Source organism: Impatiens glandulifera, chromosome 1 (assembly GCF_907164915.1).
Source record: "Impatiens glandulifera chromosome 1, dImpGla2.1, whole genome shotgun sequence".
Classification (NCBI taxonomy): domain Eukaryota; kingdom Viridiplantae; phylum Streptophyta; class Magnoliopsida; order Ericales; family Balsaminaceae; genus Impatiens; species Impatiens glandulifera.
Genome location: NC_061862.1, coordinates 10407735 through 10551913, shown reverse-complemented (window position 1 = coordinate 10551913; position 144179 = coordinate 10407735). Strand labels below are relative to the sequence as shown.

Below are 144179 nucleotides of genomic sequence, written 5' to 3'. Positions count from 1 at the left end.
AAATTTGATGAACGCGGGAAATTTTAAAAATATAAGTTTAACTTTTTAACTAAATAATATATATATATATATATATATATAATGATGCTTAATTTTTAAAGTGTCCAAATTGTTGGATCGAGAGTTGGGTTAATTTAGATATATATGTAAGAGTAAATAGATATTTGGGTCGGATTGTGAGCTGACCCACTCATAAACTTAAAACGGTTAAAAATAAAATTAAAAATGTTATATGTATGTTTCGAACTTGCAATCTAACAAAACAAATATAACTTTTTAACCAAGTGTGATTGGAATGTGTTTTGCTGATGAATAATATACCGGTATCAATTGAAAGTGGTTAAAAATATATGACTCAAATATTTGATTGACCAAAGTGTGAGGTCACGATGTTAAATATATTTTTTTTGAATAAAGGAGAGCTAGCATGACACCCCACATCATTTACTCACCGCTTAAACTCAAAGCACTTCTGGATGAAATCGAACCCGTGACCTGTTGCTCTCTTAAGTCGACGCTTACCACTGGGCTACCTTTGTGGGATGGTCACGATGTTAAATATTAAAAAAATATGAATCAAATATTTGATTGACCAAAGTGAAAGTGTAAGGTCACGAGATGAGAGATTCATTTAGAAAAAATATATGATGAGATATGTGAGAAGATAAATTGTTTTACCGAAGTAGATAAAATATGGAATGAGAGTGTTATATTTTTATTTTAATATATTATTCGTAATTTATTAATACTTTTAAACATTGAATACATATTATTATTATTTTTTATTAAATTTATTTTATTTATATTTTTATCTGTGTGTATCGTATGATAGTTACCCGTAATAATGTAATATATACCTCTAATCTTTACCATTAAGAAAAAATATAAAATTTTGGATTCGCCCGGTATATATTAACCATTTCAATAAATAAAAATTCTCAATTATACTCTCAATTAATAATTAAACCTACAACAGATGAACAGATCTAGCATAATAGTAATTTAGAATATTATAGAATTGTTTCATATATATATATATATAATATTAAAATCTCCATTAAACATAAGAGAATTGGCACATTAATTAATTAATCTTTGCTTAAACCAGGCGATCAACTAGCAATGCTAAATGGTTCGATCCGCCACAGGCTCCAGCAAGATCATATAATCATAAGAAGTGTGCATATAATTTCAATTCATTATATATGTATATGTATTTATCAATATATATGGTTTAATCGATAATTTGCTCGATGTTGTGATCATCTATCCAGATCGAGCTACAAACAACTGGTGGGAAGGACCACCCCCGAGGCGCTACCTCTCGCGTTTGAGCAGGACGACTCGGCCGATGCCTTTCCATATGTTAGGTCAACATCATTCAATGTTATTCCACTACACGGATTTGCTTTGCTGCACTCAAATTTCACCGCCACTTCTGTTGCTGATGTTCCGTGAATATCTTGATATGTCACGTCGCTAATCTTGATTCCCGACGCCTTCAAAAAAATTCATTACTTTAATTTTACTCGCAATATAATAGTATTCAAATATTTTGAATGTATAGTAAAAGTTATTAGTTACCTGATTTGGGCAATTGTTGCTACCGGGACAATAATGTTGATCAATGACAATAGGATTTTGTACATTAACCATAGTGGCATGCTCAAACACAACATTTCTAACAAACCCTAGCCCAGCCTCGGCCCAAGTCTTTATCCTCACCCCGTTTTCAGTTCCGGTGAATGTAGCTGTTGTAACCGTCACATTTTGAACTCCGGCCACGAGTGAGTTCCCACCAAGACTCCCAATGCTGCGTTAGTTAGGGTTACATTTATTAATCAACACATTTCCATTTGTTATAGAGTATCATATATAATTTGTTAAATATTTCACCTAATGCCGTGGCCAGGGCCACAAGCTATATTCTCAAACCATAAATTCCTAGAACCAGGGCCTATGGATATGCAGTCGTCGCCCGTGCCTATCCTTGTGTTGGTGATGGTTACACCGGACGATGACGATACATGAATCCCATCGGTGTTTGGACTTTCGGCTGGGGCCGAAACCTTTAGGCCTTGTAATTTTACGTTGTTGCATCCGAATACGGTAATATGAAACATTTGACTGTTTAAGGATGTCAATCCACTTACAAATATATTATTCGATTGGCTCAACTCCAAAGACTAGTAAAAAAATAAATATCAATAACTTATGATTACTCTTGTCATGACTTTAACTTGTTTTAATTTAAAATGTATTACTTAAAAAAGTTAATTAATTACCGTGACACCAGAAGGACATCGGTTCTTGGAAGCCTTGCAAGCCCATAAGCCAGCACCTCGAGCATCCAAGGTGCCACCATAGATGGAAACTCCGTCGACTCTCTCGAAGACAATCCAATTGCCTCCATTTCCCAATGCCTCATAATCCGACGGTGCCAAAAGAGTACCATCAATGCGGATTGTGATATCATTTGACTTGCAAGTTTCTCCGTTAAATCTAGCTATTGATCCGATCAAATACTCCCCCGGTGGAACGTAGATGGATGACGAGTCAGAAGAGCTGCAAGCCGACGACCAGGCACTGAGGAATGCCTTGGTGGAGTCGGTCTTGCCATCTGACTTCGCTCCGTAGCTCACCACGTTGTACGTGGTAGCTACAACAGCTTCCATAGATAGAATGGAGACGAAAGTAAAGAGGAGAGTTAAGAATCGAGACAACATTTTTTTATCGTTGAGAAAAAGAGAGTTGAAGAGATGTGGAATATATGGAGGTAAATGGTAAGCCTATTTATAATAGTTTTGCAGCATGAGTATGAACAAAAATTAATGTTCCTAATAATAATAGATATTTTGTCCAATACTAGTCAACCCTAAAATGATGGGATTAAGAATGGGGGCACATTGCATTGAACTATTTTTTCTAACGAATATAAGCTCAAAATTTTAAGTAATTTATTGCACATATATTTCAACATTATTTCGATTTGATTGGTTAGCACGTTTTATAAGTTAATTAATGAGTGCCACGTATACATTCAAATTTGGATAAATTTATTGAAATATATATTATAAGAGAGATTGATAATTGATTCATTGATGATCGATGCTTATCTTTTAATTTAAATATTAATTATTAAGTTGAACAAATAGAATTATGGGAGCCAAATCTGCGGTTTTCCTGCATGGATCACATGCTTCTTCAATATTCAATAGCTAGCTAGGTTATATATCTATAATAATTATTATTATTATTAAAATGATATTTAATTAATATATTTTAAGTTGTGAATGCATAACATTTGAAATACAAAACAAGGAATTATGGAAGGTTTCATGTGTGTTTTTATTAGATATCGTCAGTATTTCCGATTATCTGTGAGGTCTCGAAGGCGAACTATAAATCTATGCACATTACATAAACAGAAAAATAGAATTTTAATTTAATGAAGATAAAATAACACAACAAGCATGTTTTGAGGCTCCCTGTTTTGGGCTGTTTTATTAACAAATTTTGAAGCAAAATAGATTGATTAAATATTATAATAGCTTAATAAATTTAATAACTAGCTAGTATCAGTTAATGGGTGATGATCGATCTTGAATCATCATCATGGGCTTACCGATATAAAATAATGTATAACATTATTAGTCATAAGTTAATTAGAAAAGGCCCTAAATTATAATTACAACATCAATAAGTCACAAAAAAAAAAATTGTTAACACAATAATAGAAAAATGAAAATCTCAAAAGGGAAGGCAACACAATTTTGCCTAACTCAATTGATCATGGCTCAGAATCCCTGTTATTTTACATAGGGACTCTTTTTCGTGCATAATTAACATTATTATAAGAAAAAAAAAAATTTCTATACAAAATTTCAACTTCTCAATTTTTTCGAGAATTTTCCCTTGTTAATGAAAAATTTTGGTCTTAGCATTTGAATTTCATCGTGACACAGCATCTAAAATTAAAATTCGTATGTTAGCCTTCCTTTGAACTTTTTTTTATTTTTATTTTTATTTTAATTAAGAACGTTAGGTTTTTCTTCTCCTACGGAGTGCGACTAATCCCCGCGAGTTAAGCACATAGCTCGCAAATCTACTCAGCCAATTTAATTAGACGAACGGAATTTGCCGTCTGACGAACTCTAATCCAAAACCTCGGAATGGTTGGGGACCTGGAGTATCCACTTCCTTTTGCCTTCTTTTAAACTTTTTGTGCAAAGAATTGGGACCTCGTCATTAGTACCTACACTTGAATTCGATTTCATTGCTATAAACTAATACAAGTTTTTCAGAATTAAGATTCACAACTTTCCAATATTATGATGGAATAGAATATAATATTGGAATGTTGAGTTATGCCAAAAAAATGGCTTTATTAATCACGGGATTTGGATAATATAAGGGGTATTTAATTTGTTAATATATATTGCTTGCTTGCTCCCTAATTAATCATTGAATTTGTTAGTTAGAATGAGAGAAGAAATCGTGCAAGTCCAAACATGCATGCATTTAATTATACAATTCTAGTTTAATTTGATTACCCAACTTAATTATATATAACTATATGCAGGTATGGGTTAATTTTGAGTCTTATTTGATTTAATTATTTAATTAGTTAATCTCGATCGATATTCTTAAGTGACATGAGATTAATTAAGTACTATATATTCATTACATTATTCATCTTAATTTATATTTTTTTATTTATATAAATAACTGATATATAAAATCAGTTATAACTCCATTGAAGTAAGAAGTACTGTATTAATTATTGGGGAAACTCTCACGTGATAACTTCCTTTGTTTACAAGCTACTAAAAGGTGTTTAATTAATTTTTGTATTTACCCATCCATCCATTAGGTTTGTTGGATATTGGTTATCATAAAATCAAGTTTTTATTTCAAAATTCAATAATTATATCATTTATAAAAACAATTTTGTATCAATTTAAATACTAAAATTATCCTCTACTTAAATATTTTATTTATATTAATAAAATACATATTTGATTGGAGATATTTTAGTCATAATAATTTAAAAACTAGTTTTTTTCTTTTGATTTCATGGTTTTTGGAGAAAAACTAAAATAAAACCTAAAAACAAAGTTTTTCAAATGGATCTATCCTTAGTACCATGAAATATAAATATATAATAATTATATTTATTTTATTTTATTTTGATAAGAATTGTTAATGATATTAAAGTCTATAACTAATATATTTTTTAAATAAACTTTTATTATTTATTAGAAACTCTCATTTAAGACTTTACAAAAAAAAATATATATATTAAAACAAAAATATTTGAATGGGGTTTGCAAAACACATGAATCTTAATTGACAAAAACATAAATGCAATGTAGTAATAAAGATATTACAAGGCCCAAAGCCCGTAATTTATAAGCCCATTACTAGCCCGTTTTAATAAAACTCAATTATATAAGAATATGACTATTGCATATAATTGAATTATATGGAGAGAAAAATTGCTGAATTATATGATTCGATTACCTAACCCCATAATGTATATATATATAGTTGTCAATGTTTATTTTTATATAAAAAAATGTTTAAATTATAATAATATAATTAGATTGGACGATCAATATTATTAATCATGACAAATTTGTATTTTTGTTGACGCCTTTGCTGTTTCATTTTAATTTATCTTCATATATATATATATTGAATAATTTATTTCAATGATGCATTCATTTTCAGTTTGATTAGTGTTTTGTCTGTTTGTTGAAATATTTATACTTTATTTTGTGTTCATATTACACTTTATGGTGAATTTTAAATGAATTTGACTTTAATTTATTTTATTAATTTGAAAAGGTAGGCTTTCTAAGCAATATTTTGTTTTGAAAATATATGTGCGGTCCAATCTATTACAAAGAATGCACTGATCTCCACTCATCCATTACTTAGTTTCATTACTTAGTTTACTTACACACTAACCAATTTTACCTAATCAAAAGACGTCATAATCAAAACACGGACTTATAATATTATATTTTTATTAGAAAACAATAGAAAAAAACGTTTTAAATAGAAGCGCAGCATATAGGTGTTAGGCTAGTTCTTCTCAATTAAAAAAAATAATGACAACATTTAGTGTAGTGCCAAAAGTTTATCTACAACGTATCATAAGTTTGCTTTAAAATATATATATATATATAAAGTAAATAAATCATGTCACAGTTAAGGACATGTTTGATTATCGATAAAGTGATTTCACTAGTCGAATTAGATATAGAAATATATTAAATATTAGAGAGAATTCATCCATAATAGACTTTTACTTTTTTTAGGACGTAAATAAGTGTCCTCGTATGAACAAGAAATTATGTCTTGACAAGATATTGATAGTTTTCATGTGAGACATTGTTATTAAGTTGTTTGCTAAAATGATTTCATATAACTTTTGTTGGCAGAAACTTTAGGAGTCAAAGATTCCATCAAAGATCTCGTTCTTTGGATGGAGCGTTATTCACGGTGAAATTCATATGGATGATATGTGCATAAAAAATAGTGTATTGTGGTTAGTCGTATTTGTCACGAGAAGATTGAATCAGAAACTCATTTACTTTTGAATTGTCAAGGGTGGCTAGTACTATATGGAGCTTTTGTGAAGTATTATTGAGACTCATTGGGTGATGTATGAGTTTTTGGGTAATTGTTGGGAAATTTAGATTTATGTAACTGATATGACAGACTTGCATATTTAGGTTACTATCCCAATTGTTTTTTGGTGTATTATCGGTCTAGTGATTTTGCTAGTCGAATTAAATATAGAAAGAGATTAAACATTAGAGAGAGTTTATCCATAATAAACTTTTACTTATTTTTAGGATGTAAATAAGTGTCCCTGTATGAACAAAACATTATGCATTGACAATACATTGATAGATGTAATGCGAGACATTGTTATTAATTGTTCGCTAAAATGATTTCATATAACTTTTGTTGGGAGAAACTTTGAGAGTCAAAGATTCTATAAAATATCTTGTTTTTTGGATGGAGCGTTATTCACGGTGAAAATCTTTTGGATGATATGTGCATAAAAAATGGTGTATTGTGGTTAGTCGTATGTGTCACGAGAAGGTTGAATCAGAAACCCATTTACTTTTGAATTGTCAATGGGTGGCTAGTAGTATATGGAGATTTTGTGAAGTATTATTGAGATTCATTGGGTGATGCATAAGTCTTTAGGTAATTGTTGGGAAATTTAGATCTATATAATTGATATGACAGGCTTACATATTTAGGTTATTATCCAATTGTTTTTTGATGTATTATCTGGTTTGAGAGAAATCGTTAAAATTTCAATGATCGTATTCGTCTGATGCGCATCATTACTAATACTATTATTATGATGATTTCTGATATTCGTTTTGGAAAGTCAGTAGAGTCCATCGGTAATTAATCGTTTTCTAGAGAACTTACGAGCTCGATAACTTATTGAATAATATTTTTTTATTTAATTTGTTTTCATGTCATATTTTGTTGTTGTGTTTCGACGAATTTTATCATCAAATTTTTAAAAAGAAAATTGTGAAACTTTTGTTTTCTTTTGGATGTGTTATGATGAGAGAGTCTTTGGATTGTGAAATTATTATTTTTTAATAAAAAAATAGTTTTCAATCCTAATAATTTTTTAGTTAATTATTTGGATGGAGTGAATGAATTTGTTTTCGAAAAATTTTATGTCTCCATTTTATAATATTTCATGAGGTTAAGACATGGTAGTTGAAAGTTTTTGTTTTCTAATTGATGCGAGAGTTTTCACTTCATAATTCATAACACTAACATTATGTGATTTGAACCCGAAACTTGGGTATTGTTGCTCCAATAATTAATTTAGGCACATGTGTAGTTCATGCGAGCCTTAATAAATCATGCAATATTTTCCCAATCTCACAAAATTGAGAAAATAGGCCTAGTTAGATGTTAACTTATTTGAATAATCAGTGTGTCCATGACCGAACTTGGATAAGACCACCTAGCACCGCCTAGGGCTACCCTTCCACGAACAAAATAAACACATAAAATACACTATAAATCCTGATATATATATATATATATATATATATATATATATATATAATATTTAACCAACTAATTCACTAAGATATTAAGATATAAGGTCAATTATAGGGAAATGTGACCTAATAAAAGGTCTTAAATATAGCGTATAAATTTAATTGCACAAATCACTATTTCAAAATATTCTGACAAAATTACCCATGTCGCGTAACGCGAAGGGCAGGATCGTCACGCGAAGAGAAAACCTGTGAAAAATATTCTGATGAAATTACCCCCGTCGCGTAACGCGAAGGACTGGATCGTCACGTGAAGGGAAAGCTTGTGAAATTACTCCCGTCGCATAACGCGAAGGACACGATCGTCACGCGAATGACACGATCATTCTGAACTTTTCACATACTTTTTCTTTACGAGACGATCATACCCTTCGCGTTACGCGACGGGGGTAATTTCGTTAGAATATTTTAAAGTGGTCATTTACGTAATTAAATTTATGTGCTGGTCACTGACGCATTTAATGATTTTTTAAGGTTATTTCGTCAAATTTTCCCAATTATAACCAATTAACTCATTAAGGTAGCTTAATTGATAAAAATGATTTCTAATAGACAATATGTTATAAGTTGAAGTTGGTGTGATAGTTTGTGTTATATTTAAATGAGACGAATAATAAATGTATATACGTTTAAATTAGATTTATTTCTAATTAAATTCTTAAAAACAAGACTTTTCAAACAACAACAAAAGAAAAACAAGAGAAAATAAAAAAAAATGTGAATGAGAATAGTGAATGGGGACACTAATAACCGAGTATCACTCACTACAAGGAAGCGACATAATTGTCATGTTTCATTGCTCTCTCTTGGAATGCAGCTCTCCAATTATCAACCGGCGGCCGTCCAGTCCACTAGAAATTTTATAATGCCCATCTTCTTCTCTCTTCCCTGATATGATAATATGCTCTTTTTTTCTTTTACCGGGTTTATATATTATATATAATCAATCCATGAACATTATCTTTTCTGCTGTCTCTGTCATTTATCCTTATCATTTTACTTAATCCTGAAATCAAGAAGAGTAGTAGCAGAAACAAACAACGAGAGAAGAGAAAGCAGATACGATTCCTTCCTTCTTTCTTACCCTACTTTTTTCCTGTCAGCCTAACGCGAGCGATGCTGCCGCAGAGTTCTTAATTTTTAATTGTAAGCCTTTTCTGATCGATAAATCTATCTGGGTTTTGATCCTTGCTCGTGTGATTCACCTGGTAAAGAATCTTTCTGTGTTTTGTCTTTCGTGAGGTGGGTTTTTGGCGTATGCCCTTGATTTTGTTCATCTGTTAACCTTTCTCTCTGTGGGTTTTCTATATTTTACTGTTGAGTTAAGATTATTCTCGATGGATTCGATAAAACCCTGAGAAATAGATCAACAAAACCTGTTCGTGCTTTGAAATTGTATCTTAATTTGCTGAGATCATCTGTAATTGGTTTGATTGATGACCATGGAAAGACAAACTAGTTTCGTAGGTGCGAAATTGGAAAAGCAACAAAGTTTTAATCGAATCATGGAGAAGCAGAAGAGTTTTCGAGGATTGATGGAGAAACAGAAGAGTTTCAGAATGGCTGTTGAGAGACAGCTCAGTTTTGGAGGTGAAAGGAAAAGAGGAAAAGATTCACCTGGAAAGAGAGGCGATTCTTCCCTTCATTTGGCTGCAAGAACTGCCCATCTGAGTAGAGTGAAAGATATGATGACTAGGTTTGATTCAAACGCAGTTAAAGATTTGTTATCTAAGCAGAATCAAGAAGGGGAGACACCTTTATATGTAGCTGCAGAAAATGGCCACGCAAATATTGTTTCTGAATTCTTAAAGCATTTAGACCTCCAAACTGCATCTATTGCTGCAAGGAACGGATATGATCCATTTCACATTGCAGCAAAGCAAGGCCATCTTGGTAACTTCATTTTTCAATTCATTCAAATTTTGTTCATTTAGGGGATTCATTCATTCATTCATTCAGGTTTGATCATTTTTTCGATGCAGATGTGTTGAAAGAACTTTTACAGTGTTTTCCAAATCTGGTGATGACAACAGATGCAGCAAATTCAACTGCTCTCCACACTGCAGCAGCTCAAGGGCATATTCATGTAGTTGATCTGCTTCTGGAAGCAAACTCAAATCTTGCTAAGATTGCTCGTAATAATGGTAAGACTGTTCTCCATACAGCAGCAAGGATGGGATACTTGGAAGTGGCGAAATCGATATTGAGTAAAGACCCAACAATCGGTTTGATGACTGATAAGAAGGGTCAAACCGCCCTCCACATGGCTGTGAAAGGGCAGAATGTCGAAATAGTTCAAGAAGTTATCAAGCCCGACCCTAAAGTCTTGTGCTTGGAAGATAACAAAGGAAATACTGCATTGCACATTGCCACAAGGAAAGGCAAATTTGAGGTATCAATTACTACTAGTTCTTGAATTTCTTTAGCTTGAGAATGGTTTCCTGATGGTCTTCCTTTACAGATTATAAGGGCTCTAATATCTTCTGAGGGCATCAATGTGAACGCCATGAACAAGGCGGGAGAGACACCTCTGGACATTGCAGAGAAATTCGGGAATCAGGAAATCACGACCACCCTGAGAGAAGCAGGAGGAGTTAATTCCGGTGATAACGGAAAGCCTCAAAATCCGGCGAAGCAGCTGAAGAAAACCGTGAGTGATATCAAACACGACGTGGAGTCCCAACTGCAGCAGACACGTCAGACAGGATTCAGAGTTCGTAAAATCGCAAAGAACGTGAAGAAGCTTCACAGCAGCGGTCTAAACAACGCCATCAACTCGGCGACAGTTGTCGCCGTCCTAATCGCCACCGTAGCTTTTGCGGCCATCTTCACTGTCCCTGGCCAATACGTTCAGGACAAGACTCCTGGTTTCTCTCTCGGGCAGGCCCACATAGCGAAAAAGGCAGCCTTCATAGTTTTCTTTGTATCGGACAGCCTGGCGCTTTTTATCTCGTTGGCGGTTGTCGTTGTCCAGACATCTGTCGTCGTGATAGAACAGAAGGCGAAGAAGCAGCTCGTGTTTGTGATCAACAAGTTGATGTGGATGGCTTGTTTATTCATTTCCATCGCGTTTATCTCCCTTAGCTACGTTGTGGTGGGATCGAATCAAATGTGGCTGGCAGTTTTCACCACACTTGTTGGTAGTGTAATTATGATGACAACAATTGGGACGATGTGCTATTGTGTGGTGCGTCATAGGATGGAGGACTCGAAGATGAGGAACATTAGGAGGACCAGCACCTTGTCGAGATCGTTCTCGATGTCTATGCATTCTGATCCGGATGTGATGAATGAAAGCTACAAACGGATGTATGCTGTTTGAGACAGAATTCTGTCGGTTTGTTTGTTTGTTTGATGGCTCGATGAAGCAGGCAGGCAGGCTATCCAAAGAGGAATTATATATGATGATGCAGTATCTTTCTTGTAATGTATAATGATTTATTAGTGTTCAAATTTGAACTTTAATATCAATTTTTACTATGACCTCATATGAGAATACTTGGATACAAAGAGTTTTGGATTGAAAAATGTATCCTAATGGGGTTATGTTTAGAAACATTTTATGTTATTATATAGTTTTTGGAGGAGGTTAACATAATAAGACAACATGAAACCTTGTGTTAATTTTTATTTGAAAATGTTTCATTTACAATGAAAATTTATGAGAAACATAACGTTACAAAATAATAACAAAAATATGGTGTCTAAACAGATTATCGAGTGAGTAGATTTTCGAAAAAAATAATTAGATCTTTCGATCGAATTTATCAATTTTTTCAAATGAATTTTAAAATATATTATAATAATAATATTATGAATTATACGTATCAAATTATTTGATAATTTTTTTTAGTAAGATAGAACATCATAAAATAATCGAGATTATTATTCAAAAATCTAATTTCGTCATATAAGCTAACTGAAATATTTTTAATAACTATCCAAGATTAATAAGAATTTTTTTTTAATGAGAATGGAATATAATATATTACAGGATAACATGTATAATGATCGATCTACATATAAATAAGTTTTAAATATTTTCTTACAAATGATTTTGTTTAAAATTGTTGTTTGTATATTTATTTTAGTTTGAAATAGTTAGGTTCTTTCAAATAGTACAAAAGAAAGAACATAACTCCAAATAACTCTAAGTATGAACAATTCTTATTCTATAGTCAAAATTTAAACTATCTTGATAACTAATTTAAACAATTGATCGTTTAAAGTTTCAGGTAGCTGTGTTTCTCAAATTTGGATTATAGTTTATTTTGACTAATAAACTCATTTCATTTTTAAATTACATTCAATTTCACTCTCAATTCATTTTCACTAAAATAATAATCGTTGTTTAAATGTAAGTCATGTCTAACCGACCAATTCAAACATATTACGGGTTTTGTATTACCATATCATATTATATTTTATAATTTCTATATGACTATTCACATATTCCTCTCATTCAACATCAATATTCGTTATTGCTTAGAGATGATTTTGGGGCACCACACAAACACACAATATCTAAATATATTGAGGAGATGAATGGTTAACAATCCCGTCGCCTTAGTCGGCAACATTGTTGTCTAGATATGAAACATAACATATGCATCGTCGTTTGAGAATGAAGTTGAAGAAGTCATTTCAAGACAAATGCAAAAACTTTTACTCGTGGTAAAACTTAGAAAAATAAAAATAAATATACTATGTATAAGAGATTTATGCATATTTTCAATGAAAATTAATAATTTTATAACATTTTAAATATTTTTAGTGTATAAATTCAAATAAAAATAAATATTTAGGGATCATTTTCAAATAAAAACAAATATATAAAAAGCAATTTTTAACAAAAATAAATAAATGTATAAGTAAAATTTTAAAACAAAAATCATAAATAAAAACATATTTCAAACATAGTTAAATGTGTTGGAGTATTATATTTATTACCGTTATTAAGAATCATGATCATTTAGAGTTATTTTGAGTAGCTCAATCAAATGTTTTTGTATGTTATTATAAAAGTCAAATGAATTCTGTATTTTGTTTCACTTGAATTCATATTTGTGTTAAAAATTTTAAAATTATTCTTAGTATTTAATCTATAAAATTCCAAGGTTTTAAAATACGCGGTCCGACCGGCGGTCCAACCGGTCCGACCGGCGGTCCAACCGGTCCGACCGGCGGTCCAACCGGTCCGACCGCGAAACGGTTTGGTGAGCGGTCCGGGTTTTATCTTCAAAACGGTCACCTTTCGAACCGGTCAAAATCCGGTCCGATCGGCCGGCTTAACCTGAAAAACAAACCGGTTTTTTCCGGTTGGAAAAGTAAATTATATAAATTTTATATAATTATTATTATAATATTATTATAATAATATTTAATTATTTTTTTTGTCTGTACTCAGTACTTTACTTATTTATTATTACTTTTTGCTTTTGCTTTAACTTATCACAGTAAATACTAAACAAAAACAGAGAGAAAGAAAGAAATGACAAAGGAGAAAGGTTGAAGACGAAGGAGAAAGACGATTATCTACTTTAGATCTTCGGCTGTTCTTTATATCTACATTTGTTTGTCAAATTTTCGGCTGTTCTTCAGATCTTCAGTAAGTATGAATTCTTGTAGTATTTCCGATAATATGTTGGTTTATCATTGATGAGCAGCAAACAATGAATATGCAATTAGGATTCATTGTTTAATTAGGGTTTAGATGAGAATGAGCAGCAAACAATGAATATGCAATTAGGATTCATTCTTCAATTAGGGTTTTTTAATTTAGGTATTGTAATTAGGGTTCTTCAATGTGATGTGTGGGTTTATTAATTTGCTTATTGTTTAATGGATTTGCTGACTGTTGATTGTTTCAATATAATTATTGGTATTGAATTTGTTGACTGATTGTTGGATGTGGGTAAACTGGTTTTAATTTAGGTATTGTTGACTGATTGTTGGATGTGGTAAACTGGTGTTATTGTTGTTTTGAATCTTTTGATTGTAAGGAATTATAGATATTTCATATTTGGTGTGATTGTTATATTGATTGTAGGGAATTATGGTTATTTTATTTGTTAATTTGATTGTAGAGAATTATTGGATATTTGGTATAATATAAATTTAATTGACAATTATTAAGTTCAATTAGTATTTATTTGATTATTTTTATATGTCTAACTAATTTATATATATAATTTATGTATTAATATATTTAAATTTATTTAAAAAATAAATAAAAAATATCTGGTTCAACCAGTGGTTTAACCGGTCGGACCGAAGTACAGCACAAAAACCGGGTTGATGACCGAAACGGTTTTCAAAACCTTGTAAAATTCCATTTCATTGTTTAGACTTGTTTCTAAAAAAATCATATATAAGATTAAGGGCATGTTAAATTATTATTTTTTATTTTATTTATATATATCAATACTCTTTAAGTTTTTTACCAAAAATAATCATCTCCTCCTCAAAATTATCATCAATCATTGTTTATTTTCTCTCTCGGTATTTTTAAAAACCTGAATCCAAACAAGGCCTAAGTCTTTATTTAAATTGAATGAAACACTTTAACAAACAAACAAGAGAATGACAAAATTATAGAGCATTAACATTACATTTTCATGGTTAACTATGAATTTTGATCACGTCAAAGTTTCGGTGTCGGTTATGGATTTTTTAAAAAATGAAGAGAGAGAAAAATTAAATAATAGAGGATGATTTTGAGAATGTAATGATTATTTTAGGTAAAAAGACTTAAATGATATTGATATATATAAATAAAAAAGAAATGATTGGGGGAGAGATTTTGAAGGAGGGAATGATGTGGGCCAATTTGATTAGCCAAAAAAATAACAAAATTTTTCTCTCTTTCTCTCTCTCACCTTTTATCTTTTTTTAACCTGTAGTGACACATCATTCCATTTCCCATTCCCTCTCTCAAATTCCATATCTCTATCACTCTTCTAAATAAAATATAAAATAATAATTTAAATTAGAGAGTATTTTAGTATTTTGGTTAATGAAATTAGTGATGTGATTGGTGATAAATGATTGATTGAAAAATTAATTTGATAAAAATTAAAATAATTTAAATTAGAGAGTATTTTAATATTTTTGTAGAGAACAAATCCTTAGAAAAAAAAGAGACAAGGACAGTTTCTCTAAAATAAATTGGAGTAAATAAATGAGTTAACATAAGACCTTCTTTTTTTTAATTTTTTTAAAAAAGTTCATGTATATTAATGATGAAAATCTTTTAAGCACAACGATAAACAATTACATTAAAAAAAATAGAAAACTAAAAAACACTCTACCGGTTTTCTAAAATAAATCTAAAAAAGTATCATAATACGAATTATACGATTAGTGAAAGTTCGACGATTTCTCTCCAACCAGATAGTCTATCAAAAAATATTTGAGATGGTAACCCAATTATGTAGTTCTGTCATATTATTTGCATCAATCCAAAATTTTTAATAACAACCTAAAGACTCGGGCATCACCCAATGAATCACAGTGATACTCCACAAAAAACTTCAGATACTAGTCACCCATCGAAATGCAAAACTAAGTGAGTTATCGATTCAACCTCCTTGTGACACATACGACAACAATTAACCAAATATAACATTTTTTCATGCACATATCCTCCATAAAAATTTCACCGTGAATAACGCTTCATCTAAAGAACAATATATTAGATGGAATTTTTTACTCCCAAAGTTTCTCCTAACAAAAATTATATGAACTCATCTTAGCAAACAACTTGTAGCAATGTCCCACATAAAAACTATCAATGTTTTGCCAACGAATAACGTCTTGTTTAGATTTGTTTGCGTCCTATCAAAAGTAAAACTCTATTATGGGACGAACTATCCATAATGTTTAATCTCGTTTTATATATAATTCGGCTAGCAAAACACTATGTTGAGGATCAAACATGTCATTAACTGTGACATTTTTTCATAGAGCAATGGAAGCAAACTCATGATACGCCGTAATTAGACTTTTGACATTACACCAAATGTCGTCCTAAAAACTAATCGAATAACTATCCCCACAATGAATCTAGATTGCTCATGAAATTTTTTCACATATAAATTATTCTCCAAATGTTATATCCCGTTGGATAATGTTTGATTTTTATTTTTTAATTCAACTATAATCATATATTATTTTATTCATTCTTTCATAATTAATTATTCAATTTATTAATCAAAATATTAAAATATTTTTTAATTATTTTAAAAAATATATATTATTATATATTTATACCTTTTAAATTTATTTATTTTTAAAATCATATTTCATTCATACTTTTTTAAATAATTAAAAAAAATCCAAATTAGCTGTGATATGATAGTGAATTATTTTAATATATGAGTCCCATAAGCAATGATTTTTTATTTCTTTTTGTCTATTTCCCTGAGCACATGTAATGGTGACTTGTCACCTAATCAAGATTGAATTTGTTAAAAGAAGAATCATTGGGTTCTAGAAATAATACTATTTTAGATAAATTTATATCCTTTTAATCTTTAATCTAATTATTTTACAATTAAATTAAAAACATATTATTTAAATATTTTATTTTCTAATTTATTTTAATACTTTATAAATCTTTTAATTTCTACCTAGTTATATTTATCTGACTGACTGACTATATGATAATAGATGAAGTGGATTAGGTCATGTTGACATTGGTAAGTATTAAATTATATGATTGCTGATTTAATTAACTAATGAGAAGCAGGTATTTGTTTAACTTATTAACAATTACTTAAAAACACATTTTTAAATTTAATTCAAATATTTACATATAACATGTCTTGTTAATCATTATTTTTAAATGGGGTCGGTGTTGATCAACTACTAATTAGTGTTCAACTTTGACACAAGTTTAAGGTGCTTTAATTATATGGAATTTCAATACGAAACTTTGAACATATATATTAAAGCCAAATGTTAGAAATTTTCATTTTTATGTTCTCTTATATATACTAATCAATTTTATTTTAAAGTTTTTTTAAAAAAAAAAAAAAATTAGAAAAGAAAATTCAATTTGTTATATGATAATTTATGTTAAGAAATAAATATTTACATTAACAAGTTGAAGAAACAAGGTAAATGAACGCGTAAAAAAGCAATATAAAATTGGAAAAAAACAAATCGTGACAGCTTCATCATACTTTCCAATTTGTTATATGATAATATCTATTAAGAAAAGAATATCCACATTAATTAATAACCTTAATCTTTATTTTTTTATTATCTTTTAAATTATATTTTATTCTTTAGAATAGGATAACAAGACTCATATAATCATTAAATCACTCTAACTTAAATAATATTTTTATATAAAGAATTAGTCATTAAATTAAATAAAAAATTACAAATAAATTTATATAATAAAAAATAATGGATGTTAATTAATAGGGATCTACAAATATTAATATTCAAATGGAATAATTCAACTTATAATGCAATTTCTTCGATAACTTCAAACACGGATTAATGTGAGCTTCATACCAACGAGTAATGAATGAGAGCAAGTTAAACAAATCTATTAAGCGGTGTTAGAAGAATCTCTATCCAAAATTTTAAGCGGTAAAGAAATTTTTCTTTGTCCAATGATGAATAAACAACGTTGAATTTTTTTTGATAAATGATAATTAATTAACTATCTACAAATATAGTTAAAATAGTGAGACTCGTATAAAATTAGAAAATACCGGTAAAAAAACCTATAGATGTATTCTCACCTGAAAGAATAAGAGGCTCGTGGGATTGACGTGGGATTGACGTGTGGGGCAGGGTTATATGATAATATATCATCTCTTTTGCTGGTTATAAGAGAACTAGACGAACTCAAACTCGAGAAATAATTACAAACACGTTGGAGCCTTGGAGGGTATAAGTACTAGACGACCCTAAAAAAAATTGGAAGTATTATTCGGATTAAAAATTTTTATTTTCTAAGTCGATCTGATTCATTCGTTAGCAAAGAAGGCAGTGAGCTCCATTCAGGAACTTCGTGTTGTAACCCAACTAATGTCGGAGAAACTTATTCAAATGTAAAATATGTGACAACAAATCCAATTCGGCTAAATAAAACGTTGTACCTAACAAAAATAACTCAAATATAAGTGAATATGATTTTTAACTTCTAATTTTTTCTAAACATACTAAAATAATTTTTCAATAAAAATTAAAATATTCTCTAATAATATAATAATCATTCTAAACCAACTAGTTTTAATTTATACAAAAACAAATTACTTCAAAACATATTCCTTAGCAGCCATTTTAAGTCAAGAAAAAGATAATAGAAAATTGGAATGACGCCTTCAATGCTTGAAGATCAAACCTTCTTATCTTTCTTAGAGAGATAAAGTGTAGAAAATTCAAAACTCAATCCATCTAACCTAACCCACAAAATAATATATAAATGGGGAAATGTTATCTATTTATTTCATTTGCCCTTGAAGGGTTTTATAAACTAAAACAAAAAAAGATAAACATGGAAGGTCTTCTCCCAATGGTGTACCGGAAAATCAAGAATGGCAAGATAATCCGGCAACCCAACTCTCTCTCCGGTCAAACTTACAATATTTCCGACTTCTATCCTGAAGGTTATAACTACAAGTACCCTGTCGGCTCCGCCGTCCCTCCGGCGCCGCTGCAGTTGGAGGCCGGAAAAGCTCACCGTCGCCGGAACTCTTCCGTCGGAGAATATTATTCATCCGACAGTAAAAAAATCCAAGATTCAAAACAGCTTGTACGATATAGGAGTAATAGGTTTCTTTCGTGTGTAACAGGTGGTGGGGATTAGATATTTGTAATTTATTATTTCTCATGTATTCCTCAAAAATGTAACATTTTTTATGGGGGGTTTGGAATAGTTTTGTGAATAAAATTATGCAAATAGCATAATATTATTTGATAAATTCTGATATAATTCAAAGTTCAAGTTCAATGATCTTATGTAATTCATGAAGAAGTATTTCCATATAGATTTATTTTTATATGAATTGTTACAAATTTGCTATGACGGCTATGAACAGTGATCGATCAGCTTGAGGTCTGTTTGGTTGGGTAATTATAATAAACCTGCAATTAAAGAAGGTGGGCAGGGGATAAATTGTTCAGTACTGTTAATTCAAACAAGGTGGCTTGACTACTCCGTTAATAAAAAGCAGCCATTGGATTTTTTTTTATTTTTTATTTTTTATTTTAGGAAGCCATGGACCCTAGCTCCAACTCAACTTCAACGTGATTAGTCTATATTGCTTCAAAGACAAATTAAGGCTGGTTTGATTTTGGAATTTTTAAGAGTTTTTTTCAAATGAAATATTTGAAATTTGGTTAAGATAAATTACTAAAATGTTTTTACATATTTAAAATTTGAATTTAATAAAAGTAAGATATTTTAATTTTTTAGTTGATAAATAAAGTGATTTGATGATTAAAATTATAATGATATTAGAAATATTTATTTTCAAAATTAAATAAAATTTAAAATCAAACCATCAATAGAAAATAAAAGAATGTTGTAACTTTGACTAAAAAATAATACTGCAGAGGAACCGTTATAGAATGTTTTGAAGAATTATAACCCTATTGGAGACAAAGAAATTGACTTCATTTCAAATATAAAAAAAAAAATGTGTAATCTACATGTTCCTAGATGTATACTAATACAAATTAGGCCAAATTTGATTGGAATAAGTTATTGAAATATTTATTTAAATCACCTAATATTGTTTTTTAGAAAATTGTATTCTGATTCTCTTTCGAATTGCGATTAATCTGCGGGTTAAACACATAATCTGCGAACACACTTAATCATTTTTTATTTTTTATTTTGGAAAGTCATAGATCTTAGATCTTACTCCACTTCAATTTTATTAGTCTAGATTGCTTCAAAGACAAATGAAGGGCTTGTTTGATTTTGAAATTTTTAAGAGTTTTAAGAATTTTTTCAAATGAATTATTTGAAATTTGTTTAAGATAAATTACTAAAATGTTTTTACACATTTAAAATTTGAATTTAATAAAAGTAAGAATATTTTGTTTTTTTAATTGATAAATAAAGTAATTTGATGGTTAAAATTATAATGATGTTAAAAATATTTATTTTAAAAATTAAACAAAGTCTAAAATATAAAAAAAAAAAAAATCCAATAGCAACTCAATTTTGCAATTAAAATTGACTTATTGCAATTTTTTATCATTTGCAATGATTGAAGTAACTTGAAGTTAAAATATTAGAAATATTGTAACTTATTTATTAATAAAATTAGTACAAACCTAAAAATTTATATTTTTAGTAAATATGTTGGTAAAGTAGTGTGTAATTTTTAAAATTTATTTCAGTAACATTTTTTTTATAGCAACCAAAACATCAATAAAAAAATATATAAGTAAATGCAAATAAAGTCGCTGAATAATATTAATTTTCCTATTTTCCTTGTTTTTTTCCGTCTTATTATTTCCGATTTTATTTGTAACAAGAATATTTTCTAAATTGAAAAATAGATGGTAACTATGTAAATTTTATTTTTGTAAAATAAAAACATGTTTTGCACTAAAGAAAATTAAATTAAAATTACAATTTATTTTGCAAGTAGACACACTATTATAATGGGAAAATAAGATGGCCGATAACCTATTACAATAATTATTCTATTTATTTAGCAATTTATTATATATAAGTCACCACTTTAGTTGTATATTTGTGTAAAAACGTTTATTTTAAATTTGGATACATATATTTTTACCAGTATTGAAAAAAATTAAGATTTACAATGTACCCCCAACTTATTTAGCACTGTGTTACGTGATTACATGTGTAAAAATTATTCTGCAATCTTTACATAATACTACCACTTATTTAGCGACTTGTTTAAATGATTGAATTGCAAACAAACTCAAAAAAAATAAGAACTTTATTGTTTGTTATTTTGTCATAAAATAAACAATTTGGACTATTTTTTTATTTTTTTCATTTGATTTAGTAATTTGATTTAAACTATTGCATCTGGCATGTCTCTTTCGTGATTGATTCAGCGACTACTTCTATTTTTATAATGAATTATATATATATATACTACATTATTATGTGGCTTTGTATTGGGGACTCCGTCTTTGTTATTTGTTTGCTACTTATCGATAGAATCAATGATTGTTTCCCATATGCCATTAAAATAATGACTATTATTAGAAATAATGTCGTTATATTTATGACAATTATAAATGAAGTTAACATGTGACTGATTGAACAACTAATGTCTTATGCGTTTCATTGGGCGATTGATAAATGAGAAACAATCGTTAGTTTTATTGCAATTATAAATGAAGTTAACATGCGACTGATTGAACAACTAATGTCTTATGCGTTTCATTGGGCGATTGATAAATGATAAACAATCGTTAGATTTATCGCAATTATAAATGAAGTTAACATGCGACTGATTGAACAACTAATGTTTTATGCGTTTCATTGGGCGATTAATAAATGAGAAACAATTGTTAGATTTATCGCACATGTAAAAAGAATCGCCATACGAGATGCTTGATCAGTTGTCCTAACAACATGCGACTGATTTAGTGACCAACCTTCTTTGTAGTAATTGTTAAATGAGAAACTATTGTTAGATTCATTGTAGATGTAATCTAGAAGTTGGCCATTCAACGATTATCTTCCGCATGTGATCTGGTGATTGAAAATTGTATAAACATCGTTATATTCGTCGCGAATAAGAAATCTAACCATCTTTGCGTTTCTTTGAGCGATTATTAAATGAGACACCATCGTTAGATTTATCGCAAATGTAAAATCCAATTTCGACTTAGCTAACATAAAACTAGAATTGACAGCCTAACCAAATTTTATATATTTCACATCTACATTAACTTAAAGAAATAAAAACATAACATATTTCATATATTTTTATTCATTACAAAAGCCCAACCAAAAATAGCATAAATACACCAATTGTCCATATATTATAGATGCTCCCAACATGTTTAATATATGTATTGTTATGCTTCAACAACCCCACGTTCTAATCCTTCAGAATTCGAACTTCCATCAGATTCAACTCCAATATCAGAATTATATTCATTGTCATATGTTTCAATTTCTTCAGTTTCACCTTCCTCTATTTCATCATCAACCTCATAAATCAAGTCATTTGTGTCACGCAAATTAGTCACATCAATTAAGGGAATATTTAGAGGGATATCAATATAGATACCAGTGATAGGCACTTCTTGTTGATACACCACATTATCATCGGTCCATCATTCTTCAATCTTTCCTCTTGCCTTTGTCTTACAAGCATGTATTCAATTAGATCGTTGGTCTCTTCTACTCGGATACGGGACATAGTACACTTGTATCCCTTGTTGTACTAAAATGAATGGATCATACCTTTGGTACTTTCGTTTCATGTTCACTTCAACTAGCTTGTAGTTTTGGTCGAATTGTGTACCTTTTGTTGGATCAAACCACACACACTTAAATAAGACAATTCGTAGACACGAGCCAGGATATTCAAGTTGTATTATCTCATCTACTAATCCGTAGTATTCTGCATCACGCGCTTGCACACATACACCACTGTTCATTGTTGATTTATTAGATCCATAGTCTTTGGCCCTCCACACATATCCGTTAACAAAATATATCGAAATGTAGGTGGCTGGTGTTTGTGGCCCAAATGAAATGTAATAGAGTATTATGTTGATTTTCTTCGAGAATCTGAGAAATATTTTACATAAATATGTATAATCTATTAATTATAAATTCTTCGTATATTTATAACAACCACAAACCTTAGATCGGAACCACGTTGCAAATTGACTATCTATTGCTGAAGTTGGTATCCCTTGATTCAACTAACAATAGGTGATGCACAATAGAGCATTGATAATATTATCTATCCTACTACATACATTAATTTAAAAAACAACATACATATAATAAGGTTCAACCTCTGGACAATTTAATAGCACATATGTGTGAGCCACCAATAATTCTTCACTATTAAATATGGAGATCAGTAGTTCTGTTCTATTAATTGGTCCTTCTGCATTCCTCTGTGGCATTCGTTGTTTGCACTGTACATTAGATTCAAAATAATATGATACAAACGTTGTTATTTCCTGAAGAATGTATGCATTGCAAATCGATGCCTCAATTCTAGCTTTGTTCTTGATTTTTTGCTTTATAGTGTGAAGAAACCTGCAATGAACGCATACCAATATAATTGAATATGGAGATCAGTAGTTCTGTTCTATTAATTGGTCCTTCTGCATTCCTCTGTGACATTCTTTTTTGTAGCTCCACTTCTGCGTCCAAGATAATTGAATATGGAGATCAGTAGTTCTGTTCTATTAATTGGTCCTTCTACATTCCTCTGTGGCATTCGTTGTTTGCACTGTACATTAGATTCAAAATAATATGATGCAAACGTCGTTATTTCCTAAAGAATGTATGCATTGCAAATCGATGCCTCAATTCTAGCTTTGTTCTTGATTTTTTGCTTTATAGTGTGAAGAAACCTGCAATGAACGCATACCAATATGATAAACCAATATTAACAATTAAATTTTTAATAAAACTTTTAAGTGCAAATAAAAAATAATCACCTCTCAAAAGGATACATCCATCTGTACTGAACTGGGCCTCCTACTTTTGCTTCGTATGGTAAATGTACCAGAAGGTGCTCCATTGAGTCAAAAAAAGCAGGGGGGAAATATTTTTGCCAAGTTACAAAGAATCACTGGAATTTCACCTTCTAAGTTCTGCATCTTAGAGGTAGACAATGTCCTTGAGCTTAAATCGTGCATAAAAATACTAAGATTAGTCAATGTACCCCATACAAATTTAGGAAGCAAGTGCTTAAACGCAATTGGTAGTAGTCTTTCTAAGAAAACATGACAATCATTACTTTTCAACCCAATCAACTTAAATCCACTTCTATCAAAACATCGTGATAAGTTGGAGGCATATCCATCTGGGAGTTTCAAACCCTTCAACCAATCACATAGAATCTTGTTATCGCTCCTCGTCAAGGCGTAAACAGCCTTACTAGTTCTATTAATAGATTCTCGTGGGTCGATATGAAGCTCGGGACGATTGCAAATGAGGAACATATCCTTCCTTGAATTAATGTTATCTTTTGTCTTGCCTTTGACATTCATCACAATATTTATTATATTCTCGAACACATTTTTCTCTACGTGCATGAAATCAATGTTATGTCGAATAAGAAGTAGTCCCCAATATGGTAACTCCCAAAAAATGCTCTTTTTCGTCCACTTATGGTAATCCTCGTATCCTCTTGGATATCCCTTGGGATTTTCAGTTGCATACTCGAATTGTAAAATTGCATCCCATATATCGACTCCATTAGGCCTCGTCGGTTTATGCATTGAGACAGTAATATTTTTAAGAAAGTGTTCTGTATCTTTTCTGTATAGATGATCAATTGGCAAAAACTGCCTATGAGAATCAAAATAACATGGTTTTTTTCCATACTTTAAACGAAATGATTTTGAATTCTTCATACAAATTGGGCAACCATTCAATTCCATGAGTACTCCATCCAGACAACATACCATAAGTTGGGAAATCATTGATAGTCCATAACAACATTGCATTCATATTAAAAGTATCACCTCTAGATACATCGTAGGTACGCACACCTTCACTCCACAACATTTTCAACTCTGCAATAAGTGGTTGAAGATAGACATCTATATTTTTCTGAGGACTTTTTGGACCTGGGATAATAAGTGAAATGAACATATGTGGTGTCTTCATACACATTCCCGGTGGAAGATTGTATGGTGTTAAAATAATAGGTCAACATGAGTAAGGCCTACCAAATTGACCAAATGGAGCAAACTCATCTTAACATAAACCCAAACGTACATTGCGCACCTCTTGAGAAAAATCTGGATATGCTTGGTCAAAGGATTTCCACGTATCACCATCTGATGGATGACACATTAGTCCGTGTTCAGTTCGATGATGAGCATGCCACGTCATGTGAGAGGCCATCACATGTGATGCATATAGTCTTTGTAATCTTGGAGCCAACGGAAGATAGAACAATTGTTTATTTGGTTTACGTTGGTGACATATTCCATTATATCGTGGATCATTACAGAACTTGCATGATTCTAATTCAATTTCATCCCTCCAAAATAACATGCAACCTTGTTTACACACATCGATTCTCATAACAGGCAAACCCAAGTCATCAATCAACTTCTTCATGTGGTGATAACTTTCCGGTAAGACATTATCATTAGGCAACAATGATCGAATGTAGTCTATAGTTTCATTGGTACCCCTCTCAGACCAATTGTTGTCAGACTTTATATTAAGAAGTCTAACTATTGCCGATAACTTACTCTCGCTTAGATGACTTGGCCATATTGGTTCATTTTCGGTGTTCAATGCATTCTAGAATTTTTCAGATAGAATATGTTCATCATTTTCGTTAGAGCCTTCATTTCTGATATCTGGTGGGTAATTTGATGAGATGTCATGAATCATACACTCATATGCGTTTGAAAATTCCCCTTATTGTTGATTCCATTGTTTCACTACACGTGCAGGTCTTCTCCGAGGATAATTGAATGTTTGAGGATTCTCGATCTGTTCACCATGAGCTGACCAAGTGTAGTAATTGGGCATAAAACCATGTTTAATCAAATGTCTTTCACACAAATTAGGCATAATATACTTCTTAATACACCATTTCACACATGGGCACCGTATCTTATCACCATCCATGTACGCAGTTTGACTAATTACAAAGGACACAAACTCTTGAAGTCCATCTAGAAATTGATCAATGTTGTTTTCTCTTTCATTTGATTATGGTTTATAATTATACATCCAAACTCTTTTTGGTTTCATTTCTGTTTCAACAAGTAATAGATATATGTATGATTAATTACCAAATTTATTCAAAACAGAATTTTATTCAAAATACAGAATAACTTGCCTAATTCAAAAAGAATTTTAAAGGAAATGGACAGATTCTCACATTAATTCTATAGAAAACAAACTTTTATATTTACTGCATAAAATACCTTAAAAACAGAGCATGATTTCAGTTTAGGACCCCAAGCCTAACAAACTTCAGCATAATGAAAGTATACCGTTCATCTTTTCAATTCAATCAACAATATAATATAATTTAAAACTAATTACACAACAGTAAGATATACTTTAAAACCAATTACACTAACATGGTAGAAAGCTTCCAATGTATACATTAATTTTCTGAAAAAAGAAATTTGTCTTAAATGATATAAGTTACTTGGGTGGGTTTTGTTTCCAGGAAGAAACTGCATTTTTTTGTATGATTTTAGTTTAGGATTTAAATAGAGCATGATTTCAACTCAAGATTTAAATAGAGCATGATTTCAGTTTAGGACCCCAAACCTAACAAACTTCAGCATAATGAAAGTATACAGTTCATCTTTTCAATTTAATCAACAGTAGAATATACTTTAAAACCAATTACACAACATTAGGATATACTTTAAAACTAATTACACTAACATGGCAGAAAGCTTCCAATGTATACATTAATTTTCTGAAAAAAGAAACTTGTCTTAAATGATATAAGTTACTTGGGTGGGTTTTGTTTCCAGGAAGTAACTGCATTTTTTTGTATGATTTTAGTTTAGAATTTAAACAGAGCGTAATTTCAATTCAAGATTTAAATAGAGCATGATTTCAGTTTAGGACCCCAAACTTAACAAACTTCAGCATAATGAAAGTATACAGTTCATCTTTTGAATTTAACAAATAATAAGATATACCTTAAAACCAATTATACCAATAGGGCAGAAAGCTTCCAATGGTTAGATCGTATAGATCAAGGATTTGCTGCAAATGAAAGAATAATATCAATAAGTGGAATGAGAACAGAGATGTATAAGAGAAAGATCGTTGAAATCTATCTTTAATTTAAAGTGATATATTGGAAGTACAATATGTTAGGTAAAAGTTGGTGTGAATAATAAATTTAATAGCGGCAAAATATAATAATCGTTGATACAATCGCAACACAAAGGTCAAAAAATAGAAGTCGTTATTCCAATCGCTACATAGAATTAGTCGCTGTTAGAATCGCATTTACAATATCAATAAGTAAAATTAAGTGAATTCACTACAACAAGAATTAAAAATCAAATAATTTCTAGTGGCTATATTAGAATCGCTATATATATAAATTAAGAATTAAAAAATTAGAATATTCTAGTGGCTATATTAAAATATGAGAAATGATTAGGTGAGGGAATTTGGTGAGGGAATGACGTGGCATAATTTTATTCGCTGAAAAAATCAAATAATTTCTCTTTTTTCTCTCTTTCCTCCCACTTTTACATTTTCCAACCAATGAAGGTGATGCCACGTCATTCCCTCACCAAATTCCCTCACTAAATTCCCTCCCTCTATCACTCCTCTTAAAATATTATAGGCTTTTTCATTTTTTTATAATGATTTAGGATTCGTTAAAATGATCGCAAAAGGAATGGCGATATTTTAATATATAAGAGAATAATGGGATAATTTTTTCATTTACTTACCCCAAATCCTTTCAACTCCCGCTCAACCCTCCAACTCCTGCCCAACTCTCCAAAACCCTTCAACTCCTATCGACAAATCAAACTTCAACCCACAGACACATTAGGATCGGACCGACGAAAACGAGCGAGCGAGGAATAAAATAACGAAACAAGGTAAATAATCTCATTCTTTCTATAACCATTGTTCATTATGATTCTGTATTTAGTCTATGTACTACTATATTTCTCTCCTCTTTAAGAGATGATTTAATATTAATCAATAGAACATCATTAAGCTTTACAATACTATAGCAACAAAGCCATGTTGTGAGACAAAGATTAGGGTTTCAAAGGTTCCATATTTATTTTAATTAGTTCCCTCGTACAAATATGATACGAGACAAAGATTAGGGTTTCTTGATTTCTCTTGACCTTTCATCTCTATTTCTTTAATTTTTTAAATGAGACCTCCATAAAAGCTAAATATATCTAAGTAGAGCATCTGGAGATGTGAGAAGATTCTTAAATAAATAATATATACGTATGTCAGTGTTTGTATGAAACTAACACAATAGAAATTTTCAAGCATCAAGGTCTTATCTAGCATTTGCATCTTCAAAAGAGTAATTATCTATGAATTAGGCTTGATGATTGTTACCAATGATAGACACTACTGAAGCAAAATGATGAGTAATTTATTGATTAAGTAGTAGAACATCATCAAGCGTACTTCCACTTATATATACTTTATGTTCATGACTCTTAGATGAATTACATCTGTTTTATTTAAAAAACATGTCCAATACTTCTGTAACTAATTTAAATTTGTATTTAAATGATTAGTTATCTACTATGTTAGTTTCATTTACATCAACTGTTGCATATATATGGAATTGAATAATATATGATCTTAAAAAATACTTTATTAATGTTTATGTTGTCTATAACAATTTCTTAATTAACTTGGACAGGTTTTATAAATAATAGTGGGATGAATCACAGTCTTAAAAGGAAAAAGCATATAATTTTAGAGAAAAAAGAAGAGGATTCTGATTGGGAACCAAAAGTTGAAACAGAATCTGAAATACTTTAAGAAAATATAGATATTGACTTGGAGTTAGAAATGGTTGATGAAGGAGAAGATGTATTGCAAAAGTATTCAAAGATATCTAAAACCTCAAAAGGAAAGGATTCAATAACAAGTGCTAGAAGTCACTAATTGGACAAAATTCAATCGGATGAGGCACCCATTAGTAAAAGAAAAGCAATACAAAAAGGAAAACGTGTACAACAGATGCAAGCTCTTAGTAAAGAAGTCAACCGAGTTTAAAGACTACCCACTATTTCCAAAAAGCAGAACATCAGTACAAAGGGGAATCCACACAACTCTAATGCTCTAATGACAGACAGTACAACTGAAAATATTAACTCAAAGAGTACAATCACTAAACAACCAAGTAAGAAGCCGAAAGTTGTGTCAATTGTCAACCAACCTAATAAGGTCCCATCAAACAACAATCCAAACGTAGATACTACATCCGTGATCATGAGGACTAAGACACCTAAAAATGCCAGCAACAAATCAAGTGTAGATACTACATTGAATAACAACAAGAAGGCCCCAACAGTCGTGAACAACAATCAGACGCAAAAATCAATTGTGCCCTAGAAGAGAACAATAATGGAGAAATCGTCAAGGCAACAAGAAGTAAGATCTCAATTAACCTTCCAGTTGATTAACTCTGAAGGATTTGAAAGTCAACTAGAAAATGACAATTGTACAACAGTACCTGAGATACAAGTTGACACTAACTTAACGCAACCAGAATCAGATGATGAAGAACAAAACATTGTAAAATTACCTACACACGGGAGTGAAGAAGAAACAGTAAACTTGAAGCCTTACATAACTATCAATGGGGAAAAGTGAGTGTTTTATTTTCCGTTAACCTCATTTATGTATTTTCAAATAAAATTTTATATCATTATAATTATTGTGATTTAACTAATCATGCAGTTTTGACCTTGACATCACAAAGGATATCAACCAAATTATTATTGGTTATTGGAGGGGTCCATATTTTAACTAGAACAAGGTCCCTCAATACATAAAGGACATTTGGTGGGCGGAATTTGTGGTTAGTTACAAATAAAGTCTTCTCAATTATTAGAAATGTTTCATTCCAATGAGTGTATGTGATAATCATTTATAAAATGTGGATTGTTTGTGTAGAATAAATTCCAATGGGAGCAAACATGGAACATTCTGTTAACAAACTATTTAAAAAGAAAGCTAGTGCAAAAATTCGAAATTTTGTGAAAAGGGCGAAGGTCCATATGAAGAAGCCCTCCCATGTGACAATCGAAGATTGGGAGATAATAAAAATTAATTTCATGGACATGAAATAAATAGAGAAGTGTACAAAGGTCCAGACTTATAAAGGAAGTACACGGATGATGGGGGAGCAACATACTGTGGGGATCGATAAATGTCAACGAACATCAAAAAAGATTGGTGGGTAACATTTTCTAAATTTAAAATTTGTAGCTGAAATAGTCATTCACTCTAAATGTGTTTAAATTATATTTCATGTAGGCAATTGAACTTAAAAGGCAACCCACTGTCTTGGAGGTTTTCCGAAAAACACACTAGAAAAAAAGGGGGGGTTGGAGTGGAAAGAGAGCTGAGGAAGTGGCGGTTTGTGTTAAAAAAATCTATTAAATTTATTAAATAAAAGTATTCAATCTAAATTCTCGACATGCTAATAATTATGTGTAACACGATATCTTTATTATAGGAAACCTATGAGGATTTAAAAAAAAAGCAAGATACTATGGAGGAAGGGGAAAAGAAAACAGATTACGAACTATGGGTAGAAGTTGTTGGAGGTCCAACGAATGAGAGAGTATTTAGAATTGGATACTGTTAGGATTGGGATAGCCGATAGGGGACTGGGGTCCGGTTAACGGTAATCGCTTACAACAAAACACACAAAGACTAACATTAATCCGGTTAGAGATTAAAATCATTCTTAACACCACACAAGTTGTCACAGATTCTTGAACTGAGTTCAAGGGCGGAAGTGTTTGTTTCAACCTGAAGCAACTGCACACAATTCGGTTGATAGAAGGAAGTATGAGAAGATCGGTTTAAGTGAAGTGAACTCGGTTCGGTTGAGATGAGGAGTAGTCGGTTCGGTTAGTTTGGTAACAAAATGTAAATGAAGAATATTGAACACAAATTTTATGGATGTTTAGAGAAAAACCCTCCTACGTCACCCCTTCTTTTCAAACGGTGAGAAGGATATTCACTAATGGAATATTACACACCATAATACGATTGAGTCTTATTTACTACTCGATATACACTTTACAATACTCACACAGTATTGTAATACACTTTTTCACAGAATGTTTAACGTTTACAACTGTTTCACTTTGATCAAAGAAACTGTATGAGTTCATATGCTTTTTTCGGTTTAATCAGGTGAAAGCTGAGTTGATAGCTCGCGCGTTGGATCTCTATGTTTATTAATGCCCTTGGCTTCCTCTTATATAGGAAATATGACAACGGTCATATTTCTTTCTCTTGAGATGATTGGTCATGGGTAGCCGAGCCGGTCAGAGTAGCTTAGCTTTGATTTTTATACACGTGACAGCCATGCATAAGGGCGGCCGCCTGCACCGTGAAGGTTTCTTGTAGGCTTGGTTAAAATATGCAATCATTAGATTTGCCGCATGCCTTATCTCAGAACCTTCTTTTGCATATTTCCAAGATATTTTCATTAAGTCATCTTCAGATTATTCATCACTTTGAATAATCTTCCCGTTGGCCTTATGATCTTCAATGTTTTGAGCCAGCCGAAACTTATCGGTTAGCATTTCTAGGCGGGCATGAGTTTGAGCCGAGCCGACTTTCCTTCGAAAATGTTTGGGCCGGTTTTGCTTAACAAAGGGGATAGATCAGTTTGAGTATTTCGGTTTGGTCGATCTTGTTGATGAATTCAGCCAATTCGGTTGAAGCTGTTCCTACACATATAATTAAGGATTGATTAAGTTTTTTTAGATGGTTAAGTAAATTAACTATCTTGATTTTTCTAACAGATACATTGGGAATAGTAGATCTTGGGATGTGGATCCATCAAACAATGTGCTATCTTTGGAGGTTTCTCAACTAAAGAAATGGAATGACGAAAAAGAAGCGATAATCGCAACCCAGGATGAAAAGATTATAGCTCAGGAAGAAAATATTATAGCTCAAGAGGAAAAGATTATAGCTCAAGACAAAAAGATTATGGATCAAGATGAAAAAATTACTTATTTGAATGTCAAACATGAAACTCTTACACAAGAGAACAAAGAGCGTGACATTAAATTTGAGAAACTGAATGAGAAGTTTGAAATGATATACCGGTTGTATGAGAACTCAGATCAACCTTTAACCGGTGGTTTTTCATTAACCCAAAAAAAGTAGCAGGTATGTAATTTCTCTATACATTTCTATATGACAGTATGAATATAGAATTAGAATATAATTAATTATAATTTATATATTACCAAATATCAGTTTCAATGAAATTTCAAAACATAAGTTCATTAATTGTGTTATGAAATTCTGAAACTGGTTATGTTTTGGGGAAGTTTAAATGTAATTTATTAGAATATTTAAATAGTTGTGTTGTTGTGGGTTATCTTATATTATAGGTTTGAAATATACAATATTGAAAGAGAATTAAAGCAAATGCCATGTGGAATATTTTTGGATGGGCATTTGATAGTTTTTTTTACACAAGTAAGTGCATATATATTTATACACTTGGTCTATATGTTAATTGGTAAGTTTACTTTGACAAATTATTTGTGTTCAATATGTAAGAGTATTGTGTTTTATGTATGCAGGGAGACTTGGTATTATCACAAGAACCATGAAGTGTGTTTCATTTACACAAAAAGTTATAGATTCAAGAGAAATTAAAACTGTTATTTTGTGTTTTTTTTAAACCAAATACCTTTAAAAGGTTTAAACATATTGTAATATGGATGGAACAACTTATGAATGCTTACCTTTGATGATTTTGTTGAATGGTTAATGTTGATTTAATATTATATCTATTAATTTATGGGATATAAGGTTATATATATTATATATATTGTCATTTTGTGAATTCTAATATTTTTAAAACAGGGAAATAGCATAGAATTAAAACTAATATTTACTTAATATTCTTATTTTTGCAATTAAAATATCAACAAAGGAGAAATTAAATATAGATCTTGGAAAATCAATCGCTAGGGAATTTTTGCAAAATCAATCGCTAAGGGATTCACGCAAAATCAATCGCTATGGGTTTCTTGCAAAACCATCGCTAACTATATTTCTGAATGAAGTAGGCAATTCCAATTAGTGTCTTTTATCTTTTCATTACAAATTTTAAAACAAAAGTAATGGTAAATATAATTCGTGAAGGAGATTTATTCATTTTAATTTTTATCGCTAAAAATTATTATAAATTCTCATATTTATAAATTATAGTCGAAAAAAATAATCTACTTAATAATGCTAAATTCTATATTCGAAACTCATTTTATAACAAAAATCAATCGGTATTCTCAACAAAAGTTTAATCTCCCAAAATAAAAAAATTTCCAATAAATAACAAATTTATTGCTTCATAAATAAAAATTGTTTTATTACTATTTTAAAATATTCAGATAAATAAATAACAAATTGCAACTTTTATTAATAATAAATAATTCCAAAGTCTATCGCAGAATAAATGGTAACTTGAGTTGTAAAGTTAGACACGTCTATTATATGACTGATTTGTGAAATGTCACAAATTTTATGGGTAAGGTTACTTATGTCGCTGAACAAGTTGTAAATTGTCACTTTAAATGAAAATTCAATCGCAATGACTAGTGTCACATTTTAACCTTATTTTTGTAGTGGCTATAGAAAATAATAAATTTTCGTAACTTTGACTCACAAATATGACTGTAGGTATTATAGAATGTTTTGAAGAATTATAGCGCCATTAGAGACAAAGAATTGACTTCATTTCTAATAAAAATTGACATTGTTATTCTCATTCAAGAACTCTATCTTGTTGCTGCTCAATGACAGGCTCTGGCTCCCATGACAGCCTTAATGCACAAACTTGACCCAATCATTCTGAAAAAACTCGGCATGGGCAATTTTCTGCATCATTCACTTCACGACCTAGCAATTGCAAATCGTTTCTTGATTGTTGTCCATGATGCAATGTCAAGGGAGAAAAGGAGATCTGCAACTTGCTTTAGAGAGTGCATGTAGGTGGTGATAAATTGGGTACCTTTGAATGTTGTGTGGAGACGCTCCTTTAACTACTTGAGGTGACTACGAGATGCCTTGACATAAGTGCGCTGGAGAAGAGTCCAGAGATCATGTGATGTTTTTGTTTAAGATACTAGGGATGCCACTTCAAGGGAGAGTGTGGTGAGGAGAGCACCGTATATAAGACGGTTTTGTCGACATCAAGTTTGATAAGCATGATTTGGAGTTGTCACCAAAGATTCAAGGGTGAGGGAGACCGTTGTCGCTGATACAGGAAAGGATCCATCTGGATATTTTAGAAGATCATAGCCATCGAGGAAAGCTTTAACTTGAAGTTTCCAGGTGGGTAATTGGAGGGAAGAAGCTTGGTGACACTGTTGAGGGTGATGCAAGTGAAGGGTTTTGATGGCTCATAGGTTGCTAATAGATGAAGAGTTATCGGTGGCTATGAGAGGCAAAACGAAAAAGGAGCGGTGTCTTGTGTTGAACGGAAAAAAAAGGGAGAAGAGGATAATGTATTACTCTGATACCATGTTCTAAATAATGTTTAGAATGAATTTTATATATGTGTTACAGCATCTACAAGTTTCTTTTTATACAAGTTTGATAAATATAGGAAAAAGAGAATAAGGTTATAAATTAAGTATCTAGAATTTGGAAGAAAATTATGTTTCTTAACTCCACTAATTTATCTAGATAAAAGAAAATCGGGTAACTAATTTTTATAATTGATATGATTTTGACCAATGAAAATAAACTGAGGAAGCTCAAAATGATGATGTTGAAAGGGTTTTGGTGGTTGTTCCAAAACAACCATGTAGGCTCCAATTTTTAATAGTCCCTACTATTTTTTAAAGATAAAATAATAAATTTTCAAATAATGTTTAAAATTGTTGGGGGAATTCGACTTTGGGTTTGTAGAGTCGCTATCTAATTTTATTTGGAAATTAGAAAAACATTTTTGTGTATTCAAACATATTTTTAAATTTTTGTTTTATGGCTCGGGGCTTAATTACACTCGAAAAGGCTTTCGCGTTTTGTCTTTTGTGTTGTGTCCGTAGGATGACTAGGGATGGTAATGGGTATCCGTATACCCGATATCCGTGGGTACCCGATGATCGGGTTCGGGTATTTTAAATCGGGTTTGGGTCGGAGTCGGGGATGGGGAGTGAAAAATAGTACCCGATCGAGTTCGGGGTCGAGGATGGGCAGTGTTGAAAACCCAAACCCGATACCCGATACCCGAATATATTAATAATAATATATATTAATAAAATTTAAGTGACTTATCAAATTCCACATCACAAGTTGTAACTACTAAATATCATTACATAAATATATTAATTATTTTATCATTACTCTTAACATCACGCTTAACATCATTTCCTAGGCACACATCACGCTTAACATTATTTCATTCATTTGTAATAACCGTTTCTCTCTCATAGTATCTCCATTCAACTTACTTCAAGAGTTCAAGTCTTCAACTTCTATCTCTTCAACATTCTTCTAGTTTTTGTTCAAAGTCTTCAATAACAAAAAAATGTTATATTTTTCAACCTCCACCATATAAGTTATATGACTATGCAAGTAAGTAATGTTTTTATTTAATAAAGTTATGCATGTTCTTCAACTTTTACAATCTTATATTTATTTATTAACTTAATCTTCAATCTTTATTTTGTAGTTTTTTCTTCCGTTTTAACAGCAACAAAGTTAATTTTTTTATATAAGTTCTACACGTATGTAAGTAATACTTTCATTATTTCTAACCTTTTTATTTAATATGTGGAATCTCTAGATTACTTGACATTTTCCTATTATATATATATATATATATATATATATATATATATATATATATATATATATATATATATATATATATATATATATATATATATATATATGCGACATACTTTCATTATATATAATATATAATATGTACTTTCATTATATATATAATATATAATATGTCTATAAGTTATTTGACTAAGATTAAATAAACCATATTAAACATTGTATAAATTTATACAATGATGGATTTTTACAACTCACAAACTAGGGTTCTAAATTAATTATAATAAAATATTAATATTATTAAATATTTTTTTATGAAATAATATATAATTTAATAAAGTAATACAATAAATAAATTTATTTTTTTATTAGACAAAAATAAAGGGTCAAATAGTTTTTTTAAGGAATATTAAAAGTTAATTATATTTAGCAATAATATATTAGTTAAAAAATAGAAGAATTTTTTAAATACTATGTTTAACTATATTTAGGGAATAACAGTTCAATATATTAGTTATTTATTATTTTTGTTGAAAATTTGAGGTATGTTATTAGTTAAATACTTTAATCTTAATTCTATTTTTTTATTTGTTAATGTTGATTTTTTATTTATTGATTTTGTAGGTTGTAATTGACCTGTTGAAGAAGTGTATTCAAGAAGGATGCTTTTTGTGAGAAAACTAATTTGATGATTTTTTGAAGTTTTTGTGTTTAATTAAAAATTGTGTTCTATCACTTTTAAGTTTATTTGTATTTTTGTAGTACGGATGAATTTATATTTTGTATTATGGATGAATTTATATTTTGTAGTATGGATGAATTTATATTATGTAGTATGGATGAATTTATATTATATAGTGTAAATGATTTTCTATCTATTGTTTAATGATATAATATTTATTAATAGTTTTAGGTTAATTATATTTTGTAGTAACATATTATATTTAATTTATATAGTTTTAATTAATTAAAATATAATTTTTTTTAATATTTAATATCGGGTAATGGGGTACTCGTCGGGGATCGGGTACCCGACGAATCAGGAATGAGGATATAAAAGAGATACCCGTCGGGGTCGGGGTCGGGTAGTAATTTAAAAATCGGGTTCGGGGATAGGTACTTCACTAGCAGGATGACTGTCTCTATTTTAAAGTTTTGACTAATTTTTTAAAATATTTTTTTACACATTTGTTTTAAAATATTATCCAAACCTATTCATTAAAGGTATTTGACTTTCAATAATTTAAATATACCCTTTGATAGGATTTGATCGAGACTTAAACCTGAAAAATAAACCAAAAATGTTAGTTTTCAAATAAATCACAGGTTTTTTAATCATAAGAAATTTAAATTGTAGGATTTTTTAAATGTAATTTGTATGTACAAATGCCAAGTGAAAAGAAATAAAAGGAATCAGACTTGCCATAATTAAAATATTTTTTATGATTTTATTTTAAAAATTATTTAAAACATTTTATATTTTTTTTGGAATTTTTAAAAAATCCAATAAAACATTTAAATGCAAAAGTTTATAAGAAAACAAGGCATAAGGGCCAATGAGTCACGCTTGTTCGGTTCGCGGATTTTCAGACTCCTGGGAGCCGGCTAACCCGCAGTCAACAGGCCAAAGGCCAACTCAACGCGGGAGAATGACCTTCTTGGGAGCTACGTGTAGAGTTCTTGATCGGGGTTGTTTTTTCGGTCGTGAGGCAGGTGAGCACTTCTCGATTGGATTAGGGGCTAGACGCACGAGAAAACTCGGTCGATAGTGAGGCTACTCGATCGGGAGGGAAAACAAGCTTCACCTTCAATCTCTTATAGCTGTCCAAAAGCCCAAAACTACATCTTTTTATTTTCCGTTTGAAGCTTCCAAAATCAAAAACAAATTGAATAGAAAGCTTTCATTTGAGATATAAAACTTTTTTAGAGAATTTTTTTGTTTGAGATTTAGAACATTTTTAGACCGGCCTAAAGTGGTCACTAAGGCCTCATTATTAAAATAAATATAAATTATGTTCACATAAGAATGCCTATATTTTGATTGAGTCTGTATACATGGGAATGCCCATGTAAGAATTGTAATAAGTTATATTAAATAACTTGTTGATTAGGGTAAAATAGTTTTAATTATAAAGTTATTTTTATTTGTGTTATTATATCAATAGTTTAAGGACTATTTTTGTAAGAGGTATATTGTATCAGTTAATAAGATTGGGAGATGGCCCCGTAGGATCTATTACGATTTTCATTTCTTGTTCTCATATTCAAAAGCATTACACAATTTTCTCTACTTGATTCTGAAAGTTAACATGGTATCAGAGCAGGATGAAGTTTCTTCTGATTCTGATTCTTCGTTTAGGTCTTCTTCTAGTTCATCATATACTATGATGGATTCGGAAGAAGAAGTCACTCAATAGCTACAATCGGGCAAAGATCAAGATCCGGAAGAAAAGCTATTAGGCAAGACGGAAGAAGATAAGAAGAAACGAGATAAGAAGAAGAAATGTAATTCAAAGGAAAAAAAAGTAAAGAGAAAGAAGAAGAAAATAAATCGAGCCAAGAAAGCTGAAAAAGAATTTCTTTATGTGGGAAGCAACGATCAACCAGGTATGGCAATTGTGACTGCACTTTTTACAGGGCAAACCTATCTTAGTTGGAGCAGAAGTGGTGGAATTGCGCTTACTGCTAAATCCAAACAAGGGTTTATCGATGGTTCGATTTCTTGTCCAAATAACGACGACGATCGATACAAATGGAACAAAGCAGATTCACTTGTTCGCTTTTAGATTCTAAACTCATTGCGTGCAGACATTAAGGAGGATTTTGTTCACACTAAGACCACCATAGAGCTATGGGAGAAGCTTAAGAGACGATATCAAGTCAAGAATGAACAAAATTCATTCCAGTTACAGAAAGACATAAACTCACTAAAGCAAGGTGATTCTCCTCTTGAAAAATATTTTTCTACTATGAATAGATGGTGGGATGAGTATCGTTGTATTAATTCACTTCCAAGATGCGACTGTAAGATCAGGGTTAACAAATGTTGCCATGTTTCTGATCAAATTGAGGAGGAGGACACAAAAAGAAAACTCTCTCAGTTTCTTACAGGATTAGATGATTCCTATGAAAACATTTGAAATCAGATTCTTGTTTCTGATCTTGCACCTGATATTAATCGAGCTTATTCAATATTATTATCCGTTCAAAGACAGAGAGTGATTAGTGATGTTAATCTTGAATCAAATGAACATTCGGCAATGTCTTTTGCAAGAAATAAGACATCTAATGATTCAAGGAAAAGTAAAGGTAATGCATTCAAGAACTCACTACAATATACTCACTATGGAATGAAAGGACACTTAAAAGATGGTTGTTTTCGAATTGTTGGATTTCCTGATTGGTGGAAAGGAAACAAAGGAGATCAAACAGGAAAGAAGTTCAGTAACATGACAGCAGCACCCTTTGATCTTGAAGAAAAAAAAGAAAATCAAGAACAAGGAGATCAAGGAACATTGATTGCAGAAACCATGGAAACATTGGTTAATTTGATGAAGCGATTTCAGAAAACCTAGTGATATTAGATCTTCAAAAGCTGGAACTTCTTCCAACAAGTATAGTGCAGGTTTGTCTTTAACCTATTCTAATACAAAGTTTGATTGTGAAAATCACACAATTTTAAACTCAAACCAAAACAGAATCAAAAACCATTTTTGGATTATTGATATAGGAGCCACCAATCATGTTTGCTGTGATAAAACTCTTATTTCCAAATTAACTGAAATGGTTAAACTAATTTCTTTATATTTACCAAATGGTACAAACATTTTGGTAAATTATACTGGAGTTGTTGAATTAACAAAAAAAATCACACTTTTTGATGTTTTTTATGTTCCTAACTTGAACTATAATTTGATCTCTGTTTCACAAATTTTGAACTCTAAAGGAATAAAATGTGTCTTCAATAACAAATGTTGTTTGTTGTAGGACCTTGAATGTGATAAAATCTTAGCAAAGGGAATTTTACATAACAATTTGTACTTTTTAGAAACTGAAAATATCATTGATAGAAACAATTAAATTGATAGTTTTACTTGTAATTCTGTTGTTGATTCTGGAATAATTCATGTAAGATTGGGACATCCATATGATGAAGTAATAAAACATATTTTTCCTGAAATTGTTGTTGATTCTAAACCGTGCGATGTTTGCAATAAATCTAAGATGCATCGTTTATCTTTTGATAACATTACTACAAAAAGTAAATCTATTTTTGAATTAGTTCATGTTGATGTATGGGGTCCATACAAAGAAGATTCATATATTAATTGTCCATATATGTTGACTTTGGTTGATGATCTTAGTAGATGTACTTGGACATTTCTTTTAAAAAGTAAAAATCTTGTATGTTCAACACTTCAAGATTTCTGTGGACTGGTCAAAAATCATTATAATACTAGTGTTACAACTTTTAGAACAGATAATGGTTCTGATTTTATTAATATTGGATGCATGAACTTGTTTAAATCTTTAGGTATTCTTCATCAAAAGACATGTGTCTACACCCCCAACAAAATGGGGTAGTAGAGAGAAAACATAAGCATCTTCTTGAAATTGTTAAATGTAAAAAACATGTTAAACGTATTAAAAATGTCAAAACGTGTTAAATGTGCCAAAAACGTGTAAAAACGTGTTAAACGTGGAAAATGTGTTAAATGTGCCAAAACGTGAAAAACGTGTTAAATGTGTCAAAAATGTGTAAAACGTGTTAAACATGCCAAAAACGTGTTTAACATGCAAAAAAACGTGTAAAACATATTAAATGTGTTCAACATGTCAAAAATGTGCCAAAACGTGTTAAACATACCAAAAACGTGAAAAACATGTTAAACGTGTGAAAATGTGTTTTAAGTATGAAAACGTGTTAAACATGTCAAAAACGTGTTTAAACGTGCCAAAAACATATTAAACGTGTAAAAATGTTTTAATATATTAAACATGGCAAAAACGTATTAAACGTGATAAAAACGTAAAAATATATTTAAGAAGTTAACATTTTGAACCGATATTTTATTTTACAAACATAAGAATTGGAATTGAATTACAATTTTATCATTTCCTAAATATAGGAATTAAAATTGAATTATAATTCTATAATGTTTTCAAACATAGAAATTGAATTGTAATTCAATGTCAATTCTAATTCCAAATCCCCTACTAACATACCCTAAGTTCATAACACACCCTAAGTGAGGACATAAAAATACAAAGTATTTCACCAATTACTATGCAACACAGATATTTCAACTTGATTACAAGAGTGGATTAACTTGAAATTGAGAAAGAAGTAGTTAGATATTTTAAGGGATATTCAATTCAAAAGAAGATAGAAGTATTGAAATTGTGATCGAAGTAATTCATCCGAACAACATATCCATGATTTAAAATTAGGTTGGGCTTGAAAATGAAATATGGTGGACTTGAAAAATAAAAAGGAAAAAGTAAGTAAATATTCATTGATAGTGAATTAGATTGAAAAAAATATGGAATTAAGTAGTAATTTCACAAAAACATTAGGTGGGCTTGAGCCCACCTAAGCCTTAATATAGATCCGCCCTTAAGACACGTGAATGGTGGATGCAAAGATGAACATTTGTCTAGACAAAATTCCGAATAAAGGTGAAATAAAATTGTTGTCTTGGGAATTAGTGCAACAAAAGCTCTATGACCAAATGGTTTCACAGAATTTTTTCGTAATTTTTGGGGTGTTATTAATATTCCAATTTGAAGGTTAATCCAAGAAGGTTTTAGATCAAGTACTATTCCAAATGATCTTAAACAAACAGGCATATCCTTAATACTAAATGTTCAAATCTAACTGAGGTTAGTCAATTTCGACCTATTAGTTTGTGTAATTTCTTGTATAAGGTTGCTTATAAAATTATCAAAACTCGGTTACACAATTTTCTCCTAAATTTGAACTCAAAATAGTATATCATTTTTATTAAAGGAATGACAAATTCAAGACAGCATTTGTATTGTTCAAAAATCTTTCATAACTTTAAAAATTGCCATAAAGGAAAAAAAAAACTATGATTTACTATAATGATAATGATATTAATAAAGCATATGATCATGTTGGGTGGGATTTTTTAGAAAATTTGTTGATCAAATTGGATTTGTTTTAAGAATTAGGTAAATTTTGGTCAATGAGTTGTGTGAGTTCGGCCACATAAGTTCAAACTATCGAGAAGATTAAGGCAATGATACACATTGTCACCTTATCTATTTATTTTAGTGATTGAAGCACTTTCTCAAATTCTTTCATTAAAACAAGTAAAAGGGAATCTTATAGGTTTAAGATTAAGCAAAAATGTTCTACAATTACTAATTTGTTTTTTTCGATGAAGCTTTGATTTTTTTCAAAAGCAAATGAATCTGAATGTGATGCACTTCTTAATTGTGTTATATTATAAAATAAAAAAAATATACCATCCCACATTCAAACACAATTAACTGACATATTGAGAGTTCCAATTGAGAATCCTAATTGTATTTATCTCGGATTACCAACAGATTGAAAAAAAGCAAAAAAATAAATTAGGTTTTTTTAGGAGATTTTGAAAATGAGTGGATAACAAAATTAATGGCTAGAAAATTAAATACTTGAATCAGGCTAGGAAAGAAGTTTTGATCAAAAGTGTTTTATAATCAATTCCATCATTTCTAATGTCATCTTTTAAACTAGAATTTGTAACTTTTGGTGGACTGCAATGATAAAAACAAAATTCATTGGTTGGTCTAGGAGAAGATAAAATTGTCATTAGTCGAAGAAGTTGATGTTGGCGTCGATGGGTTGAACAAGCCATTAAGATGAAGAACGAATTGGTTGACCTGAAAAATGTTCCTCTCGATCCACAAAAATTAACGAAGACAACAAGTGGCGAAGACCACCAGAAGGCTGGTTCGAAATCAATTGTGATGCAACAATTGACATTTGACAATATGAACAAAAATGTTTTTGCTGTGCATTTGTGGGACGTGACGATGTAGGGAATAGGGAAGATAATTGTTGGTCACTGTAGAAATTTGAGCCAAATAAAATGAAGGTAAACATATTTTTGAGGAAGTGACATTTCTCTTCAATTTGGGAGTTAAAAGCAGTAATTGAATCAATATTCAAAATTTTTGATTGATCAATGCATGTCAAACTACATTTTTTTTCCTCTTTCATTATATATTTTTATTTAAATATTTTCTATCCAAATAACTCACTTTTTCTTTTTTATAGCTAAAACAAAACAAAGTTATTTGAATAAGCCCTTAGATATTGAAATAACCCACAAATTAGAATAAACACTGCAGTGTCTACTATTTTGTTAACTTAGAAAATACATGAGAATCATTTCCATTTTTAATTTAAAGTAAGTTGAAATTAAAATAAGGATATGCAGAGAATAAGAATGTGATACCAAAATAAAGGGTCGATTCTCAAAAGCTATTCAAGTAAGTTCGAAGAAGAAAGATATTCTGCTTTATTTAAGCCAAAACCAAACCACAAACATGAACAAAGGGAATAGATTCTCCATAAGGTGTCTGTCTGTCTATCAATAAGCTTTAACATAAAGCTAGAGATTCTTTGTTGTTACTTTTATTAATGTTCTCATACTAGTCAAGACAAAAGTATAAGCACTAAAATCAAGCAAAAGATCCCCACTGCCTGTTTCAAAAAAAAGAATAACAAAACCATAAAGAAGATTCAATGAACAGCTTTAACCAGAGAGAAACAACTTCAATAATATGGACCTTGGCTTCTTTTTCTTTTTTTTTGTTTTGTTTATGTTATATGGCCTTCATCAGCTCATTGCTATGATCAGCTTCAATGCCCTTATTACATATCCATAACCATAAGCCATTAATAACATGACTAAGTCGTCGAAAACCCTCCCAACAGAACAACAAACATTCTCCCCTCTCGGAAAAAAAAAAAAATAACGATAAGCTTTCATTATTTGTCACATACAGAACCGCCAGTGACGAAAAACGGAGGCAGATGATGCTCCACAGCCGCCAATAGCTGTCTCCCATAACTAACATCTTCCGACCCCCAACCCTCCAAACTCCTAACCGCTTCCACCAACCGTCCCCTCATCCTCTGAGTAAACAAGGAACCGCCCGCCGCCTTCAAACACTCCCTATAAAGAGGCAAGTACGCAACTGCCACTCTTAACGGGCCAGGGAGATGGCTCAGACAAATAGGCGATTCTCCCCACTTCACTATCCTAACAAAATTCATATAATGCTCTCGACCCTCCCTCTTCCCCTCCAAGAATGCCTCTTCCGACCATTCTTCAAGAAGATATTCCCTTAGCTCCTGCGCTATAGATTCCTCGTCGGACCGGGCGATGCTGTCCGCCACTGCGTAAGTCGATGCCTCGTCGCTCAGGAAATTGGAACCGAGGAGATAGGCGACTCCATCGAGGGATCCACCCGCGCTTCTCTCGCCCGCAGCTTTTAGGATTTCTACGCTTAGGGCTGCCAGCACGTGTTGGGGAACGTGAGGGAGAAGGTAACCAACTATCTCCACTTGACTACTCGAAGTTGCGGCTGTCAGAGCTAGACACAGCTCCATGTCACGACAGCCTCTCTTCACGAACCACTGAACCACCTGCATGCAACCTCTCTCGGCTGCTCTCATCATAGGACCCAGGAAAGCCATTGCATTCCCTTCCTCCACTAGACACTCCATTGTTCCGATCTTACCGTAATGTGAAGCAAAACCTAGTGCAAGGTCAACATCTACGTCTAAGCTGTTCCTTTGTGCAATCTGACAAATGAGATTTTCAATCATTGCACAATGCAGAGTGCATAACCACTTTCTAGTATGGAGATTACCTGCAACAGTATGCGAACAAGTTCTGTGCTCCCAAAACGCGAGGCTTCAAGAAAACACTGGTTGACATTGTCTGCTCCTCCTTCAACCAACATTCCTAACAAACCTTGAATTGCTGTTGCTGATAAGCCAGATGCCCAACCGGGATCGAATGAACTGGAGAAGAGCGTGAGAGGAAAGCAAGCTGCGTCGAAGGCCTCTGTAAAATCTTTCCCAGTAAGATGGCTGCCAGAAAGATCTAGAAATGTCTTGAAAGCGGATAACTGGAGCTGAATCTCAACAGCAGAGGCATGGCTTGCTATATCTCTATTACCACGCGAATGAAAACCTATACATTTTAAAGCCCACTCTGTGAACTTTTGAACTTTCGCACCCGCTTCAGCTTTCAAAACCTCATCTCCATTGCATTCTTGGAGACGCTCATGTAACCTATAAAGAAAATGAAAGTGAGGATAAGGAATTAGTTCCTACTCAAATTACTTTCTACTAATAAGAATCATAGTTCTCATTCTATTTTGTCAGTGTCAATCATAAAATCTCTTCTTAGACCTATGAACAGAAGCCTCAACAACAGGAAACAAGAACCCTAGATATGATAAACAATTGGATGATTATATTACTCATATGTCACCAATAATACTTAAAAACCATCAATTTACCTTAGAGCCATGACAGTAACGGTATCAGCCAAACTCATTGTTCTACTCTGGCAAGCAAAAACACATGAAGCAAGGAAAGAAGTCCTAAGAGCAGCTCTAGTGAAATCATAGGCACCATTTGAAATAATTTTCTTGATTAGTCCAGTAATACCATGTAACTCATCTTCTGTGCTCAAGAACCATATTGAATCCAGCGAAATGCATAAAGCATCATTAAGCATCTGGAGATCTGCCAATGATATCAATTTTTCAGCAAGCTCCCAATCACGAGAACTCACAGCACCCTGATATAAACGCCGCAGCTCAACCCTGTCTTGTCTACAGAGTTTCTTCTCGGGAACATCTTTATCATTCTTGATCAACATAGCATCACCATCACCATCAGCATCGGCCTCACTGGATTTGAGCTCCTTAAAACCACAGCTACAACTACTAGATACGTGTAAACCATTGCTCAGATGGGTTTCATGGGAGAATACAACATTGCTTCCCTCACCTTGTTCCTGAGAAAAGGGAACAATCTCTGTCTTTGGCATTCCAATTCCAGCATCATCAGTCTCAGGAGAAAACGAACCTTTAGTATTATCCTTATTTGACAAGTATAAACCATTGCTATCTCTAATAATTTTTTCCTCTTGCATCCTTCTTTATATACTTAGGATACACACCTCAACGATCTTCTTCCCAGAAAGAAGATACGTGTTCGTATCACAGCATTCAACAAAAAAAATTCCAGAATCTGACCACCAATTTCCCAAAAATTACAGCAATCGGATCTTAAACCCAACCTCGGCAACAATCTAAAGAAATAAAGAAAGGAAGATCTATCTCACTTTCTCATCCAGCAGCTGCAAATCCGAACATGGGTCAAAAAACATATCATCTCCTCCCTCGATTGCCAGAAAATCATGCAACCCTACAACAAAAATCAGACCGATATAGTACCAGACCAAGAGGATTGAAGATCAAGCACCAGTCTTTACGCAAATAAGCTTAAGTTATCAACGATGTTCATCTATTACCAGCCGCCATGCTTTGTCATCGTCAACATCGTGACTGCTCGCAGGAAAAGGAAAAAAAAACGAAAAATTAGAACAGGAAACAAACAAGTATCCTCTAAATCAGAGTCTTCCAATGGAAGAAAATGATCATTAGAGGAAACAGAGGAAAAGCAGGTATTTCGGAGATATCTGAGGAGAGAGGGAGAGTGTTCGTAAGAGAAAAGATGGCTGAGATAGTAAACCTTTACCTGATCAATCAGTGGGGAAGAAAGAAGGAAAGAGAGATATGTGGAGAGAGACAGAGAGACACAGGGAGAGAGAGAGTATTTAGGTGTCTCTCGTTTTTCTGTTCCATTTTAAACCTTAGATTTTCTCTTTCTTTGTCTCTAATTACCAAAATTAGACTTAAAATAAACCAAACCATTAATTAATAAAAAAATTCAGAAAATTTAACAAAACAAAAAAGTTAGTACAAATTTTCCAAGAATTTCTACTAAATAAATAAACTTAGTAAAATTTAATTTATTTTTTTAATTCTATAATTATTAGATTTCAAGTCAAGCTCGAGTTAGCGGATCCGAATTGACAGATTAGCGGGTTGAGCGATACTAACCTGAATCTATCAGGTCAAAATCTGTAACATAAACTTAACATGTTTATTTGTAATTTACTTGAGTTCAACGTAATTGATTTGACTCAACTCGAATCCAATTCGAATTTAACTTAATATAATTAATATTAATTTTTTTTATTTCAAATTAGAATAACATTAACCCAAAATAAAAATGAAATTAAATCAAATCACAAATCTATTTAAAAAAAACCTTAAAAAAATTAATGAGTGAGTAGAAAATGACAATCATAAAATTTTACAAAAGAAAATTATAACTGGTGATGAGTCTATTTTGTGTCATTTAAGGTCGATTCAATTTTGATATGTTTATTAATCAGGTTAAATATATCGACATAAACCTACAAATACACGAATTTAACTTAATTTTTTCGTGTTAAATTTAAATTGTATATTTGTGTAAGGACAAAAATGACTGACCTAATAATTATGATGTAATTGTAATAAAAATAATAATATATCAATAGAAATTAATGTATTATTTATATGTTAGAAAGTTGATATACTGGAAGATGACTTAAGTATTTAAATAATTTTGTAAATATAAAGAGATTAGTTATATAAAATGTGTAAATAAATTCCTTTAATTTATTTTTTATATGATTATAATAACTTTATTTTGAGTATAAACCAATGAATGAAAGAGGGACATGAAAATGAGTGCCACCACATGAGGAATCCCAAAAGACGAACCATCTAATATTTTTAAACATTTAAGCAAAAAATAAATAATATTTAAAATAAAATACTAAAAAATTATATACTCTCACCATCGCCGTGGAACCCACAATCCTCTCAGCACAGCGACCGCCTTTGTACCTCTCAACTTTGAATATATATATTTGAACTTTAAATTAATACTAAACTCCTAAATAAGAGTTAAATTTTGAACATGATACTTTATAGGTTCAATTAAGTTTTAAACAACTTTTTATACATTATTTTAAATTGATCTTTATACATATTTTTTCTTTTTTATGAAATTATTTATTTTATATTTATTTTTGTTTAAAATTGCTCTTTAATATATTTATTTTTGTTTAAAATGTTATAAATTTGTTAATTTATTTTTAAAATAGACATAAATTTCTCTTACGATTGGTATATACATTTTTATTTTTCTAAATTTTATTACTGCCAAAATTTTCACTCCGTCTTGAAATGATTTTTCAATTCAATTCTCAAATGACGACACATCTATTATGTTCTCAAATGACGACACATCTATTATGTTCCATTTTCAAACAACGATGTTACAAACTAAGAAAACAACAATGTTGTTACTCATCTTGTCTCCTCTTGTTTATAGATATTGTGTGTTTGTGTTGTGCCCCCAATCATTTAATTAATAAAAAATATTAATTTTAAAGGAGAGAAAGATGTACGATAATTATATAGTAAAAATATAAATAATATGATACACACAAGATATAAAATATGATATCGTAATACAAAATTCGTAATATGGTTGAATCGACCGGTTAGACATGACTTACACCAAAATGACGAGTATCTCCTTAGTGAGAATATATATAATTTTATTTGAAGACAAAATTAGTTTATTAATCAAAATAATCTTTAATCAAAATTTAAGAAACACAACTTAGTTTGAACCTTAGGCGATTGGTGGTTTGAAATTAGTTATCAAGAGTATTCAAATTTTAAACATAAAATAAGAATTGTTTATACTACGAGTTAAGTTCTTCATCTTGTACTATTGAAAAATTTAAACTATTTCAAACAAAAGTAAATATAGTAAAGAGAAATTTCAAATAAAATAAATGTAAAAGGAATAATTTTAAATAAAAATAAATGTATAAGGATCAATTTAAAACAAGATCATGTATCGATATATATTAAAACTTAGTTGAATATATATGAAATATTATACTTAATGAATCCGGATAAGAATATATACACAAATATTATTTATCTATATTTTAGATAAAATTAATATTATTCAAATTTAATTAATTTAAAATTGATTTTAGTTTGTAAAAATTAAGTTTAATTTAAACTTAATGTTAACATATATTTTATTCCATCAGCACCCACATAACCACTCAATTGATCATCATTTTGTGACTCACACTTTTTCATATGTCTCTTTAATCCCATCGGTAAACCACTCATCAATCTTACTCGACCTCAATTGATGACAAACTTCTTATCTCTCATCAAACTCAACCACCCACTTGTGACTCACACTTTTTATATGTCTCTTTATCCCTCGACAAACCACTCATCAATCTTAGTCAATCTCTTTTTAATCTCACTTTAACAAATCAACAACTAATTTTCAAACTCACACTTTTTCATATGCCTCTTTATTCCCTCGGCCGACAAACCACTCATCACCCAACCTCCATCTCGTGAACTCACACTTTCAAATGTTCGTCAACCAATCACTAATTTTGACATCGCACTCGACAAACCACCCACCATTCGACCTCCATCTCGTGACCTCACATTTTCAAATATTTCTTATCCTTCATCTCTTGACCTCACATTTTCAAATGTTTCTTATCTTTTGTTTAAAAGTTGTGCCACCCTAGTTTTAAGCATTAAATGTGAACACTTTAAACGTTAAACATTTAAGACGGTTGAAATAATTTTATTATATATATATATATATATAATGAGGTAAAAAAATTAATTAAAAAAGAGAGAGCACAATAAATGAGAAAATATTTACTAAAATTAATGATTCTTGTGAGCTTAAATTTTAAGATATATAGAGAGAGAGTAATGACACAGGAGTAAAATATTTGCAAAATATTTGTAGAGAAAGAATAGCGAAGGTGGAGGATGATTCGATTTTCTGACTAAGTATATATTTATTTTTCTCTTTTTTTTTCATTAATAATTTTCATTCTTGTAATTATTTATATTTTCTCCCTCTCTCTTAAATTATAAGACATCTTTTTTCTTCATTAATAATTTTCATTCTTGTAATTATTTATATTTTCTCCCTCTCTCTTAAATTATAAGACGTATTTAATAATAAAAAAATGTTTATTATTAAAAAATAATTAATAATTTATCTCTTTAATTTTTTATTATTATAAATATATATTTTTAAATTATTATAAACGAGTATTTTAATTATTTCTTTCTATATAATTTATTTTCTTTTATTTATTAAAAAAATTAAAATTTGTTTTCAATAATAAAAATGATTCAAATTAAAATAAATAATAATTAATTAAAAACATTTATTTGAGTTAATTTTTCTCTCTTCTCAATATTTATATTTTTTTCTCTTAAATAATTAAAATGACACATTTAATATATTTTTTTTATAATTTTTATTATTAAAAAATACTTAATAATTTATCTCTTTAATTTTTTATTATTATAAATATATTTTTTAATTATTATACATGCAACTATAAATGTATTTTAATTATTAAATAATATTAGAACATACTCTAATTTTTTTTTATCTAGGTTGAATATTAGTAATTTGAGTTTTATTTATTAGTTTCTAGTTTAAGTCTAAATAATTTATCTCATGATCCAATTTTAAATAAAGTAAATATTTATAATAATTTTATAATAAAAATATTAAAGAGAGAAATTATTAAATAGTTTTTTAAAATAATAAAAAGTTTAAGAGAGAAATTATTAAATGCTTTTAGTAACATACAATTTAAAATTAAAGAGAGAAAAAATGATAACGTTTCTATTTTTTTTTTTGGTGACATGTGCATTGCATATCATTTTAATTTATTTATTTCCCCAATTATAACTTATTTTAAAAACAAATAAATATATAAATTATATATAGAGAAGAAAAATAATTAATTTAAAAAATTAAGAATTTTTATATTTAATTTTTTATTATCTTAATTTATCAAATATAATATATATATATTTTTATTTAATTTGTTATTGTTACTATTATTATTATTTTAATTTTTTTTATAAATAAATAAGTTAAATAATAAAATGTATAAATATATATTTACAAATTAACTATAAAATTAAATTATTAATAAAGATTGAAGAAGAGATAAAAATAAATGATTAATAAAGAGAAAAGAGAGAAATTATTAATGAACCGAAGAAAGAAATAAAATTTAAAATGTTGAGTTATCGTGTTTACCACGTCATTTCGCTGTGCAGATTCGTTGCAAATATTTTGCTTACCCATCCTTACTCATATATTTATGGAGAGTGGACGTGGGTTACTTGAACTGTTATTTTTTGAAGTAAAACTGCTGCTGCACTCTGTCTAGGGTTTGAAAAAAAGCAGACACCATTTTTCTGTTACATATTCGGAAGAATAAATTATAAATTTAACAATTGTAAATTTAAATATTATAAATATTTAATTTAAATTATATAATATTTTTATAAATAAATAAAATAATAAATATTTATAATTTAATTAAAATTAAAAAAATAATAATACCAATTTTAAACAATTATTATTAAAACATAATCCTAAAATAAACGTATTGGAATAATCAACCTCCATTTATTTCATATCTATCTTTAATATTAACACAAAATATTAAATATATTTGATAAGTATCAATTTATCCCTCCTGCATAATGAATTGCATTAACCAATTATATCTTAGATTACACAAATTTATGATAACAAACTAAAACATACTAATTAAGCAAATAATATTACGTACTTGTACAGTTATACTTAACTACAAATTAAATAAATATGTAGTTGAAGCATACTTGCTAATAGCTCATTTATTTATAACTTAAATACTTCCTGAAGCAAATCCAATCAAAATGTGTCAAACAAAGATGTCATTTCAATATGCAAAACAAATCCAAACAAATTGCACTAATTAATCATATATACTTTCTCCATCGTATATTATTAGGATTTAAAATTATAAACTAGTAAAAGTCTATAAAGAGCACTTCATAGAATCCTGAATTCATACTGATAAAAAGTAAAATAAAATCAAACTAATCTAAAAAAGAAACTTTCATAAATGATGTATGATAGAAATTTCTACTTTAGACAAGGAAACGTTTGTCACAAACTAAGGAATAAAGAAAGGAAGAAATTCAGTTGAAAGTTTTGTATGATTTGGTGCTAGAAGCCTAGAACGACCGACCGGCAGTTATCAAAGACCCGTTAGCAAGAGCTTCCAATACTCTTGTTGTTGGAGGACCCTTCCTACTACTCTTCCTCGGTCCGCCACCATTCTCAATAGTCGCCACCACTGCTGTCTCCTGCTGCTCCTCCTCATCCGATGATTTCTTTGGTTCATTACAATCCAAGCCTCCTTCTTCATTCGTCACAAAAATGTCATATGGATCAAAACCGGCTGGCAATGGAGGAGGATAATTAAGGTCAAACATTAATGGGCGTGATTCTTCTGATATCTTCTTCTTCGGTCGTTTCTTAGCAGGCTCAGAACTGCTCCAATCAGCCTCTTTGGGCTCCCCATGAACGAGGTCATTAACAGTTCCGTTTTGACTTGAGTTAATATTATTATTATTAACCTCTCCCATAGATGAATCAGTTTGTGATATTGATGGTTCAGATTCATCGGAAACCAATCTCACCTCCCGTGTACTAAACGTCTTCCCATTACTCATGTCCCGACTAGTGTCCACCACAATTATACATAACATGCTCTTCGAATCATGGTTCTCAAGCTCTGTTTGCGGCTCCTCCTCCCAAGCAGCAACCTCTAAAAGACTAGGATCCGACGAAACCTTGTTCAAGACTTCCGGAATTGAATCAAAATAGTGCATTCCTTTTACTAATCCACCTCTTCTCGAGAACTTTGCAATCCCCGGAACTAGAAAGACTTGAGATGATTGTGTTTGGGTATAACATGATCTCGGCTGTTCCGAATGCCACCCTCGTGCAAGCAAAAGAGGCCAAACAGCTTCCCAGAATAAACCATTATTCGACTCACCCTTTGTCTTATGTATATCTGATCTACTTAGAAACTCGAGAATTTGGGCAGGCGTGAGAGAAGAAAAACATGTTATTCCATCCGGGAGATCATCTAGTTTCATTTTCTGAGGCACTCTTGCAATTCTCATTATATCTTTCTTCCCTTCTCCTATCGCTATTGCTTCTACCAAACTCTTAATACCAGTTATATCTTTTAAGGTTGAGACGAATTCTAACAATGTCATCTTTCGATCCTTGAACAATTTTGAAGCCTGTTGTTTCATCATGGTTATTAGAAACTAGAATAATTTAACAAAAACAAGAATGAGAATTTAAATATTACCTGGGATATTGATTTTTCATGTTCTTTTGACACGTGCGCAGATAAACGAGATAACAATATTTTTAGTCTGAAGCCATTGAAAATCCATTTTCCAAAAAAAACCTTTCCCTTTTTTTCTTTCTTGCAATTTGACCATTTACGATATTCATCACTCTTGTAGAATTTATTTCCATAGTAGAATGAGATTATGCTGTATGGTGCTTCGCACCCTAGAAACTTTCTTATCTGCTGAAAATCTTTCTTAAATATACAGAGACTGAGTAGGAGACTCTCATTTTCTATTTTGCCTGAAAAACCATTGTTAGTTGATTCCGAATCAACCGCCTTTGCACTAAATTTGTTATTAGTTTCACTAATATATTTGGATCGTGATATTAGTGAAGGGATTTCAATTTGGTATTCATCTCCAACTCGAGGGGACTTTTCTTTTTTATTAGCAATGACAGTCATGTTTTCTTCAGTGACATCGGTCATTTTCGTAATCACCTGAGGACTGAACCATTAAAAGATTTTAAAATTCAATGAGATTATAACAAAGTTTCACCTCCTAAGGATATTTCATTCAATAATAAAATAAAATTTATTGCAATTAAGGTAATGAATATTCAATCAGATATGAGAAGATGAAACTAAGTATAAAATCTGAAATAATATAACAGTAGCAGCTAATGTTGGATTGGAAGGATATTTAAGAGATAAAATTCATACAGCAGGAAATTGAAAGAGATGAGTTATGCATTTTTTCTAATTGATTCCACCCATTAAGAACTCTGCCCTAAACCAAAATGCAGAATCATGCTTCTAAGAAAACTCTTTTTTTCTAGACAACATAACTTTTGTTTGATAAGAGAATTCCCTAATAATCATATCAAATCCGACTAGTAGAATCTCGAAGTAGAATATATATGTGAATATATTAAAGGAAGAAAACATTCATGGATTGCAGGTTTATATATATATATATATAGATAAATACATTGATGAGATAAAAGAGATTAAACCTGGTTAATGACAACTTTGAATTCTTGGAGAACTTGAGAAGAGTGAAAACTTAGTTTAGAGAGGGGAGAGAACAAAACTATGAATATAATTTACATAAACGCAATCTGTTTTTGTTACTGTTAGGTTTAAAAAAATAAATGATTATTTAAAAATAATATAATTATCAGTTTTAATTTTGAAAGATGAGAGATTTTTTTGCTTAAAAATATTTAAAATTTATTAATTTATAATAATTTAAAATAAAAAATATTTTAATTATTGAAGGGTGTTTTGTTCAATTAAAGGGAACGAAAATATGAATGAAATTGATAAATATGTAGAATGAGAATATATATGAGGGATATAAATATAGTGTTTGATTATGAATATTAATCATCCTATTCACATTATGTTTGAATTTATAAGACAAAAATTATTAATATTATTTTTTTATTAAAATTAGTATTAATATCTTAATTTATTTTTATTTATTTTATTTAATTAAAAATATAAAATATTATTATATATTGTTTAAAATATATAAAATATTTAAGTGGATTAAAATTTAATAAAATATAAATATTTATTATCTTATCATATTAATTACATTTAAAAAAAATAATTATAACAAAATAATACTGGATAAATATTCAAATTTTTTACTAATGATAATAAAAAAATAACATAAATAATATAAGATAAAGTCTTTTAAAATATTATATTTTAATAGTGGATAAATATATTTTTATTTAAATATAACATTTTATCTAATAATATATAATATGGTATAATTTTTTTAATAACAATTTTCATTTTATATTTAATATTTAATTTTTCTAATATTTTTTAAATAATTTTTATTATTTAAAATTGTTATTTTATTTTTAGTTTTATATTTATATTTGAATTAATTTATTATTAATATTTAATATTAATTATATAAAATGATTATATTATTATTAATTGTTGTAATTATTATTAAAATTTTATTTTATTACTTATAATTTAAATAATTTAATATTATTTAAATAATTAAAATATTTTTTTTAATAAATAAATTAAAAAAATTATTATTATTTTAATTATAAAATAACGTGAAATATATTTATAAAAAATATATATTATTATAATTATAATGATAAGACACGGTGAAAATATAAGAACGAAAATAATTAGAAAAGAAGTAAATGAATATTGGGAATCAAACTCATTAATCAAATATTTCAATTTATTCACTTCAATTGAATTATCTCGATAATTCAAAGAACCATAAAATTCACTAACAAAACCTTTTTGTTTTATTTTTTATAAATTGGCTAATATTGTTATTGTTTTTTACTTTTATTTAATCAAAAAAAGAGAAACCTATTTCTTTAAAAAAAAATGATGGGCAGCGAAAGTAAGTCATTAATCCGACTTGGCCTAGCCCTAGCAAGACCATTTAAAAAAGAGAAATATAAACCCATGGCAAAGTAAGACCATTTAAAAAAGAGAAATGATAAACTCAAAAAAAACTTCAGCGAAAGTAAGGCCACGAATCTTATGTTGCCTGTGCCACGTGGGTAGGAGAGAGAATAATAATAATAAAAATATTCACCAATCCGGCTTCATTTATGTCCGCGATTTTATTTATTTCCGGCTTCATTTATTTTTCTCTCTGAAACTTCTATAACGTCATTTATTTTCTCCCTGAAACCTCTTCGACGTCATTTATTTCTCTCCCTGAAACCTCTCCGACGAAATCCCATGGTATCGTTTTTACCGATCTAGTTATTTAGTTTTTAGTTTTTACAGATCTAGTTATTTAGGGTTTAGGGATTTATTTCAGTTCGTTATTCAGCTGCATTAGTGCTTCGTTTTTGTATGATGATGAACTGTTTGAACTTTCAGGAAACCAACACTATTGAAGCACCAAACTTGAACAACACAGTAGATGAAGCACTGAACCTGAACAAATCCACCCCAACTGTTGAACCCGAAAGGTATCCAATTGCTAGTATAAAAAATGTAGATTTCAGGACCCAAGAGGGTCGTTTCGGGACCTGAAAGAGTGGTTTCAGGACCAAAAGTATGGTTTCTGGACCAAAAAATGATGGTTTCGGGACCTAAAAGGGTCGTTTCAGGACCTGAAAGGGTAGTTTCAGGACACGAAAGTATGATTTCTGGATCAAGAAATACAAGTTTCGGGACCTAAAGGGTTGTTTTAAGACCTGAAAGGGTGGTTTCAGGACCCTAAAGGGTGGTTTCGGGACCCGAAAGAGTGTTTTTGGGACATATTTCTTACTGTTACTTATATTTTGCAGTCACATTCCCAGTGTTGGAATAACATTTTCCTCTGAAGAACAACTTTTTGAATTCTACACATCATATGCCCACTTAACTGGATTCGGCATTACCAAGTTATGGAGCAAAAATGTAGGTGGTAAGAGGAAATACTTCAGCATTGATTGTGCCAAGAGTTTTATGAAAGAATCGAAGGCAAAAAATAAGTTTCATCAGCCTAGACCAATAACGAAGACAGATTGTAAAACAAAGATTAATGTTGTTGTTCGAAATGAAGGGAAATATGTGATAACAAGTATTTTTCTTGAGCACAACCATACATTAAGCCCTAAGAGGATACGTCATGTTAGATTTTACAAAGTAATAAACAGAAATGTAAAGAGAAGATTGGATACAAACGATGAAGCTGGAATAACTGTGGTCAAAACAGTTCAATCTCTTGTAGTGGAAGCTAGAGGGTATGAAAACATGTCTTTCGATTAGAGAACATGTAAAATTATGTTACAGAAGCACGAAGGTTAAGGTTAAGGAGTGGGGATGCTGACGCACTCACTAATTATTTCTTAAGAATGCAAACCAGGAACTCAAACTTCTTTTACCTTATTGATTTGGACGAGGAATCCCAAATTAAAAACATGTTTTGGGCAGATGGTAGGTGCAGGGCTGCCTTTGAAGATTTTCACGATGTTATCTCTTTCGATACAACCTATTTGACAAATTGTTATGGCATGACGTTCGCTCCGTTTGTTGGGGTTAATCATCATGGTCAATCCATTTTACTTGGATGTGGCTTATTGTCAAGTGAAGATTCAAATTCTTTCACTTGGTTGTTTAGAACTTGGTTGGAATGTATGGATGATTGACCTCCAAATGACATAATCACAGACCAATGTCGATCCATGGCGATTGCAATTGAGAAGGTATTTCCTAAAACTCATCATCGATTTTGTTTGTGGCATATAATGAAGAAACTTCCTATAAAACTTGGAAGCCATACTGAATACCATCTAATAAAGAAGAGGCTGAAAAACATAGTATACAACCCCATTAATATTCAACAATGCGAAGAGGATTGGAATAGACTAATAGAAGATTATCAGCTGAAAGATAATGTTTGGTTGAAATCTTTATTTTTGGAAAGATCTAAATAGATATCTGTTTATGTGAAAGAACAATTTTGGGCCGGGATGTCAACATCTCAACGGAGTGAAAGTATGAACGCCTTCTTTGATGACTACGTGCAGTCTAAAACATCCCTCAAACAATTCGTCGAGCAATATGATAGGGCTCTATTGAGAAATATCGAGAGAGAAAAGAAATTGGATTTTCAATCGTTTTATTCTTTTATACCAAATATCAGTGGATTTTCCTTTGAAATGCAATACCAAACCTTCTACACTCCAGATATATTTAGATTGGTTCAAGAAGAAGTTAGAGGGTTGATGTTGTGCAACATCTCAGTCATTGAAGAGGAATGAACAACTTGTATATTTAGAGTTGAGGAAATTCATTTTGGGGGTTAATGGAGAACATGTAAGAGATGTTTCTTATAAAGTGCATTATACCGAAATGGATTGCAATTTGAAATGTCAATGTCGATTGTTTGAGTTCAGAGGTATTTTGTGTAAGCATATCATGATTGTATTGAAAAAAATGAGGGTGAATGAGGTACCAATGTATTATATAATGGACCGGTGGCATAAAGATATTAAGCATGGGTATCAAAATATCACTAACAATTATGATTCAGATATGTCTATGGAAGAAAAAAATGTCACAATAGTCTAACTCGATTGATGCAAGAGGTTCAACAAGTTGGAGTAAAATCTGAAGTCAATTGTTTTTTTTGAATGAACATAATAAAAGGCTTGATGGAACAGTTTATGTCACTTAATTATGGAAGCACAGAAGCATCTAAAGACAAAAGCAAAGAATTTGACTCGTAAAGCTTCAATCATTCCCTTTGCCTACAAAAATGATAATTCAACAGTTATTAAAGATTTGTAAAACAATTAAAATGTGAAATATGTAACTTACATTTGTTTTGGTTATACCACAATCCTACTTTGCATCGCCAAAATAAGTTTGAATGTCTCATACAGTATATTGTGCAATCTGTTGTATTTGAATTGTCTTGATAATCTAATTTCAAAACTTTGAACGGGAATTTAACAATTTTGGTTGCGATGTTCAGGTCGATAGTTTTGAAGAACTTCACAAAGTTTTCTACCTGTTTTACCAAAGAAGTTAATAAACACTTTAACATACAAACGCGTTCATACAAACACTTCAACATTACCAGTGTCCGAGTTGTGACATATTTATCTTCCCATGGCATTTTTGGGGGCAGTGGGAGGTTGTCGATGATTTAGATTACTCTCTTTTGCATATTGATGCAAACAACATAATAGTGACTTTCGTATAAAATTGGAAAAAATATCTACAAAAATATGACCAAGATTTAGATGATATATATGAGCAAGAATCAGATGATATAAAAATATTGGACTTACAAGATTATCATTTTTCATGTCTTCGGGTGTTATTAGAAATTATCTAATTTCTTCAATTATTTGCAAAGAAGAAGCTTTTGAATCTCTCCAAAAGTCCTGTAAATGAAATCAGCATCACAATAAGACCATTGGTTTAAACAACAATGAAAGATATAGTGACTTACAGAAATGATTGTCGAAAAAACAATTTTTCCCTAGGAACATTTTTGACTATTATTACACGTAATGTGTTCCCACGCATAAATAATACCACTTTCAACATGACATTCATTTTTCATTGATTGAAATTGCCCTATGTTGATCTTGGTATGCTCGGTTACATACAAAAATTCATTCCTGAAACCACATAATGAAGAAAACCAAATTAAAACCACCATTTAGGGACGATGAACACCCATTTCGGGTCCCAAAACCAGCCTTTTGGGTCCCGAAATCACTATTTCAGGACCTTAGAGGGTGGTTTCAGGACCCGAAAAGTTGGTTTCGGGACCCGAATTCATGGTATCAGGACCTGAAAAGGTGGTTTCAGGACCCAAAAACACCATTAAACTAAGAAATATAAACATTGTTAATTACCTCGCATTTTTATCATCTTCATTTGCAAAAATGAACCCCATAATGATTTCATCTCGGTAATCTATTTGGGCAGACTCAAAGTAAGGTTGATTTCTTTCCCTGTTCTTCATCATATATGGAGATTGAAGGCGTGCCAGAATTTTCGCATTTCGTAGGGGATTTTTTCTAACTTTTTTTTAGCCACCAATTCTGTTCGTTTCTAACTAACCACCACTTCGAGTACTCCCTCTTTTGGTACCCCCACTTCGGGTACTCCCTCTTTTGGTACCCCACTTCGGGTACTACCTCTTTTGGTACCCCCACTTCAGGTACTACCTCTTTTGGTACTACCTCTTTTGGTACTCCCTCTTTTGGTACCCCTCTTTTAGTACTCCCTCTTCGTGTACCCTATCTTCGTATAAACTCTCTTCATTTTCTGTAGTGGGTGTTCGGTCTTTCAAGTATTTGTGCATGGCATCCCTAAAACGTTTATTATTGTCCATGGCTTTGTATAAGATGTGCATTGCATTGTCATACAATGACGTTGTATCCCAGTCAGAACTTAAATTTGCCAAATTTCTATTGGCTTTTTCAATCATCAGGGTGACTTTAGAAATGAAAACCAAACTCTCTATAAAAGTCGCACACCGAGGTGTTGTTGTGTTCAGAGGTGTTATCTTCAGAGGCGGTGAATTCATATGTGGATAATTCATGGGCAGTGAATTCATAGGTGATGCCTTCTTAGGTGTTGCCTCCTTAGGTGCTGCGTTTTAAGGCTCAGGCACCCCCTCATATACCATACATATATGTTGTCAGCTACAAGTGAAAAAAACAGAAATGAGATATACCTGGTTAGTTAACCCAAGTGATCACACCAGAGAAAGCAGCCGACAACAAATAATACGAAGTCTATCTTGAAATTGTTGTCAGCTGTTTTGTTCTTCATAATTTTCATTGGCATATCAGTTACTATAGGGGCGCCATTAACAGGGTTACCCCATCGAGTCTTAAATGCCTTCAACTTGTCATCGATCTCGTTATTAACGTATTCTACAATGTTCAGCTCCCCTCTAAGGAGACCCAATATGATTTGAACATCCTCTTTTTCGATCTTCACTTCCTCACCACTCTCTAGGGTGAATGAACATTTAGTACAGTCAAACTGTCTGACTAGATAACGAGAGATCTCCCTGGGGCATTTTGAAAGCGATAATGATAGGAGAGAGACAAATCCTATTGACTTCACAGCCTGTTTTTGTTCATTAGACAACAGTTGAAGAAGATTGAAAAGGCCAAAAGACGAGGTCCTAGTTAAAAACAAGTTGTGGGGGCTGCTTTGGGGGCTGCTTTGGTTTCTTGGGCATTTCTTTTACGTTTATTTTCTCTACAAAAACAATAGATAAGCATTTAAAAACCAAGAAGCAGATAGATAATCAAATAAATGAACCAATTCGGGTCCCGAAACTATAGTTTCGGGAAAAAAACCATCATATTGTGTCCCAAAAGTGTGGTTTCAGAACCCGAAAGTGTGGTTTCGGGACACAATATGCAACCAATTTTAGGGACACTTTATGGATATCAAAAACAATATAACCCTAAACCATATTTTCGGGTCCCAAAACCAGCCTTTTGGGACACAATATGCAACCAATTTCAGGGACCACACTTTATGGATATCAAAAACAATATAACCTTAAACCATACATTTGGGTCCCGAAACCACACTTTCGGGACAAGAACCCACCATTTTGAGACCTAAAACCATACTTTTAGGTCCTGAAACATCACTTTTAGGATAAGAAACCACCATTTCAGGACCATAAACCATACTTTCGGGGTCCCAAAACCATACTTTCGTGACACAATATGTAGCTAATAAACCTTTCGGGACATAATATATCAAAAACGTTTCTACGCTATATACTTTTCTATCGTGAAACCCTAATCTCTAAACCCTAACCGATATGAAAATCATCTACGTTTCTAAAAGATAAGAATTCTTATTTACCTTAGAGTCCTTGGAGATCTTGGAGTTTTACCGGGCAATATACCTGGACCAACACCAGCCTGAAAAGCAGAGTAGTATGAACTTGGACCTACCTTAAACCTAAATGAAGGAAGTGAAGATACACGAAGGAGAGCTTCAAAACTTACCATTTTCGATCGGAAGAAGATGAAGAAAAGAGAAGAAATCGGGATGCTGGAGCGGAGAGCCAAACCGCTAGAGAAGAAAGAGAACGATAGCCGAAAATGAGAAATGAAAAGAAGAAAGAGGGGAAACTAGGAACTGAAATGTTTTTTAATATTATATATATATATATATTTCTCTCCTACCCATGTGGCAGGCCACGTAGGATTCGTGGCCTTATTTTCACTGAAGTTTCGTTGGGTTTATCATTTCTCTTAAAAAAATATATTATATATTTTTTATATTATTTTTTCTATTTCCCATCATTCTTTTACTATTTTCTCTCCAGCTCCCTCTTCAGCGATTTAGCATCTCTTCAGCTCCCTCTTCAACGATTAGGCGATTTATTCGGCGTCTTTTTTCTTCTTTTTCAGCTTAAAAGTTCGAAATGGTAAGTCTTCAAGTCTATTCGTTTCTGTTATTGTCCGTTTGTCCCTTCATTTCTCTTTGTTTCTAAACTTATGTTTCTTCATTTCAAGAGAAGCTTATTCCTGTTACTGTATCTACCAAGTCTGTCGAAAAAAATCGAAGATAAAATCCCGAATATTCATACATGCATGATCTGCTCTTATTTAGATGTGTCCCAAAAATGTCTATCTTTAGAATATTTTTGTTGAGAATTAGTGTTTAGCAATTAGTATTTTGCGATTAGGGATTTAAGAGATTTAAAAGCTTTGTGGAAAGGAAGCCATTATTCGAGAAAAACGTCCTGAAAATGTTTATATTCGGGACATAAACATCCCGAACATGAACATTTTAAAGACGTTAAAATGTCTAAAAATATTCATGTTTCGGACATAAACGTTCTGAACATGCACATTTTCAGGATGTTTTCTCCCGAAAATGTGCATGTTTGGGATGTTTATGTCACGAATATGAATATTTTTGAGACGTTTTAATCCCGAGTTTTCAGCACTTTTGTATTTGTGATATGTTTAGCGCGGTTCATTTATTTGTTTTAAGACGTTTATCTCCCATTTTATCTGTTATCTATTTATCTGTTTAGCGCGACGTTTTATGATTTATTTATTTGTTTTTTTAGAGTATATAAAAGGAAGGCCCCAAAAGAGACATCAATTACATATTGTGTAACTACAAAGAGTACATCTACAACTACAACTGAACCCTCCCCTAAAAGACTAAAAGTTTGCCACAACATTTTTTTGACTAGAACTCGTCGATTGGCCTTTACAATCTTGTTCAACGACTATCTAATGAACAAAAAGAGGCCGTGAAAGCCATAGGCTTTGGAAGTCTTCTGTCACTTTGCATTCCTAAATTCCCCCAACGAGCTCTCTCGATACCTCGTAGATTATTTGACTATAGTAGGTGTGCGACCATCCTACAAAGTGGCAAGGAAGTATCAAATCAAGAGGAGCACGAGTTCGTGAATAAGAAATTGGAAATGAAAGTTTGTGAGCTTTTCCAATGTTACTCAATTCACCAAATGAGATATTGATTTTACCTAATATCAGTAGTTTAAAACGAGAAATGTTAAAAGATGTTGTTGAAATGAGATGACCCAAACAATGATGCCATATATCAATATTAGAGCGTGTTACAATAAAAACATATTGATGCCTTACATTGTTAGGTAAATTGTCAAGATAATATATATCTCCTCTAAGTGATCTTCTTAGAAGTCCAACCTTTGAAACCCGGTCCTTCACAACACAGAATGTAGGGTGAAATAAAAAGAATTGTCGTCGGTTGCAAAACGAGTTACACTTAGTAATTTTTTGAAATATTTGGTACGTGAAAAATATCTTGAAGATGTAGTGGCCTTTATATGCTCAAAATAGTTGAGTTTCCAATATTAGCTAGAGAGACCCATGACATTACCCACTTAAATATCATTGTCACCTGTATAAGGAATGTGAGTTTGAAGTTTACATAAATCTAATGTAATATAATCAGATGCACCGGAGTCGGGATACTATGTTGAATCTAACTTAGAAGGTGGAGAAGTCATCATAATTATTGGAGAAGACTGTCTCATCATAGCGCTGATACAAATTTGTTTGATGCCCATTTTTATTGCAAATCTGACAAAATATGTGCTCGACAATTGACGCTAGTATGTCTTAATCTATTGTAAGTGGTACATTTAGGACGATTACCGCTATTACGATTTTCATTTGAAACAATCTTATTTGAAGAAATCTACTACCGTTAGAATGCCCACTATATTTTTCTGTTTGTCCGGAAAAATATGATGAATATGAACTTGAAGTGCTATGACCTCCATTTTGGTGATTATTCTGAGTTCTTTGTTGATTTATTTCATATTCGATGTTATCGGTAAGTTCTCTTGTTGGGAATGAAGAAAGAAGACATTTCTCACACGTAAGAAGAAGTCTCGTAAGTTTGTTAATACTTACGTGTTCTCGTCTTATGGAGACCGCAACAACGATTGGTTCAAATTATGATCCCAAACCTCCAAAATTTTCACTTTCTTCTTGAGATGATTTTTCAATTCAATTATCAAACGACGACGCATTTATTATCTTCTATTTTCAGACAACGATGTTACAAAATAAGACGACAACTATGTTGTTACTCCTATGTCTCCTCTTTTTTATAGATATTATGTATTTGTGTTGTGCCCTCAAATCATCTAAGCGATAAAGAATATTAATTTTGAAGGAGAGAAACATGTACGATAGTTATATAGTTAAAATATAAATAATATGATAGACATTACAAGATATAAAATATGATATCGTAATACAAAATTCGTAATGTGGTTAAATCGGCCGACTAGACATGACTTACACTAAAATGAAGATTATCCCCTTACTGAGAATGAATTGGTAGTGAGAATAAATATAATTTTATTTGAAAACGAAATTAGTTTATTAGTCAAAATAATTTTTAATTTAGAGATTTCAGAATATCATTGTCTTGAGGACTGTTTTAGTCAATATAAACTCTTATTGAGTTTGCATACTTGATTTGGAAATTCACATTTTAAACCTTCTGGTATAGACACGCACACGTCTTCATCAAGACAACCATGCAAAAATGCATTATTTACACCAATTTGATGTAAATGCCATTGATTTTTTGTTGTTAATGAAAGCAATAATCGAACAATGACATTTTTCGCAATTGGTGCAAAACTTTGATGAAAATCAACTCCATCAATTTGATTGTAACATTTTGCTATCAAACGTACTTTAACATTTATTTATACTACCATCTACAAAAAAATTTGTTTTAAAAATCTATCGACATCCAATGGCCTTTTTTCCTTTCGATAATTCTATAAATGTCCAAGTGTTGTTTTTATTTAAAATATTTAGTTAAAGTTAAAGGAGTTGAACTTTTCTTACCACTTTTAATTCATCCAAAATGGTGTATGTAAAATTTTAGAGCTTCTTCTTACAAAGTTTTCTTCATTATTCAAATGTGGCAAAGGGTTTTCATTTTGATTATCAACTAAAATTTCAAGTAAAAAATTCTCAACTTGAGTTTCAGCAGAAGATTCAGAGTAAGTTTCAATAGAAGATTCATCATTCAGGCATAACATCATTTTCATATTCTTCTATGCTTATATCTTCAAGTTCATCATGTAAAAACAGATGGAACATTTACTAATTAACTTTAGAACAATCTCTAATAAATTTTCATTAGTCATGAATGAAAATATATCCTAATGAAAAAAAATTCACATCCCTAAAAAAAATATAGTTTTTAATTCATATACATTGTAGCCTTTCTGATTCATAGGATATCCAATTATTACACATTTCTTTTCTCTATGTGCAAAAATTCTTAAAGAATTATAATCTGGATTAATTTTATTGAGTATAAGAAAATGGGGTTTTCCAATCAAGCATTTTCATATGCATTCGGTTAATCAAATATATATATAGCAGTAAGTAATGAATATGACCAAAATTTAAAAGGCATGTGTGAATCAAACATAATTGACCTAGCTACTTGAACTAGATGTCTATGTTTTCTTTCCACAACTCCATTTTTTTGTGGAGTATATGCACAAGTTATTTGATTAATCATTCATAGAAATTTAAATAAATTAGAATATCTATTGTTTATGAATTCAGTCTGTTCTAATTATTTTAACTGTAGTCTCATATTTTTTTTTGACAAAAACAAAATAAAATCTTAAAGTTTTTCAAAAACACAAATTTTATTAGGAATCAAATAAATCCATGTACATCTAAAGAAATCATCAACAATAGTTAACATATATGAACAATTTAAAACATATTTTTCTCTATAAGGACCTCACAAATCCACATAAATAAGCTCAAATATTTTGTTAGTTTTAGTTGTGCTATTCACGAAATGTAATTTGTGTGATTTAGACAATGGACATGTATAACAATGTTTATCTCTATGAAAAGAATTTGGTAAACTCTTTTAATGACTTCATCTAAGGGATGTCCAAATCTTTTATGAAGAAGTTCAAAATCAACAATTGAAATGTTTATATTATGACTAAAAAAATTATTATCAGAAACATTGTTTTTCAAAATCTAAAAGAAAGAAATCAGAAACATTATTGGTAGTTCTATCATCATAAACGAAGTACAGATTCTCTATCCTCTTTCCAATTTCAACAATGAATGAAAGCTTATGGTCCTGCATAAAACACGTTGTTTCCGAAAAAATGCAATCTACTTTGTTATCGTCAATAAGTCTAGTAGTTGAAATTAGATTAAATTTAAAATATGGAGCATAAAGAACCTCATTGAGTATCAATCTATCATAAATTATAACCGATCCTATTTCAATTATGAATTTGTATGATCCATCTTCAAGGTACATTAGTCTAGGGATTTCTAACTTCTTAATGTCTTTCATTAATTTCTTATTATTGCATAATGACATGAAGTTACTGAGTCTAATAACCAGTCATTTCTACTTTTTTCATAATTGTTACTACTTGTGTTAAATTTAAAAAATGTAAAAGAACAAGATATTGGTTTAGAACACTTACATGCAGCTGTGCCACTTGAAGATACTCCAGGTGTGCCTTTTCCTTTTACATCCCTCATGCTCTTCAAAATCTCCTTGTACATCATATACTCCTCAAGCGTTGCGTCTGCATATTAATCTTGATTAGAGACATTGTTAGCCATGTTGATTGATCATTTCCTTTTGTAGTTATCATTTGATATTTCCTTTGGTTGTTTCCACCATTCAAGATAGTCAACTATCTTGAAACAACTTTCCTTGAGGTGACTTCTTCCTCCACAATGAAGACACGCAACATTCATGAACTTAGATTTGTCTGAACTGTTATTACTCCTATCATTTCCCTCCCTTGCATACATAGAACTGTCTTGATTAACATTTCTCGAGTAGTTTTTCTTTTAACATTCTACAACATAGTGAATGTCTTATACAGAACATGTCATGGTTCTTGCATCAAAATTTGATTTTTAACGTATTCATATTGTTCGTTAAGTCCCATTAGAATTTGTAATAACTTATTTTCTTCATCATCTTGTAACATCTCTTGTTCAAGAAAGTATCCATCACAATTTGTCTTAGTTCATCTACATCTACATCTCCTAAGTGACTTTAAACTCATCATTTCATCCCAAATAAGTCTTACCTTAGAATAGTATTCTTTAAGATCATTTCCGCTTTGTCGTAGGATGACGATGTCTTTCTACAAATAGTATCTCCTCGGACCGTTGTTCCCTTCATATCTAGATTTCACTTTCAGCCACAGATCACGATTGGTCTTGGTCAACTGAAACCTCCTTTGAAACCTTACATCGATCGTATTCATCATCCATGATCTGACCATTAAGTCAATGATTTCCCACTATCTTCCGTCTTCAGGATCCACTAGCCTTGGAAATGATCCATCAATGAAGTCGATCTTGATTTTTGCAGATAATGCGAATTGGACGCTAAGGCACCACCCATAGTATGTTTCTCTGGTGAGAACTATCGTTGTAAGTGTAAGTCCTAGATAATCCGTCGGATGAATCACAAGAGGATCGTTGTTGTACTTCCTTTTCACTGAAAGATTCGATTAAGGAGAGGAGTGAAAGATATGTTCTGTAGATGTATGGCTACAGTTACTTGATTCTTCAACAAATATTCATCATTTTGGTTTTTGCTTCTCCGATAATCTTTAGCGTTAGAACAATTATTGCTCTATACCATGTGTGACTCATCGAGAAAAGATTTGAACAATTTGTAGGGAGGATCTTGAGAGAAAATAAAGAACACAAAATTGAGAGAAAATCCATAAGTGTTTAGTAACCCTGGAATTGGCATTGGAATTGGAATTGGAATTGGAGGGTCCAATTCCAATTCTTATGTTTGTTAGACACTTTAATATTAAGAATTGGAATTGGATTGGAATTCTAATGGAATTCAATATAGTGTAATTTGATAGTTCTCAATTCCAATCTTTTTAGGTCGGAATTGTAATTCCAAATTAACACGTTTTTCATGTTTTTGACATGTTTAACACGTTTCTCACACCATAAACACATTTAATACGTTTTTAACACGTTTATCATTCTTCATGTTTTTGCCACGTTTAACACGTTTTTAGCACGTTTAACACATTTTTGGCACATTTGACACGTTTTTGACACATTTAACACATTTTTTTTATATATTTAACACGGTTTTCATATCTTTGACACGTTTAACACATTTAATATGATTTTCACGTTTTTAACACGTTTAACACGTTTTTCACATTTTTAGCACATTTTGCATGTTTTGACACGTTAAACAAGTTTTTCACATATTTGGCACGTTTAACACGTTTTGATACGTTTTTGACACGTTTTTACGTTTTTTACACATGTAACACGTCTTTAACACATTAAACATGTTTATCATGTTTTTGGCACGTTTAACATATTTTTGACACGTTTAACACGTTTTTTTTTGACACGTTTAGCACATTTTTGACACGCTTAACAAGTTTTTTTACGTTTTGGCACGTTTAACAAGTTTTTCACATATTTGGCACATTTAACAAGTTTTTGACACGTTTTATATTTTTAACACGTTTAAAACGTTTTTAACACATTAAACACGTTTAACACGTTGTTGACACATTTTACATATTTTTTTACATTTTTGACACATTTTTAACACATTTAACACGTTTTTAACACGTTTTGGCACGTTTAATAAGTTTTTCATTTATTTGGCACGTTTAACACATTTTTGATACGTTTAACATGTTTTTACATTTTTAACACGTTTAACACATTTTTAACACATTAAACACGTTTATCATGTTTTTGGCACGTTAAACACATTTTTGACACGTCTTCACGTTTTTGGCACGTTTAACACATTTTGGTATGTTTAACACATTTTTGACACGTTTGATAAATTTTGACACATTTACTACATTTTGACATGTTTAATACATTTTGGCCCATTTAACACACTTGTGACATGTTTAAAATGTGTTAAATATGCAAAAAATGTGTTAAACATGCTAAAAATGTAAAAAAAATGTGTTAAACGTGCCAAAAATGTGTTAAACTTGTCAAAATGTGTTAAACGTACCAAAAACGTGTTAAGCATATTAAAAATGTGTAAAACATGCCAAAAACGTGTTAAACGTGTTAAACGTGTTAAACATGTCAAAAACGTGTTAAACATGTCAAAAACGTGTTAAACGTGCCAAAAACGTGATAAATGTGTTAAACTTATCAAAACGTGTAAAAAACGTGTTAAATGTGCCAAAAACGTGAAAAACGTGTGAAAACGTGTTGAACGTGAAAAATGTGTTAAACGTGCCAAAACGTGAAAAACGTGTTAAACGTGTCTCAAAGATGTATAAAAAGTGTGAAAAATGTGTTAAACATGTTAAAAACGTATTTAACGTGCACGTGTTGAACATGTCGAAAACGTGCCAAAAATATGAAAAACGTGTTAAACTTGTCAAAACATGTGAAAAACATGTTAAACGTATTAAAAATGTTAAAAACATGTTAAATATACCAAAAACGTGAAAAACATGTGAAACATGTGAAAATATGTTTTAAGTGTGAAAACGTGTTAAACATGTCAAAAATGTGTTTAAACATGTAAAAAACGTGTTAAACGTGTAAAAAATGTGTTAAACGTGTTAAACATGTCAAAAACGTGTTAAACATGTTAAACATGTCAAAACGTGTTAAACATGTCAAAAACGTGTTAAATGTGTTAAACATGTCAAAAACGTATTAAACGTGCCAAAAACGTGAAAACATATTTAAAAAGTTAACATTTTGAACCGATATTTTATTTTACAAACATAGAAATTGGAATTGAATTACAATTCTATCATTTTACCAAACATAGGAATTTAATTGTAATTCAATTACAATTCTATAATTTACCAAACATAGAAATTGAATTGTAATTCAATGTCAATTCTCATGGAATTGAAATTAGAATTCTAATGTCAATTCCAATTCCCCTCATTAAATGCACTATAAAAAGATTTATAATATTTTATTAAATATTAATAGTATCACAAAGTCAAATATAGGTAAAAAAACTCTCACATATTTTAAATAAGTATTTCAACTAAATTATATTTATAAATTATACATAAATCTTTATAATTAATATTATTTAATACAAATATAGTTATAACTATATTAACTAATAACAACTCTCTAACAACCTCATAACTAAGTCCTTAACAAATTCATAACTAAATTATTGAAATATTTTGATATTTTTATTACTAATTTAAAACAAAATCATATATATATATATATATATATATATATATATATATATATATATATATATATATATATATATATATATATATATATATATATATGAATAATTATACTTATTACATCTTAAATTTTTGTATAACATCACCTTCACTTAATATCATAATTTTGATATTCCTTTTTAAGTTATAATATATAAATAAGACATATTATGGTTAAATTTCCTAAAATAATGAGACAAGTTTTCCTTATACACAAACATCATAAAAATATCATTATTAATATCCATATTTATCATTAGAAAGTTGAGAAGATGTATAAAAAATTATATATAAATTTGACAGTAGTAATAAATAATTGAGAAGAGATTAAAACACAAAGAGTAACATTAATTTCTAGGTCATTATAGTTGATTAAAAACAAGATAATGGTGTAAATTAATCTCCTTGATTAAATTAAGCTTTTATTTAATAACGTTTTTCAAATTACAAGATTTTGGACTATTATCACTTATTAATTATATATATTTATTTATTTGTGATAAATATTATATAAAATTCAATAGGAAATTTGACGAATGGTCCTAATAATAACCGCGTTTTAGAAATAATCTAGGTCTGATAATGTTTGTAAAAATGGTTTTTCGGTAGGTAAAAAGTTCAAAATACTCTTAAAGATGTGGCCCGATAATGTTTCAAAAATATCTTGTGGTGCTGTCGCGTAACGTGAGGAGACTTCGTAACGCAAATGTGTATTTTCGTAAAAAAAAATTATTTTTTTCAAACTTTATCATGCCTGAATTATTAGAAAAAATTATTAGAATTATTTTTTTTTTCAAATTTCCCAATCCAACAAACTATTTAATTTTGCTAAGAAAAATCCAAGAATCTAGGGCATCAACATTTAGGTCCATTTTTATGTTGTAAGGAATGAGTAAAAAGCGGAAAATGATATATATACATAGAGAGAGAGTATAGACGGTTACTTGAACTGGTAATTTGAAGTGAAACTGCTGCTGTTGCACTCTGTCTAGGGTTTCGAAAAACGCTAAATCGATTGGAAGGCGAAGTTTATTCTTGGTTGCGGTTACATTCTACATTCTTCAATCTACAGGTCTCTCTCTATCTATCTCTCCATACAATTCTTTCCTGGAACCCTTCCTTTAACTTTTTCTATCGAGGCTTGTGGAGGAGTAAGTGATACACCATGGCTTCTAACAAGGTTGCTACTAATCTGCTCTCATTTACGAATTTCATCATCTTAATTTATGTTTATATGAAATATTCATTGAAGCATTCTTTCGAAAATTCAATACAAGTCGTCATTTGTAGAGTCTAGTGTACTCGGATTAAGATAAGCATGTCTAGAGAAGATAAGTTTATTTAGATTTCATGTTTATTAAGATCTTTGTACTTTACTTGGCGATTTATGTTTTTCATTGCAAACCGTCCAAATTATCAGTTTCTCATGACTTGTGTTGCTTTTGTAGGTAAACATCACCGTTTAGTCTTAGTTTCAAGTTTGAGGAGTTACAAATAAACCATGCCTTGCATGCAGAAGGTTGCTACCAATCTGTTATCACTTATGTTATTTTCTTGGTCAAATGTCAGGTGAAATAGAATAGAATAGAATAGAATAGAAGGTAGTTGATCCAACTGAAAATGCTTACAAAAGAAACCAAACAATGTGATTATCATTTGTGAATTTCTGACCACTTAATTGAATATTTGAAATCATTGATATTCATTTGCAAGCATTCAAGGGATGACAATAATCGCCTATGATAAAGATAACTATGTCTACAAAAGATAATCCTATCAATCTGACATATTTGTTAAGATTTAGGTGTTTGAGGTTGCTAATAATTGAAATTCTTTACAACTGAATGGGATTAGCTAGACATGTTTACTATGACTTTGCATTTGGATATCATTTTTCAGCTTGAAGTGGGAGACCTGTCAATTTCATTTATAATGAGTACTATGCTATTGAACTTTTTGGTTGCATTGCCTACCCTTTTCTTCAGTTTATATTCGCCTATATTGTTAGTTTCCCCTTCTTGATCTCTCCCCAATATTTTATTTTATACATATTTTGTTCATTTCGTTCCTCTTTTATCTTATTTTTTCGTGATTTAGAAGAATGAGCCGCCTATTGGTGCTGGGAAGATATTTAACGAACTTCTCAAGGAGGTTGGAACCCCTGTTGAGTTTGAACTTCCTAACAGTTTTGACAAATGGAAGCCTATGCCCTACAGATTCATAAAACGCAGTATCCACTATTATGATTGAAAGTTTATGTGCTATTCCATTTTCATTGGGGTTCATTCTTCACTTCTCTTTCTCTCTATCCCTGTTATGCACTTTTTATTTTCAACTGGGATATTAGCAGATGCATGTGTCAGGTTTTCTGTTTATATCCTATGGCGAGAGCCGAGAAGGAATGCATGACGGAAAATTATTTTTCAATTTTATTGTTGTATTAACCAATGTTAGACATCTACCTCACTAAGAAGGCAAAGAGGCGGTCAGAGGATGATGGAATATTCTGTTCCTGTAGCTCATCAAGTGAATCTTCTGGTGTTTGTGATAGAGACTGCCATTGTGGGTATGTAACATATTATCTTGGTTACTTTGCTGTTATTTCTATAAGAACTTAAGATTTCCATCCCGAACCTGCTTAGAACCCTAGCTAATTACTATCACCTAGTCTTTTGAATTTTTGTGCAACTAGTGGTTGTGGATAGTCTCTTGTAAAAGTCAAGCATGTTCTTGATATTTAGTACTCAATCCTTATGAGTATCCAGAGAAAAAAATGATTGGATGATGCATATATGATCGGTTCTTAATTGATTCTCCTTTTCTGAATTGTTAATAAGTTTATCTACATAGAAAGGGTAGCATTGCGTTTTGGCTTCTAAATAAAGAACCTGCTATATGCAAATTTTCAATGGCATATAGTCCTCTTATTGAGCTATGGGCCATCGTCAGATGTATATTCTTGCAGTGAACAGTTTAATGAACACAAATCTGGTTCTGTAGCTTCTGCTAAACATGTTGACTTGATAGAGTGTGAGGATATCAAATGACTGATGGATCCAATGTTTCAATTGTTCCTAGGATGATATCTTAACCTCGCGCAATTCAAAATGGAAGTTGATGTAAAAAGAGGCTTCATTTTTTCTTCCACTCTAGATATGTTTCTTGTTTCTTTGAAGAGATGCAACTGAATGGGATTTAATCATTTAGATTTAAGATTTTATTTGTTTGCTACTCCCTATAACAGTACAATGTTTTCTTAGGTTTCCTTACATTTGATTTATGTCGCGAGTTATTTATATTATATAAGGTCTGTGGGCTATTTAAGGACTATATTCTGTAAGGCTCACGTAGAGTTAGTATATGATGTCCAGAATAAATTATCATGTTGAATTTATTTGCAGGATGCTATTGTCCACCTGCTCCTCGGGATGTAAATGTGGAAGTTCATGTCAGAACCAGCCATTCCAAAATAGGCATCAAAAAGAGATGAAATTGGTAAAGGTGAGGCGCTGCCACCAACACTAGTTCCTTTCTACTTTGTCTCAATGAGCTGATGAGAGAAGTTCCCGTAGGAGATAACGATATGTGATTGATCTTACTTTCTGTTTATTTTTCTTGATGATTCTCATTTTTAATTACACTTTTGGTTCCTACTTCATACAACTTACTCTTATGGGCTAATCAAAGAAATCATTTACTTATTCAATCATGTCTGGAACATGTTCTTAATTATTCATGTTCCTGCAGACTGAAAGATGTGGATCAGGGATTGTGGCAGATGAAGACATTAAACAAGGAGAGTTTGTGATAGAATACGTTGGGGAAGGTGGTATTCTTTTAGCCTCTGCAGGGTGACACTGACACATGTTTAGTCTATATTCTATATTTTAAATAATGACTTTTGAGGAGCATATTCAAATTCAATGTGTTCTGATGCAGTTATTGATGATCAGACGTGTGAAGAAAGACTTTGGAAAATGAAAGACCGCGGGGAGACAAACTTTTACTTGTGTGAAATTAATCGTGATACAGTAATTGATGCTACTTTCAAAGGAAACAAATCAAGATACATTAATCATAGTTGCTCTCCGAATACAGAGCTGCAAAAATGGTAGTTAAATGAAAACTGGATACATTTTTCATACTGATTTTGGTTGGGATGGGTCTTTGTCTGTTCAAAGGAGTAGATTTGGTTACATTATATTATTGATTGCAGTCTAATAATCTTCACCAAAACATTTTATCAGGAGAATTGACGGTGAAACAAGGATTGGCATATTTTCAACACGTGATATAAAGAAGGGCGAAGAGCTGAATTATGACTATAAGTAATTACCTCTTTTTTCTTGCTCAGTCTCATGCACGATTTCCAATTTCATGTGGCCACAAACAAAGTCCAGTGCTAAATGTTAATGAAAAATAATATGAATGACTTGGCAGGTTTGTTCAATTTGGGGCAGATCAAAGTTGTCACTGTGGTGCAGTAAGTTGTAGACAAAAGCTTGGGTCTAAAATAAATAAACCGAAAATCCCTTCTTCAGAGGAAACATTCAAGCTAGTTTCAGCTATTGTGGCTGCAAGGAGGTCGGGCAAAGCAGCTGAAGCTAGTTCATCTGGGAAAGATGATGTAAGAAGTAGTATGATTTTACTTCAATAGTTGGATTCTTTATCAAGCAACTACCGGTTCTGATTTTATTGTATTTGCTTGCTGTTGATTTCACAGGTTACTCATAGGAATGAAGCTGCTGTCTATAAAGGTATATAAAATGGAACTCTTGACTATTTTTCTTTACCAGCACACTTTTAATGTCGTAGTCTCCTCCTCCTGCTCTTTATGATGTAATTTTTCTCCTTCCCCTTTGCAGGAGGATTGAGAAGTCACAATAATATTAATAATAACCAAGAAAGGAGACGTCTGGGGCATAACTGCATTGACGATATTGTGAGAATAGCTTACCCCGCGATTGATGTTGATGATGGGTAAGTGTAGTAAGTGGAGTTTGGGTTAATAAGGGTTATTTACTTATACTATATATAACACTATTGAATGGAAATATTTCAGGTCCTCTGAAGAAACTTATCGCTATGGTCTGATCCAACAATTTGACAATAAGAGCAGAAAACACAAGGTCAGGCAGAGAAACGACATTTTTGTTTGTTTGTTTGTTTGTTTGTTTGTTTGTTTGTGATCCTTCCTTAAATAATTAATTGATGGTTTTGGCAGATTTTGTTTGAAGATGGAAAGACCGAGACCCTGGACTTGGCAAGGGAAAGTTGGGACCGCCCAACCTATCAAGCAAGAGACTAGATAGAAAAAAATACATAATAATAATTAGGTTAAAAGATTTGTTGGTGACACATGAATATTGAAACATGTTGTATGTATTGTATTGGTTATTTTTGTAAATGCTCAACTTCTTTTGGGGATTCTTTATTTTCCCTTAATTTGCTTGTCAGAATTTGTTTTTGTTGTTGTGGATTAAGTAAGGTAGTTAAAATTGAGATTTAAATAAAATTGTTCCAAGTTCACTTAGTTGTTGGTAAATTTTAAAAATGTAATAAAAATCATTTAAGCATGTATTTATATATTTATACAACTATCTCAATTTAGATAGTCTCCTCTCTATACTCTTATTTAATTTTTCTTAAAATTGATTTATAATATGTTTTTTTATTATAAATAATATTTTATTTTTTCATGAAAATTATTTAATAATATATTTTTATTATAATTATTTTTTCATGAAAATTATTTAATAATCAATTTAAGTTTAAAATATTATTTTATTTAATATTTTAATTATTGAAAACTAATTCTTCTTATTCAAATAGCATATCATCATAGTTCAGAATTCAGATAAAAAAATAATACACTAATTAATTAATTAATGACACTAATTAATTATTAAGTTTAAAACATTTTAATTATTAAGTTCAAATTTATTTTATTATTCTTTCTATTTTATTTTTTATCCATTAATTAAAAAAATTATACACTAATTAATTATTAAGTTTAAATCCATACTATTAATTTATTTTTTATTAATTAACTTCTAACTATATTTTTATTACTCCAATTTTCAGTTATATAAATAATTAAAATTTATATATATCATATTATCTATATAATTTAAAAATTATTTATTAATTTATAACTTATCAAATTTAATCATTAATAAAAAAATATTATATTAATATATTAAAATTATTTTATTTTGTTTTTTATTATTTATGTTTTTTTATTTCAAATATATATATTCATATATATATATATATATATATCAATTTTTTATATTAAATATATATAATTTTTTAAGCTAAATTCAAATGAGGTGTAAACTAATTTATTTATTTTTAAATATTGAATATAATAATGTTTTAAATATAAATTTGTGTAAATTTAAATAATTTTGAATGATTTTTTTTTGTTTATATTAATAAATATAAAAATATTATACTCATTTTTATAAAATATAAATATAAATATAAATATAAATATATATATATATATATATATTATACTCATTTTTATAAAATATAAATATAAATATATATATATATATATATATATATATATATATATATATATATATATATATATATATATATATATATATATATATATATATATGAAAGTTAATAAATATAATAAAGGAGATTCAGATGATAAGAGATCTCAAGTTGGGATCTTGACAATGTGAAGTTTGGATGAAACAAAAACATAGAAGATAATAATTCACTCTTGTACATGAATATTATCTAATCTTTTGTGAGAAATAATTTCAATACTCTTTAGGTTGACAAATGAAATTAAACAACTCCAACTCAGTTGCTAATAAGGATTGCGGATCACCAATACAAGGTATGAACAAAAATAATTTATGACTAAATATGAAGTTGCATCAAACAAAACAAAAAATCAACTCAAATATAATTGAAGGACAAAACTAGATCATTTACAAAAACGAAAAGAAATGCCATCACTTTAACATTACACTTATAATTTTCATGAACTTCAATATGATTATCTAAAATATTTAACCCAAAGAACATCACCACCACAAGCAATGAAGCAACTTTAAATCAGTCTTTGCTGACAAAGACAAAATATATAACTAGTCTTACAAAGGGAAATAGTCTTATTTGTAAAGATGCAGAGAAATCTGTTTCCATTGATAATGAATTCAGATAGAAAGATACGAAAATATGCGAATCTTCACAGATTTCAGGTTCAACTTTGTTCATTCCGCTCATCTTTCATATATATACAAGGGTAAGGACTTCTAGAATCTTCGTCCTGTCGGTCCACCGTGATTTGAGCTTGAACCGGAACTCTTTCCAGGGTTAAGGGGTGGCTTTCTCGCAGGAAGGCTAACACAATACAATACAGATGTTTAAAAGAAACTCCAGAAATGAGCAAAAACACGAGTAGGATTTTGTTTATACCAGTTATGCTTTTGCACTGTATTCTTCTTCAAAGCTGTTAAATTCTTCACCTCTTGACTGTTACAAAAAATATATTGACTTAGAAAGATATAATTGCATATGAAAACTTGTTTTTCATTCTAATGTCATTAGATTAGGTTGGTTACCTTTTAAGAACTTCTATTCTTGCCTTCTTCAATATGTTGCTTTTCGTGTTAGTTATGCTTGGACCATATCCACCTAGAAGCAATAAAACATCAACTAAATGATATATAAATAGCATACGAGTGGGAAGAAGGAATCAAAGGGTACCTCCAAAGAAGCTTCTTTTACTACTCGGTGGAACTTTTGTACAGATCTTGACTTGTCTTTTCTGTTTACGTTCAACTTCTTGTTTGTATAGTTCCTTTATTCTATTGAATGACTTCTCTTGAGCCTCCTCCATATCCCTTTTCTTTGCCTGTACATTTTACAAACATCTTATAAGAACCCAACAACCTAGAAAAAGATAAGCAGATAGAAAGTAAATTTTCATTACCTCGTACAACATTTGCCACTTAAAAGATACTTTCTTTTCTTGCATTCTTTCAATAACAAGATTGACACTCTTTACACCGAAATCTGTTTCATAGAATCTTTTCCACAGTCTGTTGGTCACTTGGCTAAGATCCCTTCCCTGCAAAATCATAAAAATGTCTCAAATTTCACAAAAATAAGAGCACTTAAAATGATAAAATGTTGATATGATAGAATAAAATCATACCACGGTTGATTCCTCAATGTGTGCCAACTGTTCCTTTGTGCAGTGAGATAGGATTGGATCTAGAAGACGAATATCGGTTTCTCCTACGTCCCCAAGATACCTAAGATTATCTATTGCTTTCTTTATACAGAGATCAACAAGTGATGGAGGGTTCTTCTTCATCACCATATTTCTTCCAAAGATATCTTCATCCCAGGATTTCATCTCTCAATTAACTAAAAACAAAAATCAAACAAAAACCCCTTTTAAGATCTAAGAAAAACATGTGTTTATTCAATTCCTAACAAGAAAACACTCTTCTATTGAAATCAGGTATTGAATCTGCAACTACAACCCAATTCAGAATTCAATTTGATATTCAAAGCATAAGCATTCAAGATCGAACATTTAGAAGCTGATCTAGAACAAATTCATTAAAATCAAAGTACAAAAACAAGAACCAGCATCACTTTTAACATCAACAATGCAATCGCATATTAGAAATCAACAAACAATTCTAACATGGGATTTGATCATCCAAGACTTTGAGATGCTATAATCGAAATACTACATCAGATCCATCGGAACAAAAAGAATAAGAAAAACATAAAAAGGGTTTATATCTTACCAAAAGATTGAAGATGAAAATCCCAGATTCGATTTCGGAACAAGGGAGATGGAATCAAATCTGGGTGGCTCAAATTGTGTCTATGTGAAACACAAAAGTGTAAATGGATCTGACCCGATTTCTACCCGATTCGGGTAAAACACACAAAAAGTATATAAAGGGGACTTGCCGAATTCACAAGTGAAAACAAATGTTGATATGAATGTTCTTCTTATATAATAAGATTAAGGTTTCTTTAACTGATTAACATATTTCCAGGATTTTTTTTCTCTCTCCAATAATTAATTTAATAAATTTGTTGTTGTGTAGAAAAACAAAAATAAAAACAAATTGATATTAGGATAAGTTTTTTACTTTTCTAAGGACAAATAAGTTAGTTTTATTAATTTATAAGCTATTAAAATGCAAGTTGATTATATCAAATCTTAACTATAATTTCAAAATAGTTTATATTATTTTTTAAATATATATTATTATATCTCTAATATTTTTGTATGTATAAACAAACTAGGTCAAATCAGAATGATTCCTTATACAAAATTCTAATCTCCCTATTTATTTGGTTGGACTTCCTTTAAAGTCTGTCTTTGTTTTAGTATTACATTTCTATATTGTATATTGGGATATTATTTAATTTGTTTTCACATATATAGATAGTATTAATGTTTTATACATATTTTATATCTTATTCAAAATTTTGGTATATGAAAAATTCATATATTTATCTTACCAATTTTTGTATACATTAATTTTGATATAAAAAAAATCATACATTTATATTATATTAATTTCGGTGGTCCTTAATTTCTATAATATTATACCTTTAATACCTAAAAATATATTAACTTAAAAAGAAAAAAAATAATTTCATCGTTGAATATATTAAATAATATTTGAGTATAATAATATTTTGATATTATTCAAAAAATATATTTCTATAATTAAATTAATATCAAATCTATTTAATTATTTTCTTATAATTATTATATTTATATTTTAATTTATATATACTCAAATTTTAAAAATCTCATATTCAGTATTTGTATTATACCTTACCTTTTTCGTTATTTTCGATAAACCTATAATATCGATAATTTTTCTCACCCGAGTTGAATATTAAATTTACTATATTTATTTTAACTTGTGTTTTGTTTTTTAATTAATTTATCATATTTTTATATAAAATAATATTTATTAATATTATGGACTTAGTTTTTTAGAATTGAATAATATTTTTGGATTACGAATTCTAATTAAGTAATAGAGGTTAGTTTTAGTGACTAAAAATTGTGTAATCTAAGTTAAGATTTGAGAAAATTTGAATTTTTTTTAAAAAAGATTGTGTAGTGTATTAATTTGGAGTTTTGGACGTATTTATATTTTAAATTTAATATTCTTTCGAGATATACGGTGTTTAAAACTGTTAAATACGATTTACACGTTTTAAAAAGTGTGAAACTATTTTATGTTTACAAATTTGATAAACTAATTCAGAAAAAAAATACTATTAAAAAAAATCTTAAAAACTTCTCACACAATTTAATAAATTTGAGTTTCAAATATCAATTTGGACCATTTAAAATTTCAAAGATAAAAATATTAAGTGAATTTGTCAAAAAAATAAATATACAAATGGTGCTATTGAAATATTAGTTTCACAGTAAATTAAAGAAAACATTTTTATTTTTCACTTAAGTGGTAAAGTAAGCACCAATCCTTACACCTAAAACCATCTTTTTATCTACAAAGGTAAAAATAGATCAAAAAAGAAAAAGGGTTACAGATTTGTCCAATATCTCTAAACAGATGAGATAAGAACATGATCGATTCAATCCATACTTGGCTAGATTCACCTTTTTTTTTTAAATAACAAAAATAAACAGTTGACATCAAAAGACCAATAGATGATTAACTGCAGCATCAAACCATCTTTACATTTCAAAGACTCAAATTGGGGACAACCAAGTTGAAACTGCTAGGAGTGGCAGCATTGTAATCAACCCATAATAGACCAACATATTATTATCGACAATCCCAATTTCTGCAATCTTGTCGTAAAAATTGTCCCATAAGTCTGAGATGTCCGGTTTCTCATGTGAACCAATAGATGTCATTTCTTCATAGTTGTTAACAGATAGATCTTGTGAACTTTTGGCTTCAAAAGCTTTCGATTCTTTGCCTGAGAAGGCACCGTATGATGACTCTGTGTGAATTGTTTCCATGACAGAACCGAAGAAGTTTGTTACGGGCACCTGAACAAGGAAGTAGTACTCAGTCCCACACAATAAAAAAATATAGACGGTCTCTCATCAAGATCCAGAAAATATATTGTTTCCACATAGGCATCACTTTTAGCAAATAAAGGATAAAAGAACAAAGAAGATCTAGAACAATTACCTCCCCTAGTCTTTGTTGATATAGATCTGTTCGGTAATATGCAGTTGACATTAGAGATTGTGGATTATACGAGGTAAACAGACTGCAAAACAACAGGATGCAAATTGAAATAAAATAAAATAATGATTTGATCATATATATAAACAAGCTCAACATAATTAATTAATCACCTGTTTAATGAAGCATTGTCATATATGTTTAATCTTTCAAAGAAAGCCAGAGTATAGTATGTGAACCGATCCACAACCGAGACTCCAACCTATATAAATATATTTTCTTTTGAACAGATTGCATTGAGAAAAGAAAAAATGAAACTGAAAGATGGTAAGTAAGAGGAGGAGAGTTAGTTACATCAGAGTCTAAGTGATGCGAGTAAGAGTTCTCTCCTTTCATGCTACTTCCAATAGACAAAACCCCAGGCGAGACAAGCTGCAAATAAAGTGCTACTACAGTTATCGCCAAGTTTACTCTATATAATGAACTAGCAAAATATTGAAACAAAAGGGATCAGCCAAAAACCTGATTAAATAGAGTAGCAGCTTGACAGGTATCTACCATTATCAGCAGCTCCTTGAACCTAAAGGTATAGAAATAGTTGAATTCAGTGTCATCATTTATAGTTAAACTAGTCCTTGTTTAATCCAAATAATCCCTTGTCCCATTATCAATCACTAAAATATCCCTACCTTTGTTTTTTGTAACATTTTAAATATTAAATAGAAAGGATTAACCCAAATAATCCACTTTTTCATCAATCAAGGTTTTCCTTTTCCCAAAAAATCAGCAAAACAACAACGTCAAACAACCTCCTAGTTGTCGCAAATGTTTGATTTCTAATTTTGAACTCATGGCCTGCACATTGTTCATTAAACAACTTTATTCATCAAGCCATGGTTACCTGAGTTTCTCTTTCATTTGTCTCACTGCATCAGCTAAATCATGACTTTGAAGTTCCTCTGAATCCTGAAATTTTAGGAATTCGTCACCTCCATGCCCAGTCATGTATAGGAGTATATGACTACCTTCATCACTAAGAAGCCGTTTCGACCTTGGAACAGAAGTTTCATGGCGCCCTGTCAGTACTCGCAAAAAGTTTTCAACAGTCACTTCATAACCTCTATAGTCTACCTGTCATATTAGAGAAGTACTTTTAAAACACAGAACAAAAATAAGTAAACCTCTTCTAGACATTTTTACTCAAATCATGCAAAACTCTCCAAATTACCTCAACATTATCTCCATACAAGTTAAGTTTGTGGTTTTCGTTATTAAAGACCTGAGCAGGGTACTGGTTTCTTGCATTGCAAGCCATATCATCAGCCAACATGAGTATTATTCTCTCATCAGGTATGCCAAGCCTCTTAACTGTCCTGAAAGGAGAAAACATGTAAAAATAATCAAAAGTTGAGATCTTTTGTCAGAAAATGAACAAAGACATGCCTACTGACCTGTATAATGACAGAGTGTTTGCCATATGTCTGTAGTTAAACCTGAAGAGAAGGGAGTAGAATCAAAAAAATTATTAGTTCCCACTTCTCAAAAAAGCATAAATTTGCAATATTTAAGTTTAAGGGTCTTAGTCTATGATCATGTGCATACATAATATTGAGCTTGGGGCAGATAGACTAAGGATCGTTTAGCAGGATCTCGAATTCAATACAAGCAAGTTGAAAGAAAGGGGAAAGCAAGGTAAATGAATAGAACTCACCAGAATCGAGAAGTGCAGACCAAGACAGCCCAGTTATTGGTGTGCTTCGTGGTGGCCGAAGAAGAAGAAGAAGAAAAAGTGGTTTGGGCAATCGCATCGCAGAGACAAGTTGAACCCAGAAACAAGATTGAGAGAAGAATAAGAATATATCGGAAGGATTCGTCTGTTTTCGGACAAATCGCCATTGTCTTTAGGTCAGTTCTTGGTTACTGATCTAAGTTTCATTGGCAAGAATTTTGGATTCATTCTGGGTTTCAAGTCCAGATTGGAAGACAAAACTCAAGCATTAAGGGAAAATGTAATACATTTATTTCTAAAAGCATATTTAATTATTACTTTCATATTTTTCTAACCCTTGATGCACACTTACTTTTTGTATGACAATAATTATTTTGGATAATAATCTAAAAATAATTGAGTTTTTTATTCAAAACATCGTGATTAGAGATCTCTTTTGATAAATTTTATAATTAATTTTTTTATTATTATTAAAGTTATATAAAATAATTTTTTTTTTAAAGTTTCAAATTTCGATTAAATTATTATTTATGTAAAATTTATAAATAAATAAATAAAAAATTAATGTTATTAATTTAAATGCCAAATTTTAATAAATTGAAAATTTGAGAAATTTATAAATAAATAAAAAATTAATGCTATTAATTTAACTATCAAATTTCACTCAAACAGACGAACTAGAACAGTGATTTCGTCATAACAGAGTGCGGCCGGAGAGATATTGATTAATGATATTCATAGGGATTGTGATTGTGCTGTCATCCTTTCACTTTCAGTGGATCTCCTATCTATGACAAAAAGGCTTCAGGTTTCTTTCTAAAGATAAATTATCATTGAAAGCGATTCCTTCGCTCAAGAACTAGACTCAAGGGATTGTGGTTATCAGACCAGTCAAGACGACAGGAAGGTGGGACGCTAGCTAGCCTTACAACGACACGCTTACTTACAGGGATTCTAGATCCTAGAAGGCCCCCTTTTAGAAATATTTTTAGCCAAGGTTGGTCCGGCCTTCACAGGATCGTAACCATGTTTATATTTAAATAGTCGGTCTGGTGATCGACAATCTCTTCAATGACTGCAATAGACTTGTGTGACTTGTCTCAGCACACCCATTTCCCTGAAACGATCAAATACTTCTTGGTTGGGCAACTTATCAGTTTACGGTCTAACCACCCGTAGGTTCACTTGTAGATTTGGGGTTGGAACCATAGTGGTCATGAATATACACCGGCGCTGCTTGCATCCGAAATTTGGACAGGTACACCCTCCTTTAGACAGTAGGATCACTAGATGACTCGTTTGTATCGTACCGATCAACAACTGAACAGCTCGACCAAAGCCTGATCAGATACTAAGAAGGCAGTCGTTTCTATTCACTCACGTTTTGTTTTGAACAAAATGTTCAGGGTCTCGATGCCCGCTACGGTTAGGCTCGCACGTGATGCTAAGCAAAATACTTCTCCCTCTTGTGGAAATAAAGGCCCTTGAGCTGCATTTCTATACCAAGTGCCCTCTCGCTGCTCGGGGATCAACACGAGAAGCATAATTGCATCAATAACAACTTTTATATCCGCATTCTCTAAACGAAATGCTTCACACATGTCGTTCTTAGTTGATAATTCCCTCTGTGCTCTACTGTCTTTCGTTCACTATTTCTTTAGTTGATATGGAAGCTTTAGTGCCACGTTCAAGCTAAAAGCAATAAGCAGTGCCAGATGCTGATGAAATAGTGAACAGGTCCATCTTCTTTTATTTGACTTCTAATCGGAGGTGACTCCTTTATAGAAGGAAATCCCCAGTCGATTACTGACTTTCTCCTACCTTAACAAACAGTATTTTTTCTTTTCTGCTGCCGATCGAGGAAAGGCTTAGAATCAATGATTTTACCGATAATGTCGAATAAAAGAACGTATTGTGCCTTCTCTGGGCCCCCAGTCATTCTTAGCGTCTTCAATTCTTGATAATGATAATGAAATGCCTGCCTTTCTAATAAGATGTGATCTGTGTAGGACTAGTTGAACTAAGCCTCTTCTAAGAAGGAAAGATTTGCAATTTCCGCTTCTTTATTGTTGCTGTGGGAGTAGGGATTTCAGCTTAGACTATGCCTTATGCCTGTGTTTGTTGGAGACCTCCTTTATGAGACATCTAACTCATCCCATTCAAGATGCTCCTACTCCTACTCCTTTCTCTTCTTGATGGATCAATTAAACAACTTTACATTTACTTCTTTCTAAATAATTTTGAACCTCTATATAAGCGAACAAATCGCGAACTGGAGTTTTTTGGCAATCACGTCTGTGTTGGTCTTGAGCCAGTCCGGCAGTGGAAGCAACCAGCGTATAGTTGTTCTCTCTCTAGAAAATTTATGTACAATCTTTCCATCTTTTAAACAGGTCGAGCATTGTATCTCCTTAGTTTTCTCTTTAATTATCTCAATCTTGTCATACAACTGAACAACTTCCCTTTAATTATCTCAACCTTGGAATTACACATCTTATTCCATGTTACTAGGTGGATGCCTCTCCGTTTCGGCTTGTCTCCCCACAAAAAATTCCTGCATGCTCTATTAATAAGGTCATGTGTGCCCCTAGGAATCCAAGTGGTCTACATAGTATAGTACAACATTACCGATGTCACTGAGCTCACCAAAGTCTCTCGTTGGTAAGGTCTTCAGTTAGGTAATCCATTTCGTCTTGTGTCGTCGAAATAGAGTAGAGCTCTTTTGTGATGTGTGCGCCTGGGGATGATGAGCCCGAGATGTATTTTTGTGTTTTAAATTCGACTTTTTCGTATGAATGAGTTGACGTATTGAATGCTCAAAGACATGAGTATGCAATGGCACTAAGACACAATAGTTCATCAATTCCCCCTTTAGGAAGACCTAGTAGCTCACGATCTCTAAGTTTCATGTCTTTGCCTTTCCTTTGATCACATACTTTGTGCGCTCGAAGACTCATGCCCGATCGATCCTCTTTCATTGGATACAGGGATTTCGTTCGCTCATGTCTCGTGTGGTACCGCTGTCCCTCTCTAAGTAAAGGTCAAGTCTCTCCCTATAATGTACGGGAAAGAAGTAGAAAATGGTAAAAATGTGGTTGCTAGCATCGAAGAGAGCCGTCATAGATGATAAAGTGAGAGCTTGGACTTGGCAAACGAGCTCTTTCCGCGGGAGAGGACGGCAGGGTAGGCAAAATAAGGATTCCGGTGATTGATAGTAGAGCAAAGGCTAGATAACACATAGATATGCATGCCTTATCATTCAAAAGGATGAGAAAAATGCAGTCGGATTACTCGTCATATGATGGGTAGCCCACCCCACGCACGATTCAATAAATAGAGTACGAGAGTTGCTCACACCTGACTGTCCAAAGCTATTGAATCAATCTCCAATCTTTGCTCTTTCAAATCGCTCTATCCAGGTTGGGAGTCTGTCCACCAACTCCATTCTTTAGCAAATCAAGCTATGTAACCCTAAACCGTGCATTAGGTATGTAACCAAAATAAGGAGAGATTTGGTAGGAAAGTGGAGTATCCTTTGCGGCTTTCGCCGAGACTGTGTTAAGCACATTAGTTGATTCCTTTTGGCCGGTCAATCATAACTTCAAAATTCGAGTAAGTGCTTTAAGCTCTTTTCGTACGCTTAGAGTCTTCCCTTCTCTCTTCTTCTATAGTGCACTGACACTATTATAGTACACCCCCAATAGACTTTTACTCCTTAACTAGGAGGGTTTCGGATGAACTTTTTGCAGTCAACCAGTTCCCTAAGGAGAGTGACTACTATGTCTCACTAACCCCATGTAAACCACTTTCAGGCGGGGCAAGCCCACTTGACGGAAGTTCTAGGACTGGACCCTTGATGAATCAAAGTCAATCAAAGCACTACTCAAGCGGAGAGACAAAGACGGTTCTCTACGGAATCAAAGACGGAGTGAAATTCTTTATAAAATGTTATATATATTTATATAATTCCAACACAAGTTCATCCTCTAGAATCACATCTCTGGAAGGCTGTTCTTATCAATGGAGCAGTCGATAGCCCCCTTAACTAAACTAAAGGAGAGAAGGGGAGGGAGAACTCAGAAACCTTCTCAACAACCATTTGTTTTCTATCCTGTGAAATCCTAACATACTGAGATGCAATCGCAGATGGATTATGTGGATACTAGGAGCTGAAACCCTGGGATGGGGGGTGTGCTCTTTATGATTACTTACAATCTTCGGCCACCCTTTCTTTCAACCTTGTCAATAAAGGAACTTAAAGATATAAACTGAATGTCATTTGATGAGTAACTGAGAACAAAAGAGAGAGATATGAAAAGAATAAAGTAATGAAAGAAGAAGTCATTGCTAGTAGTAACGACTTGTCACGATCCATTGGTTCATATATAATCAATGTCCTATGTGTATCAAAAAACATTATTTTCGCTAAGCGTATATAATAAAATAGAGTGAAAGGGTCCACCCCGAAACCAAAGAGGTATTAACTAACAGCTGAATTCTCTCCGAAGTGCAGGAGATAGTTGCCCATCATACGGCTCACCAACTGAACTTGCCTCTATGGGAGGATCGCTCCGGGAAGGTTCGGATCACTTACAATACACGGCTCTATGAAGGAAGGGCTTGGCTTAAGAGCGTTTTCAACATGATTCTTTTCATGTATTTGTTCGATGATAAATGTGAGACAAAAAAGGCCCAACCCAACAAGGGATGGAGCGCGCATAAAGCGAGTCTGTTTTGTTCACTTTCTTCATCCCCCTCTTTAAAAATGATCAAAAGGCTTGATGTAGTTAACTTTTTATTCCTGTGTTTGATCTCTTTCATCTCAGTCTCGTGAATTCTCACCTATGTTGAAGAAAAGTTTGGAACCCGAATGAAGATGGAATAAGGATCTTCCTCTCAACAGTGCTTCTCGAGGTTCTCCACTCTTTCCCCTTCATAAGTATGACCTCGGCGAGGGGATAATGAGTAAGGATTGAAGTCCCCTTAGCTCTGTCAGGCACTGGATAAGGGTGAACTTTATAAATGTGTAGTGTGGTTCCGTAGTAGGCACTTCTAGGCCCCTTCTTGGCTACTAGATCACTCCAGTGCTTTGAGAACTATGGACCTTCTACCATCTATTGCAGCAGATCCGTTTCATGAGCGGGAGGGCTAAGCGTAGTTCTTTGAATCAAAGTTAAATTCAATCGATTATTTTTTAGATATTAAAAGAGAAATCCATCCATCTATCATATCCGATTTATCTTTCTATTCATAAATATTACTCAAAAAATGGATTCATTTAAGTCCCATACCAAGAAGCCTCAAATCCTTGATTTGGCCAAAAATGCACTATTTTGATAACGTATATAAGTTGAACAATAAAAAAACAGGCATAACCTTCATTTTCATTTTGTACAATCAAACAATCAAACTTCATTAAATATACTGAATTGTTTAGATAGCTCATAGCTATCATTATTACTTTATAGCTGGTTACTCGCTTTGGGTCCAGGAAGCAAAGGGAATGAGCTAGGTTGCTTTTCCTCCACACTTATTTAATTTATCTTTGTGCCCGTTCCGCATGCGCTTCGCGCGCCATTGACGCTCTCCTCTTATTCTTCATTGGACGGTTGGGATGGACTTCATCGTTCTTTCCCAACTAAAATAGAAAATGTTGTATTACATCGAGATATCGATTCATTTCCGCCTAGGGATGGCAACGGGTACCCTACCCGCCGGGTAGTGAAGTACCCATCCCCGAACCCGAATTTCAAATTACTACTCGATCCCGAACCCGACGGGTATCTCTATTTATATCCCCATCCCCGATTCATCGGGTACCCGATCCCCGACGGGTACCCCATTACCCGATATGAAATATTAAAAAATTATATTTAATTAACTAAAATTATATAAATTAAATATAATAGGTTACTACAAAATATAATTAACCTAAAACTATTAATAAATATTATATCCTTAAACAATAGACAAAAAAATCATCCACACATAATATAAATTCATCCATACTACAAAAATACAGAAAAAAACTTAAAAGTGATAGAACATAATTCTTAATTAAACACAAAAACTTCAGAAATCATCAAATTAGTTTTCTCACAAAAAACATCCTTCTTGAATACATTTCTTCAACACATGTAAATTACAACCTACAAAATCAAAAGAAAAAACAATCTAACATTAACATATACAAAAAAAAAATATATTAATATATTGAACTATTATGCCCTAAATATAGTTAAACATAATATTTAAAAAACTCTTTTATTTTTTAACTAATATATTGAACTAAATATAAAGACCTTTTAATATTCCTTAAAAAAAACTCTTTGACCCTTTATTTTTGCCTTTATAAAAAATAATTTTATTTATTGTATTACTTTGTTAAATTATATATTATTTCATAAAAAATATTTAATAATATTAATATTCTATTATAATTTACCACCCTAGTTTGTGAAACCCTAATTTGTGAGTTGTGAAAATCCATCTACATTACATGATTTGGATAAATTTTTATAATGTTTGATGTGGTTTATTTAATCGGAGTCAAATAACTTATAGTCATATTACATATATAATGAAACTATGAAAGTATGTCTAAATCTATTCTCGCATATATATCAGTTATTCCACGTATTAAACATATATATATATATATATAATCTGAAAATATCTATTAATCAAGAGATTCTACATATTAAACAAAAAAAATCTATAAATCAACATATTAAACAAAAAAATCTATAAATAATAGAAGTATTACTTACCTACTATGTGTTGTATTCGTGTAGAACTTATAGAAAAAAATTAACTTTGTTGTTGTTAAAACGGAAGAAGAAGCTACAAAATAAAGATTGAAGATTAAGTTAATAAATAAATAAATATAAGATTGTAAAAGTTGAAGAACAAACATAACTTTATTAAATAAAAACATTACTTACTTGCATAGTTATTGAAGATTTTGAACAAAAACTAGAAGAAGATGGAAGAAGATAGAAGTTGAAGACTCAAAGAAATGTTGAATCAAGAATGAACAACGAACAGAGAAACACTTATTACAATTTACAAATGAATGAAATGATGTTAACTTGTTAAACGTGGATCTAGGAAATGATGTTAAGCGTGATGTTAGTAATGATAAAATAATTAATATATTTATTTAATGATGGTTAGTAGTTACAAGTTATAACGTGGAATTTGATAAGTCACTTAAATTTTATTAATATATATATATTAATATTAATATATTCGGGTATCGGGTATCGAGTTTGGGTTTCTAACACTTCTCATCCCCGACCCCGAACCCGATCGGGTACCATTTTTTACTCCCCATCCCCGACCCCGACCCCGACCCCGAACCCGATTTAAAATACCCGAACCCGATCATCGGGTACCCACGGGTATCGGGTATACGGGTACCCATTGCCATCCCTATTTCCGCCTATGTTGCACGGATATGGGTATCGTATCGGATACGGCGATACGACAAATTTTGAAAATATAGGATACGATACGTTTAGGATACGACAATTTATATATATAATATTTATATAAATTTAATATTGAAATAAATAAAAAGAGAAACTCATTTCATTTTTCATAAATATTCATTATAATTCAAAAACAAAACACGTAGTCATTTATCATTAAATTATTACAAATCATCCAAATTAGTCTCATCACCGATATTATCTTAATCCGTAAATAAAATTGCCTCCAATTCAGGTTCATCAAGAGACAAATTTGCTTCAAGGATAGAAGCATCATCCATGTCCATAGAATCAAATGCATCCGCTCCAACATCCCACATCTTACTTTCTCCTTCTTTATATTGTGAACTCCTCCTAGATAAAAGACGAAGATTGTAGTGAAGATACACCAAATATTCTTCTCTTTGTGGAGTTATCTTGTTCCTTTTCAATGAGTGCATGAAGTTGTAGGTGCTCCAATTTCTCTCACAACAAGAAGAAGATCGTTGTCCAAGTAGTTTTAAAGCTAAACTTTGAAGAGTTGGTGTAAAAGCACCATGAATAACCCACCATTTGGTTGAAGACATCAACCCCCGACTGCGCATTGAATCATTATCAGAAAAATCATCAATGCATGCTGAAAAAGAGGCAAACTCCTCATTGACACTTCTTCGTTCAGATGAATTAGAGTAATATCTTTCAATATATTTTTTCTTTTCCCTTGAAACTTCGATATTCCTATGAGGAGGAAGATGATTGGAAGATTCTTGGATCCACTCATTGTTATAGTACCTATATAAAACAAATTTATATTTGATAGTTAAACATTAACTAATATTTCTAATTCACTAAAACTTAGAAAGTTGAAATCTTATAATTTACCTTGGATTCAGAGAATGTGCCAAACAATGTAAAGGGGTGTTGCTTTTATTCCATTGCTCCACAAGAACATTATGAACAACCTCATAAAAGTTTGATTCTTCGTTGTGAGACCCCTTCAAAATAGCAATCTTCATCTTCTCTATCATTCCATACCACCATTCATAAACTAAATGAAGACAAGGTTGATCACTGTTTACTTTTCTTAACATCTCATAAATTGGACTGGTGAAAGAAAGTATATAATCAACTTTTTCCCAGAATTGTTCATCCAATATTTTGTACTTCAACGCTTTAGCCTTCACTACATCATCCTCTTTGTAGAGATCCCATTTTTCATTAATCACCATGGTTTCAAGATATTTCTTAATTTGCATAAACCTTTTAAGCATAATGATCGTGGAAGCAAATCGAGTATCCGAAAGTGAGAGTAACTTCAAATTCGAGTTATTATTGAACATTGATAATATTATATTGTGATTCATTATGAAATTCTTAATCATTGAAACATCACTTCATACTTCTGTTATCCACTTGCATTCTTCAAAGACTTTCTTGCTTTGTGCAGAATCAGTAGGTGAACATATATTTTTCAAGGCAAGATTTAGAGTATGCACAACACAAGGTTTCCAAAATATGTGCGGGTATTTTGCCTCAATAAGTAACCTCGCGACTTTGCATACAAGAGTATTATCAATGATCACTTGGACAACATTTGTATGTCTCACTTCATTTATTGCATCAATGAGCAAATTAGAGATAAAAGCTTTATCCTTGAACTCACATTCACAATTTATTGCCTTCAAAAACATAGGACCACTTTCACACACCGCCATGATATTGATAAGTGGTCTTCTTTGTACATCCGACCACCCATCACTACAAATACTAACAACTTTTTGTTTCCAAGCATTTTTTGTTGGCTCCAACATCTTTTAAATATGAGCCTTTTCTTTTTTAAGGAGTGTGGTTCTCAATAAATTGTATCTAAGTGGAAGATAACGTGGAATCGTTCGTTGAGTAGCCATACTAAAAACACGAACATAATGTGGATTCCTAGCAATATTGAAAGAAAGTCCACTAGTATAAAATAACCTTGCAATTTTAGAATGAAGTTCATCTCTAGCATTTAGGTTAAAAACTTTTTCAAGAGGCCCAAGTGTTCCTTTCCTCTTCTTTGTTGGATCATCACATTGTAAAGTAAAATTACTTGATGATACATATGATGAAGGTAGTGAAAATTGTTTCGGTTGAGCATTCTTCTTTCTCAATTCTGCTTCATTCAAAAGTTGTTCCATATGATTGATTTGATCTCTTGTAACAACCGCACAAACAACAATTCCAAAGCCTTTCATTTTCAGTAATTGTGCTTTCACTCTTGAATACGATCCTTTGCACACTTTAGTGCATTTCCTCTTCTTTGTTGGATCATCACTTTGTAAAGTAAAATTACTTGATGATACATATGATGAAGGTAGTGAAAATTGTTTCGGTTGAGCATTCTTCTTTCTCAATTCTGCTTCATTCAAAAGTTGTTCCATATGATTGATTTGATCTTTTGTAACAACCGCACAAACAACAATTCCAAAGCCTTTCATTTTCAGTAAATGTGCTTTCACTCTTGAATACGATCTTTTGCACACTTTAGTGCATATATTATATGACCATGTAACATTTCCTCCACCTAATCCTTTTCCAATCTTTGTCACAAATTTCTATAAAGGACAATTATCATCCACCTCCAATTCTTCATTTAGAATATTTGTCATTACAAATATTCAAAAAGTTACCTATTTAAATATCCAAAAATTTATCATAAAAAATGAGGAATGAAGAGATACAAATATAATATATCTACAGCAAGTGGGGACCGTGGGTGGTGGGGAGAATTCATTCAACTACATTTATAATAATATACAATATCTATCCTCTACAGCAACTCAACAAGTGTATCGCAGTTGTTCATATTATATATATATATATATATATATATATATATATATTACAGGCTTACATTTGTATCATTCATATTATATATATATATATATATATATATATATATTACAGCTATCTACAACATTTGATAATATATATATATTAAATGAAGATAGATAGATAGGGATTAGGGAAGTACCCGACATATGAGAAGATGATTAGATGATCGGAGATGACTTCGATCCTGACCGAAGATAGCGGATCTTGCCCGTCTACGGCGGGCGGCAGTTATAGATTGACGGAGGCAGAAGAGTAATGGAGGTGGAGAGGTAAAATAAAATATTATCTCTTTAGGGTTAAGATGTAGCTGAGAAGAGAAGAGGTAAAAAAGATTAATATTGATACCCTTCAATTCTTTTTTTTTATTCAGTTTCATACTTCAACTTTTTTTTGTTAAACTTTTACCCAAACGTATCTGATACACGTATCAGAGTCGTATCCAAACCGTATCGAATTGGTCAACCCTACCTAAAGTCAACGATACGTGTTTTTCCGTATCCGATACGCGTATCGCCGTATCGTATCCGTATCTGATACTCCATTTTTTTAGAGTATCCGTGCAACATAGATTTCCACCCTCATTGAGATGGGGAATTTGGAACCCCTATTTAAACTTTTGGGTCCTTCATCTTTTTGAATAAAGGCCTGGCTCGCGTCGTTCCAACAACCGGCAGGGAGTACCTCAATATACGATTGCGCGCAACAACTGGGAGTCCTATTACACCTAATGTCAACTTCAATTCACCAAACCAAGGTTCATCTCGTGTAGTGATTGTGGACTCATACAAGGATATTGAGTAGATGGTTGATGTATCAGTCTCGACTCTATCCTTTATAGCATGCATTCCCATCCATGTCGCAACAGATTCGGTAAGATACGTGTCCGGTACATAAAAACTGCCTTCGATCTCCCAAACTGACTTACTTGTGGTAACTTTCCGGTCGCCCAATGACCTATAACGCTAGTCACTACTCCCACTAGGGCTAGGAAATAAGCCCCACAACCCAAAGCAGCGAAGAACAAATAGAATTTGCTATAAAAACCGGCTAACAAGGGTATTCTTGCGTATGAAAATATAGTAATGGAGAAGGTAATAGCCAAAATAGGATTCGTTTTGGCTAGAGTGCCCAAATCTGCTATATATTTGACACGGGTTTGCTGTAATGCTAAAACTATGGTGAATGCATATATCGTCATTGATGCATAAATAAAGAGACTAATTATTAGTGATTGAATTCCTTCTATGATTCCACATGAGAAACCAATATGAATATAACCTACATGTCTAATAGAACTATGAGCTAAAAGTCTTTTCACTTTCATTTGGGTCATGGCGGCCAGTGCTCCTAAAATCATATAAACAATGCTGTAGAAAAGAAGGTTTGATGCAATGTAACTCCATAGGAACCATAAATAGAAAGACATGAAATATTAGCAGAAATAGATATTTTAGGCGCAATAGAAAGGAATGCTGTAACCGGGGTGGGTGAACCCTTATAGATATTAAGTGCTCACATATATATAGACAAAAGAGATATGGAATCCAAATGGGAGGGGGTTTTTATTCGGGGCTTGAGAGATGGAATAGATAGGGCCCTTTAATTCGCCGTTGGGGAATCCACACGAAAGGGAACGAATCATTCTCAATGAAAAAAGTGCTCTCTAAACCGAATGTGAAAGTTGTTTTCCATTAGACGGTTATTTCCGTAACTCTACTCTCGACTTGAATTATATATCCAAAAAGGTCCACTCTCGGCCATTCCACACTCTGCCTAGCAGAAGTGTGGTTATCTAAAGTGGATTCTATCTTTTGTAGTAGATGCCGAACCTGCTGCCCCATTGACTAAGAAGGGGCGGACGCAACATCAACATGGACCCCTTCCTTTCTTTGCTAGCGCTTTCCCAGGTTGAACCGGAATTCTTTATTAGAAAAGGTAGGCAACGATGCTATCCCAATAGGCCAGCGGGCGTGATGAGGAGAGGCCCGACAATCATAGAACCTGATGTCGAAAAAGTGTGTTCCCTTCAGATAACATGCACCCTAGGCTTGACTACCTTAACCTTCTTCGTTTTCGATTCTTGACCCTATATCGAGCACTCATTCTTATCTATTGATAGAAAGATCTTTGTCAAATACCAGAGCCTTTTTTAGGAATTCTTAATATCCAAGGCAGTTTACCACAAGCACACTAGTTGGGGGGTTGTTCGCCTTTTGAATTTTTCTAAGTAGTAGGGGCTGAATAGCTACTTAAATTATAAAGGAAAACAAAGAACCAACCTTTAGTCAATAGGAGCCCTACTTCCCTCTTTATTTGCAACCTCATCACTGAAATAAAAGCACAAACTCATTTCTTAGTTACCGAGCAAAGTGCACCCTTGGTATTTCAGTAGGGCGAGCTGTTTGAAAACTTTCGTTTGGTAGGGCGACGAATACTAAAATCTAGGAAAGAGCCTGAAACTCGAGAGGGTCAACTTTGGAAGCGTTCACTGGTAACTAAAGCGTCACTCCTTCCTTTTTCTTATGTCGTGGCGCTGACTGAATCAATCCATAAACCCGAAAACTCAACTTGTTCCCTTTCGTCAAGTAAGTAAAGTAGGTATACGAACAACTTTAGCTTTGCCTTAGAAATGGAATAAGTAAAGAAAAAAGGAGGCGAAATGGACTAAAGATCCTCGGACTTTCAGGCGGTTTGATTTAGGGCAGCTATGAACCCTTGGATCTCGCCAATACAGCCCCTTATAGTTTTCGTTACTGAGATATTTTTTTATATTTTTCATTATTCCCAGAGATTTTTTGGGTAATCTACTCCCATGCTGCAAATAGTAAAATCTGAACTGAACCCTGTCGCTCTTCTTTCTTTTCTTTCAAGCAGGAAGCACACCAGTAGCGTGCGTTGCGTGATTCTACTTTGTTTTTTGCACTTGACTGGGTGAACAATTTACCGGAAGATAACTTTGATTTTCCCGATCAGTAGGTGAGCGACATGTTTATCTTGTGTGACAACACGTAAGAGCGAGTGGCTCTTTTAGACGAGCAGTTGTGTGACAACACGGAAGATAAAGTGACGCTTTCGTGTAAAATGTTATGGTTGCCCTTACGAGGTAATGATGAGTTTCGCGCACTCTAAGTCTGACCCTATTGGGAAGATTGGCCACAATCTGAGCGGTACCACCCACCCTAACCTACCACCTATAGACGGTAGTTCGTCTATAAGTCGCCCGAAAAGGAATTGCAGTGATCTTGAATAGGAATTTTACAACGATAAATAGCTCCATAAAATACCACTAGATCGAGCACCAGTGATTTCGTATCTGGTCAAAATCTTAGCTAATTGATCGAAGTGTGTAGCTTTAATAGACTCATAGATTATGGAACAAATAGGGTGGGTAGGCCCAACCACCACACTACAACCACCACACTACACGTATAAACGCGAACCCCCTCATTACCGTACATGCGACTCTCACCGCATACGGCTCGCCTAAAGATTCCAAAATCCATCCTGAGCAGTTTTTTCCCTCTCTAATTCTCGATCAAACTTGTGTTCCCCAAGCGCTATGATTTGGGAGTCTTTCCTTTGCTTATTGTATATATCGGCTTTGCTTCGTCCTAAACCAAGGAAGCATTTTGGCGGGCGCATGCGTGTAGGAAGGCCGACCATTACCTACATAAGCTACGACTACAAGTCAAGCTGAAAATAACTCGCTTCTAGATATAGAGCACGGCCAAAAAAGAAAGAGCTTCTTAGGTTGGCATGTAGGATCTGACGAATGCCTCATCTCTTTTCTCTAAAATTTACAAAAAACAAGCGGGAGAGGTAGGATTTTAACCTACGTAGAAAAACTTCAGCAGATTTACCGTTTGTCACTTTTGACCACTCGACCACTCTCCCTTTGTCGCTTCTGGCTAAGCATTTTTCGGCGGAGAAAAGGAGGCGACTAGTTGCTTACGGCGAAGTTGCGAATGAGTAAGTGAATGAACTAGCCATGTTCCAGAGTGACCATCTTGGTTTTATTCCCTTCCCCTATCCCCTCAAATCACCTTGTATAGGTTGGGCGCTAGCGTTTTACTAATAGAATTCAAATAAGGCTCTTCTGCTAAGCGAAGCTATGAGCTTACTTAAATAGCTTACTCTTACCAAGCCTAATTCACATAAAGCTACAGGAAGAAAGCTTCCCCCCTTTGTTTGAGTCGCGCCTCACCGCTGACGCTGAATGAATGAAATGAGTGGAAATCTTCATTTCCTTTACAAATTACCACGAAGTTTCCACTAGTAGCGAAGAAAAATAAGACCATCCCACCTAAAAACAACTCGAAGCATAAAGAGAAGAGAGTTCAGTCTTTAAGAAGCTGGCTGACAGAGCTTTAGCCATTGTACGTAATCTATCTATCCTACCTAAACTGTAACCCTTTTCTTGTTCGTTCTTCGAATGACGGGAGACTCATTCTTTCTGGCTAATGAAGATACTACTCCAATCTTCCCATTCAGTCCTAGTGGATTCTTCTTTTTCCTAAGAATTGAACGAACCAAGTTCACCTATACGAGAGTGAGGAATAAAAACAATAAACTTCCCACTTTTGATGTCCTACGATTCTGCTAGTTTAGAAACTTAGGAGAAGGACATGGGTCGCTAGGTCAAAAAAGCGATAACTAGATAATCTCCTCAAGTAGGATTTGAACCTACGACCAATTAGTTAATAGCCGATCGCTCTACCACTAAGCTATTGAGGAAGAACGGACTTAAGGAAGCCGACTCTCGTTCTTTGGACCAACCTATGACTAAACAAGGAGTTCGTCACTCTTTTTCACATACACCGAGAGAAAAGGTTATGATAGCAAGCCCCTCCCCGACCAGAGAGCCTCTAGGATAAGGAGGCGGCGGTCAACCATCCACTCTCAAGATTAATATTGATCAATCAATCTCCGCATCCTGCCAGTTCGCTAAGTAGACTCCCTCTACCGAGGGGTAACAAAGGCTGGAAAGTCTCCTCCAACATAAAAAAGATGTGGAGCACGAACTCTCTCTGTCATGCTCTTTAAAGCTTGAGGACTAGCAACAGTAATAACACTTCTACTATAGTATAGATAGGGCGTTAGCGCTTTAGTTTGATTGCAGCTAACGTGCCCCTTTCTTTCGAAAAGTCAATTTTCTCACTTGTTAGTTCAAGCAGTCCTACCTTCCTTTTATTTGGGTGGGGATATTTGAAGAAGCGCAAGTCAGGTTTGGAACCAAGGGGCTGGTCTCGATCTCGCTTGGCGATTGCTGACTCAACATTTTGTGCTTGTGTTTACGGGCTCCCCCTCCATCTGAGAGTCAAGTAATTCGTTAAAGGATATTTAGCCGCCGCCTATCTTATGCCATGCTTCTTTTTTATCCGAATCACTTTTGTCAGTCAATCAAGATTCGCCCTCAATAGAGTATAGAGTCGACTGGTCTCGTCATTCACACAACTCCCCCGTCCATTGATTGATCACGCAAGTACACATCTAGTCAGCACATAGCGAATTAAAAAAGCGTTCATCATGGACTATCTTCCTCAATCAAAATGTCTATTAATTAATCCCAGTTAAAGTCTCCATTTTTCACGCCCCTCTACTAAAATGTGCACCATATTGATAGAAATCGGCAAAGACCTTCTTACACATGTCCTCGAGGGTAGCATGAATGACAATCATTATTAGTTTCTCCCGAGGGCATGATATTGATTCTTGGTGTTGTTTAATATATGTCGAGTGCCATTTTCCCCATCCGAGAATCTCCATCTACTTGTTGTGGGAGAGCTAGAATCCAACTATCATGTTGGTTATTCCAAAGACCAACTCTTTACCCTTTGCATCTTCATCTTTTCTCCAGCTCAGACCCATTCTTATGGATCTGAATTACTCCTATTGCAGGTGCCTTCTTCAATAAAGACATTTTGATCTCCTATTGATCATTTTGTTAATTGAAAGAGAATAAGCGCTATCCATTGAATAAAGGGAGGGAGTAAAAGGGGGGGTTGCTATAATGATTTGGGCGGTTTGTGGCCCCTTCGAGAGTTGCGGGTCCTTGCCGCAGCATGAGTGGTAACTCACTCTCAAAACTCACACGAGTCGAGTCCTAGTCGTTGCGATCCATTTCCTGGCTTCGCTTGTGCTATTTTCATTTCTGATTGGTTCCATCCATCCTCGATTTTAATGAATCGAGTATTTAGGGGTCAGTAAAGTGGTTCGGGTTTTCGGTCAGTTCCTGTTCATCTACCCCCTCATAATCCATTAGTTGGCGGGGTGGTAAACTTAGGGGGCGCCTGCCTCCTCTTCAGACGTGTCCTCGACAACCTAGCGGGAGTACTTTGTCGCTGGGCTTTCCTTTTCCTCAACCAATTTGGTTGTGTCAGCCGGTTTAACATTTTGTTATGAGCTGGCTAGACAAAAAAAGATGGATGGAAGGTAATATAGATTGGAGTTAAAGTGGCACAGGACCTTTGACCGACCATAGGGCATATTCTACCCTTACCGAATTCATTCTATTAAAGCGTAAAAAGCTCTCATATTGCATTTCTTTGGTTTGTAAGTTACAGAATGTTGTCTGTGGATTGATAACAGAGGAAAGCCCCTTACTTATGTTATGCCGTTTGATTGATGAAAGTTATGTGCTGCTCACCACTCCTCGAGGCCAAGGACGGGGTCAAACCGTCTTTCTAGGATTTCCAATCCGTTACATTTCCATTATGTTACTTAGCCCGCCACCTTATGTGCCAAAGTCAAACATTATTCCTTTCCCGCTCCCTCTTTTTCTACCTACATATGCGGCGGTGGGTTACCAAAGAAGAGGGGACAATCTCTTTCTCCTTTGCCTTGCTCAATCTTCTTTTGATGATTGAAATTTGCAAGCGACTCCACTATTGGTTATAGAGACCGGATAGAAGGTTGCTTCTAATAGATGTGAAGGTGAAGAACATATAGAAGCTAGCTCTTGTATTGACTGCAACCATGCATATATAATAGATGATAACTAAACCGAAGGTATATGTTCAAATCATATTGGACGCAATTTAATTCCATATATGTTTATAGTTTTTTAATATAATTGAAAAGGAAGAAATATCTTTATGCTTGTTCTTTCAGTCGAAAGCGTTCCTTCTATTCTTGAATGGCTTCTTTTAAAAGAACTTCTATTTCCTTCTCGTTTTGGTCTCATATATTCTTTCTTGGAATTGAGGTTTATTACTTTTTAAGTATGTACGTAACTCAACAAGAAATTTCCTTACCTGTCCAATTGATAACGAATCAAGATAACCATTTGTTCCGGTATAAATAGTCATTATATATTCTTCTACCGTAGAATTCTTGCAAGGAAGGCGGCGAGTGTCCATGCTTAAAAATGATGGCGAGTGATGTGATAATGACGACGTACTTGGAAGATAAGTTGTTCATTTTTTCAAAAATCTGTACATTGGATGATCCTTTGTCTCAATTTAACATCAGGAGAAGGTTCCCAACGCTGTGTACGGAGGAAATCGGAGCATTAGAGGAAAAAATTGCCGATGAGGAAGTGAGAAAAGTAGTGTTTAGCATAGGACCGTTGAAGGCACTAGGAATGCTGGTATTCATGCATTGTTTTATCAGAATCAATGGAGTGTGGTTGTCACTTTGGTCTGTAAGTTGGTTCGCGATGTGGCTTGGCTGAGGGTGCCTCGCTACCTAACACGTTGGGTACCACACTTATTGTCCTCATTCCGAAGACACCCGCACCGGAAACTTTTAGCAATTTTCGGCCTATTAGCCTGTGCCCAGTGTTGTATAAAATCATCACCAAGGTTGTCACTGAACGACTAAAGCCATTTATGGTTAAATTTGTTAGCCCAATACAGACGTAGACGAGTTTTGTGTCCGGCAAGAACATCACTGAAAAAAGTTTCTTGGCCCAGGAGATTGTGCACAATATGAGGCGACATAGAGGGGCTGGTATTATTACACTTAAGGTGGACCTTCATCAAGCTTTCGATCGCCTTCGTTGGGACTTCATCACACACTCTTATGGATGTGGGGCTCCCGTCTGGTTTGGTACGCTTGGTTATGATGTGTGTCTCTTCTCCATCTTTTCATGTTATGTGGAACGGGGAGAAGTTCTTTTCTCCGCCCCATCACTAGCAGTTGGGGTTCAGCCACCAATACCGGTGCGGGAGACTGGGAAAAAGAGAAGGGTCGGATCAATCTTATTAGTCCCTTTTAGTCCCTGGACTGGGCTCTTAGTCCTGTTACCGAAAGGGGGAACTTGATCATGGGTAAGAAGCGCTTATGATTTGTGCTCTCGATATGATCTCCCTCTGTGGTTCCATTAGACTCTTTTTAGGTAACAAAAACCTGAATTTGAGCATGATTGAGTGCTATCACATTTACAGGGGATCTTGCTTGGTCAAATTTTGTGTGATTATCACATCTTTCCTCCCTTCGTCTATATCAATTGTGATAACATCACATGTTTAGTAATCGTCTCACGAAAAGTGGTATCTATTAAGACTTTCTCCATCATAAGTGTCCAATTTTGAATGGTGTTCATTTTAATCATCACTTTCTAATGAATCGTCGTCATAAAAATTTTAGGATTCTATTTCTTGACTTTCCAGAGAAGTTTATGCTTCCACCAACTCCCAGAAGAGTTTGAAATAGTCTAATTCATCATTTGCTCTTGGGTTCCCTCGATACTAGGTGGGTCGTTTTCTTTTTCTTGTGGCAGGTTTATGACCCCACATAATTTTAAGAAAAAGAAAGAATTTCATCATCCTCTTCTGACATATCATCACTTAAGTATTCGTTGGGGAAATATTCACTAAGTGTGATGGGTCCTTTTGTTGACTAGGTCATTAACCCCTCGTGAAGTTCTTTCCCATTATCTTTTGTCTTCTTCTTTCTAATCTTATTTTTCTTAGGCCTCGTTTGATCTTTGGGTTATCAAGATATTATCTGGGTTTCTTCTAAAAAACCCATGTTTGACCAAATTAGGTAAAAATCTAAGTTTTTTTTCTTCCAATTTTACCCTTCTAATTATTTATTTATTTCTATCTTATCTTATCCTCTCCGCTCTTCTCAAATCTCATTTCCACTTATACACTATCAAATGTCAAATAATTCAGATTCTCTCTCTAACCCAAATCAATTATCAATTCCACTGATTCCATTTGATCTCATTATCTGAATTAGATATGATTCAGATTCTCTTCTAACTCATTTGATCTTCCTTTCTCCTCTGATTTTTTCACTCACTCAACCAATAAGTTCCTTCAACTCAACCGATCAGTTCCTTCAACTCAACCGATCAGTTCCTTCAACTCAACCTGATCAGTTCCTTCAACTCAACCTTTATCAGGAATCTGATCAGAAATCAATGAATATTTTCAGCGAATATTTTCAGCGAATATGAAGTAGGTAAGATTCATTCTCATCCTTCATGATCAATTTTCATCATTCATCAACCCTATATAAACTTGATCATTGATACTTTGTAGTTACCTGGAAATAACTCATTTAAAAAAAATCTAAGATCTTCGCCGCATCCTAATTCCAGGTGAACGACTGCAACTCCAGGTTAATCTTCTGTTCTGTTCTCATATGCTTTTCATTTTGTATACTGATTAGTACTGCTTTTCATTTCGTATGCGGTTTAGTACCGTTCTTTGAATAAAGAGATTTTTAGTTTGAACATATACTGATTAGTGCTACTTTTCATTTCATTTTGTATGTTGATTAGTAAGATTTCCGTTAAAATAGATTTTTTTGTTTAAACATATATTAGTTACTTCTTGTGAATGATCTAATTAAAAAATAATAATAATTGAAATTATAATTATCATTATTATATATAATTATACTGATGTCGAATTACTATGAATAAAGTAATTTATAAAAGAATATGAATACAGTTTATGAATGAAGTAATTTATAAAAGAATATGAATCTGTGTATTGTTTTGGTAGAATATTTAAGTTATAGAAAAGAATAATACATGTATCTATTGTATCAGTGTATTTATTTGATAGAATATTTAAGTTATATAAATGATGTATATATGGTACAATAGATATGATAGTATATGAAGATAATATTACCTGCTGAATTTTATAATAATAACTTCCCTTCAGTTAGGAAAATGAGTTTGTCAAAAAGTGGCAAGGTATTGCTCCAAATACTGTGAAGTGGGAAGCATGTCCCGAAAGAGCAACCTACTTTCTTGAACTATTAGTCATTGAAAAAGAGAATAAAAAACTTGTAGAAGGAGGGCTTCGGAAACCCACATGTGAAATATTGGCTGAAAGATTTTGGGAGAGATTTCGAATTTATCACACAAATGAACAATTCAAAAACCACTTCAAAAATAAAAAAAAATTATGGAACTTGATATGCCGGGCTAGAAAATCAACTGGAATCGAATTTAACAACGACACAAAAGAGATTACGGCCTCAGACGAATGGTGGGCAGAACATAAGGTAATAATATTTCAATTGAAATTAAAAAGTCAATCCACAATAAATTTTTATTGGATTCTAATTTTATTGGAATATTTTTTTAGAATTGGAAAGGGCTATTACAATTAAAAAACAAACAAATAGCAGATTATGACTTATTGGAAAAAAAATTTGGGGCTCATCGTGCTGCTACTGATGAAAATATGGAACATGCATTAAATATAGACGAGGGGTCTGGCGATTCTGATAAAACCATTGATGAAGGTTTTCATGACCCACTTGTTGGTAACCAGAGCCAAGGTACAAAATCTAATTATGACAGTTCAGGGAGCAAACGAAAAGCAAGTTCATTCAATGCACCCAAAAAAAGAGAACGCATGGTTATCTCCTTGCAAAAAAATAATTTCTATGTTCTTTCAAGAGAAAGATAAGCACAAAGAGAAATCTGACTACATGAATATATCGGAACCGTATGAACACACGAATGATAGTATGCAGTTTGCACACGGTTCTGTAAATCCATCGGTGGGGTCTCAACCTTCTATAAAGAAGTGTATAGACACAATGCTTAAAGTACACAAAATTAGTAGCAGATCAGAGCTCTACAGGGTTGGAGTGAATGTTTTCAGTGCCCTTCCAGATTTAATGGTTAGTTTCTTGGCAATTAATGATCAAGAAGAACAATTAGACTATCTTCGGTTCATAGTTGATGAAAATAAGCATATTCGTCCAGGAACAATGAGTAAAGATCTCCCAAGTCATCAACTCTGTGACCTTAATATTCTACCATATTATCCTTATCCACCACCACCGAATTATTGATCTGTTGTATTTGTTATTTAACCACTATCGTATTAATTATGTATGAGTTTTTTTAAGATATTTAAGTACTTTGTTTAATTATGTGTCACCTTTATAATTAATATATTATTATTGTTATTAATATATGTTAATCTATGAATGTATTTTATAATTATATAGTTTAATTTTTAGATTTCATTACATTGCAGGAAAAAATGGATCATTCTAATTTACCACCAGAGTTAGACGAATATGATCTATATTTCTTAACATTATTGATGGAGATATTGGGAGACACGTTCAATTATTCATTAACACGCCCAATGAAGGATCCTTCTACTCGAGGTATGGAACTTGTACAAGTGATAATGTTTGACAATGAGAAATGTCTAAACATGATTAGAATGGAGACTCATTGTCTTAGACTACATATAGAGCAACTTGTACAAGTGTATGGGTTGCCTATCTTACGATCTTCAATTCGAGTTGAGGAACAAGTGGTGATGACCTTACAATATTTAGCACATGGTCATAGTATGTCTTGTGTGGGAATAAAATTTGATCGCTCTAAACAAACAGTATCTCGATACGTTTCAATGGTACTAAAGTCCCTTCATCGACTAAGTATTGCTGAGATACAACCGATTGATCAAAATATTATACATCCAAAGTTTACAACAACACCATTACGTCAAATATTTAAGGTTTCAATTTATTTTTTTAATTTTATATGTGTTGTCTTATGTAAGAAATTATCTAATTTATGTTGTCATATGTGCAGAATTGCATTGGTGCTATAGATGGTACTCACGTGGAAGTGTATCCTAAAGTAGAAAATTCGTATTGTTGGCGTGGACGATCGGGGCACACAACCACTAACGTAATAGAAATATGTAACCATGATCTAATGTTCACTTATTTTGTGTCTGGTGCAGAAGGATCAATGCACGACTCAACGGTGCTTGATATAACACGACATACTCCTCAATATCTTTTTCCACATCCACTCTCGGGTACGTTAATTAAACACATATCAGGTTTATTGTAAATAGTACTATAACTAATTATTAATTTGTTACAGGAAAATATTATCTAGTTGATTTTGGGTATTCAAATCAAATAGGGTATTTAACCCCATATCCTCGAACAAATTATCATCCTCATCATTTCGGAGGAGTACTTCCTTCTACGAGAAAAGAGATGTTCAATATGCAACACTCTTCACTCAGATCAACCATAGAGAGGACATTCGGAATTTGGAAAAATAAGTGGCGAATTATCTCAAACGGAAAATCATTACGTGGATTTAATCTTTAGAAACAACTTCAAATAATTCAAGCAACTGCATGTTTACATAATTTTGTTCGGAAGAATAATATAGAAGTCATAGTGGATGATAACCCCAACGATGATACTGAAGTACTAGTAGACGATGATATTTTATTGTCGCCTAATGTTTTACCTCGTAATGAAATGGATCAATTTCGAGATGAGCTTTCTAAAAAAGTGTATGATTGTATTAGACATGAATAAATAATAATTTTATATGAGTTGTTTAAGATTTTATTGTCATTACTTTTTTTATTTGAATGTCCTGTATTATATCAATACAAATAAACTTTTTGATAATAGATGTGTTATATAAGATTGTTAGAGTTGTAATATTTTTTTTTTTAAATTACATTCTAATATTTTTTTATTTTATTAAATTGAAAAAATATGAACTTAAATTAATTAATATATTTATTTAAAATTATGGTTGATAGTTAGTTTATATAAAAAATAAAGTTAGAATAAATTTGTTTATAAATATTTAATTTAGATGAGATATTTTTATAAATTAATTAATATTTGTTAGATAAATATATAAATTTTATTTTTTAGTATAATTAATTATTTATTTGAATTATTTAAAATTTAAATGTTATGATAAATAATATGATATGTTATAGTTAGATTTATATGGGGTTTTAATTTTTATTTAAGGTAATTAATAAAAATAATATTAAATTTAATTAAAGGGTAATTTTGGTATTTTAATTAATAAAATGATTGATTTGAGTTGTGATGGAGTTGTTGGGGTTTGGGATAAAATCTGGGTTTTATCCCAATAACCCAAAGATCAAACGAGACCTTATTCTTTATTTTACTGACCGCTTTGCGAAGGTTTCTTTGAGTCCGATTGCTGATTTTTTACTTTTCTTTTTCGGACTTTTATTTTTATAAGTGATCCATTCATCTTGACAACTACCTTCTGTATCGACATCTTCTTTTGCACTTCCATCCCTCAATTATGGTGATGGGATTAGACTGTCGAATTTTAGAAAACTCATTATTGATTTTAAATTAATGACACGATTTTTTATTTATTAATTTTAAATGCTAGAAAATAAAAAGTTATTGAAGTTGAAAACCTTTAAGACAAAATATAATTTGATATAAATAAGTCCAAAATTCCAATTTACCCAACAAAGAACTTGAATTTGACCATTCGGCCAAATAATATTATATCAAACAAAACAAATACCTTCATTAATCTTCATTTTTCATTTTCACAATTTTTTAATAAAAATACTATCAAATCAGTTAAACAGTCTTGCAATAAGAAAAATAATATTATATTAGTATTATGGTTGTTGGAGGATAATAAATTTAATTAGATAAGTGATAGATCAATATATAAAATAATTAAATAATTTTGTTTAATTCAAATATACATCTATTAGAAAGAAAAAAATTGTTTAAAAAAAGAAAAGAAAAATGTCTTAAGTGTGAACTCATAAAATGGTATAACATTTTTCTAAATAATTTGTGGATACATATTTTTTAAAATTAAAATTCTCAAACATCATCATCATAAATAACCCTATATATTTTTTAAAAAATCAAATAAAAATACATATATTTTAGAAAACACTTTTATATTATTAGACTTGTGATTGAGAATACAAGAAATGTATTAACATTATTGATATGCAATAACAACATATGTACAGTTAATTGTTCTCCAACTTAACTTAGTGGAATTGGACAAAAACTAACTTATTTCATTCAACAGAATCAACTCTTAGAAGTTGTCCATTCTCTTCTTCAACATCAGCATCATCAATATTGGAGCGCGATGAATCGGTATTATAAGGACCAGTAGTCGACATGCTCTGGGAATGGCTGGGGTGCTGCCAGAAGTGGTTTCTTATAGCCTTATACTTAGAATGAGCCGCTGCATATCCAGGGTCAGATAGCAAATCCTGAACTGCAGTGTGGCCCTCTAGCATGCTCACAGCCTGATGCATCGTAGGCCTCAAAGTAGGAGAGGCGTTCGTGCATAAAAGAGCTACGTTCAGCATCACCATTGCCTCCTCCGACGAATAATCCGATCCCAATTCTGGATCAACCAGCTCAAGTAGACAATCTCTTTCTTGCAGAACGTATGCCTGTTATGTTATTTTTAAACAAAATTTAGGTGACAATAAATAAATGATGAGTCATGGAGATTTAATTATTTACCCAGTCAAGTAAATACACGAATTCTTCGCTTGGTCTAAAGTTTGCATTGCTTTTTCCACTCACAATCTCCAAAGCAACTACGCCAAAGCTGTAAACGTCTGCCTTTTCTGTTAAATATCCTCTCATTGCATACTCAGGAGCCATGTAACCTCTGAAAGTGAAGGACCATCAATCAAGATTATTTGAAAATAACCACTTCACTTGGCCTAGTTAATGAAGTTCACGAAGAAAGGGGAACTTACATAGTTCCTGCAACCCGAGTACTGATGTGAGTATGACCATCTTCATAAAGCTTAGCCAAGCCAAAATCAGATATTTTTGCATCGAAATTCTTGTCAAGCAACACATTGCTGGTTTTAATGTCTCTGTGCACTATCTTCAGTCTGGATTCTGCATGTAGGTAATGCAATCCCCTTGCTATGCCTAGACAGATTTTCTGCCTGATAGGCCAGTCTAATTTTGACTTGCAAGTTTGATCCTTGCCTGTTGAAAAAAAGGGAAAGTATGGTATTATTCTAGAGAAGATTTTATCGTGAGAATACACATGCTTGGATAGATTTTTTTTTAAAAGCTTACCAAAGAGGGCGCGAGAGAGGCAATTGTTTTCCATGTATTCGTAAACCAACAGTAATTGGTTCCCTTCGTTACAACATCCATACAGCTTTACAAGGTTCGGATGTTGTAAAGCAGAAATCATGCCGATTTCATTCACGAATTCTTGGTTTCCTTGCCTGGATTTTGAGGATAGTTGCTTCACTGCAATTATCGTCCCATCTGATAACGTGCCCTGCATTTAGTAAAAGAAAACATAACAAACTCACAAGAGAAAAATAACTAAAACAATTTGCACTGGATTCCCAAATTATGTTAATAGCTTGGGATTGTGCAAAGAAGGGAGGAGAGGAAAAACAAGAACACTGAATAAAAAGCACTTCTATTCGGATGATTGTTACCTTGTAAACTGAACCAAATCCACCTTCCCCTACTTTATTAACTGCATCGAAATTCTTGGTTGCTACTTTCATCTGTTTCAATGTAAAAATTCCAGTTTGCAGGTCTAGGCCTCTAAGCTCTGTTGAAAAGTGAAATGCAAAAAGATTAAAGAGCTTGTTAGCAGAAGCATCTTCGAAGTAGTTTGTTTTAGGGAGAAGTGGTTTATTATTTATGATCATAAGTGACGGACTTTGTGATTGAGTGATCTTATGCAAAATATTACATTTTTTTTAACATAATTAGTATTACTGGACTATTAGTTTCATAATAAATCAACTTCTCCTAAACAAGCCTTTATTAGTTAATCACTTCCAACTCTTATCTCAAATACCTTTGTAAGCTGCTGTTTTGCCTCCTAGATAGCCTTTTCTTCTAAGAACAGCTAGGACAATAATGGTAACAAATGCTCCCACAGATACAGCCCCACCCACCATAACAGGATCAATCTTGTGCGGGGAAGGAGGTTCAAAGTCTGCACAAGTAAAGGTGATGGAAGACTTTTATGTAAGGAACCTCAACACAAGAGAAAAAACAAAAGATATTTATACTTGAATGAGCTGATTTTTTTCAAACAAAACCCTCAAGAGTTATCAGCAGTGGCTTACTAGGATCAACAGATATAGCAGATATGAGAGGACCATATACTCCTCTTGCTGGGATTCCTGTTGTTCCTCTTCCAGCCCAGTAAAAATGTATCTTCAAGGTGTTGCTTGTCACTAGGGTATCAAAAGTCTTTATAATAGGTTTAGCAGCTCCACCAGCCTCGCGGACAATGTCAAATTCTTCTAATACCAATTCCCCCTAAATGTCACAAGTAAATAAATTATATGAAGCTCATCAGTTAATCCAACTGTCTTATTAGTTTAGTATGTACCTGGATGTAAACGTCAAAAACTCTCTTACCAAGGCTGGTAAATGTTTTATCACTTGTAAATTGAAGCTCAGCAAAATGGAGTTTGACAGAGTAATTTCCATTACCAAGACAGAGTCCATAGTAGGTGAGAGAGAGGGGTGATCTGCGAGCTGTTGTATAAAGTTGCAGTTCTGATTCAGTGACATTAACCATCGTAGAAGTGTTTGTCACAGTATAATAATCTGCATCTGCATCATTATCCATGAAGTTCCCAGTACTACTAAATGCCCAGTTCTGTGCCGCATAGTACAATGTGGAAGCGCCCCTTGGCTCAGAATCAGCTTCGTATTTAGTGCTATTTACATTAACTTCCTTGCCACCGCAGTTGATGTGCATAGAATAATCTATAAAAGAAACGGGAAATCCCAAACCTATTAGCAACCTATTAGTGAAGTATCTAATGTAGACATTCAAGAGTTACTTACGATGTTTATTCTTGGAAGAGCAGGGGAAGTTTCTCTTTAGGCAGGGGTGAATTCTACTGCAATAAACATAAAACATATTAAAATAGGGTATTAAACAGGGAAAGTTATATGGATTTCTAAAGAATGATATAAGGTCTGGGATCTCACACTCTATCTGCTGACGAGGAGTAACTCTCTACAAGGTTCCTGAAAATGTTATGATCCTTTAAGTGTTTTGTGATAATATTTAGGCATTTAGAAAACAGAAACTGAAACAGATGCACTCACACACTAGCTCGTGTGCACTCATTTGGACTTGAGCTTTCCCAAGTGAAGCTGTTGTAAGATGCATCTCTGCATAACAAAGAGATAAAAAGTAGTCAATGGCCTTTCAACCTTTTTTTTTTTTTTTTTACTTTTTACAAGTAAACTGTGTTAGTTAACTCAATAAATGGTGTTGAATCCATTGGAATAAAAGCATATGAAAAATAACATAATAAAAGATCAACGTACAAGTTCCAGTTCCTTGAAAGCATCCATGACGGTATGGGGCCTGTGAGCCTATTTCTTGTCAAATACCTAAGCACATATATTTAATATTTTATCAAACTGGGTAGAAATGGAGCAATTACCAAATATGCAGATTATATAAGCTTACATAAAATCAACTTTCCCTAGCTGGATAAAAGAAACTGGAATTTCACCAGTCAAATTGTTGAAACTGAGGTCCCTGATGAGTAGTAGTAACAATGTTAACACACAAAGTCAATGAGTAATACCAGATACAAAACTTTGGTAAGATAAACAGAGAATTCCTTACAAGGTTTTCAGTTTCACAAGATCACCAACAAATTTAGGTATCTCTCCTTGGATTAAAGAGTTCCTCAGTATTCTGTAAAATTGTAAGTATTTTTTTGTTACACTTTGGTAAAAGACGGAAACAGCGAGCTTGGCGAAAATGAGAGAAAATGAAACTCACAGAGTCTTCAAGGAATCCAAATTACTTAGAGGTGGAAAGGTAAAACCTTTTCCCTTTAAGTCACTGATCCGCCTAAAATCACAAGTGACAGAGTCAATGAGCACAAACTCATATTTCTCATAAATAAATGAACAGAGTGAAAATTTCAGATTGGCTTACAGATCAGTCAAACTTGTTAACGTAGAAATGCTGGAAGGAATGGGTCCCTCCATTGGACAGCCTTGAATGTGCCTGCGCAAACACCATGCAAATATTCATGCATCAAAATTTGATAAATGGTGTCTGAAACTAAATCCTTATCAAGAATAGTATTTTGGTTTGATATGTTTAGACATTGTACCGTTAAGAGTGCTGGAAGTAAAATATTGCATTTAATTGTCACCATAAATATGTTCAAGAGGAAACTTACAATTTCTGTATATGTGTCCAGTTTGAAATGAAACTGGGTATCCTTCCAGTGAAGTTATTGTCACTTATCCTCCTGGTAATCGAGGAATAAAAAAAATTAGTTGTCATAAATTATAATCTGAGTAAAAGTCTTTATATAATGCTTACATATCAACAAGTTTGGTCAACTTTGAAAGCGCCTCAGGCAATTCTCCAGTAAATGAATTTGATGTCAGAGTACTGAAAGGACAGAACACATATATAGTATTAGTATCATGAAACCATATTTCCATAATTAGGGAAAGCATCAGAAACAAGATTACAGCTTTTGTAAATTGACCAGCTTTCCAATCTCTGTGGGAATAGTTCCCTGGAAGAGGTTTGATTCAATACTCCTGAAACCATTAATCAATCAATGTCAATGCAGATTCAACCAAGATTCCTGAAACGTCTTAGAATATTGACTCAAGTGACATAATCCTGCTTACAGATTTGTGAGGGTGGTGATCTTGGTGAGTACAACTGGAAATGGACCAGATAACCGATTTCCCATCAAGGAGCTGCATTTTGAAACGAGAAGTCAGTATGTTGTGTACATCACATAATCACATAATGCTCATAAGGGAAATAGATTGTATAATCAATGTACATACACGTCGACCAATTGCATGGTAGCCCATTGAATGGGAACAGAACCATGAAAGTAGTTGCGACTCAGGTCTCTACAAAAGAAATAGTGTCCACCACCGTATTAGCACATTAAATATTTTAGGCTAATAAGTCAATATACTTTATCATCATCATCATCATACAGATTGGCTTACAAGTTCTTAAGATGGCGAAGCCTGGAAATTTGTGGTGGTAGTTCACCAGTAAAGTTTTGGGACTTCAAGGCTCTGCAATAATAATAATATAGAAGATAATTCAGCATCAATCATGATAAACTGTTATTTGACTGAGCTCAAACTTGAAAATTTTACAACTTATTTTAAATTTGTTAATGAATCTGGGATATATTTTGAATTAACAACAATATGAACTAGATTCGATTCATATACAGATAATGTAACTCGCCCATCATATTACTAGGATAAAAAGGGGGACACTTATGGGTCCCATCAGTAAATATACAGTAATCAAGACAGCTATCTGGTTCATCCCGTGTATGGGTGTGAAAAGTCAGCAGGTCAACTACTGATTGGTAGACGACGTTGACTAATCATTTTGAGTCAAAGATGTCATGCCAATATTAATGTAAATCTAGAAATTTCAATAGTGAATATGAAAGGCTGCGACTATAGAAAAATACCCACCGCTCAGACAGACAAGTAATAACTCCTCGATCTAATTAGTAAATCAAATCTTCAGTTAACTTTTTCAAATAAATGTCCAAGTAGGAGAATTTCTCAATTGCTATACCCAAATCTTGTTGTTAATATATAGTATAAGGTTCAACTTAACTTAATTCAATAATTTGGAACTCAATGAAAGAAAAAGTTCAAATCAACTAAGATAGTTTACTGGATAAGCTTCAGAAACCATTAATCATGACGAAGTAAATCTATGGAAAAGGAAGAGAATAAGCTGAGAAAGAGAGAGAGAGAGAGAGAGAGAGAAAGAGGGAGTACATGCTTACAACATGGCAAGTGAGATTGTTATTGAAGGTGCAATCGCAGGTGACAGAGCTCTCGAAACCCTTCTTCAGTATGGGAAGACTCCAGTTCCCTTCTCCACTACAAGGATCCTTTCCAAAATCCCAATCCTTCTTTCCCAATTCCTTTCCAATATCCGCCAGCGCCTTCACTAAAAATCACGATTCGTTTCAGCTCGGTTATCAGTTATCACTCGATTAAGATAGTTTAAACATGATTACACAATCGGATCAACTATCTAGTAAAGCTGAACTAATAGAAACAAGCAAAACTGATTAATTCATTAGAATGCCTGAATAAACATTTACCTCCACGGATCCAAACAGAGAATATGAAGGAAATTGAATGAAAGAAGAAGAAGATACCTTCAGAGGGGTGAAGCTTTGGATTGGCCGCAAATACGGAAACAGTTGAGAAGAGAAATAAAGGCAGACAAGTGCAAATAACATATAGAAATGGCGGCAATCTCCATCTAGTTATGGAAATTTCCATTTGAAGAAATATCCAATTTCGGCTCGATCACTCGTAGTTCTACTTCAATGAAATGGTATGATGTATTTACGTACACAAAGAATGAACATCATAACATCATATTACAGAGCAATGATAAGAGAGAGAGAGAGGACTGACGAAGATTGAAGAGAAACTAGTATGAATCTATATAGATAGCCATGGGAGTTTGATTCTTCAAAAAAACGCGCGATGAAAACAATTAAATCGCCTCAAAATCTCAAAACGCAGCGATTGGATTTTAAGTATTGTTATAAGATTTTAAGTATTTAGAATTGAGGTATCTTTATAAATGCCAAATTTGAAACTAAAACTCCTTATCTGAAACAATTGAGATTTTTAACATTTTCTTTTTAAACGGTATAATTTGAAACTCGTTATATAAAATTATGTTTTGTTAACGATTTTAAACTTAGTTAACTTATTAGTTATGTTACATTTATAAATAAAATATTAATTATTGAAGTTTGAAATCATTCCGATAAAACTTTATTTTTGTATAATTTTAACCTTAAGGAGCCATAAGTTATATGGTTTGAAAGAGATGTTCAAAATCTCAATGAACCCAATAAATAACCTCAATTCATCCTAGAATATTCAGTTTGTTTATAATATGAATGGATACCGTCTCTGGCCTCTTTAAGGTCCTGGGTTCGAGCTTGTCAAAATTTGTCGTTTTGCTCGTCTGGTTAAATTAGTTGAGTAGATTAGCAGGTGTACATAACCTACAGGAATTAACCGCACTCCAAATAAGAAGTAGAACCTAACGTTCTAAAAAAAATTATTTTTAATACATATGTGGTAAAGATTATGCACCCATTCATCTATCCAAGATAATTAGTGTTTTCAAATTATAATCAGTTAAGTTAATCTCAAACTTAATTTTAAGCAATAAGGAAATGCCAAACTTATATAATATGGTCAAAAGTGGCATTATTATGATTTGGACTTTTGTAGTTAGCTAGTGTTAGGACAAATCTTATAAATCATTTCAATATAGATTTAGATAATCATATAATACTAGCCTATTATTGATAATTTGTATTTGCCTAAAAAAAATGTAAGCTTACAAGTTTCTCTAACACAAATTCTACACTTTTCACTTAATCATATTTCAAATAATTTAATCACATTTCTTATAATATTAAATAAAAAATTTACATAATTTCTGACAAAATATTAATTTATAAAAAGTTTTTTAGTTGAGATAATCGTGAATATTATATTAATAAATGTTGCCTAATTTAAATATATATTGTTTTTAAACTATAATAAAAGGATAAAAAAGTAATGTGTATATAGAGCTGCGGCAAGGCGCCAGCTCACACTGCTATACAAGTGAAACCAAGAATAAAAATACAAAATAAAACATTGACCCTTCAACTTTAAAAGATGCTTAAAGTTTCCCATCGTTATGTCTGAATTAATAATGGGACCATATCCAATTTCATTTCAGAGTAGTAATGATAGAAAAAAAAAAAGTCTGGAAAATTTGAGAAATGACCTTAAAAATTCACTTAAATGCGTTGTTGGTGCAAATGATCCGTTCAAAATATGACGAAATTATCTCGTCGCGTAACGCGAATGGCAGGATCGTCTCGCGAAGGAAAAAAATGGGAAAAGTCTAAAATGATCGTGTCCTTCGCGTGACGCGACGGAGATAATTTCGTCCGAATATTTTGAAGTGGTCATTTGCGCAACGCATTTAAGACCATTTTTAGGGTTATTTCATCAAAATTTCCAATAAACCAGGGTAGATAAAATAAGCCACGGTACAAAAAAAAAATTATCATCTAAAATGTTAGAGAAAAAACAATATTTGGGGTTCGGAAAAGAATGCTCCCGAACATGACAGAATTGTCCCGAACATGGTCATAGTCCCGGACATGGTCATGTTCGGGACATAATGCTCCCAAACATGACGATGCTCCTGAACATATGACAGGACAAAATGCTCTCGAACATTACTTTCTATATAGCTTTTTATATGAAAATTTTTTTTTCACCGTTGCTTATTTTTTACGTGTGATTGTCAGGTGGGAGTCGCTTCCGTAGTGTTACTCTCACTATCTTTATTCTTCATTTTAATAGTTTAGGGAAAGTGTTTTTTTGTTTTTTTTTTTTTTTTGTTTTTTTTTTATTAAGGACTAGTTTGATTTAACTTATTTGTCATGTAAAGTTGATAATATTTACCTTATTTGAATAATTAATGCTGAGTTTGTTTAATTATTTGCTCATGCATGTTCGATTTTATTTATTGTAAATTATTCTTTGAAATTATTATATTAAATTATTATAACTTATTTGAAATTATGAGCTAAGTCAGAGACAATTTTAAGAATGCGACTTTAATATATTAAAATTACTTATTGATTTGACTGCAATATATGAGTCATGATTTGATTAATTAAACTTTAAAGAATGAAAAAAAGTTCCAAAAAACACGGTTTTGAGACATCATACAGCTGGATTCCACATCTGCAAACTGCTAGAAGAATGAAAATGACAAAAATAACAAATTTATTTAGATGAAAAAGAAAAACAAAGACTAATATATTCTTTTACTCCATTATTTTTTTCATTTTATTTTATTACATTTGTAGATTTATTTTATGATATAAATAATATTGAGCCTTTTTCATATAAGATTTTATGATTCATAATTTAATCCGAACCAATTTAGATAAAATTTTGATTTAATTTTTAAAATATTAAATTTTATGATTTTAAATAAGAATAATCAATCTAATTTATGTAAAATTTTAAATAATTAATTTTATAAATTTTAATTTATAATCTTAAAATTTTATAATTTTAAGAGTTCATAAATTATTTAAATTTTATAATTTTATGCTATTTTGCGTCAAGTAAATTTATATTTATAATTCAATATATATCAAACAAATAAATTTATGTAATTATTTTATAAGGATAATTTCATTTTAGTATTATTTATTATTGTTTTTATATTTAATTATATATATATATATATATAATATATAACTCATATTTTATTCTATTTTCAAATAAGTACAAATTTAAATTACAATTATAAAAATTTAATCATTATCTATCAAAAATAAATTAAAAATTATAATAATAATTAATATCATAAATTTTAAAATAAAAAAATAGCACAATTTTCAGTGTCATTATTCTACTTTTATTTCAAATTTAAAATATTAATTTATCAGTTTTAGTCAAACTTTTCACTTTTATTCTAATTAGTTAATAATGTATATAATAATTATAAAATATCAAATGACATTTATAATATTATATAAATTAAATTATTATATAAAAAATCATATAAATTATTATTTAAAAATCATATGCTAAATAAAAATTAAATCACTTTTAATATTAAATTTCTAAATTTATCTTTTAATTAAAATTATAATTATGACACTATTATCATAAAATATCAATTTTTAAATAGCCTCTATTTAATTTATTATCTCAAGAAATTCAATCCAATCCTCCCTCAGATTCTAGCTGAATTTTATTATTTTGATCAATTTAAAAGTAAACAATATAATTTTTTTAAATCAACTCTCATCAGCATCAAGACGAAGAAGACAATAAGAGCTAGTTGGATGTTGGTCCTTTTTTTATATATATATTTTAACAAAATTAAATTTGTTAGGTTGTATTTACTTTTAAATATTGAATTACTCAATTTATTCATTAAAATATTTTATTTTATAAAATTTAAATATAAAAATCATTATAAAAATTCAACATGATTTAAAGTGATGGTAACCCTTAAAAACAATTTTTTTTTATCTAAATTTCAAATAACCCAACATCAAACAAGGGTTTGTTTGAAGAAAAGGTTTTTAGGTTTTACCTGAATTTTATCCTAAAAATCTTGTTTGGTAAAAATTAGAAAAAAACTGGTTTATAAAATTTAAAGACTAATTTACCTTTTGACTTTAGATGATATGGTGTAAGTGAAAAATGATAGTTTAGAGAGAGGATAAAATTAGAGGGTATTTTTGATATTTTAATGATAAAATTATTTGATTTTATGGTTGATAAGATGTTTGAGTTTTAAGATAAAAACTAGGTTTTATAAAAAAAAAAAAAAAAAAACTTTCATCAAACGAGCTCTAAGTGTTTATTATTACCAACAGAAGAAAAACCAAAAATACTTAATCTTTGAGTCTGACCCTTTTAATTATTATTTTTTTCTTAGAAGACAAATAAAAAAATTCAATCAAATGAAAAAAAAAAATTATTTAGAAGATTTTGGAGATCCTAACTTCCTCTTCTTAGTTGTTGTCTTATACAAGCTGATAACATGAGCTGTTGAACAAGTTCTATATACACAAATTGGCTTACATTTTATCCAATCATTTTTTTTATTGGAACCATTAAGGAATTCAATGGAACCAATAACTTTATTGAAATAAAAATCTCATCTTAATGCCCAAAGCCTCCTTGTCCAAATGAGTTATTTTTCCAAGATAAGTAAATGATTTCATCTCTAATGTTACAAACAATATTCATCCAATTTTAAGGCTGACCTTAGTTTATACTTATGACTGATGAGATTTTTATTATACTTGAGTAACTTTGTTTTTCATGTATTGACTCTACCTTCTGATATATAAAAAAATGATAATCTACTTCATGCCATAGTAAATTGGTAATGACGACTTCATCAAGTTTTATACAAATGTCTACATTTGGGTATTAAAATTTACAATCAAAACAAGACTGTTTGTTTTTGTTGTTGTGTCCAACAACCAAAGAAACCTAAACAAAAAACACAAGCTAAAGTTGAAGCGGTTACTTAGTCTACAGCAGCAGCCCTTTTCCTTCTTGCATTCCTTAGATTCTGTTCTTTAATTACGTGCTTTTGCTTTATCTTCAAATCCATCATCTTCATTGTCATTTGTCACAACCCTTTTTGCCTTGAAAACCTACAAGCAAATATATTGTACAAAAAGGAATTAACTGTTTGTGATACACCCTTTTCAGGTGGATCATGATTGATCGAGAAAAAACACTTTATACAAAATAAAGCTGCAAAAATCACACTATAATCAAGATCGTGATCCTATGTTTTAGAAAAGTATAGTCTTTACTTGGTTATATGAGCATTCACCTCATTTTCCTTGCATTCAAACTTGTCCATTTTTTCCCCAAGAACATCTTCTATCTCATGAATCAGTTTTATGTCATTCTGCACCACCAACCAACAAACCGAGTCTGAAATATTTCCTGGTATGTAAATTGGGCATTTCTTCTTTAACATGGATTTTTAGTGGCTTATTTGGTGTGTTATTGCAGAGTTATGGTGGAATGGTATTGATCCAGGAAAGGAGAGGACCAGGTCCTTTGATCTTACCCAGGTTTGTTAATTTGCTTTCTATCCATGTTGTTCTGTACATTGTTAATTCTGACCATTTGTTTTGTAACCAACAGATACACACCCATGTTAAATGATCACATAGGAACCAGCCATCCAAAGTTAATTATGCAGCCGCCTAAAAGAACCCGGCAAGAAGTTTCAATTCCAAGACAGGAAGACCAAACAAGAAGAACAGACAGGGAGGAACAGAAGGCGATGTTGGGCAAGCTCGAGAAAGAAATCTACTATCCTAAGACCTCAGTGAGATCGCTCACAACAAGATTGAACTCGTTTTACAAGAAGGATGCAACATCAACCTTCCAGGAAGAAGACGATGGAAAGAGCTCGTGTGTGGTTTGCTTGAAGGATTTCAAGCCTTACGAGACTGTGATGACAACTCCGTGTAGTCATGTTTCACGAGGATTGCATCTTACCATGGATGAAGAGCAATGGAAAATGTCATTATTGTCGGGCTGTGATCTACGAGAAGAGAAATGAGCAATTGCACACTCGTGATAACAATAACCAGACGCTGCAAATCGATGCATTTGAGCTGATTGCACTTGTTAGAGCCATGGAGGAATCGGTATTGGTTGGGATGAAACATTACTAGCAAATAAATAACACATAATTAGGGTTTTCCTTCATTGGAACCTATAAACTTCTTTAATCCAAGTCTTAAAGAAGAATAAAAGACCCAACTTCTTTCAAAATCTTGACAGATATCAATCTCAAGAAAAACCAAATCTTGTAAGCTAATTACCAACGTTATGAGCCTTGTTGAGAATGACACCTTCATATTTGACTTGGAACCACTTCATTGAATCCTCCTTTGTAACCCTGTGTTGGATTCCAACACGAGACTTGCACCTGCGTCTTCTACCAACACGATATCCAGGTTGTTCAAGGACAACATAGAAATCCATACCATAGATACCGGTTGAAGGATCATACCAAAAATACCTGGGAAAACACAACAATTCCAGATTGTAACAATTTTGAACAAAAGCCAATCCACTTATAAAGAGGAATAACTAGATCATCAAATTTGAACTTACTTGATTCCAAGATCAATGTGTTCTTGAATACCAAAACCAAAGCAACCAGTATCACTGAAGTTCCTTCTCAAAAGTTCATACTCCTTAACCTTCAAACCACTCTCCAAGAGTTGCATTGCCTTTTCACTTCAAACCACTCTCCAAGAGTTGCATTGCCTTTTCATCTCTGACAGTAACGTAACAGGCAATCTTTTCATTACGCCTGATTCCAAAAGAACGGACAGTGTACCTTGCTGCCAACGGAACATAAAAAATCAATCTTGTTCCCATGCAAAACAGAATGTAAGACAGACAGGAAAAAAATACCTTAGAGAAAACCAAGCCGGATTTTCTGCTCCCGATTTCAGTGTTCCCCAGTTGCGGACCAATGAAATTGCAGGAACATTAAAATTGCAGGAGCATTATTTTAATAATAAATCAAAATTGGGTTGAAGAGAGGGAGAGAAATCCGTCCGAATTTAACCCAAATGCCACTAAATGTCTAGTTATGTGTTATTTTAACTATTATATTTATTTAGTGTATTTAGTTTTAATTATATATTATATTTATTAATTTTAATTATATATATTATATTTATAAATTTAAATAAAAATAAAATATATATATTATTCTATTTAATATTTATATAATATATTTCAATTAGATGATTGAGATAGAAGAGATTAATTAAATAAAGAGAAATGATACAGACAGCAGCTAATGGAAGAGCGATTCTCCCAGCGAATGTCTACGTGGCAGGCCACGTAGGCCCAATAATAAAAAAAAAAAAATCTAAAACCCCAAAAACTCAGAAGCCCGCCCTTTCACCTTCCATTTGCCATTTTCATCTTAGCAAACATTTTAGGTTTTCTCTCTCTCAAGTTCATCTGCAATTTTTTTCATCTTCCCAAACATTTTAGGTTTCTCTCTCTCTTAAGTTCATCTGCAATTCTAGCGATTTACAAACGCAATTGATTAATTCAACCATCTTCAACATCTTCCAAGACATTCACATATTTCTCTCTCTTTCTCAAATCCATCTGCTTTCGAATCCTAGCAATTTTCATCGTCTGCTCGCGTTCTTCAGAGAAAACCCTAACATTAATCATCAGAGAAAATCCATCGTCTGCTCGCGTTCTTCGTTCAACACAAAATGATAACTTCTTCATCATTTTTTACTTTAGTACATTCGGTTATATATGATGCTTCTAAGAAGAACGAAGCAAAAAAGACGAATACAATGATTGAGATGAAAACAGTGAAGAAGAAGAACGAAGTGAAGAAGAAGAATAAACAGAATGAAGAAGAAGAACGAAGGTAACAAACGAATAACAGTTAACTGCATTGTCTAGTTGATTTTGTTAACTACATTATGTTTTATTTATGCAATTTCATGTTTATGAACTATAATGAACTATAATAAACTCCAATGTCATGCTACATGAGCTGCAATGTCATGTTTCATGATTTGCAATGTAATGTTATATGAATTATTTTGTCATGTTATTTCTGTTAACTGTATTGTCTTATTAACTCTGTTAAATGCATTCTGTAATGAACTGTAATGAACTCCAATGTCATGATACATGAGCTGCAATGTCATGTTTCATGAATTGCAATGTAATGTTATATGAATTATTTTGTCCTGTTATTTCTGTTAACTGTATTGTCCTATTAACTCTGTTAAATGCATTATGTTTCATTTATGCAATGTCATGCTTATGAACTGCAATGAACTGTAATGAACTGTAATGTCATGCTACATGATCTGCAATGTCATGTTTCACGAATTGCAATGTAATGTTACTTGAACTATTTTGTCATGTTAGGTGAACAACAATGTCATGTTATCTTAAATGCATTGTCCTGTTATTTTCTTAATTGCATTGTCATGTTTTATGAACTGCAATGTCTTGTTAGGTGAATAACAATATCATTTAACTGAACTGTCCTATTATTTTTCTTAACTGCATTGTCATGTTTCATTTCTGCAATGCAATGTTTCATGACTGAAATGTCATGTTACTTGAACTACTTTGTCATGTTACTTGAACTACTTTGTCATGTTACTTGAACTACTTTGTCATGTTAGTGAATAACAATGTCATGTTATTTTAACTTCATTGCCCTGTTATTTTATTTTAATTGTATTATTTTGTAATTAAATTCATTTGTCATATTTTTTGTAGTGTGAATAAAAAAAAAAGAAAAGCAGTTTCACCACCTCCACCTCCCGCATCTTCCATGAATAAAAAAAAGGAAAGCAATTTCTCCACATGCACCTCCCGCTTCTTCTATGAAGCTAAAAACAAGGAAAAAGACCATTTTTAACACCAGAACCTCGCCTAATGGTCTGTTCAATCTCGTTCGAGAACTCTCAGATGTTCAGAAAAAAGCCGTAAGAGAAATTGGATTCGGCTCCTTACTCTCTTTGGGAATATCTAGATGCAACTTCAAATTATTCTGTTACTTGGTGAAGAATTTCAATGTTAGAAGAAGTGTTGTTCTCCTCAACAATGGGGAGCTATTAAAAATTGATGAAGAAGATGTCCAATGCATTCTAGACCTTCCAAGAGGTGATATTGAAATGACTGAATCTACTGGGAAGAAATCGGATGGAGCCCAATACATATCTATGCTGCAGGATTGGAGGAGGAGGTGGGGTGAAAATAAAAATAAAGGAGCTCCTAACACTCTCTCAATGACCGACAAAATTTTATCAAACACCAATGCAGATGACAATTTCAAGCGTGACTTTGTCATCTATGTCGTCTCGAGCTTCTTATGGACAACACAAAATCCACAGTGCAGGTAAACAACAATCTTATACTTAAGAATGAATAATGTTATGTATTGCATTGTTATTAATTTTGCTTATATTTTGAAAATTGCAGGTTCAAAATTTTAAAATCTTTGATGGATGTTAACAAGATAAAATAAATGAATTGGTGTAAATTTGCGCTGAATGGATTACTCGAGAGTGTCGAGAAATGACAGTTAAATGAAGAATCATATTTCCACGGACCACTAAGTTTTCTTATGGTAATTTATTTCTAACTTTCATTTTGGACTCCTTCTATCATTTCTGGAATGACACGTTTCATGAACTATAATGTCACGTTTCATTTCTGCAAGGTCATGTTAAATGAACTACAATGTCATGTTATATGAACTACAATGTCATATTACACGAACTACAATGTCATGTTAAATGAACTATAACGTCATGTTACTTTTCTACAATGTCATAACATATTAACTGCATTGTCGTGTCTTTGTTTCAGTTGTGCTACCTGGACAAGGTATTAGATTATAGTACAAGAAGTAAATTCAAGAGACAGTTCCCTATCTTGTCATGTTGGGATGACAAGATGGTATCTAAAAGAGTACAAAAAGAAGAGGAACATGGGGGATTCGGCCAAGGGAGGGTTGTTGATAGGATTCAGTTACCTACAGTGGAGAATGTGCATAATGTGGAGAATGAAGCTAATTCGGAGAATGTGGAGAATTTAAGTGTTGATGCTTGGAAGAATGTGCATGATACAATTGAGAACTTAACAAAGATCTCAACATGCAATTCTTCAAATGTTCAATCCATACATTCAATACTTCAAATATTGAATGCATACATACAAAATCCAAGCGCTCACAATGATGGTGGAAGTGACAAGCCTGAGCATGAGCCTGAGCCTGAGCTTGAGGCTGAACATCAGCCTGAGCATGAGCCTGAACCCCCATCCATTGTGTTATCAATCCCCATGGAAATAATACAAGCTATACCGTTGAAGAAGAGAACTCCCCGTCTAAGGAGGAAACCTTTGAAGTTGAGAACTCTAGTGGCGAATGATGTTGTTAAGAAGGTGGCGAAAGATGTTCTTAAGCCGGCGGCGAAAGATTTTGTTAAGACTGTGGCAAAAAATGTTGTTAAAACGGTGGATGAGATCCTATACTCAAGCAATTATATAAGTCTACCACATAGTGTTTTGCAGTCGATGAAGAATGGCCACTGGCTTGACACAAATATTATCGACGTTTGGGCAATGGAAATGAATATCGTTGCACAATACGAAGACTTAACTAATAATATCAAAAGAAGAAGGATATTCTTCTCAACTGTACATTGTGGAGTGTATGAATTTGGAGACAGTTTATATAATAATTCACTAAACCTGGAAGTGAAGTCATTCAGCATAACAGTACAAGCACTCGATGAAGCAGTTTATATGTCGAATGACTTCAATTCCAGGTTCAGTGAATTATTATATAAACTGTCTCCAAATTCATACACTCCACAATGTACAGTTGAGAAGAATATCCTTCTTCTTTTGATATTGTTAGTTAAGGCTTCGTATTGTGCAACAGTATTCATTTCCATTGCCCAAACGTCGATGATATTTGTGTCAAGCCAGTGGCCATTCTTCATCGACTGCAAAACACTACGTGGTAGGCTTATATAATTGATTGAGTATATGATCTCATCCACCGGTTTAACAACATTTTTTGTCACAGTCTTAACAAAATCTTTCGCCGCCGGCTTAAGAACATCTTTCGCCACCTTCTTAACAACATCATTCGCCACTGGAGTTCTCAACTTCAAAGGTTTCCTCCTTAGACGGGGAGTTCTCTTCTTCAACGGTATAGCTTGTATTATTTCCATGGGGATTGATAACGCAGTGGATGGGGGTTCAGGCTCATGCTCAGGCTCATGTTCAGCCTCAAGCTCAGGCTCAGGCTCATGCTCAAGCTTGTCACTTCCACCATCATTGTGAGCGCTTGGATTTTGTATGTATGCATTCAATATTTGAAGTATTGAATGTATGGATTGAACATTTGAAGAATTGCATGTTGAGATCTTTGTTAAGTTCTCAATTGTATCATGCACATTCTTCCAAGCATCAACACTTAAATTCTCCACATTCTCCGAATCAGCTTCATTCTCCACATCATGCAAATTCTCCACTGTAGGTAACTGAATCCTATCAACAACCCTCCCTTGGTCGAATCCCCCATGTTCCTCTTCTTTTTGTACTCTTTCAGATACCATCTTGTCATCCCAACATGACAAGATAGGGAACTATCTCTTGAATTTACTTCTTGTACTATAATCTAATACCTTGTCCATGTAGCACAACTGAAACAAGGACACGACAATGCAGTTAATATGTTATGACATTGTAGAAAAGTAACATGACATTATAGTTCATTTAACATGACATTGTAGTTCGTGTAACATGACATTGTAGTTCATATAACATGACATTGTAGTTCATTTAACATGACCTTGCAGAAATGAAACGTGACATTATAGTTCATGAAACGTGTCATTCCAGAAATGATAGAAGGAGTCCAAAATGAAAGTTAGAAATAAATTACCATTAGAAAACTTAGTGGTCCGTGGAAATATGATTCTTCGTTTAACTGTCATTTCTCGACACTCTCGAGTAATCCATTCAGCGCAAATTTACACCAATTCATTTGTTTTATCTTGTTAACATCCATCAAAGATTTTAAAATTTTGAACCTGCAATTTTCAAAATATAAGCAAAATTAATAACAATGCAATACATAACATTATTCATTCTTAAGTATAAGATTGTTGTTTACCTGCACTGTGGATTTTGTGTTGTCCATAAGAAGCTCGAGACGACATAGATGACAAAGTCACGCTTGAAATTGTCATCTGCATTGGTGTTTGATAAAATTTTGTCGGTCATTGAGAGAGTGTTAGGAGCTCCTTTATTTTCATTTTCACCCCACCTCCTCCTCCAGTCCCGCAGCATAGATATGTATTGGGCTCCATCCGATTTTTTCCCAGTAGATTCAGTCACTTCAATATCACCTCTTGGAAGGTCCAGAATGCATTGGACATCTTCTTCATCAATTTTTAATAGCTCCCCATTGTTGAGGAGAACATCACTTCTTCTAACATTGAAATTCTTCACCAAGTAACGGGATAATTTGAAGTTGCATCTAGATATTCCCAAAGAGAGTAAGGAGCCGAATCCAATTTCTCTTACGGCTTTTTTCTGAACTTCTGAGAGTTCTCGAACGAGATTGAACAGACCATTAGGCGAGGTTCTGGTGTTAAAAATGGTTTTTTTCCTTGTTTTTAGCTTCATAGAAGAAGCGGTAGGTGGATGTGGAGAAATTGCTTTTCTTTTTTTTATTCATGGAAGATGCGGGAGGTGGAGGTGGTGAAACTGCTTTTCTTTTTTTTTATTCTTACTACAAAAAATATGACAAATGAATTTAATTACAAGATAATACAATTAAAATAAAATAACAGGGCAATGAAGTTAAAATAACATGACATTGTTATTCACTAACATGACAAAGTAGTTCAAGTAACATGACAAAGTAGTTCAAGTAACATGACATTTCAGTCAGAAATAACATGACAAAATAATTCATATAACATTACATTGCAATTCATGAAACATGACATTGCAGCTCATGTAGCATGACATTGGAGTTTATTATAGTTCATTACAGTTCATAAACATGAAATTGCATAAATAAAACATAATGTAGTTAACAAAATCAACTAGACAATGCAGTTAACTGTTGTTCGTTTGTTACCTTCGTTCTTCTTCCTCATTCTGTTTCTTCTTCTTCTTCTTCACTTCGTTCTTCTTCTTCACTGTTTTCATCTCAATCATTGTATTCGTCTTTTTTGCTTCGTTCTTCTTAGAAGCATCATATATAACCACTTGTTTATTTGATTCCTAAACATTACAAAAATGTCGCAAGTTAGATTATATAACCGAATGTACTAAAGTAAAAAATGATGAAGAAGTTACCATTTTGTGTTGAACGAAGAACGCGAGCAGACGATGGATTTTCTCTGATGATTAATGTTAGGTTTTCTCTGAAGAACGCGAGCAAACGATGGAAATTGCTAGGATTTGAAAGCAGATGGATTTGAGAAAAAGAGAGAAATATGTGAATGTCTTGGAAGATGTTGAAGATGGTTGAGTTAATCAATTGCGTTTGTAAATCGCTAGAATTGCAGATGAACTTGAGAGAGAGAAAACCTAAAATGTTTGGGAAGATGAAAATGGCAAATGGAAGATGAAAGGGCTGGGCTTTTGGGTTTTAGATTTTATTATTATTGGGCCTACGTGGCCTGCCACGTAAACAGTCGCTGGAAGAATCGCTCTCCCAGTTCTCTTAAATAAATTAATAGTTTATAAAGAGAGAATTTTAATTAATTAAGAAAGAGATGTTATTTAATGAGTTTAGAGAGTGAGGGTGTAGTTATTGGGTTATGAGAGAGAGTTAATTAATAGGTTAATTAAGAAGGTAAATACTTTAAAAAAATGAATAAAAACTTTTTGAATGTTGGGTAGTACCGAAATAGTTCTGGATCACAGCAGCAACAAACAATTGAAAAAAAGAAAAAAAAAAAAAAAAAAAAAACATATATATATATATATATATAATTAACGAAAATATATTAGTAAAATAAATGTATAATTAATTATATATAATTATATTTTTTATTAATTATTTATATTTTATATATATATATATATAAACAATTTTTTTTATAAATTGTAATATTTTTCATTATTATTTTTTTTATTCTGTTCATATATTTATTAGATACGTTAAATTTTAACCTTTTTTTTATTAGTTTCATTTTTTTTTAAATTTTATTTTTTTCTCACATCTTTTAAAATAAATAGTTATATATATATTAATTATTTTATTTATATTAATTATTTTATCATCTAACTAATTATATATTATATACATACACAGGAAAATTTCCAAAAATTATATATATATATATATTTGACTTTATTGTTTCAAATATAAAAGATATTTTGTGTCGAATATAAAAGATAAACAAATAATCATACATAATTAATTTATTTTTATTTAATTAAGTTTTTTATTCTGAAAAAATATTTTAACTTATTAATAAAAGCCTAATATTATTTATGAACTTTATAAAAAAAAATTAAAATTCAAAGTTTTAATATTTTATTTTATATTTTCTATAATTATTTTTAATAAATAATTATATATATATATATATATATATATATCAATAATTTTATTTTATTAATTAACTTATAATATATATTAACTAATGATATATTGAGAGCTGAGAATCTTTGAGAACTATCCAAAATAGTGAAAATACAGATGCGGAAGTGGTTTCTCTTATTCTTTGACTTATTAAATTTTTTATTTTCTCTATTATTATATGAACAAATATTATCTTTAATTATTAGTATTTATAAATAATAATACTATTAATTTATTATTTAATATATATTTATATAATTAATTTAAAATTTATGATATATAATTCAATGTTTAAAATATCAATCTTAAAGGCTTAAAGTTTAGGATACATAATATATTGAATAAAATTTCGAATATAAAGCTGAATAATAATCCTAATAATTTTTAAAACTTTAATATTTTGAATAATAAATATTAGAATAACTATAAGTCCTTTATAATTATATATAAAATATTATTATTAAACTAATTAAATAACAAATTATTTAACATAATTTTAATTAAACTTTGAGATAATACATTAAAATTAAAAATTAAAAAAAAATACAGAAAATTAGACTGATTCTCATTGTTTTTTAGCACAAAATATATACTGCAACTGCTTGTGCTTGTAACGTGCTCATCCCTGATCTTGGACTTCGATATATTAAGTTTAATAATATTATATAATGTGATATATTAAGTTGTCAATAATAATTGGTCGCATACCTATGCTTATAATATAAAAATAATTGTAAGTCATTTAAAAAAAAGAAAAAATAAATTATTAATATTTGTTTTTGTATTTAAACTTTAAGCAACACTCATCACACTTTAATCATAAATAAATAAGTCTGATTGTAAAAATATTTAAAACTAAATGAAAAATAAAATATTTATATATAACTAATAAATATTTTGACTTATATAATATATATTTAAAATATTTTATATTTATAATTAATAGTTTTGCATCTTCAAGGTACAAAGTTATTTTATTTCGATTAAGAATAAGTTTGCAATTATATAAAGTAAATAAATATAATCTTTTGATTTTAATGTTAAGTAGGGACTGAAATTTATTTTATACCTAAGACATAAATAAAATAAGTCTTAGCCCTTTAAAGAAACCCTAATATTAGTGTTCATCTATTTAACTCAATTTCTTTCAGACAATATATTTGTTTTTCATTTACTATATTTTTTTTAACAAGTTTAGCCCAAACAATTAAGAAATAATACTAAAGGATAAAATTGTATAGTTTAAAGTTATTTAGGAATTAAAAAGTATTTTATACTTTAATTAGAAATAATTAAATTTTAAAAAAAATGTTTTGAAAAAAAAAATTACTCTAATTTGGTTTCATATATTTTAAATTACATACAAGAAAAAATTACATACAGTTTTCTGGCCAGTCTGTATCCGCTCTCACAACGGATCCGTTGAGAACAAGCTTCTGAAATATTGGGTTAGACAACTTCTTCTTGCAAGCCATGGACAAATAAAAAGAAAATATACACCTTAATTAAATTACATAATTTATCTAAAACATTTTAGGATTCAAGTTTAAGTTTAAAATTTAAAATTAAATATTTATATTCGTGTGTAAATTTTTGTGTGTTGTTGTGCTTTTATTCATTCCCCTCACCCCAAACCCACACCCAAAACTAGACACTAATATTAAAAAAAAATCAAATAAAAATTAAGACTTTAATTAACTTTTTTATATTATTTTTTAAAATAAAAACACAAAATGTTATGAGTAGTTAATTAAACTTTACACATTACACCACACTTCAGATAAATAAATAAAACTCAAAATCCTTAGAAAGAAACATAATATTTAAAGAAAGAATTTGTGTTATATATAAGATTCAAACATTTTTTATTTAAAATTAATTCTGCCAACAAATCTGACACTCCACTACACAAATTTATTGTGCACTAAAAATATACAAAATGTATATTTAAAAATGTTTTTATTACTTTTTATAAGATTTTAATATTCTAAAATAAATAATATTCTAATTTAAATTTTTGTTAAGAAAACGATAACTAAAATTATTTAGGAAGTAAAATGTATTTTATTCATAAATTAGATATAATTAAAATGACAATCTTTTAAAAAACTGTAATTTGGTTTTATTATTTTAAAAAAAATTCTCTGTTATTATAATTTATATAATATATTCAAAATCTTGAAATCTATAAATAACATTTAATAAAATATATCAAGAGACAATTGGAATTATTATTATTATTATTATTATTATTATTATTATAACATTTGTATATTAAATTTATAATAATTTGGGTGACATTATATATACAACAATTAGGGTTATTCAAAAAAATCGATAACCGAACCGATCCGATAGCTTACTGGTTTCAGTTTATTGGTTAATCGGTTTTAACGGTTCTAGTTAACCGATTTTTTACCAGTTAAACAGTTCGATTTTCGATTGAAATATTTTTTAGTGGTTTAACCGGTAAACATAATAATTTAATTATATATTTATATTTTATAATTTATATTAGTTATTTTTTAAATATTAGATATATTATAAATAATATTTAATAATTTATATATATTAGTTATTTTAAAATATTAAATTATGTATAGAAATACTTTTTTTTAAAACAATTTATATAAACACTAGTTTAAAAATAAAGGTCTTAAAATATATTACATTTATAACAATATAATATATTCTAATATATTTTTAAATATATGAAATATAACATAAAATAAAAAAACAAAATTGATGGTAGAAGAAAAAGTTTTGAAAAAAAATCATTTAACACATTTAATACTTAATTTAAAAAATTAAATAATCAGTTTTCGGTTAAACCCGGTTAACCGACCGGAACTAGTGAACTAGAACCGATAAAATTGACACTAAAAAAACCAGGGTTCGGTTGCATAGGTCAAGGGACCGGAGGACTCGGTCCTAGTTTTGGAAGGCTCAGTCCCGAACTCGGTCTGCTTGATCCTAGACCTATGAGGCTTAGTCCCGGGTCAAATTCGTTGGTTGTGGTCCTCGATCCTAGGTTTAGAGGTAGGGTTATGTTTATTGGTCCTAGGCTAAGAGAGGGCTCGGTCCTAGGGTTAGAAACATCGGTCCTAGGGCTTGGTCCTAAGGTTAGAAACATTAGTCCTAGGTTAAAAGGGGTGCTCGGTCCTAGGTTAGAAACATTGGTCCTAGGGCTTGGTCCTAGGGTTAGAAATATCGGTGCTAAGCTAAAGGGGTGCTCGGTCATATGTTAGAAATATCGGTCATAGGGCTTGGTCCTTCCTCAAGAACACCGGTCCTAGTCCTCGGTCGGACCTCAAGAACACTGGTCCTGGTCCTCGGTCAAACCTAAAGAACACCGATCATAGTCCTCGGTCGGACATGAAGAACACCGGTCCTGGTCCTCGGTCGGAGGTTAAGTTTTCTCGGTCGCGACTGAAGAATAGGACTGAGGATTACCGGTCTTAGATTAAAACCTTAGGACCCGATGTGCTCTTATTTTGGTAGAAATTTCAGAAGTCCATAATTTTTTATTCAGATAATAGAATCATGATCTGTAAGCTAATGTTAGTTCATATGATCATGAAGAACAAAAGCCCTAACATAAATCACAATTTTAAGATCTTTACAAAGATAAATTTCAAAACACCATTTCTAGGTCAAATTGTAGGATTTTTCAAATTAGGTCATTTCAATGCCTGATTTTTGTTTCATTAGTTTTGAAGTGATTAATATAGTTAAACTCAACCAAAACAAGAGCATCATTCAAACATTAAAACATTTTTTTGAAGATTGAATTAAAATCCAAAATTTTTCTAAAACACAATTTGATCAAACATGGTCAAATCGATGTTCAATTGCTTGGAAATCATTCTAACATGTTAACAAACATGTATAACAACTAATTGGATCAAAAATTCAGATTAAAACTAAAAAACATGAAATTTCAAAATTCAAATTTTTAAGCTTAAATTTTAAAAGAAAAAAAACTCACTTAAATGTATGTACTTATATAACTAGCTCACTTAAACGTATGTACTAATAAAATGTCATTCAAATATATATACTATCAAAAATATGCTCATTTAACCTCTATTAAAAACATAGTTAATTTTTATTTTTTAATTTATATATTTATTAATTAAATATTAATATATTTTCTCCTTCATTCTTTTTATTAATAATAAGGGAGAAAATATATTAATATATTAATAATGAAAAAAATGAGAGAAAATATATTAATATTTAATTAATAAATATATAAATTAAAAATTAAAAATTAACTCTAATTTATTAACAAAGACTAAATGAGCATATTTTTGATAATACGTATGTTTATATGATCTTTTATTACTAAATGCGTCTAAATGAGCTAGTTGTACAAGTATATATGTCTGAGTGAGTTTTTTTTCATTTTACAAAACTTTAGATTAAAACTTCAAACATGATCAAAATATTGTTAATGTGGCTTGGAAATCATTATAACATGTTAATAAACATGTATAGCTACTAACTGAATCAAAAAAATTAGATTAAACTCAAGAACATAAAATTTAAAAAAATTCAGTTTTTAAATTTTAATTTTTGAAATTCTTGATTTAGGTTGATTTTATTTGTTTTCAAAGTATCTCTTACCACTAAATGATTTTTGAGTTATCAGCCCATACAAATCAGTATGGATCAGTCCGAGTTGCTCTTTTGCTCAGTATTCAGAACTGTCTGGGAAAGAAGTCACCGCTTCCTTCCAAATCACACATTATTCACAAAACTTTTTTCGAATTTCATATTAGGCAGTCCAATCACCATCTCTTTTTTCATCAGCTTGGTCAATCCCCCGAAGTGAAGATGATCGAACCAATAATTCCACTTCATGGCCTCATCCTCCAGATCAAGTTGAATGCATTCATCTTGAACTATTTTCAGCTCAAGTTTTTACATTCAATTTTTCTTAATTTATATCTAGGCAATGAGCCTTCGAGTTTATCCTTCAGTTGTAGTTCTCGATCCTTAATTAGAGTCGGGTACCATTTTCCATCAATTGTCCCATGCTCAATATGTTTCTTTTGAGATCATATACGTAGTAAATATCTTTGATCTCTTTGATTCCCCCATTTCTCCGTTGATACCAGACCGTCCTCGACTTTTGACGACTACTTTTGAAGCATCGCCGAAATAAATAGATTCGGACTCCACATTTGAGAGTATTTTGAATAACCTCTCGTCACCACACATATGATTACTTGCACCGGTGTCCAATTACCAAAACGAGTTATCAGAACAACTCGGTTTGATCATGGTTTATGGAATTTTTGTCACCATCAATAATTCTTTATCTTTTTCTCAGTAAAGAAGTTTGTCGTTTCCTCCTTTTTCTTCTTGGATCTACAATCTTTAGAAATATGACTCGTTTTCCACAGTTGTAGCATTTTATCGAGTAGCAATCCTTGGAAACATGCACATTCTTTCCACAATTATAACATTCAATATTGATGTTTGTGTTTGTTCGTCCACCCCGAGCTTGACCTCGGCTATGCCAGTTATATTGGTTGATTTGCTCATTTCCTCGTCATCTTCTTCCTCTACCACCTAGGCATCTAACTCTTCATCTGCCTCTAGTACTCTAAGCATATATCATCTTCTCCTCTTTTATTGTCGCCTTCGTTTGGAGAGCCTGTTCAAGGGACTCCCCCTTCTTGTTTTCCTACTATTATCATGCACTTCCAAGGACCCAACAAGCTCTTCAATGGTGAGCGTTGATAGGTCATTAGATTTCTCTATTATGCACACGATAATTTCGAAAATATCTATTAATGACCTCAGAATTTTTTCAACAACTCGATTTGATGAAAGACTCTCACCATTTCGATTTAGTTTGTTCACGACAGTTTCTACCCGAGTAATGAACTCAGATACGCTTTCAAATTCTTTCATCCTGTTTTCTAGGTCACCCCTAAGGGTTTGAAGTCGGTATTTCTTCACCCATTCGTCTTCTTTGTTTTCTATTTCAAGTGTATCCCATGCTACTTTGGAATTTTTGCGTCGGTTATCTTCTCAAAACCATATTCATTGATGGCTCGGTATAGTAGATACAAAGTCGCATTGTCTTTAGCTCGAACGATCTTCAACGTATTTAGCTGGGAATTTAAATACTCGTATGTGTTCGTCTGTTCCTCATACCCAGTCTCGACCACATCCCAATTATCTTGGGAGTTGAAAAGGGCCTTCATATGTACTTTCCAATTGTCGTAGTTGACGTATTTTGTCAACTTGGGTAGCGGGATGTCATTGGTTAGACCTGTCATTTCTCTCAAGTGTTTACTCTCAACTCACACACCTCACAAAGCTCTTGGCCGCTCCTCTTTCTCTCTCGGCCAACGCACACCGTGAAATTCTCTCTTAAGGCTGACAGCTTTTCTCACGCTCACCTCACACACAGGCTCTGATACCAAATTATTGGTAAAAAGAGGACAAAAAACTATAATAGTGGACAATGTTTTGTTCTCTTTAACTCGCTATATTCTTCTTCTTCCTATCAAATAAATTTTTACAAGTCTTTATAAGAAAGTATTGACTCTTTAAATGTTTATCTCTTCAAATGTCAAAATAACGTATATCTCTTAGTTATCCCGATCACCCCTAAAACTATTAATATTATTATAGGAATATTAATCCCTTCTTCTAGCCTAGAGGCAACAAGAGGTGAATATTAACTCTAAAGTCCTGAGTTTGAGCCCGTCAGATGGCAAGTTCTGCGCCTAGTTAAGTGTGTTTGCGGGATACATGCTTAATCCGTTGTCCCATCTTTTTTTATTATAAAAATATTAAACATTAAAAAATAAAACGTCTTAATTTAAGTTTTTCAACCGTTTTCATCGTTGAATGTTGTTGTGCATATATTGCTTCATGGATTGTTCATGTTCCTAATCGTAAACGAATCATTTTCTTCGAGGCCATTCTTTTAATCGTTTGAGTAATTTTTCGGAAGATTGAATATTTTCTTCACTTGAACTTGAACGGTTTGACGAGGAGAAAGATGAATCACTATTAGAATAATATGTTTTTCTTTTATATTTTGATGTCCTTGATCTTCACCTAAATTAAGCTCTAATTTCATATGAGAGCTGTGAGAATCGAATCGTGAGAGATATAGAGCTTCTCAGAAAACATAACCAATTCATGAACAAAGTTAAGTCAATACCAATATGTCTTCCACATTTATATTGTTAATTTATTATATATTTTTATAAGCTTCCACATCTGCAAACTGCTAGAAGAGGAAAACGACAACAACAAATTTGTTAAATTAAAAAAAAAACAAAGACTATATATTCTTTTACTCCACTATTTTTCATTTTATTTTATTACATTAGATGATTTATTTAATGATATAAATAAAAAATATCCTTTTATATAAGATTTTATGATTCATAGAACAAATTCATGTAGTTTCTCTTATTATTATATTATTATTTCCTTAAGTCTTCTATTTTTAATTAATTTTTAAAATATTAGATTTTAGGATCTTAAATAAGAATAACAAATTTAGTTTAGGTAAAATTTTAAATAATTATATATTTACAAATTTAAATTTATAATCTTAAAATAAATTATTTGAATTTTATAATTTTATACAATTTTACATAAAATAGAGTAAATTTATATTTATGATTCAAAAAATATATATTCAAACAAATAAACTTATAATTATTATATAAGGATAAGTTCATTTTAGTATTATTTATTTATTATTAATTTTATATTTAATTACCTATAAATAATCATATATAACTCATAATTTATTTTATTTTAAATAAGAAGAAATTTAAATTACAATTATTTAAAAACTAACAATTATCCAAAAACAAAATCAGTATAAAAAAAAGTAAAAATATATAATAATTTAGATAAAAAAGTTTTAAATTAAAAAAAAAGTAGTACAATCATTCTCTAATTAAACTTCAAACATTTTTAGTGAGTAAAAATATTTCTCACTTAATAATTAGTTAATAATTCAAAAACATGTTAAATAAAATTAAAGCTATAATATTATATAAATTATATCATGATATAAAAAATAATATATATTATTATTTAAAAAATCATATACTAAATAAAAATTAAATCATTTTTAATATTAAATTTGTAATTTTATTTTTTAATTCAACTTATAATTGTGACACTATTCTCATAAAATATCAATTTTTAAATAGCCTATATTTAATTTATTTTCTCAAGAAATTCAATCAAACGTCCCCTCTGAATTTGATTATTTAGATCAATTAAAAACAAAACAAATATTTTTTAAAACCAACATCATTATTCAAATTGTTTTATCCAACAAGATCAATATCAAAAAGGAATACAACACCATATATGGTTCTTGAAAATATTGGGTTTATCCAATAATACACCGAGATGAAAAAAAAAAGGCAATAAGAGGTCGTTTGATTTTAATTTATTATTATTTTATGCACTAAAATATTTTTATTTTATTTTATAAAATTTAAACTTTAAATATAAAAAACATTGTGACAACCATGATTTGAAGTGATAACTTCTTAAGAAAAAAATCATCCAAATCCCAAATAACCCAACATCAAACAACTCTAAGTGTCTATTACAAAATATAAGAATAACCAGAAATGCGATTAATCTTTCCTTTTAATTTTTTATTTTTTATTTATTTTGTTCAATGAAAAAAAAATCAATTAAATGAAAAAAAGGCTTAAAGATGATCAAAAGATATAATTTTGAAGATTTTGAATATCCAAACTTCCTGGAATTCTTGGTTGTTGTCCATTAAAGTGGTATTGAACAAGTTCTATATACACAAATTGGCCATTAAACTTTGTCCATTTAGTTTCTTTTTATTGGAACTATTTAATGAATTCAATATTGAATAAATTTTGTCCATTTAGTTTCTTTTTATTGGAACTATTCAATGAATTCAATATTGAATCAGTGAGCAAGATGATTTTGGTGACTTTTCTTGAAATAAAAATCTCATCTTAATACCCAAAACCTCCTAATGATTTCAAATATAATGTTACAAATGATGATATTTGAATTTAAGACTTGTAATATTGACTCTGGGTTATTTCGATGCAACTCATAATATGAGTATCCACTAAGGCAGTGTCACCTGTATAAAGAAAAAAAATCATCAAATGAAGAGGATGATACTTCACTTTTATGTATGTATCATTTTATAAGTGAGATACAGGCACCTGTATGGATAGTATCTAGGTAGTATCGAAATAACTTTGACAAATGATAATATACTTCAAAGGATCAAAGGATAGTAGGTTAGTAGTGACAGCTTCATCAAGTTTTAAGCAAATGATACTAGAAAATGTCTACATGTGATTTTCTTTTAAGGAAATTAAAATTTCTAAACATGTTCTCAAGGACCTACATTGGATTCTCAGTACAATAAAACAGAAAATATTAAAAATGAGAGGAAAAGGTTCAGACAATAAAATGAGATGGTAACAAATCTCAAAAAGTCTGTCTCTGTTTGTTGTATATGACTGGAAATTTTGGGTATTAAAATTTACAATCATTCAAGACTGTATGTTTTTGTTGTTGACACAAAATAAAGTAGAAGCAGTTACTTAGTTGTCTTCAGCAGCAGCCCTTTACTTAGTCGTCTTCAGCAGCAGCCCTTTACTTAGTCGTCTTCAACAGCAGCCCTTTATTTAGTCGTCTTCAGCAGCAGCCCTTTTCCTGCTTGCATTCCTTAGATTCTGTTCTTTACGTGCTTTCGCTTTATCTTCAAACCCATCATCCATCATCTTCATTGTCACAACCCTTTTTGCCTTGAAAACCTGCAAGCAAATATATTGTACAAAAATGAATTAACTGTTTCAACTTTCAGGTGGATCATGATTGATTGAGAAAAAATACTTTATACAAAATAAAGCAACAAATATCACACTATGATCCTATGTTTTAGAAAAGTACAGTCTTTACCTTGGTTATATCAGCATTCACATCATTCTCCTTGCATTCAAACTTGTCCAATTTTTTTCCAAGAGCTTCTTCTATCTTATGAATCAATTTTATGTCATTCTGCACCACCAACCAACCAAATTAGTTGGAAAATAATAACTTTATCGCATGTTAAGTTTCAGATATTTCTAATAGACTAATAATTCATACCTCTGTGATAAAGCTAATAGCTAGCCCACCTCTGCCTGCCCTTGCAGTCCGACCAACACGATGAACATAATCAGTAGGATATCTACACCAGTTTAACAATAATATTATGTTAATCAAAATTGCAAATTAAGTCAGCATTTTGAGATATGAAAAGAAAGGAGTAAAAACCTTGGAATGTCGTAATTAATGACAAGATCAACTGTCGGAATATCCAAACCACGACTGGCAACATCAGTTGCAACAAGTAAATGAGCCTGTCCTGATTTGAATTGATGTAAGGAAGACAACCTCAGAGATTGAGATTTAAGCGAATGTAGAGATGCAGCTTCATGCTCTAGTTGCTCCAACAATAAGCCCAAACGATGACAAGTTCTGCTCATCAAACAACATTAAAATAAAAATTGCTGAAATGTCTCTTTTAAGGAGAAACCATAAACCATACAACTGGAGGAAGAGTTATACCTGCAAGTGGAAACAAAAATCATGGCAGAGCGGATACCCATGTCTTGCATCTTGGACAAAATGTGAAGGAGATAAACCTCCTTAGCATTTTTAGGCATGAACACATATTGCTGTTTCAGAGAATCAACTGTCTTGAGTCCTTCATACCCTTCATAAAAGTATGCTTTATTTGCAGAAAGCTCAAGTAGAGATTGAAGGTCACTTGTCATTGTAGCAGAGAATAACAAAGTTTGCCTTGTTTTTGGCAAACATTCAAATATCACTTTCAGCTCCTCTTCGAAACTAACATCTAGTACTCTATCAGCTTCATCCAAGACTACAAACTGAAACAACAATAACAATATAAAGATAAATACAGCAAACCAGAACACATACTAGGTAGAATTTGATATTACCTTGACATTCGAGAAAATAGCAGGAAGATCAGGATTGTCTTCAATTAGAACTTTGATCCTACCGGGAGTGGCAATAACAATATGAGGTCGTTTCATTAATGCCCGTGACTGGTTGATTGTATTCATCCCTCCCACCACAACCTCACAACGCAAGTTCATACCAGACCCCAAAGCTCTAAATTGTTCAGCTAGCTGATATGCCAGCTCACGGGTTGGAGTCACAACCAGCGCAAAGACTCCATATGGGTATTTCGCCAGATGATGGAGCATGGGTAGGGCGAAAGCTGCCGTCTTGCCGCTACCTGTTTGAGCCAAACCCAATACGTCTTCTCCGGCGAGAATTCTAGGGATGCAATGCTCCTGAACCGGGGTAGGCTTCTTCATACCCAATTCCTTGAGAGTATTAACAAGCCATTCAGAGAGCCCGAGACTGGCAAAGGTGGAAGAGGCGTTACTAGGGTTTTGACTGAGATTTGTCTCCATGTGGAACTGTGGAAGGCGAGGATCTTGATTTGTGCCGCCGTTCGAAGACGAAGAAACCAGACAGAGATGAGCGGCGAAATAGAGATTGCGGCTGCTGTTCGGGGAGAACGAGAAAGAGGGCGGCGGAGGGGAAAATGTAGAGAGGGGCTTAAAGAATTTGTTTTTTTGAAAAGAATACCTTCATGTATATATAATATAAATATATATATATATAAAACATTCCATATATAATAAAAGATTTTATATCTTATTATACTTGAAAAAGAAAATCAATTTAATCATTTATTTTCCAATATATAATATAAATTTATTAAAAAATAATTTATCTCTTTATTTCTTTTTAAATATATAATATTTTTATGAATATATATTTCTTAATTTATAAATATTATCTATTCTCATAATTATATATATATAACATTTTATAATAATTATATATCTCATAATATATTTTTGGGTATATATATATAATGATGCTTAATTTTTAAAGTGTCCGGATTGTCGGTCTAACCGCCTATATATACTTAAAACGATTAAAAATAAAATTTAAAATGCTATAAGTGTTTTTCGAACTTACAACCTAACAAAAACAAATACAACTCTTTAACTAATTAAATTAATAATTTTTATATTTTAAATTGAACACCAAATTTGATCAACTTTTTAACTCACTAATGTATAATATGAATCAAATATTTGATTAACCAAATTGAAAAGTGTAATTACACCATATGAGAGATTCATTTAGAAAAAATATGTGATAAAATATGTGAGAAGATAAGTTGTTTTACCGAAATAAATAAAATGTGAAATGAGAGTGTTTTATTTTTATTAGTTATTTATTAAAATTTTAAACATTAAATACATATTATTATTATTTTTATTATTATTTTTTTTTATATTTTTTAATTTACCTACTTAACTTAAAAGATAGAATAATCACATTGGATAAACTTATTATGATTAAACTTATTAAAATATGAAACTTAAAGTTCGTTAAAATAAACCTATTCTAACGGTTGAAATGAATAAAACTTCCGCTATTATTATGGCTATGGCTTTGAATATCTGATCCTTTAAATAGTCCACTCCTCTCAAGTCTCACCTCTTAACAGAATCACATAGATTCTTCTCACTCTTTCGATCGGTTCTTCAATCTACAAGGTACAAACTGTATTTAGTTATCCTTAATACATTGTTTCTTTGATGTCTTGTTTAGATTTGAACTTTTAGTTTTTCCATTTTTGATTGATCCTTTGGTTCTCTTGGTTATCATATTCTTGGCGATTTCTTACTTACTCTTGTTGGATCCTCGATTCTAATTCCAACAGATGCAGATATTTGTGAAAACACTCACCGGAAAGACCATCACACTTGAAGTGGAGAGTTCTGATACTATTTTCAATGTCAAGGCGAAGATCCGTGATAAAGAAGGCATTCCTCCAAACCAACAGAGGCTAATTTTTGCTGGGAAGCAGTTGAATGATGACAGAACCTTGGCTGATTATAACATTCAGAAGGAATCAACTTTGCATTTGGTTCTTCGCCTACGAGGTGGGATGCAGATATTTATCAAGACATTGGCAGGGAAAACGATCACACTGGAGGTGGAGAGTTCTGATACAATTAACAATATAAAGACAAAGATTCAAGATAAGGAAGGCATTCCTCCAGATCAACAAAGGTTGATATTTGCTGGAAAACAATTGGAGGATGGAAGAACTCTGGCTGATTACAGCATTCAGAAAGAATCCACTCTTCACCTTGTCCTACGCCTACGCGGTGGGATCTAACTATCATCCATTCTCATTCGGTCAAAGTCTGTTTAGCCATGTGTGCATGCTGAAGTATTTTTCTACATGGTCATTGGTTAGTTGAAGTAAGAACATTTTTTATTAAAATTTGTGTTTACAATCCTGCATCTGGATTGTAGCATTCTACTTTCTTTATTGCATTATGATTCCTGAATTTCTTGTTTGGTGGATATGTATTTGATGGTAGATTTACATTTCACACCTTTTCCTTTGATCTGTTTAGTTTGTTTTGATGAAAACATAGTTGATTATCTGATTGATTGATTGATTGATGATAGGATAAAGCCTTATTTGGATCAAACATGTCTCAAATCAAACTATATAATACTATGAAACAAGGGGGGAATGTTTCTGGCTATTGTATTCTTTCATAAGAGGTATATATCCTAAGCGAGAAATTGATTTGTTTAGAGCTTTGGGACAGTAATATGTAGAATTCCATCGCTGCAATGACAACAACAACAACATAGACTAATGAGTAGAATGTGCATTTTTTATAAGGCAAGACTATTAGGAGAACACTTACATGTACTGTGCGGATATCGTTTCCTTGTTTGCATTCGCTGGCAATGGCCACATCACTTGATATGGATTGTGTAATATCTCCCTTTTGTGGTAAGTAGTAAACAGGTCTGTTGTTGAATTCACAGACTTACACGAGTGTGTCAAGCTCTTACCATTAATGGTTAAACTGTTATAAGAAAAGGCGTTGCTTTTAGCAGTTAGTTAACACACAATTATTAAAAGGGAGATAGATTATATTGTTTTTAAGTCTCACTTGTGATCATCAACTTCTACTCTGATGTCTTTGATTCCTATACCGGGTAGCTCTAGTGCGAGGATATAATTACGTTTGTATTCTGCTACATCCATCCTTGGCGACCACCCTGAGAAAGTGTTGTAAAACATGAACTGCTGTTTATTTAATTATTTGGATTGCAATTGCAAGAGAATATATATCCAACCGTGATTAGGCTGTTCCTCCTGTTTGTGACTGTTAGTAGTGAATGTTAATTTGTCTGGAAACCCAAGCCATTTGGTTGGTCTAGCAAAGCTTGGCCGCTGTAACATAGGTGGGTAGTCTTGGACCATTGGTTGGACTCTTGAGGGGTTTTTGGTGTCTGTTTCGAATGATGATGATGATAATGTCTCGCAGGCAGGACATTTGAGAGGTTTTGTTGGTCTAGAGAACAATGGTGATTCTATTAAATTAGGCATATTCTTACAAGATGAACAAATGGTTGATTTGATGGCCTGCAAGAAAATGAAGGAGGAGCCCCCAGAGCAAGAATATTAAAGAACCGAAAAAGGATTAGAGGTCGGTTAGTTAGTTAGTTAGTTACCTGAGATTGAGGTTGTTGTTGTTGTTGTTGTCTCATGAAAAGGGAGTGATTAGAGGATCCTTGTCTTGCAAAGTACATTCGATTGTCATACCGAATGACAGAATTCAAACTGCTGCTACAATTCTGGAACAAGAAATTAATCATCATGATTGGGTATATAAGAGATATGATTATAAATTCAGTAATGAATTGATTACCAATGGTAAAAGAGTGTGGGCTGACCCGCCGAGAAAATCATCTCCTGCGAAGTGGCCGGCGATCATGCTCATTCTCCGCTTCACAGACTCTATCTCTCCAGTCATCTTCTCTATTATCTCTTTCTTTCTATTATTGTTAATTATATGGACTTTAACATGGTTTTCAGATAGAGATATTTCTTTCGCTGGAAAAAATCTCCCACCAAAAATATCTTAGTATAGAGTAGATTTGCATGGCAAATTAATATCTTTAAAAAAAATACAATATATTTATTATCTGAAATTTTAAATTATTTGTTTATGGGAGAATTTATATGACTTTTCTTTGGAAAAATTGACAAAATGACCATCAAGAATGACATATTTGTATCCATGGTCACCTGATAATTTTTATTGCTCTAGTGGTTATTTTATTTTTTTGGACGAAAATACTCTTATTATGTATCTCGAAAGGAATAGGGTTTCATATAAATACTCTAATTTTTTTCATTTTGTTATTTTTTCTTTCTCTCTCTACTCGTGTTCTCTCTCGCG

The 144179-nt window shown here is 31.6% G+C and overlaps 12 protein-coding genes, 1 non-coding gene and 1 pseudogene across 19 annotated transcripts; 3 read left to right on the top strand and 11 right to left on the bottom strand.

Annotated features, from left to right (window-relative positions):
* Positions 1 to 1280: 1280 nt before the first annotated feature.
* LOC124918983 (polygalacturonase-like) lies at positions 1281 to 2726 on the bottom strand. Its single transcript, XM_047459071.1, has 4 exons — positions 2286 to 2726; positions 1897 to 2186; positions 1585 to 1813; positions 1281 to 1499 (listed from the first exon to the last, which is right to left on the bottom strand). The coding sequence occupies exons 1-4, from the start codon at positions 2724 to 2726 to the stop codon at positions 1281 to 1283; spliced, it is 1179 nt and encodes a 392-aa protein (XP_047315027.1).
* Positions 2727 to 8999: 6273 nt separating this feature from the next.
* On the top strand, positions 9000 to 11669 carry LOC124918982 (ankyrin repeat-containing protein At5g02620-like). The gene is made up of 3 exons (XM_047459070.1): positions 9000 to 10010; positions 10100 to 10509; positions 10579 to 11669. The coding sequence occupies exons 1-3, from the start codon at positions 9554 to 9556 to the stop codon at positions 11437 to 11439; spliced, it is 1728 nt and encodes a 575-aa protein (XP_047315026.1). The 5' UTR covers positions 9000 to 9553; the 3' UTR covers positions 11440 to 11669.
* Positions 11670 to 23855: 12186 nt separating this feature from the next.
* Positions 23856 to 25926, bottom strand: LOC124945211. Its single transcript, XM_047485640.1, has 4 exons — positions 25741 to 25926; positions 25047 to 25593; positions 24692 to 24905; positions 23856 to 24624 (listed from the first exon to the last, which is right to left on the bottom strand). The coding sequence occupies exons 1-4, from the start codon at positions 25924 to 25926 to the stop codon at positions 23856 to 23858; spliced, it is 1716 nt and encodes a 571-aa protein (XP_047341596.1).
* Positions 25927 to 43614: 17688 nt separating this feature from the next.
* On the bottom strand, positions 43615 to 46692 carry LOC124919152 (ankyrin repeat protein SKIP35-like). The gene is made up of 3 exons (XM_047459319.1): positions 45382 to 46692; positions 44725 to 45151; positions 43615 to 44656 (listed from the first exon to the last, which is right to left on the bottom strand). The coding sequence occupies exons 1-3, from the start codon at positions 46020 to 46022 to the stop codon at positions 43838 to 43840; spliced, it is 1887 nt and encodes a 628-aa protein (XP_047315275.1). The 5' UTR covers positions 46023 to 46692; the 3' UTR covers positions 43615 to 43837.
* A 24707-nt stretch (positions 46693 to 71399) lies between these two features.
* LOC124920636 (histone-lysine N-methyltransferase ASHH3) lies at positions 71400 to 75930 on the top strand. 6 transcript variants are annotated; one of them, XM_047461170.1, is made up of 13 exons: positions 71400 to 71575; positions 71952 to 72022; positions 72604 to 72733; positions 72958 to 73069; positions 73905 to 74004; positions 74251 to 74329; positions 74443 to 74614; positions 74751 to 74831; positions 74944 to 75130; positions 75227 to 75260; positions 75369 to 75483; positions 75566 to 75632; positions 75728 to 75930. In XM_047461170.1, the coding sequence occupies exons 2-13, from the start codon at positions 72005 to 72007 to the stop codon at positions 75809 to 75811; spliced, it is 1179 nt and encodes a 392-aa protein (XP_047317126.1). In that variant the 5' UTR covers positions 71400 to 71575; positions 71952 to 72004; the 3' UTR covers positions 75812 to 75930. The 6 variants fall into 6 exon arrangements, with proteins under 6 accessions (XP_047317126.1, XP_047317123.1, XP_047317125.1 ...); XM_047461167.1 differs by having other exon boundaries at positions 72601 to 72733; XM_047461169.1 differs by having other exon boundaries at positions 71400 to 71683.
* Positions 75931 to 77563: 1633 nt separating this feature from the next.
* On the bottom strand, positions 77564 to 79456 carry LOC124920956. The gene is made up of 7 exons (XM_047461547.1): positions 79299 to 79456; positions 78692 to 78906; positions 78467 to 78604; positions 78241 to 78388; positions 78096 to 78168; positions 77950 to 78006; positions 77564 to 77874 (listed from the first exon to the last, which is right to left on the bottom strand). The coding sequence occupies exons 2-7, from the start codon at positions 78893 to 78895 to the stop codon at positions 77787 to 77789; spliced, it is 708 nt and encodes a 235-aa protein (XP_047317503.1). The 5' UTR covers positions 78896 to 78906; positions 79299 to 79456; the 3' UTR covers positions 77564 to 77786.
* A 1456-nt stretch (positions 79457 to 80912) lies between these two features.
* LOC124920133 (putative GPI-anchor transamidase) lies at positions 80913 to 83662 on the bottom strand. The gene is made up of 9 exons (XM_047460550.1): positions 83404 to 83662; positions 83144 to 83185; positions 82921 to 83065; positions 82594 to 82823; positions 82215 to 82272; positions 82047 to 82124; positions 81866 to 81954; positions 81696 to 81777; positions 80913 to 81550 (listed from the first exon to the last, which is right to left on the bottom strand). The coding sequence occupies exons 1-9, from the start codon at positions 83586 to 83588 to the stop codon at positions 81245 to 81247; spliced, it is 1215 nt and encodes a 404-aa protein (XP_047316506.1). The 5' UTR covers positions 83589 to 83662; the 3' UTR covers positions 80913 to 81244.
* Positions 83663 to 87676: 4014 nt separating this feature from the next.
* On the bottom strand, positions 87677 to 101125 carry LOC124945115 (annotated as a pseudogene).
* On the bottom strand, positions 98430 to 98501 carry TRNAN-AUU. Its single transcript has one exon. It is a non-coding gene; the product is annotated as a tRNA-Asn (tRNA).
* A 6793-nt stretch (positions 101126 to 107918) lies between the features above and the next one.
* Positions 107919 to 114465, bottom strand: LOC124919278 (probable LRR receptor-like serine/threonine-protein kinase At1g07650). Of its 2 annotated transcripts, XM_047459488.1 has the most exons (24): positions 114218 to 114465; positions 113829 to 114003; positions 113025 to 113096; positions 112854 to 112922; positions 112689 to 112760; positions 112524 to 112595; positions 112369 to 112440; positions 112223 to 112294; positions 111973 to 112044; positions 111814 to 111885; positions 111655 to 111726; positions 111493 to 111564; positions 111348 to 111413; positions 111123 to 111188; positions 111003 to 111041; positions 110856 to 110911; positions 110392 to 110774; positions 110123 to 110318; positions 109849 to 109989; positions 109478 to 109596; positions 109101 to 109311; positions 108767 to 109007; positions 108525 to 108675; positions 107919 to 108451 (listed from the first exon to the last, which is right to left on the bottom strand). In XM_047459488.1, exons 1-24 carry the CDS (start codon positions 114342 to 114344, stop codon positions 108065 to 108067), a joined length of 3075 nt encoding a protein of 1024 aa, XP_047315444.1. In that variant the 5' UTR covers positions 114345 to 114465; the 3' UTR covers positions 107919 to 108064. The 2 variants fall into 2 exon arrangements, with proteins under 2 accessions (XP_047315444.1, XP_047315445.1); XM_047459489.1 differs by lacking the exon at positions 114218 to 114465 and having other exon boundaries at positions 113837 to 113973.
* A 5937-nt stretch (positions 114466 to 120402) lies between these two features.
* Positions 120403 to 121013, bottom strand: LOC124920728 (60S ribosomal protein L11-1-like). The gene is made up of 2 exons (XM_047461280.1): positions 120780 to 121013; positions 120403 to 120675 (listed from the first exon to the last, which is right to left on the bottom strand). The coding sequence occupies exons 1-2, from the start codon at positions 120893 to 120895 to the stop codon at positions 120477 to 120479; spliced, it is 315 nt and encodes a 104-aa protein (XP_047317236.1). The 5' UTR covers positions 120896 to 121013; the 3' UTR covers positions 120403 to 120476.
* Positions 121014 to 138261: 17248 nt separating this feature from the next.
* On the bottom strand, positions 138262 to 140452 carry LOC124920727 (DEAD-box ATP-dependent RNA helicase 36). Its single transcript, XM_047461279.1, has 6 exons — positions 139809 to 140452; positions 139414 to 139736; positions 139120 to 139323; positions 138952 to 139033; positions 138763 to 138861; positions 138262 to 138617 (listed from the first exon to the last, which is right to left on the bottom strand). The coding sequence occupies exons 1-6, from the start codon at positions 140289 to 140291 to the stop codon at positions 138489 to 138491; spliced, it is 1320 nt and encodes a 439-aa protein (XP_047317235.1). The 5' UTR covers positions 140292 to 140452; the 3' UTR covers positions 138262 to 138488.
* Positions 140453 to 141622: 1170 nt separating this feature from the next.
* Positions 141623 to 142084, top strand: LOC124925174 (polyubiquitin-like). The gene has a single exon (XM_047465147.1). It carries the CDS (start codon positions 141623 to 141625, stop codon positions 142082 to 142084), a length of 462 nt encoding a protein of 153 aa, XP_047321103.1.
* A 311-nt stretch (positions 142085 to 142395) lies between these two features.
* LOC124925163 lies at positions 142396 to 143802 on the bottom strand. Its single transcript, XM_047465136.1, has 6 exons — positions 143646 to 143802; positions 143449 to 143571; positions 143071 to 143359; positions 142884 to 142992; positions 142632 to 142796; positions 142396 to 142549 (listed from the first exon to the last, which is right to left on the bottom strand). Exons 1-6 carry the CDS (start codon positions 143748 to 143750, stop codon positions 142513 to 142515), a joined length of 828 nt encoding a protein of 275 aa, XP_047321092.1. The 5' UTR covers positions 143751 to 143802; the 3' UTR covers positions 142396 to 142512.
* Between the last annotated feature and the right edge of the window lie 377 nt (positions 143803 to 144179).

Excerpts from the sequence above, each read along its gene's own strand:
- LOC124918983 (XM_047459071.1), bottom strand. The coding sequence starts at position 2,726 with ATGTTGTCTCGATTCTTAACTCTCCTCTTTACTTTCGTCTCCATTCTA. Across the intron at positions 2,187-2,285 it reads GATGTCCTTCTGGTGTCACG|TCTTTGGAGTTGAGCCAATC; the intron begins GTAATTAATTAA and ends TTTTTTTACTAG. Across the intron at positions 1,814-1,896 it reads GGCCCTGGCCACGGCATTAG|CATTGGGAGTCTTGGTGGGA; the intron begins GTGAAATATTTA and ends TAACTAACGCAG.
- LOC124918982 (XM_047459070.1), top strand. The coding sequence starts at position 9,554 with ATGACCATGGAAAGACAAACTAGTTTCGTAGGTGCGAAATTGGAAAAG. Across the intron at positions 10,011-10,099 it reads AGCAAAGCAAGGCCATCTTG|ATGTGTTGAAAGAACTTTTA; the intron begins GTAACTTCATTT and ends TTTTCGATGCAG. Across the intron at positions 10,510-10,578 it reads CAAGGAAAGGCAAATTTGAG|ATTATAAGGGCTCTAATATC; the intron begins GTATCAATTACT and ends CTTCCTTTACAG.
- LOC124945211 (XM_047485640.1), bottom strand. The coding sequence starts at position 25,926 with ATGGATGGTGATAAGATACGGTGCCCATGTGTGAAATGGTGTATTAAG. Across the intron at positions 25,594-25,740 it reads CTCGGAGAAGACCTGCACGT|AATGCATTGAACACCGAAAA; the intron begins GTAGTGAAACAA and ends GAAAAATTCTAG. Across the intron at positions 24,625-24,691 it reads ATTGAATGGTTGCCCAATTT|GCAGTTTTTGCCAATTGATC; the intron begins GTATGAAGAATT and ends TGATTCTCATAG.
- LOC124919152 (XM_047459319.1), bottom strand. The coding sequence starts at position 46,022 with ATGCAAGAGGAAAAAATTATTAGAGATAGCAATGGTTTATACTTGTCA. Across the intron at positions 45,152-45,381 it reads GTTACTGTCATGGCTCTAAG|GTTACATGAGCGTCTCCAAG; the intron begins GTAAATTGATGG and ends TTTTCTTTATAG. Across the intron at positions 44,657-44,724 it reads TTGTTCGCATACTGTTGCAG|ATTGCACAAAGGAACAGCTT; the intron begins GTAATCTCCATA and ends CTCATTTGTCAG.
- LOC124920636 (XM_047461167.1), top strand. Across the intron at positions 74,615-74,750 it reads AATACAGAGCTGCAAAAATG|GAGAATTGACGGTGAAACAA; the intron begins GTAGTTAAATGA and ends ACATTTTATCAG. Across the intron at positions 75,633-75,727 it reads ATAAGAGCAGAAAACACAAG|ATTTTGTTTGAAGATGGAAA; the intron begins GTCAGGCAGAGA and ends TGGTTTTGGCAG.
- LOC124920956 (XM_047461547.1), bottom strand. The coding sequence starts at position 78,895 with ATGAAATCCTGGGATGAAGATATCTTTGGAAGAAATATGGTGATGAAG. Across the intron at positions 78,605-78,691 it reads ACATTGAGGAATCAACCGTG|GGAAGGGATCTTAGCCAAGT; the intron begins GTATGATTTTAT and ends ATGATTTTGCAG. Across the intron at positions 77,875-77,949 it reads ACAGTGCAAAAGCATAACTG|CCTTCCTGCGAGAAAGCCAC; the intron begins GTATAAACAAAA and ends GTATTGTGTTAG.
- LOC124920133 (XM_047460550.1), bottom strand. The coding sequence starts at position 83,588 with ATGGCGATTTGTCCGAAAACAGACGAATCCTTCCGATATATTCTTATT. Across the intron at positions 82,125-82,214 it reads CTGCTACTCTATTTAATCAG|CTTGTCTCGCCTGGGGTTTT; the intron begins GTTTTTGGCTGA and ends CTTTATTTGCAG. Across the intron at positions 81,955-82,046 it reads CGCATCACTTAGACTCTGAT|GTTGGAGTCTCGGTTGTGGA; the intron begins GTAACTAACTCT and ends ATATTTATATAG.
- LOC124919278 (XM_047459488.1), bottom strand. The coding sequence starts at position 114,344 with ATGGAAATTTCCATAACTAGATGGAGATTGCCGCCATTTCTATATGTT. Across the intron at positions 112,295-112,368 it reads TTGACCAAACTTGTTGATAT|GAGGATAAGTGACAATAACT; the intron begins GTAAGCATTATA and ends CTCGATTACCAG. Across the intron at positions 109,990-110,122 it reads TGCTATATCTGTTGATCCTA|ACTTTGAACCTCCTTCCCCG; the intron begins GTAAGCCACTGC and ends TTACTTGTGCAG.
- LOC124920728 (XM_047461280.1), bottom strand. The coding sequence starts at position 120,895 with ATGCAACTCTTGGAGAGTGGTTTGAAGGTTAAGGAGTATGAACTTTTG. Across the intron at positions 120,676-120,779 it reads CACATTGATCTTGGAATCAA|GTATGATCCTTCAACCGGTA; the intron begins GTAAGTTCAAAT and ends CAGGTATTTTTG.
- LOC124920727 (XM_047461279.1), bottom strand. The coding sequence starts at position 140,291 with ATGGAGACAAATCTCAGTCAAAACCCTAGTAACGCCTCTTCCACCTTT. Across the intron at positions 139,324-139,413 it reads ATTTTTGTTTCCACTTGCAG|AACTTGTCATCGTTTGGGCT; the intron begins GTATAACTCTTC and ends TTTGATGAGCAG. Across the intron at positions 138,862-138,951 it reads CTATTAGCTTTATCACAGAG|AATGACATAAAATTGATTCA; the intron begins GTATGAATTATT and ends TTGGTGGTGCAG.
- LOC124925174 (XM_047465147.1), top strand. The coding sequence starts at position 141,623 with ATGCAGATATTTGTGAAAACACTCACCGGAAAGACCATCACACTTGAA.
- LOC124925163 (XM_047465136.1), bottom strand. The coding sequence starts at position 143,750 with ATGACTGGAGAGATAGAGTCTGTGAAGCGGAGAATGAGCATGATCGCC. Across the intron at positions 143,360-143,448 it reads AACAACAACCTCAATCTCAG|GCCATCAAATCAACCATTTG; the intron begins GTAACTAACTAA and ends ATTTTCTTGCAG. Across the intron at positions 142,797-142,883 it reads GTAGAAGTTGATGATCACAA|TTTAACCATTAATGGTAAGA; the intron begins GTGAGACTTAAA and ends TTCTTATAACAG.